The sequence below is a fragment of the Oncorhynchus tshawytscha genome, linkage group LG12, assembly GCF_018296145.1.
Source record: "Oncorhynchus tshawytscha isolate Ot180627B linkage group LG12, Otsh_v2.0, whole genome shotgun sequence".
Lineage (NCBI taxonomy): Eukaryota > Metazoa > Chordata > Actinopteri > Salmoniformes > Salmonidae > Oncorhynchus > Oncorhynchus tshawytscha.
In genome coordinates this window covers 4,096,650-4,240,828 of record NC_056440.1, presented here as the reverse complement: position 1 = coordinate 4,240,828, position 144,179 = coordinate 4,096,650, and the positions used below count along the sequence as shown (strand labels likewise).

Below are 144,179 nucleotides of genomic sequence, written 5' to 3'. Positions count from 1 at the left end.
TGAAACATGTAGGTATTACAGGCTCGGTCAGGGACAGGTTGAAAATGTTAGTGAAGACACTTGGCAGATGGTCAGCACTTGCGCTGAGTACACATCCTGGTAATCCATCTGGCCCTGTGGCCTTGTGAATGTCGACCTGTTTCAAGGTCTTACTCACATCAGTTACAGAGAGTGTCATCAGATAGTCGTCTGGAACAGCTGGTGCTCTCATGCATGCTTCAGTGTTGCTTGCCTCAAAGCGTGCATAGAAGTAATTTAGCTTGTCTGGTAGGTAATTTAGCTCGTGTCACTGAGAAGCTCACGGCTTTGTAGTACATAATAGTTTTGCAAGCCCTGCCACATCCAATGAGCATCGGAGCCTGTGTAGGAGGATTCAATCTTAGTACTGTATTGACGCTTTGCCTATTTGATGGTTCGTCGGAGGGCATAGCAGGATTTCTTATAAGTGTCCGGGTTAGAGTCCCGTTACTTAAAAGCGGCAGCTCTACCCTTTAGCTCAGTGTGGATGTTGCCTGTAATCCATGGCTTCTGGTTGGAGTATGCATGTACTGTCACTGTGGGGATGACGTCATTGAAGCACTTATTGATGAAGCCAGTTACACTGCTTTCCTGAAGACAATTAATGTATGCGAAATGCTCCAGTCTGGTTTTAGACCCCATCATAGTACTGAGACCGCGCACTTGAAGGTGGTAAATGACCTTTTAATAATGGCGTCAGACCGAGGCTCTGCGTCTGTCCTCGTGCTCCTAGACCTTAGTGCTGCTTTTGACACCATCGACCACCACATTATTTTGGAGAGGTTGGAAACCCTAATTGGTCTACACAGAGAAGTTCTTGCCTGGTTTAGATTTTATCCGTTGAACATTTATCAGTTCGTCTCTGTGGATGGTTTGTCCTATGAGAAATCAACTGTAAATTTCGGTGTTCCTCAAGGTTTCGTTTTAGGACCACTATTGTTTTCTGCCTCTTGAAGCTGAATTTATCTATGATCTTCAATGTGTTTGGGAGCGATTGAGATACATTGTCGAGAAATCTTTAAGTATTGTCCGTATATAATGATATTAAGGGTATTTTAGGGGGGAAAATCTGTGGATTTTAGGGATCTTGGTGTTATTTCTATTGATTGATGCATTGCCTGTGCCAGAGGTTCCACGGATAATAAAAATAGCAGCAGATTCCATTGTCAGAGCAGAATTAAATTGTATTACATTTTTTAAAATAAATAAATTCCTATTAAATAGCATCGGTGCATAAACCCAATGTGGGCAATATTTTAGCCTGCACTGGGCCCACATCGTGCCAATGTGGACATGTTTGCTGGGAAAAGATGTGTGCGTTGCCCTCACCAGGTATGAGCTGCCCACATTGGGAAAAGGCCTTGGGGGGCCAATGTGGAGCCAATGACCAAAGGCACATTGGGCAAATGTGGGCAGCCTACATGGGGTCAATATTTTAGCCCGCATTGGGCCAATGTGGGCAGCCTACATGGGGTCAATATTTTAGCCTGCATTGGGCCAATTGACCCCAGCCTACATGGGGTCAATGTTTTAGCCCGCAATGGGCCAATGTGGGCAGCCTACATGGGGTCAATATTTTAGCCCGCATTGGGCCAATGTGGGCAGCCTACATGGGGTCAATATTTTAGCCCGCATTGGGCCAATGTGGGCAGCCTACATGGGGTCAATATTTTAGCCCGCATTGGGCCAATGTGGGCAGCCTACATGGGGTCAATATTTTAGCCCGCATTGGGCCAATGTGGGCAGCCTACATGGGGTCAATATTTTAGCCCGCATTGGGCCCACAACGTGCCAATGTGGATATGTTTGCTGGGTGAACATTTGTATCTGCCACCGTGGCACCAGGAGACCCGGAGTCCAATGTCTCTGACATGCCGTTGCCCATGGCTGCCTTCCAGCTGCGACAGCATGCATCACTCTACGAGGCAGACCCGTGTTTAACAGCACACACACACACCAGAACCGTGTTTAACAGCAGTCACACCAGGCCCTCGGCCCAAGCCACCTGAAAGTTTAATGTCGACACGGAGAGAGACACAGGGAGAGGAGCGGAGGAGAAGAGGAGAAGCTCCAGATGTGAACGGGGAATACCTCCAGAGGGGCGTCAGTAATCCACACAACCCCAGGGTGTGTACCCCCCCCCCCCGGAACACAGGGGTAGTGAGCAGTCAGGCTAGCTGCTAGTTGGTTCTCAGTACTATAGTAGTACTGCAGTAGTGCTATACCATTTTGGTTCCCAGTTCTCCTATTCTCCTGTAAACAACCCCCGCCCATCTCCCATCTTCCTTTTTGCTCCTTCCCTCTATATCTCGCTTCCTACGCTTCTGTGTGCACTCAATAATTTACAGAGTGTCAGCTCTCAGACTGCTGTTGCCTGGGAGGCGTGGTTAAATAGCTGCCAGAGTGTACACACACACACACACACACACACACAATGATGCTTCCTTTTCACCATGCTGTGTGTTGTTTGCCCTCTTGTTTTTTTCATAACGTTCACAGATTGGAGTAGATGCATTTAGTCTTTGAAAGGTTGCAGGAAGTCACAGTAAACCAGATCAAAACCTGAGTCTTCTACAAGAACAGGAGAAGAACTGATTCACATTTCTTTCTGAGACATACAGTGTGTGTCCGTGTGTGATTCTGTGTGTGTGTGTGTGTGATTCATGTGTTTTGCAACTGCTCTGTCAAGCCTACAACTATAACTAAAGTAGGATTGAGAGAACCTTACTTAGAGAAGGTCTTTTGGAAGGAGAGCCAGAGAAAGCCCCCCGTCTTTTGGAAGGAGAGCTAGAGAAAGCCCCCGTCTTTTAGAAGGAGAGCTAGAGAAAGCCCCCTGTCTTTTAGAAGGAGAGCTAGAGAAAGCCCCCCGTCTTTTAGAAGGAGAGCTAGAGAAAGCCCCCCGTCTTTTAGAAGGAGAGCTAGAGAAAGCCCCCCCGTCTTTTAGAAGGAGAGCTAGAGAAGCCCCCCGTCTTTTAGAAGGAGAGCTAGAGAAGCCCCCCGTTTTTAGAAGGAGAGCTAGAGAAGCCCCCCCGTCTTTTAGGAGAGCTAGAGAAAGCCCTCCGCCACCTCTCTCTCTCTCTCTCATGGTGCAGCATCCGTATAACAAGATTCTGACCAATTTTCCTAATTTGTGTTTTTTCTTCTTCACAGAAACACATACAAAGCTCTCCCTTGCCCTCTATGTGGCAAATCTGACCATATCTCTATTCTCCTGATTCCTGCTTACAAGCAACAACAAAAAATCAAACAGGAAGTAACAGTGAGGCGCTCAATACAGAAGCGGTCCAATGAAACAGCTGCAATGCTACAGGACTGTTTCAAACTGGAATATGTTCTGGGATTCGTCCGATGGCATTGAGGACTTTACCATATCAGTCACCAGCTTCATTAATAATAATTAATAATAATAATTCATTAATAAGCACATCGACAAAGTTGTCCCCACATGCTCGCTTCGAGTCAAACAACATTGAACCATGCGTGAGAGCACCAGCTGTTCAGGACGACTATGTGACCACGCTCTCCGTAGCCGATGTGAGTAAGATCTTTAAACAGTTTAACATTCACAATGCCGCAGCCTTACCAGGACGCAAAGCATGCGCTGACCAGCTGGCAAGTGTCTTCACTTCATTTTCAACCTCTCCCATGTTTCAAGCACACTACTATATTCCCTGTGCCCCAAAAATGCCAAGGTAACAAGTCTATATGACTATCGCCCCGTAGCAATCACACCTGTAGACATGAAGTGCTTTGAAAGGCTGGTAATGGCTCACATCAACACCATCGTCCCAGACAACCTGTACTCACTCCATTTTGCATACCATCCCAATAGATCCACAGACGACGCAATCTCTATTGCACTCCACACTGCCCTTTCCCACCTGGACAAGAGGAACACCTATGTGAGAATGGTGTTCATCGACTACAGCTCAGCATTCCACACCATAATGCCCACAAAGCTCATCACTAAGCTAAGGACCCAGGGTCTGGACACCTCCCTCTGCAATTGTATCCTGGACTTCCTGACGGGCCGTCCCCAGGTGGTAAGGGGTAGGCAACAACACATCTGCCATGCTGATCCTCAACACGAGGGCCCCTCAGGGGTGCGTGCTCAGTCCCCTCCTGTACTCCCTGTTCACCCACGACTGCGTAGCCAAGCACGACTTCTACACCTTCATTCAATTTGCTGATGACTCAACAGTGGTACCTGATCACTGACAACGATGAGACAGCCTATAGGGAGGAGGTCAGAGACCTGGCCTGCATCACCATTTGGTATGGCAACAGCTTGGCATCCGACCCCAAGGCGCTACAGAGTGTAGTAAGGACTGCCCAGTACATCACTGGCGCCCAGATCCCTGCCATCCAGGACTTCTATACCAGGCGGTGTCAGAGGAAGGCCCTACGGATTGTCAGACTTCAGCCACTCAAGTTATGCATTGTTCTCTCTGGTAGCGTACGGCAAGCGGTACCGATGCACCAAGTCTGGAACCAACAGGACCCTGAACAACTTCTACCCCACCAAGTCATAAAACTGCTAAATAGTTAATGAAATACTTAAGCAAATAGCAACCAGGACCCTTCTTTTGCACTAAACTATTTTATCTCGACGCTGCACCTTATCTCTCATTTGATTTCTAGTTAAACGAGGTGATTTATATTTAGTAATCATGGTTTGGTGAAATAAATATCCTCTATTGTGTTATTTCACCACTTTGAAAATATATTTCATTAAAGATATGTATTTCTGTTGTGGTCGTCTATTGTTGAAATACCGTCATGTCCTACATCTACATAATTTTTTAAAAAAGAAATGCAATTGAAATAAATCACTATATATACTATATTCTATATATACTATATATTTATATATTTTAATGTTTTTATGTGTATTTGTTTTGGCACGAATCTGCTTGTATAAATCCCACCCTGTTCAGATAGAATCCAGATGATTCCCGTATAGCCTTTACCTTCACCGTGGTCCCGCATCAGCAGTCCTCACTGCCACGGGTCTTGCAGATAGCATGGCTTAGCATCCAGGCAGAAATAACACACACCTCATCAATAAGAATCAGACTCATGGCTGGGAGAGGAGAGGTAGCTGCGCCAGGTTCAAACCAGGAAACATATCCTGTAGAGAATGGAACAGTCTGGCTGTGCTGTTTTACATTTACATGTTTGTTTTATTTAGCAGACGATAAGATGGCGTCTCACCTTGAGCCCCGATAAAACATGACAGATTTCTACTCTCTTTAGTTTAGTCCTGCATGTCGGAGCTAGGATCCTAACACTTTCACTGTACTGTACACTGCAATCACACCTGCAATCCTGACTATCAAACACTCTGAATATTTGAGTGGCTTACAGTTACTGACACACACACACACACACACACACACACACACACACACACACACACATATATCTAGATGTAGAATCTCATGACACATGACTTTAAGCCGTTCTGTCCATGTCGGTGCTTCACTGTTTGAAATATGGTTTCCCTTACTATAATCATTTCTCATCAGACTGAATGTGAGGGATGAAATCACTGTTGTCCTTTCGTAAACATGCCGTTCGTAATATGACATAAATAGTAGGAGAAATCTAAGGATGTTTATAATTATTTAATACGTGAACATGGAAAGTTGTAAATATTGGCATAAAATATAAAAATATAAAATATTATATAAAATAATAATATATAATATATAAAATAAAATAATTTCTCACCTGAGAAGAATCACCCGACTCAACATGTTTCTCTGGAGTCTCTCTAAGATACTAGATATATATATATATATATATATATATATATATATATATATATATATATATATATATATATATATATATATATATATAATATAAGAGAACGAATAATGGAACATTATGACATGTGCTCTAATGTAAACCGTTGTCTCGCAGGAAAAATAACATTTGCCCTTTAGACAGAGGCCATGGGATTGGATAAGGCGAACTTATTTACAGTGTCCTTAAAGCTTCCTACTTTTTCTTGTCTGGAGTTTAAGAGCTGTTCTACACACTATTTCTGTCTGTCGCTGAGACAGGGGCAGCGCCACACTTGTGATTGGTAAATATATTGGTATACATATATATATATATTACAGTATATAATTCATAGATGATGTTTTAAATGCTTTCAAAAAGAAAATAGTAATTCACTTGTAAATAAATCGTCATAACTGTCATGGGAGGCTGGGACCTGATCATGGGAGGCTGGGACCTGATCATGGGAGGCTGGGACCTGATCATGGGAGGCTGGGACCTGATCATGGGAAGCTGGGACCTGATCAACCAGACCACCATATCCTACAAGAGGGATATCCTAGCTAGAACCTTCTCATCGTGGAACAGGTAGGACAAAAAAGCACAACAGTAGCAATTCTGCCCCCCCCCCACACTCATGTTGTTCATCTGGTTCTACTGTAGCTAGGCAACAGGGCGACATGTTGTGTGGGCTAAAACAGCATAAAACCGGGTGTATCACAAAGTATGATCAGGTTAATTAACAAGCTACAGTAATTTTGAGATACATTTAGAAATAGTGTGGGTGATTTTCTTTTTTTTTTGGGGGGGGTTAAATTAAACCTTTGATAAGCAGCTATAGCTAGCTGGTAGCTTGATTGCTCGTTAGCTCCCATGCCAATTTCAAGTCCTTCTAAAAAAAGAATATTTGACTAATTTGTGCTTTTGGTCAAAATGTTATGTTATGGTTAGGCATAAGGTTAGCAGTAGGGTTAGCAGATTTAAAATCACATTTTTAAGAGTAGAAATTGTAGAAATAGGGTGCAATCATTTGTTTGTGAGCTGGCTTATCATTCCAAATAGTCTTTATATAACTAGGCAGTTAAGAACAAATTCTTATTTACAATGACAGCCTACCAGGGAACAGTGGATTAATTGCCTTGTTCAGAACGACAGATTTTTACCTTGTCAGCTCGGGGATTTGATCCAGCAAACTTTCAGTTACTGGTCCAACACTCTAACCACTAGGCTACCTGCTGGTTACTAGTCCAACGCTCTAACCACTAGGCTACCTGCTGGTTACTAGCCCAACACTCTAACCACTAGGCTACCTGCTGGTTACTAGCCCAACACTCTAACCACTAGGCTACCTGCTGGTTACTAGCCCAACACTCTAACCACTAGGCTACCTGCTGGTTACTAGCCCAACACTCTAACCACTAGGCTACCTGCCGGTTACTAGTCCAACACTCTAACCACTAGGCTACCTGCTGGTTACTAGCCCAACACTCTAACCACTAGGCTACCTGCTGGTTACTAGCCCAACACTCTAACCACTAGGCTACCTGCCGGTTACTAGCCCAACGCTCTAACCACTAGGCTACCTGCTGGTTACTAGTCCAACGCTCTAACCACTAGGCTACCTGCTGGTTACTAGTCCAACGCTCTAACCACTAGGCTACCTGCTGGTTACTAGTCCAACACTCTAACCACTAGGCTACCTGCTGGTTACTAGTCCAACACTCTAACCACTAGGCTACCTGCTGGTTACTAGTCCAACGCTCTAACCACTAGGCTACCTGCTGGTTACTAGTCCAACACTCTAACCACTAGGCTACCTGCTGGTTACTAGTCCAACGCTCTAACCACTAGGCTACCTGCTGGTTACTAGTCCAACACTCTAACCACTAGGCTACCTGCTGGTTACTAGTCCAACGCTCTAACCACTAGGCTACCTGCTGGTTACTAGTCCAACGCTCTAACCACTAGGCTACCTGCTGGTTACTAGTCCAACGCTCTAACCACTAGGCTACCTGCTGGTTACTAGTCCAACACTCTAACCACTAGGCTACCTGCTGGTTACTAGTCCAACACTCTAACCACTAGGCTACCAGCTGGTTACTAGTCCAACACTCTAACCACTAGGCTACCTGCTGGTTACTAGTCCAACACTCTAACCACTAGGCTACCTGCTGGTTACTAGTCCAACACTCTAACCACTAGGCTACCTGCTGGTTACTAGTCCAACACTCTAACCACTAGGCTACCTGCTGGTTACTAGTCCAACGCTCTAACCACTAGGCTACCTGCTGGTTACTAGTCCAACACTCTAACCACTAGGCTACCTGCTGGTTACTAGTCCAACACTCTAACCACTAGGCTACCAGCTGGTTACTAGTCCAACACTCTAACCACTAGGCTACCTGCTGGTTACTAGTCCAACGCTCTAACCACTAGGCTACCTGCTGGTTACTGGTCCAATGCTCTAACCACTAGGCTACCTGCTGGTTACTAGTCCAACGCTCTAACCACTAGGCTACCTGCTGGTTACTGGTCCAACGCTCTAACCACTAGGCTACCTGCTGGTTACTAGTCCAACACTCTAACCACTAGGCTACCTGCTGGTTACTAGTCCAACGCTCTAACCACTAGGCTACCTGCTGGTTACTAGTCCAACGCTCTAACCACTAGGCTACCTGCTGGTTACTAGTCCAACGCTCTAACCACTAGGCTACCTGCTGGTTACTAGTCCAACGCTCTAACCACTAGGCTACCTGCTGGTTACTAGTCCAACGCTCTAACCACTAGGCTACCTGCTGGTTACTAGTCCAACGCTCTAACCACTAGGCTACCTGCTGGTTACTGACCCAACACTCTAACCACTAGGCTACCTGCTGGTTACTAGTCCAACACTCTAACCACTAGGCTACCAGCTGGTTACTACCTGTCCCAACACTCTAACCACTAGGCTACCTGCTGGTTATGAGTCCAACACTCTAACCACTAGGCTACCTGCTGGTTATTAGTCCAACACTCTAACCACTAGGCTACCTGCTGGTTACTAGTCCAACGCTCTAACCACTAGGCTACCTGCTGGTTACTAGTCCAACACTCTAACCACTAGGCTACCTGCTGGTTACTAGTCCAACACTCTAACCACTAGGCTACCTGCTGGTTACTAGTCCAACACTCTAACCACTAGGCTACCTGCTGGTTACTGCTGGTTACTAACCACTAACCACCACTAGGCTACCTGCTGGTTACTGGCCCAACGCTCTAACCACTAGGCTACCTGCTGGTTACTAGTCCAACACTCTAACCACTAGGCTACCTGCTGGTTACTAGCCCAACGCTCTAACCACTAGGCTACCTGCTGGTTACTAGTCCAACACTCTAACCACTAGGCTACCTGCTGGTTACTAACCACTAGGCTACCTGCTGGTTACTGGCCCAACGCTCTAACCACTAGGCTACCTGCTGGTTACTAGTCCAACACTCTAACCACTAGGCTACCTGCTGGTTACTAGCCCAACGCTCTAACCACTAGGCTACCTGCTGGTTACTAGCCCAACGCTCTAACCACTAGGCTACCTGCTGGTTACTAGTCCAACACTCTAACCACTAGGCTACCTGCTGGTTACTGGTCCAACGCTCTAACCACTAGGCTACCTGCTGGTTACTGGCCCAACGCTCTATCCACTAGGCCAACTGCATGTGGGGCAGTGGTCAATCGGTTTTTGAAATGCAGAAGTGATATAGGTGTATTATATGCTGTTGTTCCAATGCACAGATCGCTTTATATATTTAAAAAAAAATGTTTAACCTTTATTTAACTAGGCAAGTCAGTTAAGAACAAATTCTTATTTTCAACGACAGCCTAGGAACAGTGGGTTAACTGCCTGTTCAGGGGCAGAACGACAGATTTGTACCTTGTCAGCTCGGGGGTTTGAACTTGCAACCTTCCGGTCCAACGCTCTAACCACTAAGCTACCCTGCCGCCCCATATATATCTTCACAAAGAAAAGTTCAAAAACTTGCAATCATATTTCTGTCATGCTACTTTGTTGACAACTCCAACCTTCTCGTGCCCTGGCTATTCAGCCAAAAAGCATCTAGGCCCCCAGTTATTAAGCCTGAAACCTTGAGGTCTCAGAGAATGAGTTTTCTCCATTCGTCTCTCTCTGAATCTTTATACACTGCTGAAGGCTTTAATGTCAAATCTTGCCGGACCATCATTCATTTATACCTTCAAGAGGGAAACAAGCAGAGCAACGATGTTCAGTCGTTTGTTTTGTCGTCACCCCCACCCCCCCACACACACTACCTCTCTCTCATTTGAGAGATTTAATTTATAACGGTTACCACGGCAACTATCTCCTTCGTCCGTTTTTTTTTTATCTCCCCAGAAGACATCTGACGTGAGGTCTCATTTATAACTATATATTCTGCTGTTTAAAATGAATGTGTGTGTGTGTGTGTGTGTGTGTGTGTGTGTGTGTGTGTGTGTGTGTGTGTGTGTGTGCGTGTGTGTGTGTGTGTGTGTATGTGTATATACATGTGTGGTTTTGGTCTTAACTAGCTAGTCTAAACACTGCATCCATCAGCATGTATTTTTACCACCATTAAGTGATGGCTTCAAGTTTCCTTTAAATAAATGCACCTCTGCAGAATGAAGAATGGGCTTCTATTAGGAGAAATGGTAACCATCAGTGAAGGGACTCTGGTTTGTGTCAAACCCTAAATTAGCCTGATAGCTTTAGCTAAAGAGGTAGCTGGCTAGTGTCCGGGAAACAGAGTAGCTGGCTCCTCTCCTGCTCAATAAAACAATGGATTAAGAATGAAAGAAAATATTGATAGTGACATTTTGAAAAAGCTGTGCAGGTTTAACAGGAGCTGTAGTAATTATAGGGTTAATCCACAGGTATAACGGGAGCTGTAGTAATTATAGGGTTAATCCACAGGTATAACAGGAGCTGTAGTAATTATAGGGTTAATCCACAGGTATAACAGGAGCTGTAGTAATTACAGGGTTAATCCACAGGTTTAACAGGAGCTGTAGTAATTACAGGGTTAATCCACAGGTATAACAGGAGCTGTAGTAATTATAGGGTTAATCCACAGGTATAACAGGAGCTGTAGTAATTACAGGGTTAATCCACGGGTATAACAGGAGCTGTAGTAATTATAGGGTTAATCCACAGGTATAACAGGAGCTGTAGTAATTATAGGGTTAATCCACAGGTATAACGGGAGCTGTAGTAATTATAGGGTTAATCCACAGGTATAACAGGAGCTGTAGTAATTACAGGATTCATCCACAGGTATAACAGGAGCTGTGGTAATTACAGGGTTAAACCACAGGTATAACAGGAGCTGTAGTAATTACAGGGTAAATCCACAGGTATAACAGGAGCTGTAGTAATTACAGGGTAAATCCACAGGTATAACAGGAATTTAATATAAAGTGTCACCACAATTTAGGGCTCTACTCAGTCTGTAAAGCTGAAGCATTACAGATTCCGTGATAGTAATATGCAGTGTTAACAGTGAATGCGGTCTCTGCTAAAGCAGAAACATTGACTTTAAATTTCAATTACACCGTAAAGCTAAACTTCCACAATGCAGATTGAATAGATCCCTTAATATAAAGTGTTACCACAACTTAATATATAGTGTTACCACAACTTAATATAAAGTGTTACCACAACTAAATATATAGTGTTACCACAACTTAATATATAGTGTTACCACAACTTAATATATAGTGTTACCACAACTTAATATATAGTGTTACCACAACTTAATATATAGTGTTACCACAACTTAATGTTACTGCAACAGTGAAATGCTTACTTACAAGCCCTTTTACCAACAATGCAGATTTAAGAAAAAAAAGTTAAAATAACAAATAAAAATAACATATAATTAAACAGCAGCAGTAAAATAACAGTAGCGAGGCTACATACAGGGTATTACGGTACAGAGTCAATGTGGAGGCTATATACAGGGTATTACGGTACAGAGTCAATGTGGAGGCTATATACAGGGTATTACGGTACAGAGTCAATGTGGAGGCTATATACAGGGGGTACCGGTACAGAGTCAATGTGGAGACTATATACAGGGTATTACGGTACAGAGTCAATGTGGAGGCTATATACAGGGTATTACGGTACAGAGTCAATGTGGAGGCTATATACAGGGTATTACGGTACAGAGTCAATGTGGAGGCTATATACAGGGGGTACCAGTACAGAGTCAATGTGGAGGCTATATACAGGGGGTACCGGTACAGAGTCAATGTGGAGGCTATATACAGGGTGTTACGGTACAGAGTCAATGTGGAGGCTATATACAGGGTATTACGGTACAGAGTCAATGTGGAGGCTATATACAGGGTATTACGGTACAGAGTCAATGTGGAGGCTATATACAGGGTATTACGGTACAGAGTCAATGTGGAGGCTATATACAGGGTGTTACGGTACAGAGTCAATGTGGAGGCTACATACGGGGTATTACGGTACAGAGTCAATGTGGAGGCTATATACAGGGTATTACGGTACAGAGTCAATGTGGAGGCTATATACAGGGTATTACCGTACAGAGTCAATGTGGAGGCTATATACAGGGTATTACGGTACAGAGTCAATGTGGAGGCTATATACAGGGTATTACGGTACAGAGTCAATGTGGAGGCTATATACAGGGTATTACGGTACAGAGTCAATGTGGAGGCTATATACAGGGGGTACCAGTACAGAGTCAATGTGGAGGCTATATACAGGGGGTACCGGTACAGAGTCAATGTGGAGGCTATATACAGGGGGTACAGGTACAGAGTCAATGTGGAGGCTATATACAGGGGGTACCGGTACTGTCACGTTCTTTCAAAATCGAACCCAGAAGCAGACCAGGACAAGGAGAGTAGGAAGAAGGTGAGTATTTATTTACAAGTGAATGTGAATGGGTAGATATGTCCAGGTGGCGTAGCGGGCCGCGGTGGTGAGTTGATGGGAGTAAATAGGTGGATCCAATGGGGTAGGGGAATCCTCCGACGACCAGGCGGGAATGGGGTAAATGATCCGGGTGAGTAATGTTCATGGCTAACGATCCGGCAGGGAATGGATGTCAGGTCAGAGCTTTTGAAGGGGAGAGGTGATGATCAGGACAGGTGTGCAGATTACTGATGGGATACAGGTGCGGGTGAACATCGATCTCCCAACAAGCTAATTCGCCCGGCAACCAGACAGGGTGCGTTCCAGGACACCGGAAACACACTCCAGGACAGAAACACAGGCAAACACAGACTCAGGAAGCGGGATTCGTGACAGTACCCCCCCTCCGACGAACGCCACCGGGCGGACTACCTGGAGCGCCAGGGTGGAGGCGGTAGAAGTCACGAAGCAGGTCGTCATCAAGGATCTGACGCCGAGGAATCCAACTCCTCTCCTCTGGACCATATCCTTCCCAATCCACGAGATATTGGAAACCTCGACCCCGCCGTCTGGAATCCATTATGCGGCGCACCGTGTAGGCAGGACCACCTCCGATCATCCGAGGAGGAGGAGGACGAGGAGGAGGGGGCAACAGAGGACTGAGGAGAACCGGCTTGAGGCAGGAGACATGAAAGGTGGGGTGTACTCGAAGCGTTGCCGGCAATTTGAGTCGGACCACAACAGGGTTAATGATTCTCTCCACCACAAACGGACCAATGAACTTTGGTGACAGTTTCCTTGACTCAGTCCGTAGAGGAAGATCCCGTGTAGCCAACCAAACCTTATCTCCGATGGTATAAGCGGGAGCAGGAATACGGCAACGATTCGCCTGGATCTGATACCGGTCAGAAACTCTAAGGAGGACCTTCCTGGCCCGATGCCAGGTCCGGTGGCAACGACGAATGTGGGCCTGGACAGAAGTAACCGAAAGATCCCTCTCCTGAGAAGGAAACAAGGGAGGTTGGTATCCGTACAGGCATTGGAAGGGGGACATCCCAGTGGCAGATGAAAGCGTTAATCGCTAAACTCTGATTCTTATTTACGAGGGTAGCAGGAAAATGAGGTCTGACAGGGCTCTTGAGAGGTTGAAACTGGCTCGCTAACAAACCTCCCAAACTTAACGAACCGAGCAGTTTAACGGGCGCTGAGGACAAACGGAGATGTAATGTCCCGAGCTACCACAGTAGAGGCAGCTGTTGGTCTCACGTCTACGTTGGCGCTCGTCCTTAGTTAACCCGTGCCGCCCCACTTGCATAGGTTCAGGATCTGGCAGCAGGACTCCTCCACTAATACCGTGTGAAGGAAAATGATCAACCCATTCTGGTCCACTTCCTGATCCGAATGGTAACCGAGTCTCAGATTGATTAGATGGACCCCACTGCTTCTCCCTCCTTCTCTCTCGGACTCTATTATCTACCCGAATAGCTAAGGTGACCAAGCTGTCTAGATCACTAGGCTCTGGATAGGATATCAGCTCGTCCTTGAGTTGCTCCGACAACCCCTGGTAAAAAGCCGCTTGTAGTGACTCCTCATTCCAACCACTGGGACATTGGGACAACACAAGACGGCACTACAGGAGATAGCGGGTTCAATCCTTGGCCGGATCGTTCTGTCACGTTCTTTCAAAATCGAACCCAGAAGCAGACCAGGACCAGGAGAGTAGGAAGAAGGTGAGTATTTATTTACAAGTGAATGTGAATGGGTAGATATATCCAGGTGGCGTAGCGGGCAGCGGTGGTGAGTTGATGGGAGTAAATAGGTGGATCCAATGGGGTAGCGGAATCCTCCGACGACCAGGCGGGAATGGGGTAAATGATCCGGGTGAGTAATGTTCATGGCTAACGATCCGGCAGGGAATGGATGTCAGGTCAGAGCTTTTGAAGGGGAGAGGTGATGATCAGGACAAGTGTGCAGATTACTGATGGGATACAGGTGCGGGTGAACATCGATCTCCCAACAAGCTAATTCGCCCGGCAACCAGACAGGGTGCGTTCCAGGACACCGGAAACACACTCCAGGACAGAAACACAGGCAAACACAGACTCAGGAAGCGGGATTCGTGACAGGTACAGAGTCAATGTGCTGGGGCACCGGTTAGTCTAGGTAATTGAGGTAATATGTACATGTACATTAAAGTAACTATGCATAGATAATAACCAGAGAATAGCACCAATGTAAAAGATGGGGCAATGCAAATAGTCTGGGTAGCCATTTGATTAGTTGTTCAGGAGACTTATGGCTTGGGGGTAGAAGCAGTTAAGAAGCCTCTTGGAACTAGACTTGGCGCTCCGGTACCGTTTGCCCTGCGGTAGCAGAGAGAACAGTCAATGACTAGGGTGGCTGGAATCTTTGACAATTTTAGGGCCTTCCTCTGACACCGCCTGGTATAGGGGTCTTGGATGGCGGGAGGCTTGGCCCCAGTGATGTACTGGGCCGTATGCACTACCCTCTGTAGTGTCTTGCGGTCGGAGGCCGATAAGTTGCCATACTAGGCAATGCATCATCCTTTAGTTAGAACTGTTTGTTCACCTGCACCCGCCTGCAACTGCTAACAACCCGTCCGCAACCGCCCGACTAAATGTGATGAAGTGAAAATCTGAGGTCCTAAAATGTCCTGTACTGTCAGAGATGGCAGAACAATTTTTTAGACAGGCCTTTTTAGACAGGCCTTTTTAGACAGGCCTTTTAGACAGGCCTTTTTAGACAGGCCCAACTAAATGTGATGAAGTGAAAATCTGAGGTCCTAAAATGTCCTGTACTGTCAGAGATGGCAGAACAATTTTTTAGACAGGCCTTTTTAGACAGGCCTTTTTAGACAGGCCTTTTAGACAGGTGTTTTTAGACAGGCCTTTTAGACAGGTCTTTTAGACAGGTCTTTTAGACAGGTCTTTTTAGGCCTTTTTAGACAGGCCTTTTTAGACAGGCCTTTTTAGACAGGCCTTTTAGACAGGCCTTTTAGACAGGCCTTTATAGACAGGCTTTTTAGACAGGTCTTTTAGACAAGTCTTTTAGACAGGCCTTTTTAGACAGGTCTTTTTAGACAGGCCTTTTAGACAGGCCTTTTTAGACAGGTCTTTTAGACAGGCCTTTTAGACAGGCCTTTTTAGACAGGTCTTTTAGACAGGCCTTTTAGACAGGCCTTTTTAGACAGGTCTTTTAGACAGGCCTTTTAGACAGGCCTTTTTAGACAGGTCTTTTAGACAGGTCTTTTTAGACAGGCCTTTTAGACAGGTCTTTTTAGACAGGTCTTTTAGACAGGCCTTTTAGACAGGTCTTTTAGACAGGTCTTTTAGACAGGCCTTTTTAGACAGGTCTATGTTTCTGCTTTTGATTTCGCATTTTCTTTGCCTATTTGTTAGTCAACATGTCTATAAGTAGATAGATTTGATTTTTTTATATTTACCTTTTATTTAACAAGGCAAGTCAGATGACGGCCTACCCTGGCCAAAACCCTAACCCGGACAACGCTTAGCCAATTGTGCGCCGCCCTATGGGACTCCTAATCACGGCCGAGTGTGATAAAGCCTGGAATCGAACCAGGGTCTGTAGTGACGCCTCTAGCACTGAGATGATCTTCTCTTCTGTCATTACTTATTGCCCTAGTAGACTAAATAAACCCTTGCCCACCAGAATAATAACATCGATAAAATGAATGCTTCAATCTAGTTGACATCAGTAAAGTTTGTTTACTCTTCTTCTCTGCTTCTATCACGCAACAAAGACATTTAGGGGCCAACATTTTGAAATTAAATTTTTTTTAAAAGGAATGATTTTCCGTGCTAAATTTCTAAATGACATCAGTTTGACAGGTTGATGGAAATTAAAAGCTGTTAAAATGACCCATGTTTTTGACAAGATTTCAGTTCGGCTTGGATGCATATTTCATGTGGTTGAATTTCAATTAGCTTTCATGATGCTGATAAAAGACCGCACCTTTACAGACGGTCCCTAACTGTGCATTCATTCTTTCAAGCTGCTGAAAGAATAAAATCATATTTCTCCCCAAGGCAAAATGTACATTTAATGCCAAATTTTACTGCAAAAATATATGCTTAATTCTGCAGGAGTTAATATTATATTAGCCTATGTGAGAGGTTATAGACCTACAGTCAGTGTCCAGATTTCAGTAAGGCTACTATTCCATTTAACACATCTACAGTGAGGCAAAAAAGTATTTAGTCAGCCACCAATTGTGCAAGTTCTCCCACTTAAAAAGATGAGAGAGGCCAGTAATTTTCATCATAGGTACACACAGACAAAATTAAAAGAAAAAAATCCAGAAAATCACATTGTATGATTTTTAATGAATTTATTTGCAAATTATGGTGGAAAATAAGTATTTGGTCAAAAACAAAAGTTTATCTCAATACTTTGTTATATACCCTTTGTTGGCAATGACAGAGGTCAAACGTTTTCTGTAAGTCTTCACAAGGTTTTCACACACTGTTGCTGGTATTTTGGCCCATTCCTCCATGCAGATCTCCTCTAGAGCAGTGATGTTTTGGGGCTGTTGCTGGGAAACACGGACTTTCAGCTCCTTCCAAAGATTTTCTATGGGGTTGAGATCTGGAGACTGGCTAGGCCACTCCAGGACCTTGAAATGCTTCTTATGAAGCCACTCCTTCATTGCCCGGGCGGTGTGTTTGGGATCATTGTCATGCTGAAAGACCCAGCCACGTTTCATCTTCAATGTCCTTGCTGATGGAAGGAGGTTTTCACTCAAAATCTCACGATACATGGCCCCATTCATTCTTTCCTTTACACGGATCAGTCGTCCTGGTCCCTTTGCAGAAAAACAGCCCCAAAGCATGATTTTTCCACCCCCATAATTCACAGTAGGTATGGTGTTCTTTGGATGCAACTCAGCATTCTTTGTCCTCCAAACACGACGAGTTGAGTTTTTACCAAAAAGTTATATTTTGGTTTCATGTGACCATATGACATTCTCCCAATCTTCTTCTGGATCATCCAAATGCTCTCTAGCAAACTTCAGACGGGCCTGGACATGTACTGGCTTAAGCGGGGGATACGTCTGGCACTGCAGGATTTGAGTCCCTGGCGGCGTAGTGTGTTACTGATGGTAGGCTTTGTTACTTTGGTCCCAGCTCTCTGCAGGTCATTCACTAGGTCCCCCCGTGTGGTTCTGGGATTTTTGCTCACCGTTCTTGTGATCATTTTGACCCCACGGGGTGAGATCTTGTGTGGCGCCCCAGATCGAGGGAGATTATCAGTGGTCTTGTATGTCTTCCATTTCCTAATAATTGCTCCCACAGTTGATTTCTTCAAACCAAGCTGCTTACCTATTGCAGATTCAGTCTTCCCAGCCTGGTGCAGGTCTACAATTTTGTTTCTGGTGTCCTTTGACAGCTCTTTGGTCTTGGCCATAGTGGAGTTTGGAGTGTGACTGTTTGAGGTTGTGGACAGGTGTCTTTTATACTGATAACAAGTTCAAACAGGTGCCATTAATACAGGTAATGAGTGGAGGACAGAGGAGCCTCTTAAAGAAGAAGTTACAGGTCTGTGAGAGCCAGAAATCTTGCTTGTTTGTAGGTGACCAAATACTTATTTTCCACCATAATTTGCAAATAAATTCATAAAAAATGCTACAATGTGGTTTTCTGGATTTTTTTCTTCTCATTTTGTCTGTCATAGTTGAAGTGTACCTATGATGAAAATTACAGGCCTCTCATCTTTTTAAGTGGGAGAACTTGCACAATTGGTGGCTGACTAAATACTTGTTTGCCCCACTGTATCTGAACAGTACAGTCAAATTTGCATTGTGATTGTGGAATTTGTATTGCGCATCACAATCATCACCACATAACATAGCCAACACTGCTATCATCCTCTAACTACTACACCACATAACATAGCCAGCACTGCTATCATCCTCTAACTACTACACCACATAACATAGCCAGCACTGCTATCATCCTCCTACCACTTCATAACATAGCCAGCACTGCTATCATCCTCTAACTACTACACCACATAACATAGCCAGCACTGCTATCATCCTCTAACTACTACACCACATAACATAGTCAGCTCTGCTATCATCCTCTAACTACTACACCACATAACATAGCCAGCACTGCTATCATCCTCCTACCACTTCATAACATAGCCAGCACTGCTATCATCCTCCTACCACTTCATAACATAGCCAGCACTGCTATCATCCTCTAACTACTACACCACATAACATAGCCAGCACTGCTATCATCCTCTAACTACTACACCACATAACATAGTCAGCTCTGCTATCATCCTCTAACTACTTCACCACATAACATAGCCAGCACTGCTATCATCCTCTAACTACTACACCACATAACATAGTCAGCACTGCTATCATCCTCTAACTACACCTAATCTTTCCCAAACATTACTGTTCTGGCCCTCCCTTCTCTTTATTGTCAACTCTCTGTCACGCCCTGATCAGTTTCACCTGTCCTTGTGATTGTCTCCACCCCCTCCAGGTGTCGTTTATTTTCCCCAGTGTATTTATCCCTGTGTTTCCTGTCTCTCTGTTCGTCTTGTATGTTTCCAAGTCAACCGGCGGTTTTCCCGTTCTCCTGCTTTTTGCTATTCTCCTTTCTCTAGTCCTCCCGGTTTTGAATCTTGCCTGTTTCTGGACTCTGTACCCACCTGCCTGACCATTCTGCCTGCCTTGACCTCGAGCCTGTCTGCCACTCTGTACCTCCTGGACTCTGATCTGGTTTTGACCTTTTTCCCTGTCCACAACCGTTCTCTTACCTACCCCTTTAGGATGAATAAACATTGTAAGACTCCAACCATCCGCCTCCTGTGTCTTCATTTGGGTCTCGCCTTGTGCCTTGATACTCTCCTTATGCATATTTTCTCTTATTGAATTCAACTCCGACGTTGTCCTTGTTGCCTCAGTGGATCGACGGTAACTTTTTCTGCCCTAAAATCATTTTGCAGTTGACGCGCTGCAGTTATGCCCTAAAGCTGACGTTATGCACTAACGGCAAATTATAAACTAAAAAACCTCAATGTAGCCTATAGATGTGAAAGAGTATATTTACAGTACATCAGGACACTAAACCCACCCTTCCCCAGGGATATAGCCACGGGGAAGGGCGGGTTATGAGTCAACCCAAGCATCACTTATCTTTCATTCCCACGAATCACAGGCAAGCAAGGACAGCGGTTGTTGTCTATCCTCCAGCTGCTTGGCCTGTCTGTGACTCTGGTGACACCCACGCTAGTCTGGTGGTGACACACACACACACACACACACACACACACACACACACACACATACATACCGCAGTGAAAACAGTCGCGGAGCTACAGTTGAAGAGCCTTGTACAGCACGGTATAGTTTCAGATTTTACTCGTTCATCTCAAATTCTACTAAAAGAGTCATGTTCTAAATGAAAGTTAGTTTGGTGTTAATTTTAGAAACAGATTTTGTGTCCTCCCAATAGCAGATGGTGAAATCTTGAGATCACATGAATAGTAAAGGTCTCCGAGACTGTCAAAATACAATATCAAATCAAATCAAATGTATTCATAAAGCCCTTCGTACATCAGCTGATATCTCAAAGTGCTGTACAGAAACCCAGCCTAAAACCCCCCAAACAGCAAGCAATGCAGGTGTAGAAGCACGGTGGCTAGGAAAAACTCCCTAGAAAGGCCAGAACCTAGGAAGAAACCTAGAGAGGAACCAGGCTATGTGGGGTGGCCAGTCCTCTTCTGGCCGTGCCGGGTGGAGATTATAACAGAACATGGCCAAGATGTTCAAATGTTCATAGATGACCAGCAGGGTCAGATAATAATAAACACAGCGGTTGTCGAGGGTGCAACAAGTCAGCACCTCACCTCAATACATTTTCAGTCGCTGTCAAAGATACATTAGGTGTACCCTGTCTAGCAGGCCTCATCCTACTTATACTCTATATCCCTTTGATTATCTCTACACTTCTGTTTTCCCATCAGAATCTCTACATTTCACATGATTCCCGGTTAAACTAGCTGAGAATAGAACGGAGATTCTCTCAGGATTGTGATGAGTCATCTGAGCGCTCCTGACAGGCTCACTAAAACATTTTGATGAATGTGTTGTTTTTCCGTCAAGCACAGGATGCTCGCAAGAGATCACTTCAATTTCTCTTTTACTGTAACAAGAATATTAGAACAGAATTACTGTAATATAATGACTGTAATATAATGACTGTAATATAATTACTGTAACATAATGACTGTAATATAATGACTGTAATATAATTACTGTAACATAATTACTGTAATATAATGACTGTAATATAATGACTGTAATATAATTATTTTAACATAATTACTGTAATATAATTACTGTAATATAATGACTGTAATATAATTACTGTAATATAATTATTTTAACATAATTACTGTAATATAATTACTGTAATATAATTATTTTAACATAATTACTGTAATATAATGACTGTAATATAATTACTGTAACATAATTACTGTAACATAATTACTGTAAAATAATTACTGTAACATAATTACTGTAATATAATGACTGTAACATAATGACTGTAACATAATTACTGTAATATAATTACTGTAATATAATTACTGTAACATAATTACTGCATCATAATTACTGTACCATAATTACTGTAATATAATTACTGTAATATAATTACTGGTTATTTTGAAGGGAACAACAGCAAATGAGTTTCTTATTGCTTTTATATTTGTATTTATTATGGATCTCCATTAGTTCCTGCCAAGGCAGCAGCTACTCTTCCTGGGGTTTATTATGGATCCCCATTAGTTCCTGCCAAGGCAGCAGCTACTCTTCCTGGGGTTTATTATGGATCCCCATTAGTTCCTGCCAAGGCAGCAGCTGCTCTTCCTGGGGTTTATTATGGATTTCCATTAGTTCCTGTCGAGGCAGCAGCTACTCTTCCTGGGGTTTATTATGGATCTCCATTAGTTCCTGCCAAGGAAGCAGCTACTCTTCCTGGGGTTTATTATGGATCCCCATTAGTTCCTGCCAAGGCAGCAGCTACTCTTCCTGGGGTTTATTATGAATCCCCATTAGTTCCTGTCAAGGCAGCAGCTACTCTTCCTGGGGTTTATTATGGATCTCCATTAGTTCCTGCCAAGGAAGCAGCTACTCTTCCTGGGGTTTATTATGAATCCCCATTAGTTCCTGTCAAGGCAGCAGCTACTCTTCCTGGGGTTTATTATGGATCTCCATTAGTTCCTGTCAAGGAAGCAGCTACTCTTCCTGGGGTCCAAACACATTGAAGCACTTACATCACATATAAAACAAAATATAAATCAGTCCATTATATAACAATTTTACACCACTACATATCTACAATACCAAATGTTTGATACCACTACAAAACAATATCACAATGCATGCATATGCATGTGTGTGGTACCTTTGTTTATGTGTTTCTTCACAGTTTATATAGTTATAGTTTATATAGACTTACTGTAGAAAAAAAAGTATTTTGTCCTGTTATGTAATGTTAGATCATGTAGATTAATCAGCTGATTGCTTTGTTACAGTATCTTACCCACCTGCTAAATCAGCCGTGTGATTGATCGTATCCATGCAATAATGACTGATCATTAGACAATTAAAATTCAGATAAAGCTTGCCCACAACGCAACGAGACACCTTCTCGGGAATATAAAAAAAATGATGAACCGCCGGAAGAGTCAGTCCTCGTCTTGGCATTCACATTATGAAGATTGAATCTATTTATTTATGCCATGCCACTACTGGCATCAGTTAGCTATCATTAATTATCATCATGTTGACTCATTAAGCAGTCGGGTGCATCTCCTTCGATGTGTCCCAAATGACATACTATTTTCTATGTAGTGAATTTCCCAATGGAGCTCTGGTCAAAATGTGTGCACTATATAGGAAATAGGGTGTAATTTAGGACTTGTATTAGCTGCCTCCATGCTGCTGTCTCTCTGGCTCCATAGTTCCAGTGTCAGCTATAGTCAATAAAATGACTTTGCCCAGCCCCATGTTCCCACATCACTTATCACCTCATTGATCCACTAATCACATCATCATAATGTCTCATCAACTCATCACAATGTCTCATCATCTCATCACCTCATCATCTCATCATGATGTCTCATCACCTCATCATAATGTATCATCATAATGTCTCATCACCTCATCATACCGTCTCATCACCTCATCATAATGTCTAATCACCTCATCATACTGTCTCATCACCTCATCATGTCTCATCACCTCATGATCTCATAATAATGTCTCATCACCTCATCATCTCATCATAATGTCTCATCTCATCACAATGTCTCATCACCTCATCACAATGTATCATCTCCTCATCAATGTCTCATCACCTCATCATAAGGTCTCATCACCATGTCTCATCACCTCATCATAATCTCATATCACCTCATCACAGTCTCATCACCTCATCATAATGTCTCCCCACATCTCATCACCTCATCACAATGTCTCATCACTTCATCACAATGTCTCATCACATCATCATAATGTCTCATCACCTCATCATAATGTCTCATCATAATGTTTCATCACCTCATCATCTCATCATAATGTCTCATCACATCCTCATAATGTCTCATCACCTCATCACATCATCATAATGTCTCATCATAATGTCTCATCACCTCATCACAATGTCTCATCACCTCATAATAATGTATTTCTAATGATTTTAGGGAAGGAGGGATAATGCATTCCAAATAGCACCATATTCCCTATTCAGTGCACTACTTTTGACCATGATAATTGGCTAATGATCAGTCATTATTGCATTATGGGCATGCAGCAAAATCTTCAAAATATGTACATCCTTCCACTTCCACTCTTCAAATTGGATTGCCGAGCATTTGTAAACTGAAGGGTAAGGTAATATCCAGACCCAGTTGTTGAGACTATGACAATTTAAAGACTGAATGTATGTGGTCTTGAGTGGACTACTAGATCAAAAGTCCATGGGCCCTTTCTTCAATTGTAAGAAACTCAAGTAAACCTGAATACAGTAGAGTAGAATACAGTAGAGTACAATAGAGTATAGCAGAGTACAGTACAGTACAATAGAGTACAGTAGAGTGCAGTACAGTACAATAGAGTACAGTAGAGTGCAGTACAGTAGAGTATAGCAGAGTACAGTACAGTAGAGTACAATAGAGTATAGCAGAGTACAATAGAGTATAGTACAATAGAGTACAGTACAGTAGAGAATAGTACAATAGAGTACAGTACAGTAGAGAAGAGTACAGTAGAGTCGAGCACAATAGAGTATAGCAGAGTATAGTAGAGTACAGTACAGTAGAGTAGAGCACATTATATTACAGTACAGTAGACTACAGTAGAGTACAGTAGAGTACAGTACAGTAGAGTACAGTACAGTAGAGTACAGTAGAGTACAGTACAGTAGAGTACAGTAGAGTACAGTAGAGTACAGTACAGTAGAGTACAGTACAGTAGAGTACAGTACTGTACAGTACAGTGGAGTACAGTACAGTAGAGTACAGTACAGTAGAGTACAGTACAGTAGAGAAGAGTACAGTAGAGTCGAGCACAATAGAGTATAGCAGAGTATAGTAGAGTACAGTACAGTAGAGTAGAGCACGTTATATTACAGTACAGTAGACTACAGTAGACTACAGTAGCGTACAGTAGAGTACAGTACAGTAGAGTACAGTACAGTAGAGTACAGTAGAGTACAGTACAGTAGAGTAGAGTACAGTACAGTAGAGTACAGTACTGTACAGAACAGTGGAGTACAGTACAGTAGAGTACAGTACAGTAGAGTACAGTACAGTAGAGTACAGTGGAGTACAGTACAGTAGAGTACAGTACAGTAGAGTACAGTACAGTGGAGTACAGTACAGTAAAGTACAGTACAGTAGAGTACAGTAGAGTACAGTACAGTAGAGTACAGTACAGTAGAGTACAGTGGAGTACAGTACAGTAGAGTACAGTAGAGTACAGTACAGTAGAGTACAGTACAGTAGAGTACAGTACAGTAGAGTACAGTGGAGTACAGTAGAGTACAGTAGAGTACAGTACAGTAGAGTACAGTACAGTAGAGTACAGTGGAGTACAGTACAGTAGAGTACAGTACAGTAGAGTACAGTGGAGTACAGTACAGTAGAGTACAGTACAGTAGAGTACAGTGGAGTACAGTACAGTAGAGTACAGTACAGTAGAGTACAGTAGAGTACAGTACAGTAGAGTACAGTAGAGTACAGTACAGTAGAGTACAGTACTGTACAGTACAGTGGAGTACAGTACAGTAGAGTACAGTACAGTAGAGTACAGTAGAGTACAGTACAGTAGAGTACAGTAGAGTACAGTACAGTAGAGTACAGTACAGTACAGTAGAGTACAGTACAGTAGTTTCAAATGTTATTGTCATGTGCACAAATACAGTGAAATGCCTTTTTTGCTTGCTCTTTCCCAACAATGCAGTAATCAATATCAGCAGTAATCAATATCAGCAGTAATCAATATCAGCAGTAATCAATATCAGTAGTAATCAATATCTACGTACTGGGCTGTCCGCACCCCCCTCTGTAGCTCCATGCGATCGAGGGCGGTGCTGTTGCCGTACCAAGCAGTGATGCATTAAGTCAAGATGCTCTCAATGGTGCAGCTGTAGAACTCTTTGTGGATGTGTAGAGTAGGGTACAGCACAGTGCAGTACATTATAGACGTTTATGTTTGGTAAAAATCGGTGTTTAGGCTCTTGGAGGTTGGAGCTACTCTGTTGGCTGTGCATCTCAAAACTCTGTACTTGACCACTAGCCACATGGTTGTCCTCTGTAGCTCAGTTGACAGAGCACAACGCAATGGCTCTGTCACAGAAGCAATAACAGAACAGACACAGATGACACCTCTATATATTCTATGGTGTCAATTGTTTTGGATGTGACCATTTCTGATTGGACAATTTGGACTTATTTTGGAATTCAAAGAATCCACCACCTTCATTTGGACAGATTTACATTCCAGCAAACATATACTGTATATTGAATGCTCAAAAGAATGGCGAAATTATAATATTAAATACCAATGCAATTCCTCCAAAAAATAGATTTTGCTTAATTAACAAGTAAGGTTTTTTGAAAGACATGCTAACCTCTTAACATTAACCAATAACATTCATTGTGATTGTAACATCTTAACATTCTAGTATGGGTCGGTTAAGGTTAGTACATTTCAAAACAATAAATACCACTTATGTCTGTGCGCTGTAAACAAATAAGCATGCAACGGTAATTAGTGCATTGTGAACATTTGTTAATTAGCAACTGTAATTGAAAGAACAGAGCCACTCGTTCGTTTATTGAGTGTTGTTGTTTTATCTGCTTTGAGGTCTTAGAGTACAGTAACATAGATCTGCACTTCATGTAAAATAGATATAGTATCATAGATCTGCACTTCATATCTAATAGATATAGTAACATAAATCTACACTTCATATCTCTATAAATATAGTAACATAGATGTACACTTCATATCTAATAGATATAGTAACATAGATCTACACTTCATATCTAATAGATATAGTACAGTAACATAGATCTACACTTCATATCTAATAGATATAGTAACATAGATCTACACTTCATATCTAATAGATATAGTAACATAGATCTACACTTCATATCTAATAGATATAGTAACATAGATCTACACTTCATATCTAATAGATATAGTACAGTAACATAGATATACACTTCATATCTAATAGATATAGGAACATAGATCTACACTTCATATCTAATAGTACAGTAACATAGATCTACACTTCATATCTAATAGTACAGTAACATAGATCTACACTTCATATCTAATAGTACAGTAACATAGATCTACACTTCATATCTAATAGATATATACAGTAACATAGATCTACACTTCATATCTAATAGTACAGTAACATAGATCTACACTTCATATCTAATAGATATAGTACAGTAACATAGATCTACACTTCATATCTAATAGATAAAGTAACATAGATCTACACTTCATATCTAATATATATAGTATAGTAACATAGATCTACACTTCATATCTAATAGATATAGTACAGTAACATAGATTTACACTTCATATCTAATAGATATAGTACAGTAACATAGATATACACTTCATATCTAATAGATATAGTAACATAGATCTACACTTCATATCTAATAGATATAGTAACATAGATCTACACTTCATATCTAATAGATATAGTACAGTAACATAGATTTACACTTCATATCTAATAGATATAGTACAGTAACATAGATATACACTTCATATCTAATAGATATAGTAACATAGATCTACACTTCATATCTAATAGATATAGTGCAGTAACATAGATATACACTTCATATCTAATAGATATAGTAACAGATCTACACTTCATATCTAATAGATATAGTAACATAGATCTACACTTCATATCTAATAGATATAGTACAGTAACATAGATATACACTTCATATCTAATAGATATAGTAACATAGATCTACACTTCATATCTAATAGATATAGTAACATAGATCTACACTTCATATCTAATAGATATAGTACAGTAACATAGATCTACACTTCATATCTAATAGATATAGTACAGTAACATAGATATACACTTCATATCTAATAGATATAGGAACATAGATCTACACTTCATATCTAATAGTACAGTAACATAGATCTACACTTCATATCTAATAGTACAGTAACATAGATCTACACTTCATATCTAACAGTACAGTAACATAGATCTACACTTCATATCTAATAGATATATACAGTAACATAGATCTACACTTCATATCTAATAGTACAGTAACATAGATCTACACTTCATATCTACTAGATATAGTACAGTAACATAGATCTACACTTCATATCTAATAGATATAGTAACATAGATCTATACTTCATATCTAATAAAACAGTAACATAGATCAACACTTCATATCTAATAGATATAGTACAGTAACATAGATCTACACTTCATATCTAATAGATATAGTAACATAGATCTATACTTAATATCTAATAAAACAGTAACATAGATCTACACTTCATATCTAATAGATATATACAGTAACATAGATCTACACTTCATATCTAATAGATATATACAGTAACATAGATCTACACTTCATATCTAATAGATATAGTAACATAGATCTATACTTCATATCTAATAGATATAGTACAGTAACATAGATCTACACTTCATATCTAATAGATCCACACTTCATATCTAATAGATATAGTAACATAGATATACACTTCATAATAATATGGTGAAGTTTATTAGGCCTACTCCTGTAGCAACTGTGTTATTTTGATATAGACAATTAGAAAAGTCTAATTACAAATTATATGTTGTGCATTTCCATATGCCGTCATTAATATAAGCAATTAGACAACTAAGTGTGAAGCCTACAAAATAGCAATATATTGTGCGATGTTGATGTCTGTATAGCCTAGTTTACTATGATATAAACAAACACACAAAGGACGCTTAACAGAGGATGAACCGTAGTTTATAGTCAAAAAACACGGAATTATAGCTGCCTTTCCACAACAGAAAACAAGATAATTTTGCTAATGACAGTTTCATGAACCTTGAATCAAAGTGTCAATGAAAATATTTTCCACCCGTTACAAAAAAACAACAACAGAGTCATAACAACAAGGTAATTAGTACGTGTGCCCCATGACATCTCTAGATGGGATTAGTGATGGGTTCTTGGAGGCTGGCTGGCTGTTCTGGGTGACTGTTATCTCTCCATCCAGTGTATAAAGAGAAAGAGGGAGAGAGAGAGAGAGAGAGAGAGAGAGAGAGAGAGAGAGACAGAGAGAGAGATGGGGGGGACCCATTGTTTGACACGCGTCGAGGCGAGCCTGGCTTTGGCGCAACAGACATACAGAGAGACCTGGCTCCAACCAGCGGCTGGAATCCAATGATTCGCCTGGCAACCCTTTTTTGATTCAGCTACACATGGCACCTAGACCTTTATACCGGCATCAATTCCTTTTCAACCACTCGTAGAAAAGTATCGATAATTAAACATTCATTTGGGAACAATAAAGCGTTGTTTATTGTGGGTAAATTGTATTCTCCTTTCGTTCCTGTTAGTTGGTCAACACACGCAGCAACAGAGGTCTGTGCACTTGAGATGTTGACGCCATATAGTATTTCGGATACTTGATTAACTAAATTAAAGCAGTTTTCGAAATATAAACCGAATTTCTAAATATCGCGGATATTATACTGTATAGTTTCCCCATAAGAACACACAGTGAATAAGACAGCTAGGCGTTTCACATGACAGCTAGATGATTTCCGTTTTCTCCATTTTTTAACCTGTAACCTGATATCAGCCAGTTGGAAATCAGCAGTAGGGCTGTTCAGGATATGGAATTAACTGTGCTGCTCCCTGTCATCCCTGCCATGAGGCTGTTGGGGATGTGACCTATTCTCCCTGTCATCCCTGCCATGAGGCTGTTGGGGATGTGACCTATTCTCCCTGTCATCCCTGCCATGAGGCTGTTGGGGATGTGACCTATTCTCCCTGTCATCCCTGCCATGAGGCTGTTGGGGATGTGACCTATTCTCCCTGTCATCCCTGCCATGAGGCTGTTGGGGATGTGACCTATTCTCCCTGTCATCCCTGCCATGAGGCTGTTGGGGATGTGACCTATTCTCCCTGTCATCCCTGCCATGAGGCTGTTGGGGATGTGACCTATTCTCCCTGTCATCCCTGCCATGAGGCTGTTGGGGATGTGACCTATTCTCCCTGTCATCCCTGCCATGAGGCTGTTGGGGATGTGACCTATTCTCCCTGTCATCCCTGCCATGAGGCTGTTGGGGATGTGACCTATTCTCCCTGTCATCCCTGCCATGAGGCTGTTGGGGATGTGACCTATTCTCCCTGTCATCCCTGCCATGAGGCTGTTGGGGATGTGACCTATTCTCCCTGTCATCCCTGCCATGAGGCTGTTGGGGATATGAACTATTCTCTCGTGTCATCCCTGCCATGAGGCTGTTGGGGATGTGACCTATTCTCCCTGTCATCCCTGCCATGAGGCTGTTGGGGATGTGACCTATTCTCCCTGTCATCCCTGCCATGAGGCTGTTGGGGATGTGAACTATTCTCCCTGTCATCCCTGCCATGAGGCTGTTGGGGATGTGACCTATACTCCCTGTCATCCCTGCCATGAGGCTGTTGGGGATGTGACCTATTCTCCCTGTCATCCCTGCCATGAGGCTGTTGGGGATGTGACCTATTCTCCCTGTCATCCCTGCCATGCCGTGCCGCCTGGATGCTCTCAAGCAGCATTGCCGTTTTCCCTTTTGGCAGATTATGAATTGTACTTAATCCTTGCTGGATCCGCCACCGGCGTCCCTCCCTTGGTTCAATATTACTAATGTACATTCTATTGGCTGCATTAGACAGATGTCTAAATCTCCCTCAATCCGATTCGACATAATACTTTCACTGCTATTAAATCCACAGTGGTGTATTGTATGGTGTGCGCTGGGCTGTCTGGCTGGCTGCATAAATGCGTGGGCTGATATTTCGTTCACGAGAGGCAGCAAAGTGTCAAATGGGTGTCTTTTTAGTTCTCAATTCAAGTTGTTGTGTTCTGAATGTGAACGTGTCTGTAGAGTCAGCGACTGGAAAGATGCTGTATCCTGCGAGATGCGCAAATCAATATAGAAAGAGAGATACATAAATCTGCCATCATGTCAGGACAGGACGGATCAAAAATAATGCTGGTCTTTTTTTCCGATCCATGCATCATTTTCATCCGCAGCGTCAGATGGTTGGGTGTGTGTCTAGATGAGATACCCTACCTCGCCTTAAAGTATCTGAATAGGCCTAGGCTACTTATTCACAGATGGTAGACTAGTGATGTACATACCCGAATGTCCATATCGCGTATGCTTTTGATATCTTTGATTTTCAATTTTTATTATCTTTGATTTTCAATTGTTAAAACGGCTGAATAATAATGATAAATTAATGATAATAACAATACTTGTTCTAATAATTAATAATATTACAGGCTAATAATTTAACAACAAATCAAAATGAAAAGTTAAAGTAATATGTCTTTAATGTTGATACATATTATTTGGAGATAAATACATGACAAGATTGTTTCATTATATTGTAGCTTTTTTATTTAGAAAAAAGGTGACTGTGAAGAAATATATCCGTTGTTATTTCCATATTCATTATGCAGTATGCAATATAGAGTTACAGTACAATGACGCCATACAAATGAATGGCTTAAATATTTTTATTTATTTTGCCAACCAAAATATTTGTTACCGATAACTAGCACATTTTCGGTAACAAGGTACTATACCTTGACATTTGTGCTAAGGTTTTCTCAAGTTCCGTTTGCATTTGAGGTATGACATTGACATAAACAGAAGATTGATTTATATTTTGGGGTATTTTAATGCATGTATTCTTTAAGCACAAAATATTAATTATAAAATCAACTATTGACCAAACATTTAGATTTATTAAAGAATTCACATCCTTTAAATTGAAATATAGTATTTTTTTTCCTTACAAACAAGTGGTATAAAGCATGTTACATAATTTTATAAATTATTATAATTTAATAGCTAGTATTTTTTTTTTAAACGATGAAAAAAAGTCTACAGCGCTCTCTAAAAGTATGATCACATAGGATGGCATTATCAGGATTAAAATGACAAAATACTACCGAATACAATCACAACATAACACATTGTTAAAAAAATACTTCATGTTATTACTACAATACAGAAATTGCAGACATTTGAGAACAACACAAAAACAATTTTGAGGTTATTAAAAGACAATTAGGCTTCAACGAATCTGAATAGGCTAAATAAACCATGAGGATAAAATTGTCCCTTTCAAAACTCAACTCGTAATCTTTCCGACTCCATCCATTGCAATAGACCTATGCTCCACAGTCTAAACCGCCCGCGGCATGTGTACAATAGGCTACAAACATACATACTGTGATCTCTGTTCCGGTCAGGCAGTCTCCAATTTTTTTTTAGAAATGCTGCCTAAAATCTCTGTGCTCTCGTCTTCTTATATGGAGACTTAATTTAGAGTCTTTCATTCAGTGGCAGTCCTCGTGCAGGTGGCGTGTCTGTGAATACTGCGCCGATTCAATTGCAGAGCCTCACTCTTAGTCGAGTACCGTATCATTAATTTTAAGTTACTGAGAGCACCATATCATTACCGGCCAGAATAGAAAAAGTGTGTCACCAAAACAGCTGATTTGCATACAGAGATCTGTCTCTCAGTGTTGCCAATATTGCGGGTTTATCAGATTTGATTACAAAAAATAAAAAAATAAAAAATAAAAACATAGATAAGAGAAACTCTCATACAGATCATGAAATATAGTTTCATATGATGTTTTGTTTGTGGGATGCTGGTTTATCCAAATGACATTCAATTCTAGCCAATCTAATATGCGAACTATCTTTACCCGAATTTAAAACATGTGTAAGGCTATGTGATTTAGCATTGTAGCGCATCGACGAAATAATCAAATGAAAGCAATGCTAAACAAATATGATCCCAGTGTAAATAGAAATGATGTGACGATACCTGCTGTCACTTCTGTGGAGTACAGCACCATCTTGCTTAAAGAGAAGTCGTGGCGTCTCTGTGAAGAGTGTATATACAGTGTTCTACTGTCCTCTAGCGGACGAAGAGAAGCGGAGCAGCTGATCTGGGATTAACACAAGAGATCACACCCCTTTATCAAAACGAAACTAAATGGTTGCACAGTTTAGGATCGGTTTCAAATTTGAAAAATGCTGAATGCGACTCAAGAATAAACGACGGACATCGATCATATAGATTGCTACGGTAAAGAAAATATAGCCTTGATAATTTGTTCCTATATACTGCAGAAGTAGATTTAGCGACCCCCGGGAACAGGAAAGTTAGTTGGCTCTACCTCATAGCAACGAAAGACGCACAACAACATACTTGCACCATGGCAAATGCGTCATTGAAAGAGGTATGTAGTATGTGTACCCTAAAAATAAAATTAAGAAAAAACAACATTCTAATCTAGCCTATATGAATGAGTATTTGTAGTTAAAACGCATTCAAACTGGCTCATTACATTTCAATCTACTCATTTATGTAATCGAAGATTCCCAAATGATACACAGTGTAACGTTACCTTACAGTCGACGTGGTTGAGTCTGCGTACTTGTCCGTGTGGATTGGAGTCCGTTTTGGCTCTTTCGAGCTCTATGGTAGACCGAAATGGTTCATCGGAGCACTAATATCAGCTTAATTCCATTGAACGTAAATGGACGAAATATGATTTTAGTGCTACCATGCTTTTAGCGAAACCCAACCCAGGTATATTGCCTCGTGATAGACTGTAGTTGTTCATCAAAATGCAGGTGGAAACCAGTTTTAGCCACACTGTAAAACACCCACAAATCTAGTTGTTTCAACTCATTATTATTAAGTAACTGGTTTCAGTCTCTTTTATTTTCTATACTGGACGTTTTGGGCCAAGTAGTACCTGAACTAAAAATATTTAGTTAGGCCAAATTTAGCTCTAATTTCAGAAAACTTGGCACAACTTCAGTCAATTTAAAACGTGTTGGTTCATAAAACTATACATTATTATTTAAGCATCTTAACTAAATAAAATAACGTTACTACACGCGGTTCTTGACCGGCACATGACATTTTCTACTGCTTGAGTTCCTGTTACTCTTATAGAATATTAGCTCAAAAGTGTTGTGGAGCTCCTTGCTCCTATATATAAACAGTACCGGCATCCAAAATAAGTACCGGAACCTATTTCAGTCCAAGTTAAGCACTGGTTACAAACACACAGTGCTTTTAACATATACACTACCGTTCAAAAGTTTGGCATCACTTAGAAATGTCCTTGTTTATGAAAGAAAAACACTTTTTTTTTCATTAAAATAACATCGAATTGATCAGAAATACATTGTAGACATTGTTAAATGTTGTAAATGACTATTGTAGCTGGAAACGGCTGATCTACGTAGGCGTACAGAGGCCCATTATCAGCAACCATCACTCCTGTGTTCCAATGGCAGTTAGCTAATGCACAAATGAGCAAAAGGACAAGTACATTATTATGTCTAGTCTTGAGAAACAGACGCCTCACAAGTCCCTAACTGGCTTCTTCATTAAATAGTGCCCGCAAAACACCAGTCTCAACGTCAACAGTGAAGAGGCGACTCCGGGATGCTGGCCTTCTAGGCAGAGTTCCTCTGTCCAGTGTCTGTGTTCTTTTGCCCATCTTAATCTTTTATTTTTATTGGCCAGTCTGAAATATTGCTTTTTCTTTGCAACTCTGCCTCTTATGTCCATAGCCTCTTTTTTTGGTAAATTATAATTTCTAATTGAATGAACATATGAGACAATTTGAGTGAACACATGTTTTTAAAGTTGACCGAATTTTTGCCTAAAAATGTTAAGTTCAGCTAACACTTTGACCGAAAAGTTGAGTAAACAAAAAAAAACAAAAAAAGAGGCTGTGGAACCAGTTATTTATTAGTATTACGTTGAAAGAGCTAGATGTATTTTACAGTGCAGGTTTGGTCAGATAAGGTCTCATAATGAGCCATCTATCATTGTGCTATTTATGTCACACTCATTTACGTATTGAACTCGCTGAACGCTTCATGTTTTTCAGGTATTTTCAGACGTCATTCTCACTGTAGATCCGAACACTTTCAAAGAGCCCAACCAGGTGAAGTACCTTCTCACTGGATGTGGTAACCGCGTTACAGGAACCTTGCATTACGAAGTGCGAGGATCATTTGATGAAATAGAGGACCTGTTTGTGAAGATGTCAAGTCTAGACAGATATGCCGCCCCCAATCTCAGAGACAGTCCTCTTCGTCACCTACAGCGTCCTCGGTCACCTAGTCCAGTGAAACCAGTGGCGATAGTTGGAGCCGTTTGGGATTTCATCCAACAGAGATGCTCAAAGGAGTTGAAGAGAATCCAAGGGGAAGATGTCTTAATTCATAAACCTCGTGACAAAATGGAGGTGACCTTTCAAAGCCACAGAAAAGACTCGGTTCGGGTTCATTTCGCCAGAGAGCGCTTTGTCACGTTCTATCAGAGACTCGCTACAGATCTGAAAGTGCAGACTTACAGTTTGGATCCACAATACTACAAAAGCTTGCAGAGACAGTTTCCAGAACTTTTGATTGAAGGAGGCCCCAGTAAAGACAATATTACAGTGACAGGGCGCTACATGCACATTGTGATGTTGGAGGATTTTCTACGGCACGGTTCCAGTTCCCCTGTGACATCACAACGACCCCTGACACCCCAGAGAGTTAGCCCCCGAGCCTCTGGTACTACACGCAACAAGCAATCGGACGACGAAGAAGAAGAGTCATGTCCGATTTGTCTGGACACCATTAAAGAGGACAGAAAGAAGACGTTGGCATGTAAACACTCGTTCTGTAGATGCTGTCTGGAGGTGGCGTTCAAGACCAAACCGGTCTGTCCAACCTGTGGGGCAGTCTATGGGGAACTGAAGGGGACGCAGCCAAAGGGCGGGACTATGGCTGTTACTCAGGAAAGATCTTCTTTGTCTGGATATGATAAGTATGGAACAATCGTGATTCAGTACCACATTCCAAGTGGAATACAGAAGGTATGCGAGTTAAACATTCAAACTACATACAAAGCCACTATTCTACCACGGGTACATAACTAGCAGTGCTGTGCATTTTTTCATCCTTCCCTAGTTTTCATCCTTTCCTAGTTTTCATCCTTTCCTAGTTTTCATCCTTTCCTAGTTTTCATCCTTCCTAGCGAATGTCCTTCCTTCAGCGAGACGATGGCCAGAATCCCAAGCACCCACCCTTTTACGTGATCAAGATGCGCAAAGCCTTGCTCATGTCGAGCCTCTTATGTTATACTAATACTGATTTGGTCACATAGGAGGAGCATCCCAACCCAGGTCAGACTTACCGGGGTGCATCACGTACAGCGTATCTCCCAGATTCCTCAGAGGGCAGGAATGTTCTGGCTCTCCTGAAGAGGGCCTTCGACCAGCGACTCACGTTCACTATTGGCCGATCTTCCACCACAGGCATGGAAAACATGGTCACGTGGAACGACATCCACCATAAAACCTCCAGGAGCGGAGGCACCAGTTGGTAAGTACAGTATGGATGGATGCACTCCATTCTGTAGAATGGTTACATGTTGTAATGCATGACTTACACGTATAAATGAGCCAATTACAAGACATTTTATAAACTGAGTGGTCCGATCCTTGAATGCTGATTGGTTGACAGCCGTGGTATATCAGACCGTATATACCACAGGTGTGACAAAACATGTATTTTTACTGTTCTGATTACATTGGTAACCAGTTTATAATAGCAATAAGGCACCTCAGAGGGGTTTGTGGTATATGGCCAATATACCACGGCTAAGGGCAGTGTCCAGGCACTCCGCGTCGCGTCATGTTAAATCAGCCAGGGGAGGCTGGCTCATAATAATGGCTGGAACGGAGTGGAGGGAATGGAAACTGTATGTTTGATGTATTTGATATCATTCCATGTATTTCGCTCCAGCCATTACCACAAAGCCTGTTTTCCTCAATGAAGGTGCCACCAACCTTCTATATTGTCCATATACCACACCCCCTGGGCCTTATTGCGTAATTATAAAGGGGGTTATACATTCTCATAACATGTCTGTCAATGCATTATAACGGCATCATACTGCATTAGATCTGCGAGATGGAAGTGTTACCTTAAATTCCATTATAGGAAGTACAAACTCAAAATGGGGACAGTCGTTATGATATGACATTTTTTTATGGTTTCCCAGCTATGGATACCCTGACCCCGACTACCTGAGACGTCTACAGGATGAACTGAAGGTCAAAGGAATCTATTGACATGTCGTCTGCGCGTCTCGCAACTACCGATATGCAAGAATGAAGAAAGAGACGTCACAAATACATGTGGTACACACAGCTGCTTCAGGTTAACTCTTGTGAAATGAAGATTGTTACGTTTCCCCAACAAGAAAACCAAATAATGACACTAAAACAGAAGGGGTACTTAACAGTCACTGATAATCAGAACAAAACAGGTTTTAGGAGGGGTTCTGAAAGACAGTCATGGGCGTGTCCCACCGTGCTAATGACACCCACCGTAGTAACGACACCCACCGTAGTAACGACACCCACCGTAAGAGCACTGGGCTAGCCACTCTTAAATATCACCGAAACCATCTTACCACTAACAAGATGGTAACCAGCATAAGTGTAACACATACTAACGAGGTACCACCACTCAGTGTGCCCTACGTGCTAACTTGCTAAAAAAAAAAAAAAAAAAACGACCAAATTTTTATTTGTAGGCTGTCACTCAAAAGAAAACAACACTAAGAAATACACTGAGTTTAAGATGTAATAAAATAACAGAAAAAGAACCCCCCTTATCTCCCACTCACAGAAACCGTTCGGCGTAAAGAAATTAACAAATTGTGGTTTCTTCTTTTAATTTATTGAACATAAACAAGTACATAAGCTACTATTTTCATAACTTGTAAAAAAGCCCCCCCAAAAAAGCTGAATTCATTTGAAGAATAAAGAAAAAGCCATAAAAACTCAATTACAGAAAATATTTGGCCTTGTTTGTTGTGACAATATATTTAGTATGCATTGTTATATTACCATTCATTCATGTCTATAAGGCACCAAATGATAAGTAGCATAATAACATAATACTTAAAAAAAAAAAATGAAATACAAAAAAAACATTCAGATAAAAGAGATCAAAAATCAAAGTATACCACTGACCATCATATACATCTCCAACTGATTAACATTTCCTGTGAAATATTTGACTTAAGTTCGTACTTTTGAGTTCCTTTTTTTTTTTTTTTTTTTTATTGATATTCATGACGTCATCCCTTGGTGCACTTGATTTATGTTCCAGTTGCAACAGTATACCCTTCTTCATTAGATACATGATACTGTGGTACTGCTAAAAAAAAATGCCAAGATATCCTTATAAAATGTCAGTAATACAGATTATGAACAACATGTAACAAAACGCCTTTGGAATAATTAATAAACCAAAGTCACGAAACCAACGTCCACCTGTGTGCTGATCCGGTTCGTGTTACTATTCCAACGACCGGTATTAAAACAATATTCATGTGATTTGGCCACTGAATTATGGAATACAAAATGAACAACGCGTTGCTAATTAACTCCCCGTCGGTGTTTATATTTGTTACAATAACCTGACATATATTTCAAATGGTAAAATCATTAGTCATTCATTTTTGTTTTATAAAAAAAATATATATATGACCTGTTTTTTTACAGTACTGTTTTTTTTGCTAGGAAACTTAAGACTTGTATCATGTACAGAGTGGTTGGTGTCCTCTATGACCAATGTTGACTTTCAACTAACATCCATTCTTAGAAATATATCATTTACAATGAACATAAGGGTTAGAATACATCAATCTGAGCTCTGATTGGTCATTAAAATCACAGCAATATATATATATATATATAAACAACAGCAGCAAACACCAATGCTTAATATGTATAGAAGCCCCAGAACAAAAGGAAACTATTTTAAAATGTTATTTTAAATTGGGGTGTCGATTATACAATCCACCCATAGTTTTAAATCAAAAGTACAAATATCAATCTGAAATGTTTTATTTTATATTTGAAAATAGGTGTTGGAACTGGTTGTGAGTGGTACGTGCGTGAAACTGTGTGAATTGACAAATGGATCACATCCATACTGTAATATGTATAAATTCTTGACTGCAATCAAAGTCTTCCCCATTGTAAACCAGTAGCCCCCCTTATAAAAGGAGAAGAAACCAATATATACATTTCTTGGTATGATATGTGAAGGAAATGGATCTACTTCCTAAATTAACACGGCATACATTTCTGCTCATTTTTTTGACGACATGTCAGTGAAAGGTCGGGTTCAGGGTCGGGTTCAGGGTCGGGTTCAATCCGACCGCCCATTTTGGGCTATGCACCATTTAAAGGCAATGTTACCACGGTCGAGGAGATGGCCTAAGTAAACACTGCCGATGTCGGCCTCGAATGGGAAATTACCTTTAAAATGTCAACTGCACTAAAATGCGGATCGTCCGCAGTCCTGATTGAATCCTGACAATGTTGATTCTACTCATTATTTTGCTGTGTGCCTCAGTCTACATGGAATGGTTACCAATATAACGTACACACACACACACACACACACACATATATATATATATATATATACACATATATATATATACACACATATATATATATACATATATATATATACATATATATATACACACATATACATATATATACACATATACATATATATACACATATATACACATATGTACACATATACACATATATATATATATATATATATATATACATATATACACATATATATATATATATACACATATATATATATATACATATATACACATATATATACATATATACACATATATATATATATATACATATATACACACACACACACACGTTATATTGGTAACAATTCCATGTTATATATACACAGTAGCAGTCTAAAGTTTGGACACACCTACTCATTCAAGGGTTTTTCTTTATTCTACATTGTTGAGTAATAGTGAAGACATCAAAACTATGGAATCATGTAGTAACCAAAACAGTGATAAATAAATCCTTTGCCATGACAGTGTTGGCACACTCTTGGCATTCTCTCAACCAGCTTCACCTGGAATGAATTTCAATTAACAGGTATGCCTTGTTAAAAGTGAATGTGGAATTTATTTCCTTAATGCGTTTGAACCAATCAGTTGTGTTGTGACATGGTAGGGGTGGTATACAGAAGAAAGCCCTATTTGGTAAAATACCTATTTTGGCAAGAACAGCTCAAATAAGCAAAGAGAAACGCCAGTCCATCATTACTTTAAGACATGAAGGTCAGTCAACACTGAAAATGTCAAGGAATTTTAAAGTTTCTTCAAATGCAGTCGCAAAAACCATCAGGAGCTATGATGAAACTGGCTCTCATGAGGACTGCCACAGGAAAGGAAGACCCAGAGTTACCTCTGCTGCAGAGGATAAGTTCATTAGAGTTACCAGCCTCTGAAATTGCAAGCCAAATAAATTCTTCACAGAGTTCAACTAGTCAGAGGAGATTGTGTGAATCTGGCCTTTATGGTTGAATTGTTGCAAAGAAACCACTACTAAAGGACACCAATAAGAAGAAGGGACTTGATTGGGCCAAGAAGCACTAGCAATGGACTGGTGGAAATCTGGCCTTTGGTCTGATGAGTACAAATTTGATTTTTGGTTCCAACTGCCGTGGCTTTGTGAGACGCAGAGCAGGTGAACGGTTGATCTCTACATGTGTGGTTCCCACCGTGAAGCATGGAGGAGGAGGTGTGATGGTGCTTTGCTGGTGACACTGTCTGTGATTTATTTAGAATTCAAGGCACACTTAACCAGCATGGCTACCACAGCATTCTGCAGTGATAATCCATCTGGTTTGGGTTTAGTGGGACTATCATTTGTTTTTCAACGGGACAATAACCCACACACCTCCAGGCTGTGTAAGGGCTATTTGACCAAGAAGGAGAGTGATGGAGTGCTGCATCAGATGACCTGGCCTCCACAATCACTCGACCTCAACCAAATTGAGATGCTTTGGGATTTGTTGGACAGCAGAGTGAAGGAAAAGCGGCCAAGTGCTCAGCATATGTGAGAACCCCTTCAAGATTGCTTTTCCAACATTCCAGGTGAACCTGGTTGAGAGAATGCAACGATGTCATCAAGGCAAAGGATGGCTACTTTGAAGAATCTCATAAAATATTTTGATATATTTAACACTTTTGGTTTCTACATGATTCCATGTGTTATTTCATAGTTTTGATGTCTTCACTTATTCAACAATATAGAACATAGTAAAAAATAAAGAAAAACCCTGGAATGAGTAGGTGTGTCCAAACGTTTGACTGGTACTGTGTGTATGTACACACACACACAAAATAATCAAGTGGAAAATAATTTGTAGTTTTTTAGGTTATGAACCAGTTGTTGGAACAAATATATGACATTAAGAAACAGTGCATATCAACACCTTCAGTATACAGTGTACTTTAAAAAGGTACAACTCTATAGTAAACCAGGTCAGATGGATGGGACCTTTTTCCTAGACAGGAAGGAACCTTTTCCTAGACAGGAAGGAACCTTTTCCTAGACAGGAAGGACCTTTTTCCTAGACAGGAAGTTATTTTTCCCCGAAAAGGCCCATATCTACTAGCAAAAAGTCTCAAAATATTCAAATATTCACCAAAGAGTTTTACCGTTTTAAACGTTCTCTACAAAAAATGAAATCGTCCCAATCAGTCAAACAGAGACGTACTGAGACGTACTGAGACGTTCTGAGACGTACAGAGACGTACAGAGACGTACAGAGACGTACTGAGACGTACTGAGACGTTCTGAGACGTTCTGAGACGTACTGAGACGTACTGTGTCTTCAGGAAAAGCAGGATTCTTCATAGTATTTAGAAACTTAGAAAAAATGTGTTTTTTTCCCTCCAGTTTTGTTGTGTTTCAGTTGTACATATGTGTGCTGAGGTTTCAAACTTTGAAGTTGTTTGTGTGTCCCCTGCGTTGATCGGAAGGAAACACTGTACGACGGGCCTCCGCAGCTCAAAAAAAATCCAGCTTTGGGCTGAGAGGTGGAGGAGGAGAGGCAGCAGTATTGCTGTGTTGTTCATCCCGTGGCAGTCTGGTTGCCGATGACTCGTAGGATCTCTCGATGGATGCCAGCGTCTTGTGTGTTGATGCTCGTATCCCCCACCTGACCATCTTCATAACTGGACCAGAAGAAGAATCACACAAGAACACCACTTCTCAGTACCAACCCCCATAGAACACATTCCCTGTGGGAACTCTAGCTATTAATAAGACTCTTGGAAAATGTCAAACGTAAATGTTTATTCACTTGTATTATCAAATACTGGTATGTGTTATTTCTTTAATAACAGACCACTTTGATAAACATCTATTTTCTTTAAAGGACCTTTAACCCTAGTATTCTACCCTAACCCCTAGTCTGTTACCCTAACCCCTAGTCTACTACCCTAACCCCTAGTCTACTACCCTAACCCCCTAGTCTACTACCCTAACCCCCTAGTCTGTTACCCTAACCCCTAGTCTGTTACCCTAACCCCTAGTCTACTACCCTAACCCCTAGTCCTACCCTAACCCCTAGTCTACTACCCTAACCCCTAGTCTACTACCCTAACCCCTAGTCTACTACCCTAACCCCTAGTCTACCCCTAACCCCTAGTCTACTACCCTAACCCCTAGTCTACTACCCTAACCCCTAGTCTACTACCCTAACCCCTAGTCTACTACCCTAACCCCTAACCCCTAGTCTGTCTACTACCTAACCCCTAGTCTACTACCCTAACCCCTAGTCTACTACCCTAACCCCTAGTCTACTACCCTAACCCTAGTCTTCCCCTAACCCCTAGTCTACTACCCTAACCCCTAGTCTACTACCCTAACCCCTAGTCTACTACCCTAACCCCTAGTCTACTACCTACTAACCCCTAGTCTGTTACCCTAACCCCTAGTCTTCTACCCTAACCCCTAGTCTGTTACCCTAACCCCTAGTCTTCTACCCTAACCCCTAGTCTACTACCCTAGTCTTCTACCCTAACCCCTAGTCTACTACCCTAACCCCTAGTCTACTACCCTAACCCCTAGTCTACTACCCTAACCCCTAGTCTACTACCCTAACCCCTAGTCTACTACCCTAACCCCTAGTCTACTACCCTAACCCCTAGTCTACCCCTAACCCCTAGTCTACTACCCTAACCCCTAGTCTTCTACCCTAACCCCTAGTCTACTACCCTAACCCCTAGTCTACTACCCTAACCCCTAGTCTACTACCCTAACCCCTAGTCTACTACCCTAACCCCTAGTCTACTACCCTAACCCCTAGTCTACTACCCTAACCCCTAGTCTACTACCCTAACCCCTAGTCTACTACCCTAACCCCTAGTCTACTAAACCCTAGTATTCTACCCTAACCCCTAGTCTACTACCCTAACCCCTAGTCTACTACCCTAACCCCTAGTCTACTACCCTAACCCCTAGTCTACTACCCTAACCCCTAGTCTGTTACCCTAACCCCTAGTCTTCTACCCTAACCCCTAGTCTGTTACCCTAACCCCTAGTCTACTACCCTAACCCCTAGTCTACTACCCTAGTCTTCTACCCTAACCCCTAGTCTACTACCCTAACCCCTAGTCTACTACCCTAACCCCTAGTCTACTACCCTAACCCCTAGTCTACTACCCTAACCCCTAGTCTACTACCCTAACCCCTAGTCTACTACCCTAACCCCTAGTCTACTACCCTAACCCCTAGTCTACTACCCTAACCCCTAGTCTTCTACCCTAACCCCTAGTCTACTACCCTAACCCCTAGTCTACTACCCTAACCCCTAGTCTACTACCCTAACCCCTAGTCTACTACCCTAACCCCTAGTCTTCTACCCTAACCCCTAGTCTACTACCCTAACCCCTAGTCTTCTACCCTAACCCCTAGTCTACTACCCTAACCCCTAGTCTACTACCCTAACCCCTAGTCTTCTACCCTAACCCCTAGTCTACTACCCTAACCCCTAGTCTACTACCCTAACCCCTAGTCTACTACCCTAACCCCTAGTCTACTACCCTAACCCCTAGTCTACTACCCTAACCCCTAGTCTACTACCCTAACCCCTAGTCTGTTACCCTAACCCCTAGTCTGTTACCCTAACCCCTAGTCTTCTACCCTAACCCCTAGTCTGTTACCCTAACCCCTAGTCTTCTACCTTAACCCCTAGTCTACTACCCTAACCCCTAGTCTACTACCCTAACCCCTAGTCTACTACCCTAACCCCTAGTCTACTACCCTAACCCCTAGTCTACTACCCTAACCCCTAGTCTACTACCCTAACCCCTAGTCTACTACCCTAACCCCTAGTCTGTTACCCTAACCCCTAGTCTGTTACCCTAACCCCTAGTCTTCTACCCTAACCCCTAGTCTGTTACCCTAACCCCTAGTCTTCTACCCCCCTAGTCTACTACCCTAACCCCTAGTCTACTACCCTAGTCTTCTACCCTAACCCCTAGTCTACTACCCTAACCCCTAGTCTACTACCCTAACCCCTAGTCTACTACCCTAACCCCTAGTCTACTACCCTAACCCCTACTAGTCTACTACCCTAACCCCTAGTCTACTACCCTAACCCCTAGTCTACTACCCTAACCCCTAGTCTACTACCCTAACCCCTAGTCTTCTACCCTAACCCCTAGTCTACTACCCTAACCCCTAGTCTTCTACCCTAACCCCTAGTCTACTACCCTAACCCCTAGTCTACTACCCTAACCCCTAGTCTTCTACCCTAACCCCTAGTCTACTACCCTAACCCCTAGTCTACTACCCTAACCCCTAGTCTACTACCCTAACCCCTAGTCTACTACCCTAACCCCCTAGTCTACTACCCTAACCCCTAGTCTACTACCCTAACCCCTAGTCTGTTTTGATGAATTGGAGACGACTGTAAGGGATGTCAATAAAGGGCATACTGTCCAATAACTACTGCAAGGAATACTGTTTAATTCCACTTACACGAAGAAGAAGCGTGTACAGACATGATCAGTGTTGGGAACGACCCAGATGTCTCCGTGTTTGTGCAGGTCAGGGGATGTGATTACTGGAAGAGGACAAAGAGTTTATTGCAAAATCAATGCTATATATTCATTTTCAGAAATGTTTATTTACTTAGTAAATTAACATTTATTGTTTAAAGAAATTCTGAAATGTTATCTTGTCTGTCACCCCCTCACTATCTAATCATGGCTTGGTGTTTGTTCATTGACAGTTGTGTTTGTTTAAAATCGTACCACTTGGTTTAATTTCAGAGAGACAAATAATCATTTTGTTTGGCAAAACTCTATACGGTACATCCACCTCACTCTCAGAGAAATAAGTAGTACTGCTCGGTTTTACACAGTCAAATGTAACAAATAACTACATTTTTAATAAAGAACTGTTCAAATAATACATTTGTAATATTTTTTTCCCAATTCAATACAGTAATGAGATCTGTATGCAAAACATTTACATTTAGCAGATGCGCTTATCCTGAGTGACTTATAGTTAATGCATTCATCTTAAGATATCATCTTAAGACCACATATCCCCGTCAATTATACAGGAAACCAACATTCTATTCCAGCTACACAATGGATCTATTCAGATGTAGGATTTTAATTTGATCATTTTTGTTGCTGAGAATTTCCTTGCACAGTAGGAAATGCAACCTTGTAGTGTATTCAATGTTTAAAAAGGCTTCTAAAGTTATAATTTCCACTTTAAAATGTAAGACTTTATTTGTCCTTAAAAAAAAAAGTCAAACTTTATAATCCACATAATTCACATTTCCTGTTGCTGCGGGATTATTTTCATGATGTAGCATACTGGCTCAAATTAAGATCCTACATACAGTGCCTTGCGAAAGTATTTGGCCCCCTTGAACTTTGCGACCTTTTGCCACATTTCAGGCTTCAAACATAAAGATATAAAACTGTATTTTTTTGTGAAGAATCAACAATAAGTGGGACACAATCATGAAGTGGAACGACATTTATTGAATATTTCAAACTTTTTTAACAAATCAAAAACTGAAAAATTGGGCGTGCAAAATTATTCAGCCCCCTTAAGTTAATACTTTGTAGCGCCACCTTTTGCTGCGATTACAGCTGTAAGTCGCTTGGGGTATGTCTCTATCAGTTTTGCACATCGAGAGACTGAAATTTTTTCCCATTCCTCCTTGCAAAACAGCTCGAGCTCAGTGAGGTTGGATGGAGAGCATTTGTGAACAGCAGTTTTCAGTTCTTTCCACAGATTCTCGTTTGGATTCAGGTCTGGACTTTGACTTGGCCATTCTAACACCTGGATATGTTTATTTTTGAACCATTCCATTGTAGATTTTGCTTTATGTTTTGGATCATTGTCTTGTTGGAAGACAAATCTCCGTCCCAGTCTCAGGTCTTTTGCAGACTCCATCAGGTTTTCTTCCAGAATGGTCCTGTATTTGGCTCCATCCATCTTCCCATCAATTTTAACCATCTTCCCTGTCCCTGAAAAGAAAAGAAGAAAAGCAGGCCCAAACCATGATGCTGCCACCACCATGTTTGACAGTGGGGATGGTGTGTTCAGGGTGATGGGCTGTGTTGCTTTTACGCCAAACATAACATTTTGCATTGTTGCCAAAAAGTTCAATTTTGGTTTCATCTGACCAGAGCACCTTCTTCCACATGTTTGGTGTGTCTCCCAGGTGGCTTGTGGCAAACTTTAAACAACACTTTTTATGGATATCTTTAAGAAATGGCTTTCTTCTTGCCACTCTTCTTGCCACTACGACTGATTGTTGTCCTATGGACAGAGTCTCCCTCCTCATCTGTAGATCTCTGCAGTTCATCCAGAGTGATCATGGGCCTCTTGGCTGCATCTCTGATCAGTCTTCTCCTTGTATGAGCTGAAAGTTTAGAGGGACAGCCAGGTCTTGGTAGATTTGCAGTGGTCTGATACTCCTTCCATTTCAATATTATCGCTTGCACAGTGCTCCTTGGGATGTTTAAAGCTTGGGAAATCTTTTTGTATCCAAATCCGGCTTTAAACTTCTTCACAACAGTATCTCGGACCTGCCTGGTGTGTTCCTTGTTCTTCATGATGCTCTCTGTGCTTTTAAAGGACCTCTGAGACTATCACAGTGCAGGTGCCTTTATACAGAGACTTGATTACACACAGGTGGATTGTATTTATCATCATTAGTCATTTAGGTCAACATTGGATCATTCAGAGATCCTCACTGAACTTCTGGAGAGAGTTTGCTGCACTGAAAGTAAAGGGGCTGAATAATTTTGCACGCCCAATTTTTCAGTTTTTGATTTGTTAAAAAAGTTTGAAATATCCAATAAATGTCGTTCCACTTCATGATTGTGTCCCACTTGTTGTTGATTCTTCACAAAAAAATACAGTTTTATATCTTTATGTTTGAAGCCTGAAATGTGGCAAAAGGTCGCAAAGTTCAAGGGGGCAGAATACTTTCGCAAGGCACTGTACATCTGTAGCGTTTTGTGAAAAAACCCCATTTGAATACATATTTGAAAATGTGAATTTTAAAAAAAATCTGTGAATAGGAATATTGTACACACAGGTAAGCAATACTTTGATGAAAAAGTCAGAGATGTGAAATATTTCATTTTGGAAATAAACTCTTTATATACACATATATTAAAATAGAGTTCACATGCTGTGGCTTCAGAAAGTGTAGCCACTTATTCCACATTTTGTTGCGTTACAACCTGAATTCAAAATGGATTACGTAAAATTTGTTTTAGGTTATTGCTATTGTGAAAGGTGAATTCATCTCCCAGTGTCTGGTGGAAAGCAGACTGAACCAGGTTTTCCTCTACGATTATGTCTGTGCTTAGCTCCATTCTATTTATGTCTTATCCTGAAAAACTCCCCAGTCCTTAACAATTACAAGCTTTTCATAACATGATGCAGCCACCACTATGCTTGAAAATATGTAGAGTGGTACTCAGTAATTTGTTGTATTGGATTTCCCCCAAACATAACACTTTCTATTCAGCACAAAAAATGAATGGCTTCGCCACATTTTGGGGGCAGTATTACTTTGTTGCAAACAGGATGCATATTTTGGAATAGTTTTAATCCCATAAATGCTTCCTTCTTTTCTCTCTTGTCATTTAGGTTAGTATTGTGGAATAACTACAATGTTGTTGATCGATCCTCAGTTTTCTCCTAACACAGCCATTAAACTCTGTAACTGTTTTAAAGTCACCATTGGCCTCATGGTGAAATCTCTAAGCGGTTTCCTTCCTCTCCGGCAACTGAGTTAGGAAGGACGCCTGTATCTTTGTAGTGACTGGGTGGTATTGATACACTATCCAAAGAGTAATTCATAACTTCACCATGCTCAAAGGGATATTACATTTCTGCTTTTTATTTTATTTTGACCCATCTACCAATAGGTGCCCTTCTTTGCGAGGCATAGAGAAATCTCCCTGGTCTTTGTAGTTGAATCAGTGTTTGTAATTCACTGCTTGACTGAGGGACCTTACATATGATTGGATGTGTGGGGTACAGAGATGAGATATCATGTTTTAAACAATATTATTGCACACATAGTGAGACCATGCAACTTATTATGTGACTTGTGAAACACTTTTTTTTACTCCTGAACATATTATGTCTTGCCATAACAAAGGGGTTGAATACTTATTGACACAAGACATTTCAGCGTTTCATTTTTTTAAATGAATTTGTAACACATTTCGAAGAACATAATTCCACTTTGACATTATGGGTAATTGTGTATAGGCCAGTGACATTTATAAAAAATTAATTAAAAAAAGATTTTTTTTTATTTTTTTAAATGTTATCCATTTTAAATTCAGACTGTACCAAAACAAAATGTGGAAGAAGTCCCGGGGGTGTGAAAACATTCTGAAGACACTGTATGTGTTATAAGTTCATGTCTCCATGGTTGGTCTGTGGTTACTCCAGCCCAGAGCACACATACGTACCTTCACATAAGGCTATGCACTTCAGGTTCCGACTTTGCAAAAACTGGGGCTGCTGGCCTTTCTTTGTTGACTGCAAAAGGACACAACTCTAGTGAATACAACGTTCATTTCCCCCAGTTAACACCAGTTTTACCACAACGTTCATTTCCCCCAGTTAACACCAGTTATAACACTGTACAGAAGTGAATACAACGTTCATTTCCCCCAGTTAACACCAGTTTTAACACCGTACAGAAGTGAATACAACGTTCATTTCCCCCAGTTTACACCAGTTTTAACACAACGTTCATTTCCCCCAGTTAACACCAGTTTTACCACAACGTTCATTTCCCCCAGTTAACACCAGTTATAACACAACGTTCATTTCCCCCAGTTAACACCAGTTATAACACAACGTTCATTTCCCCCAGTTAACACCAGTTATAACACCGTACAGAAGTGAATACAACGTTCATTTCCCCAGTTAACACCAGTTATAACACAACGTTCATTTCCCCCAGTTAACACCAGTTTTACCACAACGTTCATTTCCCCCAGTTAACACCAGTTATAACACCGTACAGAAGTGAATACAACGTTCATTTCCCCCAGTTAACACCAGTTTTAACACTGTACAGAAGTGAATACAACGTTCATTTCCCCCAGTTAACACCAGTTATAACACCGTACAGAAGTGAATACAACGTTCATTTCCCCCAGTTAACACCAGTTATAACACAACGTTCATTTCCCCCAGTTTACACCAGTTTTAACACTGCACTATACAGAAGTTTTGGGGAGTTTTCATTATGATTACCTGTAAGTTGCTCTTGTTTGTAGCAGTTTCGTCCTTCGAAGTAACTTTCAGCTGTTTTTTGTTCATCCCTGAATGGGAGAGATGTTATAATAACAATCAGGACAACATTTGGTCTGCAAATCAGACACTGCTCTGCTCTGAAAACGGGGCACGTTTAAAAAAAAAAAACATTAAAAAAAACTAAACAGGAGAGTAAATAAATGTTGACTTTATTGTGCAGAAAGAACAGGTCGGTCACAGTGTCTTGGTTCACTACTGCAGAGTTGAACTGTTACATTGTAACTGTAACTACTCTGGTAGGACAACAAACTCAGTCACATAACTGTAACTACTCTGGTAGGACAACAGACTCAGTCACACATAACTGTAACTACTCTGGTAGGACAACAGACTCAGTCATCACATAACTTTAACTACTCTGGTAGGACAACAGACTCAGTCACACAACTTTAACTACTCTGGTAGGACAACAGACTCAGTCATCACATAACTTTAACTACTCTGGTAGGACAACAGACTCAGTCACACAACTTTAACTACTCTGGTAGGACAACAGACTCAGTCATCACATAACTTTAACTACTCTGGTAGGACAACAGACTCAGTCACATAACTTTAACTACTCTGGTAGGACAACAGACTCAGTCACACATAACTGTAACTACTCTGGTAGGACAACAGACTCAGTCACACATAACTGTAACTACTCTGGTAGGACAACAGACTCAGTCACACAACTTTAACTACTCTGGTAGGACAACAGACTCAGTCACACAACTTTAACTACTCTGGTAGGACAACAGACTCAGTCACATAACTGTAACTACTCTGGTAGGACAACAGACTCAGTCACATAACTGTAACTACTCTGGTAGGACAACAGACTCAGTCATCACATAACTGTAACTACTCTGGTAGGACAACAGACTCAGTCATCACATAACTGTAACTACTCTGGTAGGACAACAGACTCAGTCATCACATAACTGTAACTACTCTGGTAGGACAACAGACTCAGTCACACAACTTTAACTACTCTGGTAGGACAACAGACTCAGTCACATAACTGTAACTACTCTGGTAGGACAACAGACTCAGTCACATAACTGTAACTACTCTGGTAGGACAACAGACTCAGTCATCACATAACTGTAACTACTCTGGTAGGACAACAGACTCAGTCACATAACTGTAACTACTCTGGTAGGACAACAGACTCAGTCACACAACTTTAACTACTCTGGTAGGACAACAGACTCAGTCATCACATAACTTTAACTACTCTGGTAGGACAACAGACTCAGTCACACAACTTTAACTACTCTGGTAGGACAACAGACTCAGTCATCACATAACTTTAACTACTCTGGTAGGACAACAGACTCAGTCACACATAACTTTAACTACTCTGGTAGGACAACAGACTCAGTCATCACATAACTTTAACTACTCTGGTAGGACAACAGACTCAGTCACACAACTTTAACTACTCTGGTAGGACAACAGACTCAGTCACACATAACTGTAACTACTCTGGTAGGACAACAGACTCAGTCACACAACTTTAACTACTCTGGTAGGACAACAGACTCAGTCATCACATAACTTTAACTACTCTGGTAGGACAACAGACTCAGTCACACATAACTTTAACTACTCTGGTAGGACAACAGACTCAGTCATCACACAACTTTAACTACTCTGGTAGGACAACAGACTCAGTCACACATAACTTTAACTACTCTGGTAGGACAACAGACTCAGTCATCACATAACTTTAACTACTCTGGTAGGACAACAGACTCAGTCACACAACTTTAACTACTCTGGTAGGACAACAGACTCAGTCATCACATAACTTTAACTACTCTGGTAGGACAACAGACTCAGTCATCACATAACTGTAACTACTCTGGTAGGACAACAGACTCAGTCATCACATAACTGTAACTACTCTGGTAGGACAACAGACTCAGTCATCACATAACTTTAACTACTCTGGTAGGACAACAGACTCAGTCATCACATAACTTTAACTACTCTGGTAGGACAACAGACTCAGTCACACAACTTTAACTACTCTGGTAGGACAACAGACTCAGTCACACAACTTTAACTACTCTGGTAGGACAACAGACTCAGTCATCACATAACTTTAACTACTCTGGTAGGACAACAGACTCAGTCACACAACTTTAACTACTCTGGTAGGACAACAGACTCAGTCATCACATAACTTTAACTACTCTGGTAGGACAACAGACTCAGTCACACAACTTTAACTACTCTGGTAGGACAACAGACTCAGTCATCACATAACTTTAACTACTCTGGTAGGACAACAGACTCAGTCACACATAACTTTAACTACTCTGGTAGGACAACAGACTCAGTCATCACACAACTTTAACTACTCTGGTAGGACAACAGACTCAGTCATCACATAACTTTAACTACTCTGGTAGGACAACAGACTCAGTCACACAACTTTAACTACTCTGGTAGGACAACAGACTCAGTCACAATAGACTCAGTCAGTCATCACATAACTTTAACTACTCTGGTAGGACAACAGACTCAGTCACACAACTTTAACTACTCTGGTAGGACAACAGACTCAGTCACACATAACTGTAACTACTCTGGTAGGACAACAGACTCAGTCACACAACTTTAACTACTCTGGTAGGACAACAGACTCAGTCACACAACTTTAACTACTCTGGTAGGACAACAGACTCAGTCACACATAACTGTAACTACTCTGGTAGGACAACAGACTCAGTCACACAACTGTAACTACTCTGGTAGGACAACAGACTCAGTCACACATAACTTTAACTACTCTGGTAGGACAACAGACTCAGTCATCACATAACTTTAACTACTCTGGTAGGACAACAGACTCAGTCACACAACTTTAACTACTCTGGTAGGACAACAGACTCAGTCATCACATAACTTTAACTACTCTGGTAGGACAACAGACTCAGTCACACAAGTTTAACTACTCTGGTAGGACAACAGACTCAGTCATCACATAACTGTAACTACTCTGGTAGGACAACAGACTCAGTCATCACATAACTGTAACTACTCTGGTAGGACAACAGACTCAGTCATCACATAACTGTAACTACTCTGGTAGGACAACAGACTCAGTCACATAACTGTAACTACTCTGGTAGGACAACAGGCTCAGTCACATAACTGTAACTACTCTGGTAGGACAACAGACTCAGTCACACAAGTTTAACTACTCTGGTAGGACAACAGACTCAGTCATCACATAACTGTAACTACTCTGGTAGGACAACAGACTCAGTCACATAACTGTAACTACTCTGGTAGGACAACAGACTCAGTCATCACATAACTGTAACTACTCTGGTAGGACAACAGACTCAGTCATCACATAACTGTAACTACTCTGGTAGGACAACAGACTCAGTCATCACATAACTGTAACTACTCTGGTAGGACAACAGACTCAGTCATCACATAACTTTAACTACTCTGGTAGGACAACAGACTCAGTCATCACATAACTGTAACTACTCTGGTAGGACAACAGACTCAGTCACACAACTTTAACTACTCTGGTAGGACAACAGACTCAGTCATCACATAACTTTAACTACTCTGGTAGGACAACAGACTCAGTCACACATAACTTTAACTACTCTGGTAGGACAACAGACTCAGTCACACATAACTTTAACTACTCTGGTAGGACAACAGACTCAGTCATCACATAACTTTAACTACTCTGGTAGGACAACAGACTCAGTCACACATAACTTTAACTACTCTGGTAGGACAACAGACTCAGTCATCACATAACTTTAACTACTCTGGTAGGACAACAGACTCAGTCACACATAACTTTAACTACTCTGGTAGGACAACAGACTCAGTCATCACATAACTGTAACTACTCTGGTAGGACAACAGACTCAGTCATCACATAACTGTAACTACTCTGGTAGGACAACAGACTCAGTCATCACATAACTGTAACTACTCTGGTAGGACAACAGACTCAGTCATCACATAACTGTAACTACTCTGGTAGGACAACAGACTCAGTCATCACACAACTGTAACTACTCTGGTAGGACAACAGACTCAGTCACATAACTGTAACTACTCTGGTAGGACAACAGACTCAGTCATCACACAACTTTAACTACTCTGGTAGGACAACAGACTCAGTCATCACATAACTGTAACTACTCTGGTAGGACAACAGACTCAGTCATCACATAACTGTAACTACTCTGGTAGGACAACAGACTCAGTCATCACATAACTGTAACTACTCTGGTAGGACAACAGACTCAGTCATCACATAACTGTAACTACTCTGGTAGGACAACAGACTCAGTCATCACATAACTGTAACTACTCTGGTAGGACAACAGACTCAGTCATCACATAACTGTAACTACTCTGGTAGGACAACAGACTCAGTCATCACATAACTGTAACTACTCTGGTAGGACAACAGACTCAGTCATCACATAACTTTAACTACTCTGGTAGGACAACAGACTCAGTCACACAACTTTAACTACTCTGGTAGGACAACAGACTCAGTCACATAACTGTAACTACTCTGGTAGGACAACAGACTCAGTCATCACATAACTTTAACTACTCTGGTAGGACAACAGACTCAGTCACACAACTTTAACTACTCTGGTAGGACAACAGACTCAGTCACATAACTGTAACTACTCTGGTAGGACAACAGACTCAGTCACATAACTGTAACTACTCTGGTAGGACAACAGACTCAGTCATCACATAACTTTAACTACTCTGGTAGGACAACAGACTCAGTCACACAACTTTAACTACTCTGGTAGGACAACAGACTCAGTCATCACATAACTGTAACTACTCTGGTAGGACAACAGACTCAGTCACACAACTTGTCATTCACGTATTAAAGGCTCAGCGATATGACAGACGCACAAAGTAAATAGCATAAGGGGGGTCAATTTCCGCAACTACTAAGAGCGTTGAAGCACGAGGCTCAACTTGTCCCTCTGTTTTGGTGCCCTGGCGACCACGCTGTAACCTCTCTTAAAGCCAAACCGTACAGATACTGCGTGACAGCGAAGTCTTGCATCTCGCTCATCTCAATATCTGCTGTTAGTGTCAACGTCATTTCGCTGAGTCTACCTGTTAAAATGAATTACAAAGTTCCTGTAGGTTTTCTGGGTACCTGAGTAACCAAATGATATGCTTGACATTGGGCTGATATAGATCCCACTCCCGTAGATGGCGCCATGGAGCTGCCAACAGACAACAACCACAACTATTAGAGGCGTTTGGTCTGCAGAGATAACGTGCAAAATATATGCAACATATTTTAAATATGTATGGTGACGGTTAGGGCCGGGACGATACCAGTATCGCGATACAAAACACAAAGCAGATTTAACTTGTTTTTAGGAAAAACGTCTTTAATGTTGGTAACAAACACGTTGTCATCCATAGTTACATGTATTTATTATCCAGGCTACACACACACACACACACACACAGACACACACAATATATTACATACCGCAGCTTTTTAAAAGGACCAATGGGTTTTTGTCTGCTTCATGTTTTCATTTTTGTCTCGGGAAAAAATATTGCAATACTGGTGTCATCACAGCTCTAGTAGCAGTGTGGTTTGGAGTGAATGCTGTTTGTGTTCAGGTCTTGAAGAGTTATTACATTTACTCAGACCTACTGTTTACCATACACAGTAGTCTTAGGCAGTTGAAATCACAGATTGTGCTTTTTAAAAGGCTGATAAACAATTATTGGATTTGAAGATATATATATATATATATATATATATATATATATATTTTTTACCTGAAGTCTTGTGTTGGATGCAACCACCAAACCGTTTCTCAAAATGGAGTGCCAATTTTCTATGTGAGAACCACTGAACAGAGAAAAGGTCATTATTAATTATCCAATACATTATCTACTGTGTTCATCAAATAAAAGTTCATTCTCCAACTGAAAATAGCAGTGATTTTTAAAACAACATGTTTCAGAAACATACTGTACGACTGAAGTACTTTTAAAACAAGTGTAAGGTTTTTAAAAAACAACTTCAAAAACATTGAGTGCACTGTGTGCCTTCATGAGCATATGAATGATACAAAAGAAGACCAGCTAACGTTACCAACATATCCTGAAATAACATATATATATATTTTTGATAGTTAAACTTGAAATGGGCATGGTCTAAATTGACTCAACAACCAAAAACAAATCTCTATATTTAGCTTTCTTAAAATGACCCAACAAATCTAGTTATTTCTAGTTGTTTATCAAAGTTAACTGGTTTTGTACTAAACCCCCCTCTCTGTTATATATATATATATGATAAAAAAAAGGGGGAACATACTGGAAAGCGAAGGTACTTCCAAAGAGGTTTTTGGCAGCTCTGAAGTTGGACTCTTTGGCAGGAGGACTGCTGAGTAGAAGGAACTGGTGTGGGGTGTGCATGAACTTCAACTGCTGCAGTCGTGACAGAGAGACAGGAGACACAACACGTCACAGGGGTCCCAAATGGCACCCTATTCCCTATATAGAGCAGGTAAAAAGTAGTGCACTATATAGGGAATAGGGTGCGATTTGGGACACCACATTCACTCTCTCCTTTTCTGTTCTCTCTGTTCTTCACAACTCTAATCTGCCTGTCTTCTCACCTCACTCTACAATCAGCCTGTCTTCTCACCACACTCTACAATCAGCCTGTCTTCTCACCACACTCTACAATCAGCCTGTCTTCTGACTTCATTCTATAATCAGCCTGTCTTCTGACCTCACTCTACAATCAGCCTGTCTTCTGACCTCACTCTACAATCAGCCTGTCTTCTGACCTCACTCTACAATCAGCCTGTCTTCTGACCTCTCTCTACAATCAGCCTGTCTTCTGACCTCACTCTACAATCAGCCTGTCTTCTGACCTCACTCTACAATCAGCCTGTCTTCTGACCTCTCTACAATCAGCCTGTCTTCTCACCTCACTCTACAATCAGCCTGTCTTCTCACCTCACTCTACAATCAGCCTGTCTTCTCACCACACTCTACAATCAGCCTGTCTTCTGACTTCATTCTATAATCAGCCTGTCTTCTGACCTCACTCTACAATCAGCCTGTCTTCTGACCTCACTCTACAATCAGCCTGTCTTCTGACCTCACTCTACAATCAGCCTGTCTTCTGACCTCACTCTACAATCAGCCTGTCTTCTGACCTCTCTACAATCAGCCTGTCTTCTCACCTCACTCTACAATCAGCCTGTCTTCTCACCTCACTCTACAATCAGCCTGTCTTCTCACCACACTCTACAATCAGCCTGTCTTCTGACTTAATTCTATAATCAGCCTGTCTTCTGACCTCACTCTACAATCACCCTGTCTTCTGACCTCACTCTATAATCAGCCTGTCTTCTCACTTCACTCTACAATCAGCCTATGTTTATAAACATTTTATTTAACCTTAATTTAACTAGGCAAGTCAATTAAGAACAAATTATTATTTTACAATGACTGCCTGCCCTGGTCAAACCCTCTCCTAACCCGGACGACACTGGGCCAATTGTGCGCCGCCCTATGGGACTCCAGATCACGGCCGGTTGTGATACAGCCCAGGATCGAACCAGGGTCTGTAGTGATGCCTTAGACCGCTGCGCCACTCGGGAGCCCATGTCTTATGACTTCATTCTATAAATCAGCCTGTTTTAGGACTTCACAGGAACACCCTGAAAAGACCTAACGCCGGACGAGAAAATACCATCAAATCAAATTTTATTTGTCACATACACATGGTTAGCAGATGTTAATGCGAGTGTAGCGAAATGCTTGTGCTTCTAGTTCCGACAATGCAGTAATAACCAACAAGTAATCTAACTAACAATTCCAAAACTACTGTCTTATACACAGTGTAAGGGGATAAAGAATATGTACATAAGGATATATGAATGAGTGATGGTACAGAGCAGCAGAGGCAAGATACAGTAGATGGTATCGAGTACAGTATATACATATGAGATGAGTATGTAAACAAAGTGGCATAGTTAAAGTGGCTAGTGATACATGTATTACATAAGGATGCAGTCGATGATATAGAGTACAGTATATACGTATGCATATGAGATGAATAATGTAGGGTAAGTAACATTATATAAGGTAGCATTGTTTAAAGTGGCTAGTGATATATTTACATCATTTCCCATCAATTCCCATTATTAAAGTGGCTGGAGTTGAGTCAGTGTCAGTGTCAGTGTGTTGGCAGCAGCCACTCAATGTTAGTGGTGGCTGTTTAACAGTCTGATGGCCTTGAAATAGAAGCTGTTTTTCAGTCTCTCGGTCCCAGCTTTGATGCACCTGTACTGACCTCGCCTTCTGGATGATAGCGGGGTGAACAGGCAGTGGCTCGGGTGGTTGATGTCCTTGATGATCTTTATGGCCTTCCTGTAACATCGGGTGGTGTAGGTGTCCTGGAGGGCAGGTAGTTTGCCCCCGTTGATGCGTTGTGCAGACCTCACTACCCTCTGGAGAGCCTTACGGTTGTGGGCGGAGCAGTTGCCGTACCAGGCGGTGATACAATCCACCAGGATGCTCTCAATTGTGCATCTGTAGAAGTTTGTGAGTGCTTTTGGTGACAAGCCAAATTTCTTCAGCCTCCTGAGGTTGAAGAGGCGCTGCTGCGCCTTCTTCACGATGCTGTCTGTGTGAGTGGACCAATTCAGTTTGTCTGTGATGTGTATGCCGAGGAACTTAAAACTTGCTACCCTCTCCACTACTGTTCCATCGATGTGGATAGGGGGGTGTTCCCTCTGCTGTTTCCTGAAGTCCACAATCATCTCCTTAGTTTTGTTGACGTTGAGTGTGAGGTTATTTTCCTGACACCACACTCCGAGGGCCCTCACCTCCTCCCTGTAGGCCGTCTCGTCGTTGTTGGTAATCAAGCCACCACTGTTGTGTCGTCCGCAAACTTGATGATTGAGTTGGAGGCGTGCGTGGCCACGCAGTCGTGGGTGAACAGGGAGTACAGGAGAGGGCTCAGAACGCACCCTTGTGGGGCCCCAGTGTTGAGGATCAGCGGGGTGGAGATGTTGTTGCCTACCCTCACCACCTGGGGGCGGCCCGTCAGGAAGTCCAGTACCCAGTTGCACAGGGCGGGGTCGAGACCCAGGGTCTCGAGCTTGATGACGAGCTTGGAGGGTACTATGGTGTTGAATGCCGAGCTGTAGTCGATGAACAGCATTCTCACATAGGTATTCCTCTTGTCCAGATGGGTTAGGGCAGTGTGCAGTGTGGTTGAGATTGCATTGTCTGTGGACCTATTTGGGCGGTAAGCAAATTGGAGTGGGTCTAGGGTGTCAGGTAGGGTGGAGGTGATATGGTCCTTGACTAGTCTCTCAAAGCACTTCATGATGACGGAAGTGAGTGCTACGGGGCGGTGGTCATTTAGCTCAGTTACCTTAGCTTTCTTGGGAACAGGAACAATGGTGGCCCTCTTGAAGCATGTGGGAACAGCAGACTGGTATAGGGATTGATTATGTCCGTAAACACACCGGCCAGCTGGTCTGCGCATGCTCTGAGGGCGCGGCTGGGGATGCCATCTGGGCCTGCAGCCTTGCGAGGGTTAACACGTTTAAATGTCTTACTCACCTCGGCTGCAGTGAAGGAGAGTCCGCATGTTTTCGTTGCAGGCCGTGTCAGTGGCACTGTATTGTCCTCAAAGCGGGCAAAAAAGTTATTTAGTCTGCCTGGGAGCAAGACATCCTGGTCCGTGACTGGGCTGGATTTCTTCCTGTAGTCCGTGATTGACTGTAGACCCTGCCACATGCCTCTTGTGTCTGAGCCGTTGAATTGAGATTCTACTTTGTCTCTGTACTGACGCTTAGCTTGTTTGATAGCCTTGCAGAGGGAATAGCTGCACTGTTTGTATTCAGTCATGTTACCAGACACCTTGCCCTGATTAAAAGCAGTGGTTCGCGCTTTCAGTTTCACACGAATGCTGCCATCAATCCACGGTTTCTGGTTAGGGAATGTTTTAATCGTTGCTATGGGAACGACATCTTCAACGCACATTCTAATGAACTCGCACACCGAATCAGCGTATTCGTCAATATTGTTATCTGACGCAATACGAAACATATCCCAGTCCACGTGATGGAAGCAGTCTTGGAGTGTGGAGTCAGCTTGGTCGGACCAGCGTTGGACAGACCTCAGCGTGGGAGCCTCTTTGTTTTAGTTTCTGTCTGTAGGCAGGGATCAACAAAATGGAGTCGTGGTCAGCTTTTCCGAAAGGAGGGCGGGGCAGGGCCTTATATGCGTCGCGGAAGTTAGAGTAACAATGATCCAAGGTTTTTCCACCCCGGGTTGCGCAATCGATATGCTGATAAAATTTAGGGAGTCTTGTTTTCAGATTAGCCTTGTTAAAATCCCCAGCTACAATGAATGCAGCCTCCGGATAAATGGATTCCAGTTTGCAAAGAGTGAAATAAAGTTCGTTCAGAGCCATCGATGTGTCTGCTTGGGGGGGGGATATATACGGCTGTGATTATAATCGAAGAGAATTCTCTTGGTAGATAATGCGGTCTACATTTGATTGTGAGGAATTCTAAATCAGGTGAACAGAAGGATTTGAGTTCCTGTATGTTTCTTTCATCACACCATGTCTCGTTAGCCATAAGGCATACGCCCCCGCCCCTCTTCTTACCAGAAAGATGTTTGTTTCTGTCGGCGCGATGCGTGGAGAAACCCGCTGGCTGCACCGCCTCCGATAGCGTCTCTCCAGTGAGCCATGTTTCCGTGAAGCAAAGAACGTTACAGTCTCTGATGTCCCTCTGGAATGCTACCCTTGCTTGGATTTCATCAACCTTGTTGTCAAGAGACTGGACATTGGCGAGAAGAATGCTAGGGAGTGGTGCACGATGTGCCCGTCTCCGGACGGGCACAGAGAGATATTACATCGTCTAGGGAGATTAAGATTAAGCCAGACTTAATAACCATACATATTATATAATGTCTAAAGAGATTAAGATTAAGCCAGACTTAATAACCATACATATTATATAATGTCTAAAGAGATTAAGATTAAGCCAGACTTAACCATATATATATATATATTACATCTGTTTTATTTTTATTTTTTATTTGTAGTTTTTCAGTAACTCTAGTTCCATCTAGTGGGGCAGCAGGGTAGCCTAGTGGTTAGAGCGTTGGACTAGTAACCGGAAGGTTGCAAGATCGAAACCCCGAGCTGACAAGGTACAAATCTGTCGTTCTGCCCCCTGAACAAGGCAGTTAACCCACTGTTCCTAGGCCTTCATTGTAAAATAAGAATTTGTTCTTAACTGACTTGCCTGGTTAAATAAAAGGTTAAATTATTATTGTTTTAAAAATGTAATCTCCTCTAATGATGTATAAAACTCACTCTGGTTACTGGTAGTTTGACGATGTGTGACCTGTTACTGCATATTACCCTAGAGAGAAGAACAAAACGGGTTACATTAGACATTAACAGTTTGCAATACAATACCTCCAGCTGCTGCTAGATTGACCTGTTGTTACATACTTTAAACTGTCATTCACACTTTCTCTTCTGTTGAATGTATGAATCCACTGTTTCATGTCCTGGTCTAACTGTACATTCAATATGACAGTCAATGTCTCTGACTACTGATTGAATTGCAGGCTGACAATGGCCTAACAGCCGGAAACATTGGTTTTGCTCCTTTTGCCTCTGAGATGAATAAATAACAAAACAATTTTGAAACCTTTTTTCGATTTCGGGACTCGTGACACAAAATCTTATGTTTCAGGAAAAAATTATATTTATTGGGGAAATCAAGTAAAGGGTTTCTTACCATGGCAGTAAGGGGTTTCTTACCATGGCAGTAAGGGGTTTCTTACCATGGCAGTAAGGGGTTCTTACCATGGCAGTAAGGGGTTTCTTACCATGGCAGTAAGGGGTTTCTTACCATGTCAGTAAAGGGGTTTCTTACCATGGCAGTAAAGGGGTTTCTTACCATGGCAGTAAGGGCATTTCTTACCATGGCAGTAAGGGGTTTCTTACCATGGCAGTAAAGCCGTTTCTTACCATGGCAGTAAAGCCGTTTCTTACCATGGCAGTAAGGGCATTTCTTACCATGGCAGTAAGGGGTTTCTTACCATGGCAGTAAGGGGTTTCTTACCATGGCAGTAAAGCCGTTTCTTACCATGGCAGTAAGGGGTTTCTTACCATGGCAGTAAAGGGTTTCTTACCATGGCAGTAAAGGGGTTTCTTACCATGGCAGTAAGCGGGTTTCTTACCATGGCAGTAAAGGGTTTCTTACCATGGCAGTAAAGGGGTTTCTTACCATGGCAGTAAAGGGGTTTCTTACCATGGCAGTAAGGGGTTTCTTACCATGGCAGTAAGGGGTTTCTTACCATGGCAGTAAGGGGTTTCTTACCATGGCCGTAAAGGGGTTTCTTACCATGGCAGTAAAGGGGTTTCTTACCATGGCAGTAAAGGGTTTCTTACCATGGCAGTAAAGGGGTTACTTACCATGGCAGTAAAGGGTTTCTTACCATGGCAGTAAGGGTTTCTTACCATGGCAGTAAAGGGGTTTCTTACCATGGCAGTAAGGGCATTTCTTACCATGGCAGTAAAGGGTTTCTTACCATGGCAGTAAAGGGTTTCTTACCATGGCAGTAAAGGGGTTTCTTACCATGGCAGTAAAGGGTTTCTTACCATGGCAGTAAAGGGGTTTCTTACCATGGCAGTAAGGGCATTTCTTACCATCGCAGTAAAGGGTTTCTTACCATGGCAGTAAAGGGGTTTCTTACCATGGCAGTAAAGGGGGGTTTCTTACCATGGCAGTAAAGGGTTTCTTACCATGGCAGTAAAGGGGTTTCTTACCATGGCAGTAAAGGGTTTCTTACCATGGCAGTAAAGGGGTTTCTTACCATGGCAGTAAAGGGTTTCTTACCATGGCAGTAACCATGGCAGTTTCTTACCATGGCAGTAAAGGGTTTCTTACCATGGCAGTAAAGGGGTTTCTTACCATGGCAGTAAAGGGGTTTCTTACCATGGCAGTAAAGGGGTTTCTTACCATGGCAGTAAGGGGTTTCTTACCATGGCAGTAAAGGGTTTCTTACCATGGCAGTAAAGGGGTTTCTTACCATGGCAGTAAAGGGTTTCTTACCATGGCAGTAAAGGGGTTTCTTACCATGGCAGTAAAGGGGTTTCTTACCATGGCAGTAAAGGGGTTTCTTACCATGGCAGTAAGGGGTTTCTTACCATGGCAGTAAAGGGGTTTCTTACCATGGCAGTAATGGGGGGTTTCTTACCATGGCAGTAAAGGGGTTTCTTACCATGGCAGTAAAGGGGTTTCTTACCATGGCAGTAAAGGGGTTTCTTACCATGGCAGTAAAGGGGTTTCTTACCATGGCAGTAAGGGGTTTCTTACCATGGCAGTAAAGGGGTTTCTTACCATGTAAAGGGGTTTCTTACCATGGCAGTAAAGGGGTTTCTTACCATGGCAGTAAGGGCATTTCTTACCATCGCAGTAAAGGGGTTTCTTACCATGGCAGTAAAGGGTTTCTTACCATGGCAGTAAAGCCGTTTCTTACCATGGCAGTAAAGGGGTTTCTTACCATGGCAGTAAAGGGGTTTCTTACCATGGCAGTAAGGGCATTTCTTACCATCGCAGTAAAGGGGTTTCTTACCATGGCAGTAAAGGGTTTCTTACCATGGCAGTAAGGGCGTTTCTTACCATGGCAGTAAAGGGGTTTCTTACCATGGCAGTAAAGGGGTTTCTTACCATGTCAGTAAGGGGTTTCTTACCATGGCAGTAAGGGGTTTCTTACCATGTCAGTCAGGGGTTTCTTACCATGTCAGTAAAGGGGTTTCTTACCATCGCAGTAAGGGGTTTCTTACCATGTCAGTAAGGGGTTTCTTACCATCGCAGTAAGGGGTTTCTTACCATGTCAGTAAAGGGGTTTCTTACCATGTCAGTAAAGGGGTTTCTTACCATGTCAGTAAGGGGTTTCTTACCATGTCAGTAAGGGGTTTCTTACCATGTCAGTAAGGGGTTTCTTACCATGTCAGTAAAGGGGTTTCTTACCATCGCAGTAAGGGGTTTCTTACCATGTCAGTAAGGGGTTTCTTACCATGGCAGTAAAGGGGTTTCTTACCATGGCAGTAAAGGGGTTTCTTACCATGGCAGTAAAGGGGTTTCTTACCATGGCAGTAAGGGGTTTCTTACCATGGCAGTAAAGGGGTTTCTTACCATGGCAGTAAAGGGGTTTCTTACCATGGCAGTAAAGGGGTTTCTTACCATGGCAGTAAGGGGTTTCTTACCATGGCAGTAAGGGGTTTCTTACCATGGCAGTAAGGGGTTTCTTACCATGGCAGTAAAGGGTTTCTTACCATGGCAGTAAAGGGGTTTCTTACCATGGCAGTAAAGGGGTTTCTTACCATGGCAGTAAGGGCATTTCTTACCATCGCAGTAAAGGGGTTTCTTACCATGGCAGTAAAGGGGTTTCTTACCATGGCAGTAAAGGGGTTACTTACCATGGCAGTAAAGGGGTTTCTTACCATGGCAGTAAAGGGGTTTCTTACCATGGCAGTAAAGGGGTTTCTTACCATGGCAGTAAAGGGTTTCTTACCATGGCAGTAAAGGGGTTTCTTACCATGGCAGTAAAGGGGTTTCTTACCATGGCAGTAAGGGGTTTCTTACCATGGCAGTAAAGGGGTTTCTTACCATGGCAGTAAGGGGTTTCTTACCATGGCAGTAAAGGGTTTCTTACCATGGCAGTAAAGGGTTTCTTACCATGGCAGTAAAGGGGTTTCTTACCATGGCAGTAAAGGGGTTTCTTACCATGGCAGTAAGGGGTTTCTTACCATGGCAGTAAAGGGGTTTCTTACCATGGCAGTAAAGGGGTTTCTTACCATGTCAGTAAGGGGTTTCTTACCATGGCAGTAAAGGGTTTCTTACCATGGCAGTAAAGGGGTTTCTTACCATGGCAGTAAAGGGTTTCTTACCATGGCAGTAAGGGCATTTCTTACCATCGCAGTAAAGGGGTTTCTTACCATGGCAGTAAAGGGGTTTCTTACCATGGCAGTAAAGCCGTTTCTTACCATGGCAGTAAAGGGGTTTCTTACCATGGCAGTAAAGCCGTTTCTTACCATGGCAGTAAGGGCATTTCTTACCATCGCAGTAAAGGGGTTTCTTACCATGGCAGTAAAGGGGTTTCTTACCATGGCAGTAAGGGCGTTTCTTACCATGGCAGTAAAGGGGTTTCTTACCATGGCAGTAAAGGGGTTTCTTACCATGTCAGTACCCATGGCAGTAAGGGGTTTCTTACCATGTCAGTAAGGGGTTTCTTACCATGTCAGTAAAGGGGTTTCTTACCATGTCAGTAAGGGTTTCTTACCATGTCAGTAAAGGGGTTTCTTACCATCGCAGTAAGGGGTTTCTTACCATGTCAGTAAGGGTTTCTTACCATCGCAGTAAAGGGGTTTCTTACCATGTCAGTAAAGGGGTTTCTTACCATGTCAGTAAGGGGTTTCTTACCATGTCAGTAAAGGGGTTTCTTACCATCGCAGTAAGGGGTTTCTTACCATGGCAGTAAAGGGGTTTCTTACCATGGCAGTAAAGGGGTTTCTTACCATGGCAGTAAGGGGTTTCTTACCATGGCAGTAAGGGGTTTCTTACCATGGCAGTAAAGGGTTTCTTACCATGGCAGTAAAGGGGTTTCTTACCATGGCAGTAAAGGGGTTTCTTACCATGGCAGTAAAGGGGTTTCTTACCATGGCAGTAAAGGGGTTTCTTACCATGGCAGTAAAGCCGTTTCTTACCATGGCAGTAAGGGCATTTCTTACCATCGCAGTAAAGGGGTTTCTTACCATGGCAGTAAAGGGGTTTCTTACCATGGCAGTAAGGGGTTTCTTACCATGGCAGTAAGGGCGTTTCTTACCATGGCAGTAAAGGGTTTCTTACCATGGCAGTAAAGGGGTTACTTACCATGGCAGTAAAGGGTTTCTTACCATGGCAGTAAAGGGTTACTTACCATGGCAGTAAAGGGGTTTCTTACCATGGCAGTAAAGGGGTTTCTTACCATGGCAGTAAAGGGTTTCTTACCATGGCAGTAAAGGGGTTTCTTACCATGGCAGTAAGGGGTTTCTTACCATGGCAGTAAAGGGGTTTCTTACCATGGCAGTAAGGGGTTTCTTACCATGGCAGTAAAGGGGTTTCTTACCATGGCAGTAAAGGGTTTCTTACCATGGCAGTAAAGGGGTTTCTTACCATGGCAGTAAGGGTTTCTTACCATGGCAGTAAAGGGGTTTCTTACCATGGCAGTAAAGGGGTTTCTTACCATGTCAGTAAGGGGTTTCTTACCATGGCAGTAAAGGGGTTTCTTACCATGGCAGTAAAGGGGTTTCTTACCATGGCAGTAAAGGGGTTTCTTACCATGGCAGTAAGGGCATTTCTTACCATCGCAGTAAAGGGGTTTCTTACCATGGCAGTAAAGGGGTTTCTTACCATGGCAGTAAAGCCGTTTCTTACCATGGCAGTAAAGGGGTTTCTTACCATGGCAGTAAAGGTTTCTTACCATGGCAGTAAGGGCATTTCTTACCATCGCAGTAAAGGGGTTTCTTACCATGGCAGTAAAGGGGTTTCTTACCATGGCAGTAAGGGCGTTTCTTACCATGGCAGTAAAGGGGTTTCTTACCATGGCAGTAAAGGGTTTCTTACCATGTCAGTAAGGGGTTTCTTACCATGGCAGTAAGGGGTTTCTTACCATGTCAGTAAGGGGTTTCTTACCATGTCAGTAAAGGGTTTCTTACCATGTCAGTAAGGGGTTTCTTACCATGTCAGTAAAGGGGTTTCTTACCATCGCAGTAAGGGGTTTCTTACCATGTCAGTAAGGGGTTTCTTACCATCGCAGTAAAGGGGTTTCTTACCATGTCAGTAAAGGGGTTTCTTACCATGTCAGTAAGGGGTTTCTTACCATGTCAGTAAAGGGGTTTCTTACCATCGCAGTAAGGGGTTTCTTACCATGGCAGTAAAGGGTTTCTTACCATGGCAGTAAGGGGTTTCTTACCATGGCAGTAAGGGGTTTCTTACCATGGCAGTAAGGGGTTTCTTACCATGGCAGTAAAGGGTTTCTTACCATGGCAGTAAAGGGTTTCTTACCATGGCAGTAAAGGGTTTCTTACCATGGCAGTAAAGGGTTTCTTACCATGGCAGTAAAGGGGTTTCTTACCATGGCAGTAAAGCCGTTTCTTACCATGGCAGTAAGGGCATTTCTTACCATCGCAGTAAAGGGGTTTCTTACCATGGCAGTAAAGGGGTTTCTTACCATGGCAGTAAAGGGGTTTCTTACCATGGCAGTAAGGGCGTTTCTTACCATGGCAGTAAAGGGGTTTCTTACCATGTCAGTAAGGGGTTTCTTACCATGGCAGTAAGGGGTTTCTTACCATGTCAGTAAGGGGTTTCTTACCATGTCAGTAAAGGGGTTTCTTACCATGTCAGTAAGGGGTTTCTTACCATGTCAGTAAAGGGGTTTCTTACCATCGCAGTAAGGGGTCTCTTACCATGTCAGTAAGGGGTTTCTTACCATCGCAGTAAAGGGGTTTCTTACCATGTCAGTAAGGGGTTTCTTACCATGTCAGTAAAGGGGTTTCTTACCATGGCAGTAAGGGGTTTCTTACCATGTCAGTAAAGGGGTTTCTTACCATGGCAGTAAAGGGGTTTCTTACCATGGCAGTAAAGGGGTTTCTTACCATGTCAGTAAGGGGTTTCTTACCATGTCAGTAAGGGGTTTCTTACCATGTCAGTAAGGGGTTTCTTACCATGTCAGTAAGGGGTGAGCTAAAGGATCATGCTTGTCCATCTGCCTCTTAATCTCCAGGTAAGGTGCCTGTAGAGGAAAAACCTTCATTTAACACCACTGGCTCAATGGGTACAACGGGACAGCACACACACACACACACACACACAGGGGAGACATAGGAGGGGATGAGAGACATGACGAATTAGGTCCTAAACACGATGAAGAGGTAAGGGTCAAGGGTTAGGGTCAGTTACCTGGGACATTTCTCTGATAGAGCTAAGGGTCAAGGGTTAGGGTTAGTTACCTGGGACATTTCTCTGATAGAGCTAAGGGTCAAGGGTTAGGGTTAGTTACCTGGGACATTTCTCTGATAGAGCTAAGGGTCAAGGGTTAGGGTTAGTTACCTCTGGACATTTCTCTGATAGAGGTAAGGGTCAAATGTTAGGGTTAGTTACCTGGGACATTTCTCTGATAGAGGTGAGACTGTCAAGGGCTCTCATCACTCGGTCATAGTCCTTTTTCTGAAATGAACCACAAGCATCATGGATCACAGGCAGTATGAACCACTTCAGAAAAGGACACAGAGAAACTCAGCAAGGATCTACCAACAACAACTAAAGTCCTCTGCATATTCAACTAAATGGTCTCTATATGGATTAGTCTCATAAATCTTATATGTTTTGTGGGGGGTGGATTTATTGCGGGAATTCATCAAATTACTGCTGATAAAAGCTATATCCTGGGGTTGAAGGCCTAAGGCTGTTAGTAGGTTCAGGGTTAGTAACCCATACCCGGGGGTTGAAGGCCTAAGGCTGTTAGTAGGTTCAGGGTTAGTAAACCATACCTGGGGGTTGAAGGCCTAAGGCTGCTAGTAGGTTCAGGGTTAGTAAACCATACCCGGGGGTTGAAGGCCTAAGGCTGTTAGTAGGTTCAGGGTTAGTAAACCATACCCGGGGGTTGAAGGCCTAAGGCTGTTAGTAGGTTCAGGGTTAGTACACCATACCCGGGGTTGAAGGCCTAAGGCTGTTAGTAGGTTCAGGGTTAGTAAACCATACCCGGGGTTGAAGGCCTAAGGCTGTTAGTAGGTTCAGGGTTAGTAAACCATACCCGGGGTTGAAGGCCTAAGGCTGTTAGTAGGTTCAGGGTTAGTAAACCATACCCGGGGTTGAAGGCCTAAGGCTGTTTGTAGGTTCAGGGTTAGTAACCCATACCCGGGGTTGAAGGCCTAAGGCTGTTAGTGGGTTCAGGGTTAGTAAACCATACCCGGGGTTGAAGGCCTAAGGCTGTTAGTAGGTTCAGGGTTAGTACACCATACCCGGGGGTTGAAGGCCAGTGCCTGGGAGTCACACGGATCCACCACGGAGGGATATGGCTCAAAGATGACCACTTTCCTGGGAGACTCTAGAGCAGACCTACACATGGACACCAACAGGTCCACCACCTAGGAAACAGAGACGGACACTTAGCCAGCTGCGTGTGTGTGTGTGTGTGTGTCGTGAGTGCGCATACCTGAGCCCCTGTGGCAATCTCGTCGGCTGCCTCGTTCATCACCCCCAGTGTTTGAAAGGCAAACACACACAGTTCCCGCTCACACACGGTGGGCTGTGGGGTGGACACACCACATAGGATCATTCAGATAGATGTCTTGTTTAGCATATTTTCTCCCTCTAACTCATATATATATATATATATAGATAGTAATGGGTGTGCTGCTCGTTAGCAAGTAGGTTGTTTTGGGTTAAATGAGTCAGAAACAGCCACAGTCAGTCTACCACAACTACTACTGGTATACAAAGCCCTGACCTACAGTCGAATCATTAGGACTCAGGACATTGACCTATAGTCGTATCATTAGGACTCAGGACAGTGATCTATATTCGTATCATTAGGACTCAGGGCAGTGATCTATAGTTGTATCATTAGGACTCAGGACAGTGATCTATAGTCGTATCATTAGGACTCAGGGCAGTGATCTATAGTTGTATCATTAGGACTCAGGACAGTGATCTATAGTTGTATCATTAGGACTCAGGACAGTGATCTATAGTCGTACATTAGGACTAAGTACTTCTCTGGTTGGTGCCAACATCACATCATGCTTTAAAACAGGAGTGGGCAACTCCAGTCCTCCAGGGTCTGATTGGTGTCACTCTTGTTCTCCATCCCTAACAAACACAGCTGATTAAATATCTCCAAGATGGCGTAGCAGTAAGTCGTCCTGTCTCGTGTCCCTTGTATATACCGTATATTTTTCGTTTTTTACATATTTTTCTTCGCATATCTCTTGCTAAATCTAAGCTTCCAAATACTCTCCTGCAACCCGCCTCACCCAATGTAGCTATTTTTCCTAAAGTATTTATATTTACTTCGGAACCGGAACCCCTCAACTGAAGCTAGCCAGCTAACCACCAGCTATGCTAGCGGTCTTCAGCTAACCGGTCATCAGCTAAGCTAACCTTTAGCTCGGAAAGCTCTCGCCAGCTCGAACAACGCGACTCTAACCAGAGCATAACGGACCTATTTATTTTTCATCCCCGGATTCATCCCCGGATTCCCACCGCAACCGGAACATTTTTCAGCTGGATCTTCACAACTAGCTATCTAGCTAAACCGCAACCCCGGATGATTACTCCTGGCTAGCGCTTCCACCCACTTAGCGTGAAGCTAGCCCGGCCAGCGCACCTGTACTACCACCGTAGCATACTCCTGGGCTACAATACCCGGGCCCACGACCGGTCTATCGATGTCACCGCATGAAGAGGAATAAACAGACTCACCCCATCGCGACGTCCCCCAAAGGCCAACTCTCTAGCCCTCGCTATCTCCCTGCTTGCTAAACTCGGCCTGCTAACTGCTAGCTTGTCTAGCCCCGGTCCGCTAACTGCTACCTTGTTTAGCCCGGGCCTACGAACTGTTAGCTTGTTAGCACAGGCCTGCTAACTGCTAGCTTGTTTAGCCCGGGCCTACGAACTGTTAGCTTGTTAGCACAGGCCTGCTAACCGTCTGAATCGCCGCGTCCCAAACACGCACCGGACCCATACTCACTTTCTATCTCTTTTTGATTTTTAATCTGTTTATACCTTTCCGGAAACCTGCCTCACCCAATGTGACACGGAATCGCTATTATTTTTATTTTTAGAACACACTCAAGAACCTCCAGAAGCCAACCAGCTAACTAGCTACAAGCTATTTAGTCATTGTTAACTTTTTTTCAACCTGGATAACACTCGCCAGTCCAGCTCCCCTGCCCCATCCACCGCTGCCCCCTGGACACTGATCTCTTGGCTACATAGCTGATGCACGCTGGACTGTCCGTTAATCACGGTACTCCATTCTGCTTGTTTATGTTTTATCTGTCGGCCCCGTTGCCTAGTCAACGCCATTTTACCTGCTGTTGTTATGCTAGCTGATTAGCTGTTGTCTCACCTACTGTTTTAGCTAGCTTTCCCAATTCAACACCTGTGATTACTGTATGCCTCGCTGTATGTCTCTCTCAAATGTCAATATGCTTTGTATACTGTTGCTCAGGATAGTTATCATTGTTTTAGTTCACAATGGAGCCCCTAGTTGTACTCTTCATACCCCTGATACCTCCTTTGTCCCACCTCCCACACATGCGGTGACCTCACCCATTACAACCAGCACGTCCAGAGATACAACCTCTCTCATCATCACCCAGTGCCTGGGCTTACCTCCGCTGTACCCGCACCCCACCATACCCCTGTCTGCGCATTATGCCCTGAATATATTCTACCATGCCCAGAAACCTGCTCCTCTTATTCTCTGTCCCCAACGCTCTAGGCGACCAGTTTTGATAGCCTTTAGCCGCACCCTCATACTACTCCTTCTCTGTTCCGCGGGTGATGTGGAGGTAAACCCAGGCCCTGCATGTCCCCAGGCACCCTCATTTGTTGACTTCTGTGATCGTAAAAGCCTTGGTTTCATGCATGTCAACATCAGAAGCCTCCTCCCTAAGTTTGTTTTACTCACTGCTCTAGCACACTCTGCTAACCCTGATGTCCTTGCTGTGTCTGAATCCTGGCTCAGGAAGGCCACCGAAAATTCAGAGATTTCCATACCCAACTATAACATCTTCCGTCAAGATAGATCTGCCAAAGGGGGAGGAGTTGCAGTCTACTGCAGAGATAGCCTGCAAAGTAATGTCATACTTTCCAGGTCCATACCCAAACAGTTCGAACTACTAATTTTGAAAATTACTCTCTCCAGAAATAAGTCTCTCACTGTTGCTGCCTGCTACTGACCCCCCTCAGCTCCCAGCTGTGCCCTGGACACCATTTGTGAATTGATCGCCCCCCATCTAGCCTCAGAGTTTGTTCTGTTAGGTGACCTAAACTGGGATATGCTTAACACCCCGCCAGTCCTACAATCTAAGCTGGATGTCCTCAATCTCACACAAATCATCAATGAACCCACCAGGTACAACCCTAACTCTGTAAACAAGGGCACCCTCATAGACGTCATCCTGACCAACTGGCCCTCCAAATACACCTCCGCTGTCTTCAACCAGGATCTCAGCGATCACTGCCTCATTGCCTGTATCCGCTACGGAGCCGCAGTCAAACGACCACCCCTCATCACGGTCAAACGCTCCCTAAAACACTTCTGTGAGCAGGCCTTTCTAATCGACCTGGCCCGGGTATCCTGGAAGGACATTGACCTCATCCCGTCAGTTGAGGATGCCTGGTCATTCTTTAAAAGTAACTTCCTCACCATTTTAGATAAGCATGCTCCGTTCAAAAAATGCAGAACTAAGAACAGATACAGTCCTTGGTTCACCCCAGACCTGACTGCCCTCGACCAGCACAAAAACATCCTGTGGCGGACTGCAATAGCATCGAATAGTCCCCGTGATATGCAACTGTTCAGGGAAGTCCGGAACCAATACACGCAGTCAGTCAGGAAAGCTAAGGCCAGCTTCTTCAGGCAGAAGTTTGCATCCTGTAGCTCCAACTCAAAAAAGTGCTGGGACACTGTGAAGTCCATGGAGAACAAGAGCACCTCCTCCCAGCTGCCCACTGCACTGAGGCTAGGTAACACGGTCACCACCGATAAATCCATGATTATCGAAAACTTCAATAAGCATTTCTCAACGGCTGGCCATGCCTTCCGCCTGGCTACTCCAACCTCGGCCAACAGCTCCTCCCCCCCGGCAGCTCCTCGCCCAAGCCTCTCCAAGTTCTCCTTTACCCAAATCCAGATAGCAGATGTTCTGAAAGAGCTGCAAAACCTGGACCCGTACAAATCAGCTGGGCTTGACAATCTGGACCCCCTATTTCTGAAACTATCCGCCGCCATTGTCGCAACCCCTATTACCAGCCTGTTCAACCTCTCTTTCATATCGTCTGAGATCCCCAAGGATTGGAAAGCTGCTGCAGTCATCCCCCTCTTCAAAGGGGGAGACACACTGGACCCAAACTGTTACAGACCTATATCCATCCTGCCCTGCCTATCTAAGGTCTTCGAAAGCCAAGTCAACAAACAGGTCACTGACCATCTCGAATCCCACCGTACCTTCTCCGCTGTGCAATCTGGCTTCCGAGCCGGTCACGGGTGCACCTCAGCCACACTCAAGGTACTAAACGATATCATAACCGCCATCGATAAAAGACAGTACTGTGCAGCCGTTTTCATCGACCTTGCCAAGGCTTTCGACTCTGTCAATCACCATATTCTCATCGGCAGACTCAGTAGCCTCGGTTTTTCGGATGACTGCCTTGCCTGGTTCACCAATTACTTTGCAGACAGAGTTCAGTGTGTCAAATCGGAGGGCATGCTGTCCGGTCCTCTGGCAGTCTCTATGGGGGTGCCACAGGGTTCAATTCTCGGGCCGACTCTTTTCTCTGTGTATATCAATGATGTTGCTCTTGCTGCGGGCGATTCCCTGATCCACCTCTATGCAGACGACACCATTCTATATACTTTCGGCCCGTCATTGGACACTGTGCTATCTAACCTCCAAACAAGCTTCAATGCCATACAACACTCCTTCCGTGGCCTCCAACTGCTCTTAAACGCTAGTAAAACCAAATGCATGCTTTTCAACCGATCGCTGCCTGCACCCGCATGCCCGACTAGCATCACCACCCTGGATGGTTCCGACCTTGAATATGTGGACATCTATAAGTACCTAGGTGTCTGGCTAGACTGCAAACTCTCCTTCCAGACTCATATCAAACATCTCCAATCAAAAATCAAATCAAGAGTCGGCTTTCTATTCCGCAACAAAGCCTCCTTCACTCACGCCGCCAAGCTTACCCTAGTAAAACTGACTATCCTACCAATCCTCGACTTCGGCGATGTCATCTACAAAATGGCTTCCAACACTCTACTCAGCAAACTGGATGCAGTATATCACAGTGCCATCCGTTTTGTCACTAAAGCACCTTATACCACCCACCACTGCGACTTGTATGCTCTAGTCGGCTGGCCCTCGCTACATATTCGTCGCCAGACCCACTGGCTCCAGGTCATCTACAAGTCCATGCTAGGTAAAGCTCCGCCTTATCTCAGTTCACTGGTCACGATGGCAACACCCATCCGTAGCACGCGCTCCAGCAGGTGTATCTCACTGATCATCCCTAAAGCCAACACCTCATTTGGCCGCCTTTCGTTCCAGTACTCTGCTGCCTGTGACTGGAACGAATTGCAAAAATCGCTGAAGTTGGAGACTTTTATCTCCCTCACCAACTTCAAACATCAGCTATCTGAGCAGCTAACCGATCGCTGCAGCTGTACATAGTCTATTGGTAAATAGCCCACCCATTTTCACCTACCTCATCCCCATACTGTTTTTATTTATTTACTTTTCTGCTCTTTTGCACACCAATATCTCTACCTGTACATGACCATCTGATCATTTATCACTCCAGTGTTAATCTGCAAAATTGTAACTATTCGTCTACCTCCTCATGCCTTTTGCACACATTGTATATAGACTCCCCCTTTGTTTTCTACTGTGTTATTGACTTGTTAATTGTTTATTCCATGTGTAACTCTGTGTTGTCTGCTCACACTGCTATGCTTTATCTTGGCCAGGTCGCAGTTGTAAATGAGAACTTGTTCTCAACTAGCCTACCTGGTTAAATAAAGGTTAAATAAAAACATTTAAAAAATCAAATTGCATTCTAAACTGAAGATCATGATTAGGTGATTATTGGAGTCAGGTGTGTTAGTTGGGACTGGGGGCAAATCTGTGACACCAAATCAGGCTCTCGAGGACTGGGGTTGCCCATCCCTGCTTTAAAACCTTACGGGGTCTGGTTACATTTAGCTGTATGGGCTGAACTGAATATAGCTCTGTTCTTCTCTCTTCTTGTACTGTGTGTTAGTACGTGTGTACAGTACTCACTCTGAGCATTGGTCCGTTCTGGAACACGTGTGGTTCGTCACACACCACACAGAACTCGTTCAGGACCGGAATCCTCTGCTCAGCATATTCCATGGTCTGTTGACAGAAGACATTATTAGAGGACATGATAAATGCTCATATAGATTTTATAACACGTATCAACTCATTCTACTTGTACACATTTGCTTGAAGTAAACGTTTACAAAACATATCATTGATAGAAGAAGAGCTCAGGTGAAATTCAGGGAGCATTTACCTGGACAAGGAAACCTCTGTCTTTTATTGGTATGGACTTGGCTCCATTGTTTGGCTGTAAAGGAAGAGAGGGAAGTTTGTTACCTGCCTGTGATCCAAAAAAGGTCAACAATCCCTGTTTCTAATGAAAAATCAAGATCAACCAATCATGAGAGGATGCCTTTCGGATCAACCAATCACCAGCAGCCTTACTGACCGGCGTTGGCGTAGCGAGCGAGGGGGCGAGGATCCCGATGAGCCCTGAGGTAAGAGAGAGCCGCCTCCCCTCGGACAGAGACACAGAGTCCTTGAAGATGTCCGCTGCTTTGCCCATCTTGGTACTGCTGGAGTAGGACCTGCAGTAACATGAAGGCATTGATGAGGCAGTACGACCTGAGGTAACATGGAGGCATTGATGAGGTAGTAGGACCTGAGGTAACATGGAGGCATTGATGAGGCAGTAGGACCTGCAGTAACATGGAGGCATTGATGAGGCAGTAGGACCTGAGGTAACATGGAGGCATTGATGAGGTAGTAGGACCTGCAGTAACATGGAGGCATTGATGAGGCAGTAGGACCTGAGGTAACATGGAGGCATTGATGAGGCAGTAGGACCTGCAGTAACATGGAGGCATTGATGAGGCAGTAGGGCCTGCAGTAACATGGAGGCATTGATGAGGCAGTAGGACCTGAGGTAACATGGAGGCATTGATGAGGCAGTAGGACCTGAGGTAACATGGAGGCATTGATGAGGCAGTAGGACCTACAGTAACATGGAGGCATTGATGAGGCAGTAGGACCTACAGTAACATGGAGGCATTGATGAGGCAGTAGGACCTACAGTAACATGGAGGCATTGATGAGGCAGTAGGACCTGCAGTAACATGGAGGCATTGATGAGGCAGTAGGGCCTGCAGTAACATGGAGGCATTGATGAGGCAGTAGGACCTGAGGTAACATGGAGGCATTGATGAGGCAGTAGGACCTGCAGTAACATGGAGGCATTGATGAGGCAGTAGGACCTGCAGTAACATGGAGGCATTGATGAGGCAGTAGGACCTGAGGTAACATGGAGGCATTGATGAGGTAGTAGGACCTGCAGTAACATGGAGGCATTGATGAGGCAGTAGGACCTGAGGTAACATGGAGGCATTGATGAGGCAGTAGGACCTGCAGTAACATGGAGGCATTGATGAGGCAGTAGGGCCTGCAGTAACATGGAGGCATTGATGAGGTAGTAGGACCTGAGGTAACATGGAGGCATTGATGAGGCAGTAGGACCTGCAGTAACATGCATTGATGAGGCAGTAGGACCTGCAACCACATGCATTCATGAGGCAGTAGGACCTGAGGTAACATAGAGGCATTGATGAGGCAGTAGGACCTGAGGTAACATAGAGGCATTGATGAGGCAGTAGGACCTGCAGTAACATGCATTCATGAGGCAGTAGGACCTGCAACCACATGCATTGATGAGGCAGTAGGACCTGCGGTAACATGCATTGATGAGGCAGTAGGACCTGCAACCACATGCATTGATGAGGCAGTAGGACCTGCAACCACATGCATTGATGAGGCAGTAGGACCTGCAGTAACATGCATTGATGAGGCAGTAGGACCTGCAGTAACATGCATTGATGAGGCAGTAGGACCTGCAGTAACATGTATTGATGAGGCAGTAGGACCTGCAGTAACATGCATTGATGAGGCAGTAGGACCTGCGGTAACATGAGTTGCTGCTTTTAGTGTTTGTTTTTGCCTATTTATGTATCATCTGGTGCCAACAATTGTTCCTTCCTTTGGGGATCAATAAAGTACTATGTTACGTTAATATGTTATCTTTGGGGATGTTACGTTAATATGTTATCATCTTACCTGCTGAGGAGGTGGTGGTGTTTCAGTCCATCCAGCTCCTCCGTCCTGATAGAACCAGAGCACGACCTACTGAGCAGCCTGTGGTGCTTTAAACCTCCCCCAAGACTACCTCCACCAAGACTACATCCACCAAGACTACCTCCTCCACCACCACTCGGGCCCAGCCCACCAACACCTCCCCCAAGACTACCTCCCTCAAGACTACCTCTTCCACCACCAACACCTCCCCCAAGACTACCTCCCCCAAGACCACCTCCTCCACCACCAACACCTCCCCCAAGACTACCTACACCCCCTCCCCCACCCCCTTCCACTCCCGCATGCTCACAGCGGGGGTCGCCGGAGCACGAGCGAGGCAGGAGCTTATGGGGAGCGGGTCGGAGGTCCTCTGGTTTGACCACAGCCATGCAGGGCCTGCCCAGGCGGTGGGGTTTGAAGGGCAGTGGTCCGGGCCCTCCTCCGTGGTCCATACGGGGGTCTCCGCTGGACAGGGAAAGGCCCAGGAGACGGTGGGTAGTCTTGGTCCCGGGGCCGCAGCCGTCCACCTCAACCTGCTGTTTGGCGGTGCTGGTGTAAGTCCGACTGAGAAGGCGGTGGGATTTAGAGACGCCATCTTGTTCTGGCTTCAGCTTTTTTTTGCTCTTGACACAGCCGGGAGGCGGGTAGCTGGGAGATCTGAAGACGAAGATAACTTTATTGTCCAAGATACACACATGATGGGAACGGAGAGAGTAAACCCAGGCTCAATTCTGCCTAACCAATCAGAGAGCAAAAGTGGAGATACTACCATATCATACCTATCTGATCCTTTCAGATACAGTAAGTGCCTATGTGGTAAGGAACAAGAAATGTCTGTAGTTTAATTACAGTGACAGACAGGTTCAAATTGATAATTATGTTAGACGTAAAATGTCAGTGTTATGATGTTTCTCTGACCTGCGGAGGGTCGAGAAGATGTGGAGGGGAGATTTGCCCTTCTTGTCACCCTTGTTTTTGTTGCGAGAGCAGTTGAGTTTCTCTTTACTTTGGAGTTTCCACTGCTGGGTGACAAACGTCTGCATTATCCTGAAGAGAGAGGGGGGGGAATAAAGGATATAACATCTACATTATCGTTGTAAGAGAGAAGAAACAAACGTGTTATCCAATGAAGGGATCCACAATCCAACAGATTCGGGCTAATTCCCTTCAAAGAAAGACATTTCCTTGTCTACACTAATTTCAACTACTAACTGAATCTAGTTGTATAAAAAATGAAAACCCCATAGGGTTGGATTGACACACCAGTGCGTCAATCTAAGTTACATAACAAAACAATACCCATACAAATCCATACATTTAAGAGATATGTTGTTGTTGTTGTTTTTTTGTTGCATTGGATGCGTCTCAATCCACCGGTTTCGCACTTCCGCCTCTGCTGTGAAATATTGCCACCTACACTGCCATCAGAATGTATTCAGACCCCTTCCCCTTGTGTTGTTAAGTTACAGCCGTATTCTAAAATCTATCTTCACACAATACCCCATAATGACAAAGCGAAAACAGTTTTTGGGGGGGAAAAATGTGCTAATTTATAAATAAAAAAATTTAAAAAACAGAAATACCTTATTTACATAAGTATTCAGACCCTTTGCTATGAGAATATAATTGAGCTCAGGTGCATCCCTGTTTCCATTCTTCTTCCTTGAGATGTTCCTATAACTTGATTGGAGTCCACCTGTGGTAAATTCAATTGATTCAAACACGATTTAGACATACATGTCTATATGAGGTCCTACAGTTGACCGTGCATGTCAGAGCAAAAACCAAGCCATGAGGTCAAAGAGCACCGAGACAGGATTGTATCGAGGCACAGATCTAGGGAAGGGTACCGAAACATTTGCGGCATTGTAGGTCCCCAAGAACACAGTGGCCTCCATCATTATTAAATGGAAGAAGTTTGGAACCACCAAGACTCTTCCTAGTGCTGACTGCCCAGCCAAATTGAGAAATCAGGGGAGAAGGACCTTGGTCTGGGAGGTGACCAAGAACACGATGATCACTGACAGAGCTCTAGAGTTCCTCTGTGGAGATGGGAGATCCTTCCAGAAGGACAACCACCTGTGCAGCACTCCACCAATCAGGGCTTTATAGTAGTGGCCAGACGGAAGCCACTCCTCAGTAAAACGCACATGACAGCCCGCTTGGAGTTTGCCAAAAGGCACCTAAACTCTCAGACCATGAGAAACAAGACTCTCTGGTCTGATGAAACCAAGATTGAAGTCTTTGGCCTGAATGCAAAGCATGACATCTGGTGGAAACCTATCCCTACGGTGAAGCATGGTGGTGGCAGAATCATGCGGTGGGGATGTTTTTCAGCGGCAGGGACTGGGAGATTAGTCAGGATCGAGGGAAAGATGAACGGAGAAAAGTACAGAGAGATCCTTGATGAAAACCTGCTCCAGAGTGCCTAAGACCTCAGACTGGGGTGAAGGTTCACCTTCCAAGAGGACAACCACCCTAAGCACACAGCCAAGACAATGCAGGAGTAGCTTCTGGACAAGTCTCTGAATGTCCTTGAGTGGCCCAGCCAGAGCCTGGACTTGAACCTGATCGAACATCTCTGGAGAGACCTGAAAATAGTTGTGCAGCAACGCTCCCCATCCAACCTGACAGAGCTTGAGAGGATCTGCAGAGAAGAATGGAAAACACTCCCCAAATACAGGTGTGCCAAGCTTGTAGCGCCACACCCAAGAAGCCTCAAGGCTGTAATCACTGCCAAAGGTGCTTCAACAAATTACTGAGTAAATGGTCTTGTATATTTATGGAAATGTGATATCAGTTTTGTATTTTTTTTAAATAAATTTGCAACAAAAAAAATTGGTCATTATGGGGTATTGCTTGTAGATTGAGGAAAAACTAAATTTTATAAATTTTAGAATAAGGCTGTAACGTAAGAAAATGTGGAAAAAGTCAAGGGGTCTGAATACTTTTCTGAATGCATTGTACTTTATATATTTATTTATGACAGACACTTCTAAACCTGGTTGCTTATCATACATTTTTTGACCTTCATTTCTTGCTATATATGAATGCATTTCTATGGGCTAGTAGTAAAGTTTCAGCACCTACTGATTCAAGGGGTTCTTTATATCTTCTACATTGTAGAATAATAGTGAAGACAATCAAAACTATGAAATTCCACATATAGAATCATGCAGTAACCAAAACAAGTGTTAAACAAATCAAAAATATATTTTAATATTTGAGATTCTTCAAAGTAGCCACCATTTGCCTTGATGACAGTTTTGCACACTCTTGACATTCTCTCAAGCAGCTTCATGAAGAATGCTTTTCCAACAGTCTTGAAGGAGTTCCCATATAATATTATGCTGAGCACTTGTTGGCTGCTTTTCCTTAACGCTGTGGTCCAACTATTCCCAAACCATCTCAAATGGGTTGAGGTTGGGGGATTGTGGAGGCCAGGTTCTCTGATGCAGCACTCCATCACTCTCCTTCTTGGTTAAATAGCCCTTACACAGCCTGGAGGTGTGTTTTGGGTCATTGTCCTGTTGACAAACAAACCAGACAGGGTGGCGTATCGCTGCAGAATGCTGTGGTAGCCATGCTGATTAAGCGTGCCTTGAATTCTAAATAAATCACTGACAGTTTCACCAAAGCACAGCACCCCCACACTATCACACCTCCTCTTCCATGCTTCACGGTGAGAACCACACACGTGGAGATCATTTGTTCACCTACTCTGCGTCTCACAAAGACAAGGCAGTTGGAATCAAAAAAAGACACATTTGGACTCATCAGACCAAAGGACAGATTTCCACCAGTCTAAGGTCCATTGCTCGTGTTTCTTGGCCCAAGCAAGTCTTCTTATTGGTGTCCTTTAGTAGTGATTTCTTAGTAGAATTTTGACCATAAAGGCCTGATTCACGCAGTCTCCTCTGAACAGTTGATGTTGAGATGTGTCTGTTACTTGAACTCTGGGAAGCATTTATTTGGGCTGCAATCTGAGGTGCAGGCAACTCTAATGAACTTATCCTTATCCTCTGGGTCTTCCTTTCCTGTGGCGGTCCTCATGAGTGCCAGTTTCATCACAGCGCTTGATGGTTTTTGTGACTGCACTCAAAGAAACTTTCAAAGTTCTTGAAATGTTCTGTATTGACTGACCTTCATGTCTTAAAGTAATGATGGACTGTCGTTTCTCTTTGCTTATTTGAGCTGTTCCTGCCATAATATGGACTTGGTCTTTTAGCAAATAGGGATATCTTCTGTATACCACCCGTACCTTGTCACAACACAACTGATTGGAAAGAAATTCCACAACTTTTAACAAAGCACACCTGTTAATTGATATGCATTCCAGGGGACTACCTCATGAAGCTGGTTGAGAGAATGCCAAGCTGTCATCAAGGCCAAGGGAGGCTACTTTGAAGAATCTCACATTGAAAAATATATTTTGATTTATTTAACACTTTTTTGGTTACTACTTGATTCCATATGTGTTATACAATGTAGAATATAGAAAAACCCTTGAATGAGTAGGTGTGTCCAAACTTTTGACTGCTACTGTATATTTATATTTTTATATACCTAAAGTGTCAAATAGCCAAGTGATACATAGATACATAGTATGCCCATTTTAAAACAATTCCATATGTCCGATTATAACCCCCCCCTCTCTCTCAACTAAATAATTAAGTAATTGTATCTATTAATTGAGAGATTTAAATGCCTGCAAACAATTCCACTGAACTCTCTAGGTGTTGAAAGGGCAGAACCATCTGTCACTTACTTCTTCATCTGATGTCCCAGTCCAAACCGGTCTTTAGTCGACACCTGGAATACATCCACCGTGGGGACTGGTCCATTCAGGTACTGTGTCAGAGAGCAGTGAAGACGCACGATCACCGGTTCCCTGCGGATCACGTCCCACGCCAGGGCTATTTCCTCCTGACGACCAAAACAAAATCAGAAACATCTTTTCTTTTTAACATAGTGTTGTTTGGCTTTGATTGCAAGACCAGGCTAAACGTCAGTATAGAGACAAAGTAGAGTCGCAATTCAACGGCTCAGACACAAGAGGTATGTGGCAGGGTCTACAGTCAATCACGGACTACAGGAAGAAATTCAGCCCAGTCACGGACCAGGATGTCTTGCTCCCAGGCAGACTAAATAACTTTTTTGCCCGCTTTGAGGACAATACAGTGCCACTGACACGGCCAGCTACCAAAACCTGCAGACTCTCCTTCACTGCAGCCGAAGTGAGTAAGACATTTAAACGTGTTAACCCTCGCAAGGCTGTAGGCCCAGACGGCATCCCCGGCCGCGTCCTCAGAGCATGCGCAGACCAGCTGGCCGGTGTGTTTACGGACATATTCAATCAATCCCTATACCAGTCTGCTGTTCCCACATGCTTCAAGAGGGCCACCATTGTTCCTGTTCCCAAGAAAGCTAAGGTAACTGAGCTAAACGACCACGTAGCACTCACTTTCGTCATCATTAAGTGCTTTGAGAGACTAGTCAAGGACCATATCCATATCACCTGACACCCTAGACCCACTCCAATTTGCTTACCGCCCAAATAGGTCCACAGACGACGCAATCTCAACCACACTGCACACTGCCCTAACCCATCTGGACAAGAGGAATACCTATGTGAGAATGCTGTTCATCGACTACAGCTCAGCATTTAACACCATAGTACCCTCCAAACTCGTCACCAAGCTCGAGACCCTGGGTCTCGACCCCGCCCTGTGTAACTGGGTACTGGACTTCCTGACGGGCCGCCCCCAGGTGGTGAGGGTAGGTAACAACATCTCCACCCTGCTGATCCTCAACACTGGGGCCCCACAAGGGTGCGTTCTGAGCCCTCTCCTGTACTCCCTGTTCACCCACGACTGCGTGGCCATGCACACCTCCAACTCAATCATCAAGTTTGCGGACGACACTACAGTGGTAGGCTTGATTACCAACAACGACGAGACAGCCTACAGGGAGGTGAGGGCCCTCGGAGTCTGGTGTCAGGAAAATAACCTCACACGCAACGTCAACAAAACAAAGGAGATGGTCGTGGACTTCAGGAAACAGCAGAGGGAACACCCCCCTATCCACATCAATGGGACAGTAGTGGAGAGGGTAGTAAGTTTTAAGTTCCTCGGCGTACACATCACGGACAAACTGAATTGGTCCACCCACACAGACAGCGTGGTGAAGAAGGCGCAGCGGCGCCTGTCCAACCTCAGCACTCACAAACTTCTACAGATGCACAATCGAGAGCATCCTGTCGGGCTGTATCACCGCCTGGTACTGCAACTGCTCCGCCCACAACCGTAAGGCTCTCCAGAGGGTAGTGAGGTCGGCATAACGCATCACCGGGGGAAAACTACCTGCCCTCCAGGACACCTACACCACCCGATGTCACAGGAAGGCCATAAAGATCATCAAGGACAAAACCACCCGAGCCACTGCCTGTTCACCCCGCTATCATCAGAAGGCACCAGGTGCATCAAAGCTGGGACCGAGAGACTGAAAAACAGCTTCTATCTCAAGGCCATCAGACTGTTAAACAGCCACCACTAACATTGAGTGGCTGCTGCCAACACACTGACTCAACTCCAGCCACTTTAATAATGGAAATTGATGGAAATTGATGAAAAAGATATCACTAGCCACTTTAAACAATGCTACTTAATATAATGTTTACATACCCTACTAGAGGTCGACCGATTATGATTTTTTTCAACGCCGATACCGATTAATCGGCCAATTTTTTTATTTTTATATTTGTAATAATGACAATTACAACAATACTGAATTAACACTCATTGTTTACTTAGTATAAAACATCAATAAAATCAATTTAGCCTCAAATAAATAAAGAAAATAAATGATGAAACATGTTCAATTTGGTTTAAATAATGCAAAAACAAAGTGTTGGAGAAGAAAGTAAAAGTGCAATATGTGCCATGTAAGAATGCCAACGTTTCAGTTCCTTGCTCAGAACATATGAAAGTTGGTGGTTCCTTTTAACATGAGTCTTCAATATTCCCAGGTAAGAGGTTTTAGGTTGTAGTTAATTATACTATTTATAGGACTATTTCTCTCTATACCATTTCTATTTCATAGACCTTTGACTATTGGATGTTCTTATAGGCACTATAGTATTGCCAGTGTAACATTATAGCTTCCGTCCCCCTCCTCGCCCCTACCTGGGCTCGAACCAGGAAAACATTGACAACAGCCACACTCGAAGCATCGTTACCCATCGCTCCACAAAAGCCGCGGCCCTTGAAGCGCAAGGGGAATAACTACTCCAAATCTAAAAGCGAGTGACGTTTGAAACAGTATTAGCGCGCAACTAGCTAGCCATTTCACATTGGTTACACCAGCCATTAGGCTGATAAGCTTGAAGTCATAAACAGCGCTGTGCTTGTGAAGAGCTGCTGGCAAAATGCACGAAAGTGCTGTTTGAATGAATGATTACGAGCCTGCTGGTGCTCAGTCAGACTGCTCTATCAAATCAGACTTAGTTATAACATAATAACACACAGAAATACGAGCCTTAGGTCATTAATATGGTCAAATCCGGAAACTATAATTTAGAAAACAAAATGTTTATTCTTTCAGTGAAATACGGAACCGTTCGGTATTTTATCTAACGGGTGGCATCCATCAGTCTAAATATTCCTGTTACATTGTACAACCTTCAATGTTATGTCATAATTACGTAAAATTCTGGCAAATTAGTTCGCAATGAGCCAGGCAGCCCAAACTGTTGCATATACCCTGACTCTGTGTGCAATGAACGCAAGAGAAATGACACAATTCCACCTGGTTAATATTGCTAAACTGGATCAGTAGTTATAACTACTGATTATGATTGATTGTTTTTTATAAGATAAGTTTAATGCTAGCTAGCAATTTACCTTGGCTTCTACTGCATTCGCGTAACAGGCAGGCTACTAGTGGAGTGCAATGGTTAGAGCGTTGGACTAGTTAACTGTGGGGTTGCAAGACTGGATCCCCTGAGCTGACAAGGTACAAATCTGTCGTTCTGCCCCTGAACAAGGTAGTTAACCCACTGTTCCTAGACCAGTTAACCCACTGTTCCTAGACCAGTTAACCCCACTGTTCCTAGACCAGTTAACCCACTGTTCCTAGACCAGTTAACTCACTGTTCCTAGACCAGTTAACCCCACTGTTCCTAGACCAGTTAACCCACTGTTCCTAGACCCACTGTTCCTAAGTTAACCCACTGTTCCTAGACCAGTTAACCCACTGTTCCTAGACCAGTTAACCCCACTGTTCCTAGGCCGTCATTGAAAATAAGAATGTGTTCTTAACTGATTTGCCTAGTTAAATAAGAGGTATAAAAAATCAAATAAAAATTAAATGCTAAATAAAAAAATAATCGGAAGTCGACGCCCAAAAATACCGATTTCTGATTGTTATGAAAACTTGAAATCGGCCCAAATTAAATCGGCCATTCCGATTAATCGGTTGACCTCTATACCCAACATTACTCATCTCATATGTATATACTGTACTCTACATCATCTACTGCATCTGTATGTAATACATGTATCACTAGCCACTTTAAACTATGTTATCTAAATGGTACAGACCTACAAGGTTGACATGGGGTCAATACATTAAACCATGTTATCTAAATGGTACAGACCTACAAGGTTAACATGGGGTCAATACATTAAACCATGTTATCTAAATGGTACAGACCTACAAGGTTAACATGGGGTCAATACATTAAACCATGTTATCTAAATGGTACAGACCTACAAGGTTAACATGGGGTCAATACATTAAACCATGTTATCTAAATGGTACAGACCTACAAGGTTAACATGGGGTCAATACATTAAACCATGTTATCTAAATGGTACAGACCTACAAGGTTAACATGGGGTCAATAAATTAAACCATGTTATTTTAGGGTGTAGACATGCGGTCAATCCACTTGTGTGCCTGAATTATATTTCTTCAATTTTTCAAAATGGTCAAATAAATTTGAAATGCGTTAAGCTCATCAGATCGAAACGACAACATGAAAGGATTGGTGGGTAATACTATAATACTTACATCTAGGAAACTGGCGTCGATGTGGAGATCAATGTCCACATCGTCGATGGCACCGTATTCCCTACGACAGGTTAGGAAGATGAACACATTTCAAAGACACCTTCAGTCAGAGTCAACATGCATATTGTTGAAAACATGGGAGATTTCCGCATTGTCTCCTGGCTACTTTGATATCTCAACATAGAAATGCCACACAAAGAGGCTGATCGAGAGCTTCTTTGCGTCTTGAAAACATGTTTGAAGTCGTATATCAGCATTACAATGAAAATGCATTATTTCAGCACAGCTACCCTTTCATATCTTATTCTCCACATAGAATGGTGCACTACGCACGAGCGCGCACACACACACACACACACACACACACACACACACCCCACACGCCCCCCTGGAAGACCAGCTCTCTACTCTGTGATGAGTCATCCAGTAGGCCCTGCCATATACCACCAACCACACTGACTCACCCCCCACCCCCTCCCCATTCCACAGGGATGCTGGCCCATGTTGACTCCAATGCATTCCACAGTTGTGTCACGTTGGCCAGAAGTCCCTGACCAAAGGCCCTTCTCCCCCGCTCACTCAGTTTGGCTGGGCAGCGCTAGGAAGAGTCTTGGTGGTTCAAATCGTCCCATTTAAGAATGGGAACCTTCAATGCTGCAGACATTTTATGGTACCCTTCTCCAGCTCTGTGCCTCAACACAATCCTGTCTCGGAGCTCTACGGACAATTCCTTCAACCTCATGGCTTGGTGTTTGCTCTGATATGCACTGTCAACTGTGGGACCTTATATAGACAGATATGTGCCTTTCCAAATCTAGTACAATTAATTGAATTTACCACAGATGGATTCCAATCAAGTTGTAGAAACATCTCAAGGATGATCAATGGAAACAGGATGCGCCTGAACTCAATTTCGAGTCTCATGGGAAAAGGTATTTGTTTTAAATGTTGTATAAACTTGCACAAAAAAAAATGAACGTATATTTGCTTTGTCATCATGGGGTAGTGCATAGATCAAATTAGGATTTTTCATTTATTTAATCAATTTTAGATTAAGGCTGTAACGTCACAAAATGTGGAAGTCAGAGGTCTGACTACTTCCCGAATGTCCTGTATATTATTATTACCTGAGAGATACTGTGTGGTGTCCCTGTATATTATTATTACCTGAGAGATACTGTGTGGTGTCCCTGTATATTATTATTACCTGAGAGATACTGTGTGGTGTCCCTGTATATTATTATTACCTGAGAGATACTGCGTGGTGTCCCTGTATATTATTATTACCTGAGAGATACTGCGTGGTGTCCCTGTATATTATTATTACCTGAGAGATACTGCGTGGTGTCCCTGTATATTATTATTACCTGAGAGATACTGCGTGGTGTCCCTGTATATTATTATTACCTGAGAGATACTGCGTGGTGTCCCTGTATATTATTATTACCTGAGAGATACTGCGTGGTGTCCCTGTATATTATTATTACCTGAGAGATACTGCGTGGTGTCCCTGTATATTATTATTACCTGAGAGATACTGCGTGGTGTCCCTGTATATTATTATTACCTGAGAGATACTGCGTGGTGTCCCTGTATATTATTATTACCTGAGAGATACTGCGTGGTGTCCCTGTAAATTATTATTACCTGAGAGATACTGTGTGGTGTCCCTGTATATTATTATTACCTGAGAGATACTGCGTGGTGTCCCTGTATATTATTATTACCTGAGAGATACTGTGTGGTGTCCCTGTATATTATTATTACCTGAGAGATACTGTGTGGTGTCCCTGTATATTATTATTACCTGAGAGATACTGCGTGGTGTCCCTGTATATTATTATTACCTGAGAGATACTGCGTGGTGTCCCTGTATATTATTATTACCTGAGAGATACTGCGTGGTGTCCATGTATATTATTATTACCTGAGAGATACTGCGTGGTGTCCCTGTATATTATTATTACCTCAGAGATACTGCGTGGTGTCCCTGTATATTATTATTACCTGAGCGATACTGCGTGGTGTCCCTGTATATTATTATTACCTGAGAGATACTGCGTGGTGTCCCTGTATATTATTATTACCTGAGAGATACTGCGTGGTGTCCCTGTATATTATTATTACCTGAGAGATACTGCGTGGTGTCCCTGTATATTATTATTACCTGAGAGATACTGCGTGGTGTCCCTGTATATTATTATTACCTGAGAGATACTGCGTGGTGTCCCTGTATATTATTATTACCTGAGAGATACTGCGTGGTGTCCCTGTATATTATTATTACCTGAGAGATACTGCGTGGTGTCCCTGTATATTATTATTACCTGAGAGATACTGTGTGGTGTCCCTGTATATTATTATTACCTGAGAGATACTGCGTGGTGTCCCTGTATATTATTATTACCTGAGAGATACTGCGTGGTGTCCCTGTATATTATTATTACCTGAGAGATACTGCGTGGTGTCCCTGTATATTATTATTACCTGAGAGATACTGCGTGGTGTCCCTGTATATTATTATTACCTGAGAGATACTGCGTGGTGTCCCTGTATATTATTATTACCTGAGAGATACTGCGTGGTGTCCCTGTATATTATTATTACCTGAGAGATACTGCGTGGTGTCCCTGTATATTATTATTACCTGAGAGATACTGCGTGGTGTCCCTGTATATTATTATTACCTGAGAGATACTGCGTGGTGTCCCTGTATATTATTATTACCTGAGAGATACTGCGTGGTGTCCCTGTATATTATTATTACCTGAGAGATACTGCGCGGTGTCCCTGTATATTATTATTACCTGAGAGATACTGCGTGGTGTCCCTGTATATTATTATTACCTGAGAGATACTGCGTGGTGTCCCTGTATATTATTATTACCTGAGAGATACTGCGTGGTGTCCCTGTATATTATTATTACCTGAGAGATACTGCGTGGTGTCCCTGTATATTATTATTACCTGAGAGATACTGTGTGGTGTCCCTGTATATTATTATTACCTGAGAGATACTGCGTGGTGTCCCTGTATATTATTATTACCTGAGAGATACTGTGTGGTGTCCCTGTATATTACTATTACCTGAGAGATACTGCGTGGTGTCCCTGTATATTATTATTACCTGAGAGATACTGCGTGGTGTCCCTGTATATTATTATTACCTGAGAGATACTGCATGGTGTCCCTGTATATTATTATTACCTGAGAGATACTGCGTGGTGTCCCTGTATATTATTATTACCTGAGAGATACTGCGTGGTGTCCCTGTATATTATTATTACCTGAGAGATACTGCGTGGTGTCCCTGTATATTATTATTACCTGAGAGATACTGCGTGGTGTCCCTGTATATTATTATTACCTTAGAGATACTGCGTGGTGTCCCTGTATATTATTATTACCTGAGAGATACTGCGTGGTGTCCCTGTATATTATTATTACCTGAGAGATACTGCGTGGTGTCCGTACATCTCCCGGACCGCAGCCAGGTCCACCTCCAACTGGGGGTGCTTGTGGAGCTCGCCATCAGAGTTCACCTATCAGAGAGAGACGTCAGTAAATCAATGAAACGTGTTTTAAAGTCGTCGTCCGTCCCCCCCAACCCATCAGCAGTGTAGTCAAACCTCTTCACAGTAACTTAGACCCCAGAGAGCAAAGAGAATCACAGTGAACAGCAAACATCTCCCTAGAAGGACGATACCTAGAAAGGACCCGGACTCCGAGGGGAGACCTAAAAGGCTTTTAAAAAAATGTTACATTTAAGTGCGGTCCTTTGCCCTCCCCTCCACTAAAATGTAATGATTGGACAGATTTCTAAAGAGACCCAAAACACGACCAATCAGCTGCTAAGGACATTTTGTGCTTTTGTCTGGCAAGATCAACCTACAGCAGAACAATAATCAGTTTGTGGGATGTGTTTGACAACCTACAGTATTGTCAAACTGTAGAAAACTGATTGAATCAATGTTGTTTCCACGTTATTTCAACAACTAAACTCAATGTGATGATGTTGAATCAACGTGGAAAAAACTGATTGTATTTGTAAAAAGTCAAATCAATGTAAAGGAAATGGTATATATTTTTTTCACTTAACTTTTAATATATATAATAATATATATTATAATATTATATTTCTTTGTGAATTTCACCTTGAATTCAACCAAAATTGTATCAAAACTAGACGTTGAAATCTGTGCCAAGTGGGTATGCTTTCATCTTTAATCTGAACGCTCCAAATACTCGTGGAGAACAAAAACGTTTCACTGAGCAGGACTGTCTTTGTCCCATGTAGCACCCTATTCCCTATGTAGTGCACTACATTTGACTAGAATAGTAAAAACGAGGGCACTACATAGGGATAAGGATAACATTTGGGAGACAAACTGTATAAACAACCAGCTAACTCAATGTGTCATCTCCTGTTCTATTTCATTGGCCGGTTCAATTTCTGGGAGGAGCTAAATTAAATCCAATATATTCACTGGAATATCAACAAACAAATTCTCCCTAGAGCTGTCCAGTCACATTAAACATGAAGTCCCCTAGAGCTGTCCAGACACATTAAACATTTAGTCTCCTAGAGCTGTCCAGACACATTAAACATGAAGTCTCCTAGAGCTGTCCAGTCACATTAAACATTTAGTCTCCTAGAGCTGTCCAGTCACATTAAACATTTAGTCTCCTAGAGCTGTCCAGTCACATTAAACATTTAGTCTCCTAGAGCTGTCCAGTCACATTAAACATTTAGTCCCTAGAGCTGTCCAGACACATTAAACATTTAGTCCCCTAGAGCTGTCCAGTCACATTAAACATTTAGTCCCTAGAGCTGTCCAGTCACATTAAACATTTAGTCTCCTAGAGCTGTCCAGTCACATTAAACATTTAGTCTCCTAGAGCTGTCCAGACACATTAAACATTTAGTCCCCTAGAGCTGTCCAGACACATTAAACATTTAGTCCCCTAGAACTGTCCAGTCACATTAAACATGAAGTCTCCTAGAGCTGTCCAGTCACATTAAATATTTAGTCTCCTACAGCTGTCCAGACACATTAAACATTTAGTCTCCTAGAGCTGTCCAGACACATTAAACATGAAGTCTCCTAGAGCTGTCCAGTCACATTAAACATTTAGTCTCCTAGAGCTGTCCAGACACATTAAACATGAAGTCTCCTAGAGCTGTCCAGACACATTAAACATGAAGTCTCCTAGAGCTGTCCAGTCACATTAAACATTTAGTCTCCTAGAGCTGTCCAGACACATTAAACATTTAGTCTCCTAGAGCTGTCCAGTCACATTAAACATTTAGTCTCCTAGAGCTGTCCAGACACATTAAACATTTAGTCCCTAGAGCTGTCCAGTCACATTAAACATTTAGTCTCCTAGAGCTGTCCAGTCACATTAAACATTTAGTCTCCTAGAGCTGTCCAGACACATTAAACATTTAGTCCCCTAGAGCTGTCCAGACACATTAAACATTTAGTCCCCTAGAACTGTCCAGTCACATTAAACATGAAGTCTCCTAGAGCTGTCCAGTCACATTAAATATGAAGTCTCCTACAGCTGTCCAGACACATTAAACATTTAGTCTCCTAGAGCTGTCCAGACACATTAAACATGAAGTCTCCTAGAGCTGTCCAGTCACATTAAACATTTAGTCTCCTAGAGCTGTCCAGACACATTAAACATGAAGTCTCCTAGAGCTGTCCAGACACATTAAACATGAAGTCTCCTAGAGCTGTCCAGTCACATTAAACATGTAGTCTCCTAGAGCTGTCCAGACACATTAAACATTTAGTCTCCTAGAGCTGTCCAGACACATTAAACATGAAGTCTCCTAGAGCTGTCCAGTCACATTAAACATTTAGTCTGCTAGAGCTGTCCAGTCACATTAAACATTTAGTCTCCTAGAGCTGTCCAGTCACATTAAACATTTAGTCTCCTAGAGCTGTCCAGTCACATTAAACATGAAGTCTCCTAGAGCTGTCCAGTCACATTAAACATGAAGTCCCCTAGAGCTGTCCAGACACATTAAACATGAAGTCTCCTAGAGCTGTCCAGTCACATTAAACATGAAGTCTCCTAGAGCTGTCCAGTCACATTAAACATGAAGTCTCCTAGAGCTGTCCAGTCACATTAAACATGAAGTCCCCTAGAGCTGTCCAGACACATTAAACATTTAGTCTCCTAGAGCTGTCCAGACACATTAAACATGAAGTCTCCTAGAGCTGTCCAGTCACATTAAACATGAAGTCTCCTAGAGCTGTCCAGACACATTAAACATGAAGTCTCCTAGAGCTGTCCAGACACATTAAACATGAAGTCTCCTAGAGCTGTCCAGACACATTAAACATTTAGTCTCCTAGAGCTGTCCAGACACATTAAACATGAATTCTCCCTAGAGCTGTCCAGACACATTAAACATGAATTCTCCCTAGAGCTGTCCAGACACATTAAACATGAAGTCTCCTAGAGCTGTCCAGTCACATTAAACATGAAGTCTCCTAGAGCTGTCCAGACACATTAAACATGAAGTCTCCTAGAGCTGTCCAGACACATTAAACATGAAGTCCCCTAGAGCTGTCCAGTCACATTAAGTCTCCTAGAGCTGTCCAGTCACATTAAACATGAAGTCTCCAAGAGCTGTCCAGACACATTAAACATGAAGTCTCCTAGAGCTGTCCAGTCACATTTAGTCTCCTAGAGCTGTCCAGTCACATTAAGTCCCCTAGAGCTGTCCAGACACATTAAGTCTCCTAGAGCTGTCCAGACACATTTAAGACAATAGTGGAGTTAATGTGTCATAATTATTTGCTTTAAAACTAGGGGTGTGTCAAGTACTCGGACAAATCGAGTATCATAACGGATATTGAGAATTTTCCCGAAATACAATTATGACAAGTATTTTTAGTAATTATGAGTGCCAGCACACATCTCTCTTTCACTCAATCAGTATGAAGCACTGTGTTCTCTCAACAACTATTGGCTAGTTCTTCTGTCTGTAAAGAAACAGGGCGGGGGTGTCAGTTGAGCCTGCTGTCCCAATTGGCTTAGAACAAGCCACTCCTCCTCTGCTCTCATTTCCCCGGACAGACAACAGACTGTTTTGGTCACTGTCTCAGGACACAAGTCTCTCCTTCTCCAAACATCATGTATGAATCAGAATCCTTAGCTAGGTCATTTTTTGTTCAAATCGAGTTACTTCCTGTCAACTGAGTCCATATGGTTGTTTTGGTCTGTCTACTTGGCGTTGTTCAGCAGGACTACTTTGTCTTTCTGTATACTTATTCCATTCCTGACCACATCTGTCATTATGTAAATCGGTAAATAGCCCACCCAATTTACCTACCTCATCCCCATACTGTTTATATTTATTTACTTTTCTGCTCTTTTGCACACCATTATCTCTACCTGTACATGACCATCTGATCATTTATCACTCCAGTGTTAATCTGCTAAATTGTAATTATTCGCCTACCTCCTCATGCCTTTTGCACACAATGTATATAGACTCTTTTTTTTCTACTGTTTTTATTGACTTGTTTATTGTTTACTCCATGTGTAACTCTGTGTTGTTGTCTGTTCACACTGCTATGCTTTATCTTGGCCAGGTCGCAGTTGTAAATGATAACTTTGTTCTCAACTAGCCTACCTGGTTAAATAAAGGTGTTCTCAACTGGCCTACCTGGTTAAATAAAGGTGTTCTCAACTGGCCTACCTGGTTAAATAAAGGTGTTCTCAACTGGCCTACCTGGTTAAATAAAGGTGTTCTCAACTGGCCTACCTGGTTAAATAAAGGTGTTCTCAACTGGCCTAACTGGTTAAATAAAGGTGTTCTCAACTGGCCTACCTGGTTAAATAAAGATGTTCTCAACTGGCCTACCTGGTTAAATAAAGGTGTTCTCAACTGGCTGACCTGGTTAAATAAAGGTGTTCTCAACTAGCCTACCTGGTTAAATAAAGGTGTTCTCAACTGGCCTACCTGGTTAAATAAAGGTGTTCTCAACTGGCCTACCTGGTTAAATAAAGGTGGAATAAAAAAATACAAATAAAATGTAGTGATCCAAGCCCATGCTTGCTATTATTATTTCTACTGGCCCAGGCATGTTGACCGAGCGACATGTCATTACAAAATAAAAATGATTATTTTGATTGTACAAATGTTGTGGCGTAAGTCTCAGCAGAGTATCACATTTACATTAGTATTGAGAACATTTACTCAGTACTTTGTTGAAGCACCTTTGGCAGCGATTACAGCCTCGAGTCTTCTTGGATATGATGTTACAAGCTTGGCACCACTGTATTTGGTGACTTTTGGCCAACTCCAAGCAGGCTGTCATTTGCCTTTTACTGAAGAGTGGCTTCCTACTGGCCACTCTACCATAAAGGCCTGATTGGTGGAGTGCTGCAGAGATGGTTGTCCTTCACGAAAGGTTCTCCCATCTCCACAGAGGAAATCTGGAGCTCTGTCAGAGTGAATATCAGGTTCTTGGTCACCTCCCTGACCAAGGCCCTTCTCCCCCGATTGCTCAGTTTGGCCAGACGGCCAGCTCTAGGAAGAGTCTTCCACAGATCTGTGCCTCGACACAATACTGTCTCGGAGCTGTCTACGGACTATTCCTTCGACCTCATGTCTTGTTTTTTTTTGTTGCTCTGACATGCACTGTGCTTTTCCAAATCATGTCCGATCAATTGAATTTACCAAAGGTGGACTCTAATCAAGTTGTAAAAAACATACGATTACTGGTATGATGAGATCAGCACACCCCTATTTAAACCATTGGTTATGTTATTGATAAAGAAAACAATAACTACAGTAAACCTACTGACATCAAGTCAACATTATCTAGGCCTACAACCATTAATAGATTTTAAGCTAGCCCGAGGCTAGTACTTTTCAGACCAGGCTAGTAGAAAACATAACATTTTGACACTGGCAAGTGACATTTTTGCCTTTTCAAATATCGTATGGCATATTTTGTACATGGGCTAGTAAAATAAATGGTGGTCGACTGGCTAGAGCCCAAAATCCCTGCCTTCTCCCCACACTACATAATCAAAGATCTAAAGAATATTAATCATCACAGGTATATGAAACAAGGTCCTACGAACTCTGTAATTGTTTATGACAACTTCAACATGATGTAAATTAAAAACCCACGAGTCTAGGAGGAGTGTTTTATCTAGAAGCTTTTAAAGAATAGCCAATAGGGCCCATACATAATGTGTTGCTGACGTGACACGTTTCCCAAAGCCTCACCACAGGGCGCACGCACACACACACACACACACACACTACCCATCAGAGGAAGACGGCCATATTACGGTGCCTGACTTTGGGAAGAGGCATTTAATTCTAAAGCCTGTCACGCGAAACAATTTGGATGCAATTTATGTTGCAGATGCACACTCCCAAGTGACATGCTGATACACGAAGCAATTCAAACAAAATGTAAATTGCAAGCAACATCCAATTCTATCATACATCACATGATTTCATAAATGATTTGTTTAGCCAAATGTTTGGTAATTGTAACCGCATCGAGACACAAAATGCGGATTGTACAATTTAGATAGCTAGCCGAAAATGTTGCCCATTTGCAAAACGATGTTTTACCAAGCTAGTAAGCTAAGCTAGCTAGCTGTAGTCATGTTGGAACAATGTCAGTTGAAAATGGACAGAGTGAAAAGGTCTGGTTTCACTTTTAAAATGACACATTTATTGACTGCCAGACCATATACATAAACCACGACTAGCCATGCGGCCTAGGATTTTTTTTATTTATACATTTCCCATTTGACATGTCTCTTTTCGTCCTGCTTTGCGGCAGCACCGACACCTGTGTTGGCATGACAACTGGGTCGGAGTTCAGAACGGAACGATATGACGTGTCATGTGAACTTTTTTCTGCTCACTGATTGGACATTGCATACAGACAATTGAGTGAAATAGGATTTATATCGCTGGCGATGCAATGCAACTAATTTGCGGGGGAAATTGTTTGAGGGTGACACATGGAGCAACCCAGAAGCAAGCAACATAAATGTAGTCCAGATTGCTTCGTGACCGTCGGGAGGCATCAATCACAATCTTTAAAACAGACTCGCTACTCTCACAGAAACGGACTAATCACTCAAACAAACTTCAGAAACTGTCGCTTTGTCACAAGAGGCCGAAACAAAGTTCACCAATCAACAGTTAGGAGGAGAAGGAAGGAAAGAGACGATGAGAGAGAGCGAGAGGGAGAGGCAGCCGTCGCTCATCAGAAGAGCGGTATATTTCCATACGGAAAGTCACTGACGACAGAAACGTCCCAATACGGTGAATGAGGAATGAGCCTCGGGTCTCTTTCTGAGTGAGCGGAATGAAAATATAAACGAGCGTTATATACTTGATGAGTCTAGGACCACTTTAGGGAAATCTGCCATGGACTCAGGTGGAGAAGCCAGGGGAGGTCTGGACCTTTGATTTCTGCCTTCTCCTTAGTCTCTCACTCGATATAAGGAGTTCTACTTACTGCCACTGTAGCTACGGGGGTGGTTTCCTGGACACAGATTAAGCCTTGACCCGGACTAAGAAAAAACAACATTCTCCAAAGTGCTTTTTAGTCCAGGACTAAGCTTAATTTGTGTCTGGGGAAACCTGCCCTAAGAAATCTACTGCCTCTGTAGCTAAGAGAGGGCTAAACACTGGCGATCTAATGGTTTGATAAGTTATAGCAGTTGTTATGGAGGAGATGAGGCTTGATGCTTACCTGACCTCCATAGTAAAACTCATCAGAGTCAGCATCCCCCTCAGAGTCCTCTTCTATGGCATAGTGGCACTGGGGGAAGTTAGACATGTTATTACACACTATTACACCGTTACTACACCCGTTATTAACTGTTATGGCTGGGGGGCAGTATTGAGTAGCTTGGATGAATAAGGTGCCTAAAGTAAACGGCCTGCTCCTCAGTCTCAGTTTCTAATATATGCATTGTCTTAGTAGTATTGGATAGAAAACACTCTAAATTTTCCAAAACTGTTTGAATGATGTCTGAGTATAACAGAACTCATATTGGCAGGCAGAATCCTGAGTTGAAATCAAAACAGGAAGTCAGAAATCTGAGCTTTGTATGTATTCACCAGAGTCCCCAATGAAATCCCCTTGAGATATGAATGATGTTGCACTGCCTAGGGGTTCCACTAGATGTCAACCATCAATATAAATTATAATGAGACTTCTATGGTGTTGCGGGAGTGAATGAGTCAGGTGTCTGGCAGTCAGCCATTTTCTGATCATGTTTATTCCTCATGGTAGTCCCTTGCGTTCCATTGCTCACGAAGACAAGGAGTACTCCGGTTGGAACTTTATTGAAGCTATATGATAAAAACATCCTAATGATTGATTCTGTACTTAGTTTGAAATGTTTCTTCGACCGGTAATATAACTTTTTGAAGCTTTTGTCCGATATAACGCTGACCAGAATTAGCGTTCGGATATGTATACCCATACGCGTTAACAAAAGAAGGTATTTGGACATAAATAACGGACATTTTCGAACAAAACAAACATTTATTGTGGGCCTGGAACTCCTGGAGTGCTTTCTTATGTAGATCAAAGGTAAGGGAATATTTATCATGTAATTTCTTGTTTATGTTGACACCATCTTTGCGGCTGTGTTGTTTTTACTTCTGAGCGCCGTCTCAGATTATTGCATGGGTTTCTTTTTCCAGTAAAGTTTTTTTGAAATCTGACACAGCGGTTGCATTAAGGAGAGGTATATCTATAATTCCATGTGTATAACTTGTATTATCATCTACATTTATGATGAGTATTTCTGTTGAATGATGTGGTTATGCAAAATCACTGGATGTTTTTGGAACTAGTGAATCTAACGTCCCAATGTAAACTCAGATTTTCTGATATAAATATGAACTTTATCAAACAAAACATGCATGTTTTGTGTAACATGAAGTCCTATAAGTGTCATCTGATGAAGATCATCAAAGGTTAGTGATTAATTTTATCTCTATTTGTGCTTTTTCTCTCTCTCTCTTTGGCTGGTAAAATTGGCTGTGTATTTTAGTGAGTTGTTGGTGACCTAACATAATCGTTTGTGGTGCTTTCCCCGTAAATCCTATTTGAAATCGGACACTGTGGTGGGATTAACAACAAGACTACCTTGAAAACTATATAAAATACATGTATGTCTGAGGAATTTAAATATGAGATTTCTGTTCTTTTGAATATGGCGCACTGCACTATCCCTGGTTGTTGTTATATCTCTCCCGGTAACGGGATCTCAGCCATAAGAAGTTTAAACACTATTACACCATTACTACACCCATTATTACAGTTACTACACCTGTTACTACACACTATTAGTTACTACACCCATTATTACACACTATTACACATTTACTACACCTGTTACTACACACTATTAGTTACTACACCCATTATTACAGTTACTACACTTGTTACTACACACTATTAGTTACTACACCCATAATTACAGTTACTACACCTGTTACTAAACACTTAGTTACTACACCCATTATTACAGTTACTACACCCGTTACTACACACTATTAGTTACTACACCCATTATTACACATTTACTACACGTTACTACACACTATTACGGTGTTACTCCACCCATTATTACAGTTACTACACACTATCATTACACCACTATACTATTACACCACTATACTATTACACCACTAAACAATTACACCACTAAACAATTACACCACTATATTATTACACCACTAAACAATTACACCACTATATTATTACACCACTAAACAATTACACCACTAAACAATTACACCACTATAATATTACACCACTATAATATTACACCACTATTACACCACTATTAAACCACTATAAAATTACCACACTATAATATTACACCACTATACTATTACACCACTATAACACCACTACACTATTACACCACTATAGTATTACACCATTATAATATTACACCACTACACTATTACACCACTACACTATTACACCACTATAATATTACACCACTACACTATTACACCACTATAATATTACACCATATTAATATTACACCACTATACAATTACTCCACTATTACACCACTATACTATTACACCACTACACTATTACACCACTATACTATTACACCACTACACCACTATTAAACCACTACACTATTAAACCACTACACTATTACACCACTACACTATTACACCACTATTACACCACTACACTATTACACCACTATAATATTACACCACTATAATATTACACCGCTACACTATTACACCATTATACTATTACACCACTATACTATTACCCCACTACACTATTACACCACTATACTATTACACCACTACATTATTACACCACTCCACTATTACACCACTGCACTATTACAACACTATTACACCACTACACTATTACACCACTATAATATTACACCAATATAATATTACACCACTATAATATTACACCATTACACTATTACACCACTATAATATTACACCACTATAATATTACACCACTATTACACCACTATACTATTACACCACTATACTATTACACCGCTATTACACCACTATACTATTACACCACTACACTATTACACCACTATTACACCACTATAATATTACACCGCTATTACACCGCTACACTATTACACCATTATACTATTACACCCCTACACTATTACACCCCTACACTATTACACCACTACACTATTACACCACTACACTATTACACCACTACACTATTACACCACTATACTATTACACCACTATTACACCACTACACTATTACACCACTATACTATTACACCACTATAATATTACACCACTACACTATTACACCACTATAATATTACACCACTATAATATTACACCACTACACTATTACACCACTATAATATTACACCACTATTACACCACTATAATATTACACCACTACGCCACTACACTATTACACCACTATACTATTACACCACTATAATATTACACCACTACACTATTACACCACTATACTATTACACCACTACACTATTACACCACTATACTATACTATTAAACCACTATACTATTACACCACTATAGTATTACACCATTATAATATTACACCACTACACTATTACACCACTATACTATTACACCACTACACTATTACACCACTACACTATTACACCACTATAATATTACACCACTACACTATTACACCACTATAATATTACACCACTACACTATTACACCACTATAATATTACACCACTATACTATTACACCACTATAGTATTACACCATTATAATATTACACCACTACACTATTACACCACTACACTATTACACCACTATAATATTACACCACTACACTATTACACCACTATAATATTACACCACTACACTATTACACCACTATAATATTACACCACTACACTATTACACCACTATACTATTACACCACTATAACACCACTACACTATTACACCACTACACTATTAACACCACTATACTATTACACCACTATAATATTACACCACTATTACACCACTATACTATACTATTAAACCACTATACTATTACACCACTATAATATTACACCACTATTACACCACTATATTACACCATTATTACACCACTATTACAATTCCACCACTATTACAATTCCACCACTACACACATTGCTACACATTACACACTAATAGTCATTACATACTACCATACAGTTAACATTTACACACTAAACAGTTATACCCATTATTACATACTATTCAAATTATTAAATAATACTATACAGTTATACATATGGCATACTATTATAGTTATTACATAATACTATATAGTTATACATTACATACTATTATACCTGTTATTACATACTAGTTCACACTGAAAAAGTTCTCTATAAACTTGATATTAAATAGCTGACGTTATAATGCTTAATGACTTGCTAGGAGCATGTATGAGCTTTTATAATGTCTTATTAATCAGTGATGTACATCTCACCTGATTCTTGTCTATCTGATGTTTGGACTTGATGGACAGGCAGCAGTTGGCGTCATTATTGACCCTAATCTCTGTTTACAAAACACACACAAGAACAAAACAATACACAGTTAGCCAGGACGTCTGTTCATCTAAGTATCTGCAATACCAACAAACAGTCTGATAAACAGAGATACGACAGCAGAGTGACTACAGAGTCTGATAAACAGAGATACGACAGCAGAGTGACTACACAGTCTGATAAACAGAGATACGACAGGTTAGTGACTACAGACAGTCTGATAAACAGAGATACGACAGCAGAGTGACTACAGACAGCAGAGTGACTACAGACAGTCTGATAAACAGAGATGACAGCAGAGTGACTACGGACAGTCTAATAAACAGAGATACGACAGCAGAGTGACTACAGACAGTCTGATAAACAGAGATACGACAGGTTAGTGACTACAGACAGTCTGATAAACAGAGATACGACAGCAGAGTGACTACGACAGCAGAGTGACTACAGACAGCAGAGTGACTATAGACAGTCTGATAAACAGAGATACGACAGCAGAGAGACTACGACAGCAGAGTGACTACGGACAGTCTAATAAACAGAGATACGACAGCAGAGTGACTACGACAGCAGAGTGACTACGGACAGTCTAATAAACAGAGATACGACAGCAGAGTGACTACGACAGCAGAGTGACTACAGACAGTCTGATGAACAGAGATACGACAGCAGAGTGACGACAGACAGTCTGATAAACAGAGATACGACAGCATAGTGACTACGACAGCAGAGTGACTACAGAGACTACAGACAGCAGCAGTGACTATACAGACAGTCTGATATACAGAGATACGACAGCAGAGTGACTACAGACAGTCTGATAAACAGAGATGACAGCAGAGTGACTACAGACAGCAGAGTGACTACAGACAGTCTGATAAACATAGATAAAGCAGAGATGACAGTCTGAGAGTGACTAGTGACTAGACAGCAGAGTGACTACAGACAGTCTGATAAACAGAGATGACAGCAGAGTGACTACAGACAGCAGAGAGACTACAGACAGTCTGATAAACATAGATGACAGCAGAGTGACTACGGACAGTCTGATAAACAGAGATACGACAGCAGAGTGACGACAGAGAGACTACAGACAGTCTGAAAAGCAAACAAACCTGTTGCTATCCTGTGGAAGATGACGGGGATCTGGTCTCTGGTGACTAGAACTTCATCCTCGTTCTCAGAGTTTGACACGTATGTATTGTCTGGGTTGGGAAAAGAAGAAAGAAGACAGTTAATTTGGAGGCTAACTAAGATAAGTGCTCATAACTCATATACAGTTCACGTCGGAAGTTGAGTCAAATACATTTAAACTCAGTTTTTCACAATTCCTGACATTTAATCAGTAAAAATCCCCTGTCTTAGGTCAGTTAGGATAACCACTTTATTTTAAGAATGTGAAATGTCAGAATAATAGTAGAGAGAATGATTTATTTCAGCTTTTATTTCTTTCATCACATTCCCAGTGGGTTAGAAGTTTACATACTCAATTAGCATTTGGTAGCATTGCCTTTAAATTGTTTAACTTGGGTCAAACGTTTTGGGTAGCATTCCACAAGCTTCCCACAAGAAGTTGCGTGAATTTTGGCCCATTCCTCCTGACAGAGCTGGTGTAACTGAGTCAGGTTTGTAGGCCTCCTTGCTTGCACACGCCTTTTCAGTTCTGCCCACAAATTTTCTAAAGGATTGAGGTAAGGGCTTTGTGATGGCCACTCCAGTACCTTGACTTTGTTGTCCTTAAGCCATTTTGCCACAACTTTGGAAGGATGCTTGGGGTCATTGTCCATTTGGAAGACCCATTTGCGACCAAGCTTTAACTTCATGACCGATGTCTTGAGATTGTTGCTTCAATATATCCACATAATTTTACTGCCTCATGATGCCATCAATTTTGTGAAATGCACCAGTCCCTCCTGCAGCAAAGCACCCCCACAACATGATGCTGCCACCCCCATGCTTCACGGTTGAGATGGTGTTCTTTTGCTTGCAAGCCTCCCCCTTTTTCCTCCAAACATAACGATGGTCATTATGGTGAAACTGTTCTTTTTTAGTTTCATCACATCAGGGGACATTGTCCCCATCTGCAGGTGCAAACCGTAGTCTGGCTTTTTTTGATGGCGGTTTAGGAGCAGTGGCTTCTTCCTTGCTGAGCGGCCTTTCATGTTATGTCGATATAGGACTCGTTTTACTGTGGATATAGATACTTTTGTACCTGTTTTGTCCAGCATCTTCACAAGGTCCTTTGCTGTTGTTCTGGAATTGATTTGCACTTTTCCGCACCAAAGTACATTAATCTATAGGAGACAGAACGCATCTCCTTCCTGAGCGGTATGATGGCTGTGTGGTCCCATGGTGTTTATACTTGTGTACTATTGCTTCTACATATGAACATGGTACCTTCAGGTGTTTGGAAAATGCTCCCAAGGATAAACCAGACTTGTCGAGGTCTACAATTGTTTTTCTGAGATCTTGGCTGATTTCTTTTGATTTTCTCATGATGTCAAGCAAAGAGGCACTGAGTTTGAAGGTAGGCCTTGAAATACATCCACAGGTACACCTCCAATTGACTCAAATTATGTCAATTAGTCTATCAGAAGCTTCTAAAGCCATGACATTGTTTTCTGTAATTTTCCAAGCTGTTTAAAGGCATAGTCAACTTAGTGTATGTAAACTTCTGACCCACTGGAATTGTGATACAGTGAATTAATCTGTCTGTAAACAACTGTTGGAAAAATTACTTGTGTCATGCACAAAGTAGATATCCTAACAGACTTTCCAAAACTATAGTTTGTTAACAAGAAATTTGTGGAGTGGTTGAAAAATGAGCTTTATTGACTCCAACCTAAGTGTATGTAAACTTCCGACTTCAACTGTATCACGTTGAACTAGATAAGTGCTCATAACCCGTATATCACAGTCAACTAGAGAAGTACTCATAACCCATATACAGTGGGGCAAAAAAGTATTTGGTCAGCCACCAATTGTGCAAGTTCTCCCACTTAAAAAGATGAGAGAGGCCTGTAATTTTCATCATAGGTACACTTCAACTATGACAGACAAAATGAGGAAAAAAAATCCAGAAAATCACATTGTAGGATTTTTAATTAATTTATTTACAAATTATGGTGGAAAATAAGTATATAATAAGTATCCTGTCTCGAAGCTCTACGGACAATTCCTTTGACCTCCAGGCTTGGTTTCTGCTCTGACATGTACTGTCAACTGTGGGACCTAATATAGACAGGTGTGTGCCATTCCAAATCATGTCCAATCAATTTAATTTACCACAGGTTGTTGTGGAAACATCTCAAGGATGATCAATGGAAACAGGATGCACCTGAGCTCAGTTTCAAGTCTCATAGCAAAGGGTCTGAATACTTACGTAAATAAGGTATGCATTTTCGTTTTTTTTATATATATATATATATATATATATAAATGTGCAAACCATTTCTAAAAACCTGTTTTTGTTTTGTCATCAAGGGGTATTGTGATGTCATCATTGGGTATTGTGATGTCATCATGGGGTATTGTGTGTAGAGTGCTAGGTATTTTGATTTATTTAATCAATTTTAGAATAAGGCTGTAACGTAACAAAATGTGGAAAAAGTCAAGGAGTCTGAATACTTCCCGAATGCACTGTAATTTAAAAAACAAGTCGCTAGGTGTAGGCATGTCCATAAGTAAATATGTAAACTGGGATAAGACTAAAGAGTTAATCAGGGTAAACTGGGATATGACTAAAGAGTTTATCATGGTGATTTTTCCACAAATAGACCGGTATTATCCTTTCCATGGTTGCAACAGCTTTTCTATTTTTGCTATACTTTCTATTCAAATGTATTATAGTGAGATCCTTTCTTTCTTTCGGGATATGAATACCAAGTATGTCCACTTCACCGACAGACCGTTTTATTGGTATACTACACAGTAATGTAAAGTTTTATCATAATTTGGTTGTAATCCAAAAATAACAATCCAGAAGGTTATATTATTTTGTCATAATGATGAAAATAATTCTCGTTACCAGCTGTCCATCCGTGGGATTAAAACGACATCCAACTGTCACTAGTTCCATTTTTATGTGATGTATTTTCTAGCCAATCAGGAATGCTGGACTAAAGAAGCGCACTCCATATTCTTTCAAACTAAAATTGTTTATGCTCCTTTAAACATTGTCTAGGCTTGCACAAGTATTCACCCCCCTTGGCATTTTTCCTATTTTGATGCATTACAACCTGTAATTTGAAATGATTTTTATTTGGATTTCATGTAATGAACATACACAAAATAATCCAAATTGATCAAGTGAAATGAAAAAAAAAATGGTTTCAAAAAATTTAAAATGTAAAACGGAAAAGTGGTGCCAATTACTTTCAGAAGTCACATAATTAGTTAAATAAAGTCCACCTGTGTGCAAACTAAGTGTCAGATGATCTGTCACATATTCTCAGTATATATACACCTGTTCTGAAAGGCCTCAGAGTCTGCAACACCACTAAGCAAGCGGCATCATGAAGACCAAGGATCTCTCCAAACAGGTTAGGGACAAAGTTGTGGAGAAGTACAGATCAGGGTTGGGTTCTAAAAAATATATTTGAAGCTTTGAACATCCCACGGAGCACCATTAAATCCATCTTAAAAAATGACAAGAACATGGCATCACAACAAACCTGCCAAGAGAGGGCTGACCACCAAAACTCACGGACCAGGCAAGGAGGGCATTAATCAGAGAGGCAATAAAGAGACCAAAGATAACCCTGAAGGAGCTGAAAAGCTTCACCGTGGAGATTGGATTCTCTGTCCATAGGACCACTTTAAGCTGTACACTCCAGAGCTAGGCTTTACGGAAGAGTGGCCAGAAAAAAGCCATAGTTTAAAGAAAGAAATAAACAAACACGTTTGGTGTTCACCAAAAGGCATGTGGGAGACTCACCAAACATGGAAGGAGGTACTCTGGTTAGATGAGACTTAAATTGAGCTTTTTGGCCATCAAGGAAAACGCTATGTCTGGCACAAACCCAACACCTCTCATCACCCCGAGAACACTATCCCTACAGTGAAGCATGGGGGTGTCAGCATCATGCTGTGGGGATGTTTTTCATCGGCAGGGACTGGGAAACTTGTCAGAATTGAAGGAATGATGCATGTCGCTAAATACAGGGAAATACTTGAGGGAAACCTGTTTCAGTATTCCAGAGATTTGAGACTGGGACGGATGTTCACCTTCCAGCAGGACAATGACCCTAAGGATACTGCTAAAGCAACACTCGGTGGTTTAAGGGGAAACATTTAAATGTTTTGGAATGGCCTAGTCAAAGTCCAGACCTAAATCCAATTGAGAATCTGTGGTATGACTTAAAGATTGCTGTACACCAGCGGAACCCATCCAACTTTAAGGTGCTGGAGCAGTTTAGCCTTGAAGAATGGGCAAAAATCCCAGTGGCTAGATGTTCCAAACTTATAGAGACATACCCCAAGAGACTTGCAGCTGTAATCGGGGGGGGGGTGAATAGTTATGCACGCTCAAATTCTGTTTTTTTGCCTTATTTCTTATTTGTTTCACAATTTTAAAAAATCTGTTGCACCTTCAAAGTGGAAGGCATGTCGTGTAAATCAAATGATACAACCACCCCCAAAATCAATTTTAATTCCAGGTTGTAAGGCAACAAAATAGGGAAAATGCCAAAGGGGGTGAATACTTTTGCAAGCCATATAGAACCCTATTACCTTAACTAACTGGTGCCCCCGCACATTGGCTCTGTGCCAGCACTGTGCCAGTACCCCCTGTATATAGCCTTGTTACTGTTATTTTCTTGTTGCTCATTAATTATGTTATTTTTTTATATTTTCTTCAGTTTATTTACTAAATACTTGAACACTTTTTTCTTAACTGCATTATTGGTTAAGGGCTTGTAAAGTAAGCATTTCACTGTTGTAATCGGCGCATGTGACAAATAAAATTCCATTTGTTTTGCTAGTACAGACTGGGATTCATCCGATAGCTTTAAGGAGTTTACCACAACAGTCACAGACTTCATCAATAAGTGTATAGACAATGTCGTCCCCAAAGTGACTGTAAGAAACCAAAAACGATGGTTTACAGGTCAAATCCCCTAAAGGCGACCGCTTACAAGGAAAGGTACATGCTGTATTATTGACTGTATGTTTGTTTACTCCATGTGTATCTCTGTGTTGTTGTACGTGTCGAACTGCTTTGCTTTATCTTGGCCAGGTCGCAGTTATAAATGAGAACTTGTTCTCAACTGGCCTACCTGGTTAAATAAAGGTGTTCTCAACTAGCCTACCTGGTTAAATAAAGGTGTTCTCAACTGGCCTACCTGGTTAAATAAAGGTGTTCTCAACTGGCCTACCTGGTTAAATAAAGGTGTTCTCAACTAGCCTACCTGGTTAAATAAAGGTGTTCTCAACTGCCTACCTGGTTAACTAACTGCCTACCTGGTTAAATAAAGGTGTTCTCAACTGGCCTACCTGGTTAAATAAAGGTGTTCTCAACTGGCTACCTGGTTAAATAAAGGTGTTCTCAACTTGCCTACCTGGTTAAATAAAGGTGTTCTCAACTTGCCTACCTGGTTAAATAAAGGTGTTCTCAACTAGCCTACCTGGTTAAATAAAGGTGTTCTCAACTAGCCTACCTGGTTAAATAAAGGTAAAATAAATAAAAACATGGACACATGCAAAACAAAAACAGCCTGTTATGACCTTCAAGACATCAAACAAGCAAAAGGACAATATAGGAGGTGGTTAGAATCCGATTACACCTGCTCCAACGCTTGTCATATGTGGCTTACAGACGATAACGGATTACAAAAGGGAAACCCAGCGATGCAGAACTCCCAAATGAGCTAAATGCTTTTTGAGGAATATAACACTGCGCCTTGTGTTAAAGACCTTGTTTTTCCAGATGACTGATCTCACCGATGTGAGAGGTTAAACAGGTTAACAATCACAAGGCCGCCGTGGAAGGGTTCTCAAAGCACAGACCAGCTGGCAACGGTCTTCACAGACCAGCTGGCAACGGTCTTCACAGACCAGCTGGCAACTGTCTTCACAGACCAGCTGGCAACTGTCTTCACAGACCAGCTGGCAACTGTCTTCACAGACCAGCTGGCAACTGTCTTCACAGACCAGCTGGCAACGGTCTTCACATTTTCAATCTCTCCTGGTCCCAGTCCCAACATGTTTCAAGCTGACCACCATTCTCCCAGTTCCCAAGAGTTCCGAGGTAACCTGCCTAAATGACTATCGTCCTGTAGCACTCACATCGGGAATTATGAAGCTGGTCATGACACACATCTACACCATCATCTAATTCGCATACCACCCCAACATACCACCCCAACAGAGCCACAGATGATGCAATCAACTGCACTTCACACTGCAAGAGGGGAAATAACTAACTAGAGAATGCTGTTAATTGACTACAAGCTCAGCGTTCAACACCATAGTGTCCTCCAAGCTCATCACCAAGCTTGGGAACCTGGGAGTGAACCCCTCCTTCTCTGCAATTGTATCCTGGACTTCCTGACGGGCCGGGCCCCAGGTGGTGAGGATAGGCAACAACACCTCCGTCACGCTGACCTTCAACATGGGAGCCCCTCAGGGTTGTGTGCTTAGTCCCCTCCTGTACTCCCTGTTCACCCACGACTGCATTGCCACACACAACTCCAACACCATCATCAAGTTTGCTGACGACAACGTTGGTAGAACTAATCTCCGACCGTGATGAGTCAGCCAACAGGGAGGTCAGAGACAACCTCTCCCTCGACGTCAGTAAGAACAAGGAGTTGATTGTGGACTACAGGAGAAAGACGGGAGAGTACGCCCTCATCCACATCAAAAGGGCTGTTGTGAAGTGGGTCGAAAGGTTAAAGTTCCTTGGTGTCCCCATCACTAAGGACTTAACATAATCCACACACACCAGGGCAGTCGTGAAAATGGCACGGCAGTACCTCTCCCCCACAGGAGCCCTCGTCTCCTCAAAAACGTTCTACAGCTGACACGACGGTGGCAGGCCTTAACTGGACTATAGGAACTATAGATCGTGGACTATAGGAAAAAGAGGGGAGAGCACACCTCCATCTACATTGTAAGGACTTAACATGGTCATCACTAGGGTTGCAAAGGGTAGGAAAATTTCCGGTAAATTTACATAATTTATCCGGAACTTTTCCATGGGAAGTTAAGCCTGGGAATTTGGGGGATTTTGCTTAAATTCATCAAAAAAAAAGTTAGTTTATAACAGTGAACCTTTTTAGCGGGATACACATAAGAAAATTCTAGGTCTTCTGGCATATTTTGGTTAAACTATCCCCAATTCAATGGAATTGCAACCCTCTGCATGCATAGTGCATTCTTTCATCACATGTACAGTGCACTCTTCCATCACATGTACAGCTACTTCTCAATATCTCGCACACTAATGAGATGCTATTGAGCCCACACTACTACACTGTCTGAGCCAAGGACTACATGCTTTTTGTACATGGAATTACATTAGGGTTTTTTTTTACTATTTTTTTTTTTCAAATCTTTACAGGGAGGCATTTCACTGTAGCTAATGTAGAAGGAAAAGCTGTGTACATTTGCAAATACTGTGCCAAATCATATGTGAAGAATGCAACAAAAATGCAGAATTATCTGGTCAAGTGCATAAAGTTCCCTCAGCGCTCACAACAAGCAACCTCTGACAAAAGTCCTACTTCTATTCGAGGTGAAAATGATGAATCAGACACCTTTTCGATAGCAACAGCTCATGGTCCTCCTGGAATCAGAAGGTTTTTGACTCAATGGGGGAATGTAGTCAGAGAAATGCTGATGAATGTCTTGCTCGAGCTGTGTATGTAACTGGTTCACCTCTGATGCTCACAGGCAATGTGTATTGGAAGAGATTTATGAATGTTTCTTGCCCAGCATACACCCCGCCAACCAGACATGCTTTATCTACTAATTTGCTGGATGCAGAGTTCAACAGAGTTCAAGTGAAGGTCAAGCAAATCATAGAGAAAGCAGACTGTATTGCAATCATCTCTGATGGGCAGTCGAATGTTCGTGGGCAAGGAATAATTAACTACATCATCTCCAACCCTCAACCAGTATTCTACAAGAGCACAGACACAAGGGACAACAGACACACCGGTCTCTACATTGCAGATGAGCTGAAGGCAGTCATCAATGACCTTGGACCACAGAAGGTATATGCACTGGTGACAAACAATTCTGCGAACATGAAGGCTGCTTGGTTTAAAGTGGGAGGAGTCCTACCCTCACATCACACCCATTGGCTGTGCTGCTCATGCATTGAATCTGCTCCTCAAGCACATCATGGCACTGAAAACAATGGATACCAAGAGAGCCAAGGAAATGGTTAGGTATGTGAAGGGTCATCAAGTTATAGCAGCAATCTACCTCACCAAGCAAAGTGAGAAGAATAAGAGCACCACATTAAATCTGCCCAGCAACACCTGTTGGAGTGGTGTTGTTATCATGTTTAATAGTCTCCTGGAGGGGAAGGAGTGTCTACAAGAAATGGCTAATATGCCGATATGGACAGCCCCATCAAGAGGATCCTCCTAAATGATGTATTTTGGGAGAGAGCGGTAAGCAGCCTGAAACCTATAGCAGTAGCCAGTGCACGGATTGAAGGAGACAATGCCACCCAGTCTGATGTTCAGACTCTGCTTGCAGATGTAAGATAAGAAATCCAGACTGTCCTGCCCACTTCACTGTTGCTCCAAGCAGAGGAAACTGCAGTTCAGAAATACATCAAAAAAGTGTGAAGACTTCTGCCTGAAGCCCATACACACCACAGCATACATGCTGGACCCCAAGTATGCGGGCAAGAGCATCCTGTCTGGTGCAGTGATCAACAAGGCCTATGGTGTCATCACTGCCGTGTCTCGCCACCTTGTCCTGGATGAGGGCAAGGTTCTTGGCAGTCTGGCGAAGCACACTTCCAAGCAAGGGCTTTGGGATGGAAATGCAATATGGCAGTCATGCCAAACATCTCATCAGCCACCTGGACTATGTGGATCTGAGGTTCTTTCCCCTGTTGCCTCCATCATCCTCAAAATCCCACCAACATCAGCCACCTCAGAGAGCAACTGGTCCTTGTTTGGGAACACACACACCAAAGCACACAACAGGCTGACCAATACAAGGGTTGAAAGATTGGTGGCCATCCGTGCAAATTTGAGGCTTTTTGAGCCAAGGTTGGAAAGCGAGTGAAGATGAGGCCCCAGAGTCTAATGTTCAAGAGGTGGACCTTGAGGAGGTCCAGGGAGAAGACATGGAAGCCTGAGAGAAAGACAACCAAAACTTTATTTTCTATACTATCATTTTACAAATGTATGTTGAAAACGTTTTTGGGAGATGCGATGGATCATTGGGGATCATTCAGTGAAATCATCCCATGTGAAGAGTCAACTCATTTAATTAAAGTTCAATTCGTAACTAAATTGTTTTTTAAATTTCTAATGGAAGGATTTACTCATTTGCAGTTATGTGTACTTATAATAATGTAAAAAGTTTATGTTTCTGTCTCCATATGATATGGTAAACATATCCAATGCAATAAAACAATACATTTAAATAGTATTAAAACTAATTTGCATATATTTCTGTTAATTACCATATATTCCCGTTAATTACCATATATTCCCGTTAATTCCCACGGAAAGTTTCCACCTCTGAATATTCCCCAAAATGTGCAACCCTAGTCCTCACCAATGTTTCCTCATTTTTTTCACCACACTGATCAACATTCAGGTCTACTGAGCGCAAACTTGAACATTGTGAAAATTCTGTGCAACTTCCAGTGTGTGTTTCCTGTAAACATTGAGGCTTTACCCACTTTAAGTTACAGTTGTAGTTAACAGTGGCAAAGTAGGCTACTGTGGCTATGTGATCATAATGTAGGCCTACCAGAGTGGCCATTCATCAAAAACAATGGAAAAAATGCATCCCATAAAAACAGCTATTGTTTTAAATGTTATCATTCAACCTACAGTAGCAGCCAATATGTGGTGTGAAATGTACTGTAGGCCTACATTCCATGAGATTCTTGAAAAAAAGCATGCTGGGCTTGACATTAACCGGTTAATCCACTTCAAGGAAGTGACTGAAAATGTTGCAGTGTTTGATGCATGAAACCCCTATACAAAATGAAATGCATTATTCCCATACCGTTATTACAGAGTATCAGACAAATTATACTATTCTCTGCCTATTGGGTTACTCAAAATACAAAACTGCCCCTTCAAGACAAAAAGAAAGCTCTCTATCTATCTATCTATATATCTCTACCCTTTTCAAAGATGTTTAGACATCTACATGTTTTGTGCTCTTGCACTCCTCTTTTGCTGACTAAAAAGTTTCTAGAATTGGGCTAATAACTCACTAACTAGCAAAGGATATGAACAAATGGTCAAATGATCTATAACTACATGTAGCTTTCACTTTCATCTCAAAACAAGATTTACCCATCACTGCGCATTTACCGATCACCACTCATGCTGTAAACACAGTCCAGTTCAAAGTGAATGGCACAGAGGCATATACTGTAAGCATATGTCTATTTGCATATAGGGCTACTGCAGCTCTGATTGGTTATGGTCGTTCTAGCTATACAAAATCTCTTGCATGGACAACAGTGAGGAACCGCTGGAACATTGGGACAAACACAACACAGTCGAGAACAGGGTCTTCCCCTCAGGAGGCTGAAAGTTCTACAGCTGCACCATCGACTGGCTGCATCAAATCAAATTGTATTTGTCACGCGTGCCGAATACAACAGTGAAATGCTTACTTACAAGCCCTTAACCAACAATGCAGTTCAAGAAATTGAGTTGATAAAATATTTACTTAATAAACTAAAGTAAAAAAAAAAAAAAAGTTTTTAAATACCACGAAAATTACATAACAATAGGCTATATACAGGGAGTACCAATACCGAGTCAATGTGAGGGAGTACAGGTTAGTTGAGGTCATTTTTAAAGTGACTATGCATAGATAATAAAGAGTGAGTAGCAGCAGTGTAAAAACAGAGGTGGGCGGGGTCAATGTAAATAGTCCGGGTGGCCATTTAAAAATTTGTTCAGCAGTCTTATGGCTTGTGCATAGAAGCTGTTAAGGAGCCTATTGGTTCTAGACTTGGCGCTCCGGCACCGCTCGCCATGCAGTAGCAGAGAGACTGGGTGACTGGAGTCTTCAACAATTTTTCGGGCCTTCCTCTGACACCGCCTAGTATATAGGTTGTGGATTTCAGGAAGCTTGGCCCCAGTGATGTACTGGGCCGTACGCACTACCCTCTGTAGCGCCATTCGGTCAGATGCCGAGCAGTTGCCATACCGGGCGGTGATGCAACCAGTCAGGATGCGCTTGATGGTGCAGCTGTATAACTTTCTGCGGATCTGGGGACCCATGCCAAAACTTTTCAGTCTCCTGAGGGGGAAAAATTGTTGTAGTGCCCTCTTCACAACTGTCTTGGTAGGTTTCGACCGTGACAGTTTGTTGGTGATGTGGAATCCAAAGAACTTGAAACTCTCGACCCGCTCCACTTCAGCCCCGTCGATGTTAACGGGGGCCTGTTTGGCCCTCCTTTTCCTATAGTCTACTTCAGCCCCGTCGATGTCAACAGGGGCCTGTTTGGCCCTCCTTTTCCTATAGTCCACTTCAGCCCCGTCGATGTCAACGGGGGCCTGTTTGGCCCTCCTTTTCCTATAGTCCACGATCAGCTCTGTTGTCTTGCTCACATTGAGAAAGAGGTTGTTGTCCTGGTACCACACTGCCAGGTCTCTGACCTCCTCCCTATAGGCTGTCTCATCGTTTTTCGGTGATCAGGTCTACCACTGTTGTGTCGACAGCAAACTTAATGATGGTGTTGGAGTCGTGCTTGGGTCACACAGTCGTGGATGACCGAGGAGTACAGGAGGGGACCAAGCACCCACCCCTGAGGGGCCCCAGTGTTAAGAATCACAGTGGCAGATGTGTTGTTGCCTACCAACACCAGCTGGTGGCGGTCTGTCAAGAGGTCCAGAATCCAGTTGCAGAGGGATATGTTTAGTCCCAGGGTCCTTAGCTTAGTGGTGAACTTTGTGGGCACTATGGTGTTGAATGCCGAGCCGTAGTCAATTAACAGCATTCTCACATAGGCGTTCCTTTTCAGGTGGGAAGAAATGGAGTGCGTACAGATTGCCTGGGATGATGGTGTTGATGTGAGCCATGAACAGCCTTTCAAAGCACTTCATGGTTACCGGCATGAGTGCTATGGGGCGGTAATCATTTAGGCAGGTTACCTTCACTCTCTTGGGCATGGGGACTATGGTGGTCTGTTTGAAACAAGTAGGTATTACAGACTCGGTCAGAGAGAGGTTGAAAATGTCAGTGAAGATACCTGCCAGTTGGTTTGCGCATGCATTGAGTACACGTCTTGGTAATCCGTCTGACGCAGCGGCTTTGTGAATGTGACCTGTTTAAAGGTCTTGCTCACATCGGCTACGGAGAGCGTCATCACACAGTCGTCCAAAACAGCTGGTGCTCTCATGCATGCTTCAGTGTTTCTTGCCTCGAAGCAAGCATAAAAGGCATTTAGCTCATCTGGTAGGCTCGCATCACTTGGCAGCTCGCCATGTAATCCAAAATATTTTTCAAGCCTTGCCACATTCGACGAGCGTCAGAGCCGGTGTAGTAGGATTCAATCTTAGTCCTGTATTAACGCTTTGCTTGTTTGATGGTTTGTCTGAGGGCATAGTGAGATTTCTTATAAGCCTCCGGATTAGTGTCCCGCTCCTTGAAAGTGGCAGCTCTAGCCTTTAGCTCGGTGCAGATGTTACCTGTAATCCATGGCTTCTGGGTACCAGCATGTAGTCACTGTAGGGATGACGTCGTCGATGCACTGAGGTGGTGTACTCCTCCATTGGATGAATCACAGAACATATTCCAGTCTGTGCTAGCAAAACTGTCCTGTATCGTAGCATCCGCATCATCTGACCACTTCCATATTGAGCGAGTCACTGGTACTTCCTGCTTTAGTTTGTGCTTTTAAGCAGGAATCAGGAGGATAGAATTATGGTCAGATTTGCCAAATGGAGGGAGAGGGAGAGCTTTGTACACGTCTCTGTGTGTGGAGTAAAGGTAGTCTAGAGTTTATTCCCCCTCTGGTTAGACGTGACATGCTGGTAGAAATGAGGTAAAACGGATTTAAGTTTGCCTGCATTAAAGTCCTCGACTACTAGGAGCGCTGCTTCCGGATGATAATTTCATTGTTTGCTTTTGGCCTTTATTTCAGTCTTAGTGCCAGCATCGGTTTGAAGTGGTAAATAGACAGCTACAAATAATATAGATGGTAGATAGTGTGGTCAAATTCACTGCCCTTGACAACAAACCGCTACAGAGTGGGGTGCGGAAAAGCCCAGTACATCACTGGGGCCGAGCTCCCTGCCATCCAGGACCTCTACATTGGTGTCAGAGGAAGGCCCTGAAAAGTTGACAAAGACTCCAGCCAGCCAAGACATAGACTGCCGGGCGGTAGCAGGATGAACAAATTGTACCAGTGCATCAGCTCTCCGTATAACAGACTCCAAGACAACTTCTACCCTTGAATGAGTAGGCGTGTCCAAACTTTTGACTGGTACTGTACATATCTACACTACCAGTCAAACGTTTTAGAACACCTACTCATTCAAGGGTTTTTCTTTATTTTTACTATTTTCTACATTGTAGAATATCAAGACATCAAAACACATCCGGAATCATGTAGTAACCAACAAAGTGTTCAACAAATAGCCACCCTTAGCCTTGATGACATTTTTGCACACTCTTGACATTCTCTCAACCAGCTTCATGGGGTAGTCACCTGGAATGCATTTCAATTAATAGGTGTGCCTTGTTAAAAGTTAATTTGTGGAATTTCTTTCCTTCTTTAATGCGTTTGAGCCAATCAGTTGTGTTGTGACATGGCAGGGTGTTTACACAGAAGGTAGCCCTATTTGGTAAAAGACCAAGTCCATATTATGTTAAGAACAGCTCAAATAAGCAAAGAGAAACGACAGTCCAGCATTACTTTAAGACATGAAGTCAGTCATGTATAGCTAGCTCTACATTGATCTGGTACTGGTACTCCCTGTATATAGCTGTACATTGATCTGGTACTGGTACTCCCTGTATATAGCTCTACATTGATCTGGTACTCCCTGTATATAGCTCTACATTGATCTGGTACTGGTACTCCTGTATATAGCTCTACATTGATCTGGTACTGGTACTCCCTGTATATAGCTCTACATTGATCTGGTACTCCCTGTATATAGCATTGATCTGGTACTGGTACTCCTGTATATAGCTCTACATTGATCTGGTACTGGTACTCCTGTATATAGCTCTACATTGATCTGGTACTGGTACTCCCTGTATATAGTTGTACATTGATCTGGTACTGGTACTCCCTGTATATAGCTCTACATTGATCTGGTACTGGTACTCCCTGTATATAGCTGTACATTGATCTGGTACTGGTACTCCCTGTATATAGCTCTACATTGATCTGGTACTCCCTGTATATAGCTCTACATTGATCTGGTACTGGTACTCCCTGTATATAGCTCCACATTGATCTGGTACTCCCTGTATATAGCTCCACATTGATCTGGTACTGGTACTCCCTGTATATAGCTCTACATTGATCTGGTACTGGTACTCCCTGTATATAGCTCCACATTGATCTGGTACTCCCTGTATATAGCTCTACATTGATCTGGTACTGGTACTCCCTGTATATAGCTCTACATTGATCTGGTACTGGTACTCCCTGTATATAGCTGTACATTGATCTGGTACTGGTACTCCCTGTATATAGCTGTACATTGATCTGGTACTGGTACTCCCTGTATATAGCTCTACATTGATCTGGTACTGGTACTCCCTGTATATAGCTCTACATTGATCTGGTACTCCCTGTATATAGCTCTACATTGATCTGGTACTGGTACTCCCTGTATATAGCTCCACATTGATCTGGTACTCCCTGTATATAGCTCCACATTGATCTGGTAGTCCCTGTATATAGCTCTACATTGATCTGGTACTCCCTGTATATAGCTCCACATTGATCTGGTACTCCCTGTATATAGCTCCACACTGATCTGGTACTTCCTGTATATAGCTCCACATTGATCTGGTACTTCCTGTATATAGCTCCACATTGATCTGGTACTTCCTGTATATAGCTCCACATTGATCTGGTACTTCCTGTATATAGCTCCACATTGATCTGGTACTTCCTGTATATAGCTCCACATTGATCTGGTACTTCCTGTATATAGCTCCACATTGATCTGGTACTTCCTGTATATAGCTCCACATTGATCTGGTACTTCCTGTATATAGCTCCACATTGATCTGGTACTTCCTGTATATAGCTCCACATTGATCTGGTACTTCCTGTATATAGCTCCACATTGATCTGGTACTTCCTGTATATAGCTCCACTGCATCATTGGGAAGATAACATCTGACAAATACATTTTGACTATATTCCGTTTGTAGTGAACTACATTTGGTGGGTGGCAGAGTCCTAGGGGCACTATATAGGGAATAGGGTGCCAGAGTCCAAGTAGCACTATATAGGGAATAGGGTGCCATTGGGGATGGATCCTCTATAGTTTTAGAATCTACGGAGGCCTTGTGCAACAAGTGCCATGGTCTTATTGGACGCTCCCAAGCACTGAGTCCCGATGTGAGTCACTCAAGCCTGAGGTTAGAGGTCAGGGGTCAGTCAACTAATATCATGCATCATGGCAGCTCAGGATTTAATATAAGATATGATAATATGATCACATCATACCTAGATGGTGAGCTGGGTACATCTCTGTGAATATGACAAGACTTCTCACACTGTGCACTTATTTGTTTCTATGGTAGTATAATGGACGACAGCCATGCAGAGACACACAGTGAGCTCATGTCGAAACAGTGAAGACGCAGTCTCTTACCTGGGTAGTCATCAGAGACGTGCACAGAGTACGACACCCTGAGGGAGAAGAGAGGAAACATTACCACATAATATCACCGTTATCATCCATCAAATTCCTTTACAAAAGCCCCCATTCACGTCAACAGTTGTCAGAGTGACAGAACGAGGCAGGTGTGAACAGTAGCTATCAAGAGTTACAGTAAACTGAAAAAAAATACCCAGAAACCAGTTGGGCTTATAAACCAGTGCATTACTGTATCGTCTCTCCTGTGATCTGAGTGTGTAGGCTTCAATAAGATCCTAAATGAACCTGACGCAATAGTTCCTGGTTGACTTAACGCTGGAGCCGGTGAAACTGGAAGCCTGAGCGGCTCTGTGTGGCTCAATGGATCATCAGGCGCATTGGCAGCCAGCCCCCCTTTGGCCCATTTCCTCACTCCCACCCCACCCCCACCCCCATACTCCACGACCCAGCGATGTCTGGCTGACGGTGACATACTGCAGTACCGGATGCCAGCCAGCAATGGCTGGCTGATGGTCACAGTGCAGTACATTAATCTCTTAGCTACTTCATGTTGCTAACATATTCATTCTTCGCCTATTTGGCATTGATTTAGAAGATTCTGTTGCACAAACAACATGCAGATTACAGCCTACACCATCACTGGTATCAGGCTATATAGCTAGCTACGCTTGCTCTGACTCAGAACATTGATTAACTAGCTAGCTACGCTTGCTCTGACTCAGAACATTGATTAACTAGCTATCTGCGCTTGCTCTGACTCAGAACATTGATTAACTAGCTAGCTGCGCTTGCTCTGACTCAGAACATTGATTAACTAGCTAGCTACTCTTGCTCTGACTCAGAACATTGATTAACTAGCTAGCTAGCAGCTAACTAAACTCAGCAAAAAAAAAGAAACGTCCCTTTTTCAGGAGCCTGTCTTTCAAAGATAATTTGACTCTGAAAAACACCAAAAGAAAGATGCCCAGGATCCCTGCTCATCTGCGTGAACGTGCCTTAGGCATGCTGCAAGGAGGCTTGAGGACTGCAGATGTGACCAGGGCAATAAATTGCAATGTCCGTCATGTGAGACGCCTAATACAGCGCTACAGGGAGCCAGAACGGACAGCTGATCATCCTCACAGTGGCAGACCAAAATCAAACCAAATCAAATGTATTTGTCACATACACATGGTTAGCTGTTAATGCTAGCGAAATGCTTGCTTCTAGTTCCGACAATGCAGTAAAAGTAATCTAACTAACAATTCCAAAACTACTGTCTTATTGTAATAAAGAATAGCTAAGGATATATGAATGAGTGATGGTACAGAGCAGCAGAGGCAAGATACAGTAGATGGTATCGAGTACAGTATATAATATGAGATGAGTATGTAAACAAAGTGGCATAGTTAAAGTGGCTAGTGATACATGTATTACATAAGGATGCAGTCTGATAATATACGTATGCATATGAGATGAATAATGTAGGGTATGTAAACATTATATAAGGTAGCATTGTTTAAAGTGGCTAGTGATATATTTACATCATTTCCCATCAATTCCCATTATTAAAGTGGCTGGAGTTGAGTCAGTGTCAGTGTGCTGGCAGCAGCCACTCAATGTTAGTGGTGGCTGTTTAACAGTCTGATGGCCTTGAGATAGAAGCTGTTTTTCAGTCTCTCGGTCCCAGCTTTGATGCACCTGTACTGACCTCGCCTTCTGGATGATAGCGGGGTGAACAGGCAGTGGCTCGGGTGGTTGATGTCCTTGATGATCTTTATGGCCTTCCTGTAACATCGGGTGGTGTAGGTGTCCTGGAGGGCAGGTAGTTTGCCCCCGGTGATGCATTGCAGACCTCACTACCCTCTGGAGAGCCTGGTTGAGGGCGGAGCATTTGCCGTACCAGGCGGTGATACAGCCCGCCAGGATGCTCTCGATTGTGCATCTGTAGAAGTTTGTGAGTGCTTTTGGTGACAAGCCGAATTTCTTCAGCCTCCTGAGGTTGAAGAGGCGCGATGCTGTCTGTGTGAGTGGACCAATTCAGTTTGTCTGTGATGTGTATGCCGAGGAACTTAAAACTTGCTACCCTCTCCACTACTGTTCCATCGATGTGGATAGGGGGGTGTTCCCTCTGCTGTTTCCTGAAGTCCACAATCATCTCCTTAGTTTTGTTGACGTTGAGTGTGAGGTTATTTTCCTGACACCACACTCCGAGGGCCCTCACCTCCTCCCTGTAGGCCGTCTCGTCGTTGTTGGTAATCAAGCCTACCACTAGTGTCGTCCGCAAACTTGATGATTGAGTTGGAGGCGTGCGTGGCCACGCAGTCGTGGGTGAACAGGGAGTACAGGAGAGGGCTCAGAACGCACCCTTGTGGGGCCCCAGTGTTGAGGATCAGCGGGGAGGAGATGTTGTTGCCTACCCTCACCACCTGGGAGCGGCCCGTCAGGAAGTCCAGTACCCAGTTGCACAGGGCGGGGTCGAGACCCAGGGTCTCGAGCTTGATGACGAAGGGTACTATGGTGTTGAATGCCGAGCTGTAGTCGATGAACAGCATTCTCACATAGGTATTCCTCTTGTCCAGATGGGTTAGGGAGTGTGCAGTGTGGTTGAGATTGCATCGTCTGTGGACCTATTTGGGCGGTGAGCAAATTGGAGTGGATCTAGGGTGTCAGGTAGGGTGGAGGTGATATGGTCCTTGACTAGTCTCTCAAAGCACTTCATGATGACGGATGTGAGTGCTACGGGCGGTCATCTCAGTTACCTTAGCTTTCTTGGGAACAGGAACAATGGTGGCCCTCTTGAAGCATGTGGGAACAGCAGACTGGTATAGGGATTGATTGAATATGTCCGTAAACACACCGGCCAGCTGGTCTGCGCATGCTCTGAGGGCGCGGCTGGGGATGCCGTCTGGGCCTGCAGCCTTGCGAGGGTTAACACGTTTAAATGTCTTACTCACCTCGGCTGCAGTGAAGGAAAGACCGCATGTTTTCATTGCAGGCCGTGTCAGTGACACTGTATTGTCCTCAAAGCGGGCAAAAAAGTTATTTAGTATGCCTGGGAGCAAGACATCCTGGTCCGTGACTGGGCTGAATTTCTTCCTGTAGTCCGTGATTGACTGTAGACCCTGCCACATGCCTCTTGTGTCTGAGCCGTTGAATTGAGATTCTACTTTGTCTCTGTACTGACGCTTAGCTTGTTTAATAGCCTTGCGGAGGGAATAGCTGCACTGTTTGTATTCAGTCATGTCACCAGACACCTTGCCCTGATTAAAAGCAGTGGTTCGCGCTTTCAGTTTCACACGAATGCTGCCATCAATCCACGGTTTCTGATTAGGGAATGTTTTAATCGTTGCTATGGGAACGACATCTTCAACGCACGTTCTAATGAACTCGCACACCGAAGACCACGTGTAACAGAACCTGCACAGGATCGGTACATCCGAACATCACACCTGCGGGACAGGTACAGGATGGCAACAACAACTGCCCGAGTTACAGCAGGAACGCACAATCCCTTTATCAGTGCTCAGACTAGAGGTCGACCGGCATGGCCGATTAATTAGGGCCGATTTCAAGTTTCATAACAATCTGTAATCTGTATTTTTGGATGCCGATTATAGCTGATTACCATTGCAATCCACGAGGAAACTGTGTGGCAGGCTGACCACCTGTTATGCGAGTGCAGCAAGGAGCCAAAGTAAGTTGCTAGCTAGCATTCAACTTATCTTATAAAAAACAATCAACACAAGGGGCGCTGTTTTCAAACACCACTGAGGCTCTGTAATCCGAAGGTTAGCAATGCTAACAAGTACATGTAAAATCCTATAGAGAATGATAACTAAAAGCTAACGAACATATTGCGAACATTTTATCGTCTCTGACCCAAACTATACAAAATGGCACTCACAGTTTGCTGCACGCACAAAGCAAATAATTAGACAACAAGGCTCTTGATCCAGGAGGGGATTCTCTGCTGTTACCAAGAGAAGATTAATAAATGGAAGAAGCTAACCACTAAAATGCATCTTGTTATGCTCATTACACATTAGCAAACCAAATGCACCACTGCAGAGCATTGACCACATTTCAAACAGTTAACTAAATAGTTATAAAAAGGTCTCTAGCTATTTAGTTGCGAATTCCTATAATGTAACTGATGCGTACCACAGCAAGTGATGGAACGGCTCACATTGTTATGCGCTTGTAAACAAAACACCACAGGACTGAGGACAGGTGAAATGAAGAACACAACCTTCTTTATCTCCTTAAAAGGTATTGCACAGGTGTGACCTCGGGTATTTACTTAAAAAGTAGCTACAAATATTTACATTTATTAAAAAAACTGAAATGAAAATGGTCTCAACGGTATTGAAAAACCATCCCATGGCTCTTGCCCAACACAAATAATTTTTTAAATAAAAAAGTCAGAAGTTTACATACACAAGTTTTAATGACTCCAACATAAGTGTTTCAACCACTCAACAAATTTCTTGTTAACAAACTATAGTTTTGGCAAGTCGGTTAGGACATCTACTTTGTGCATGACACAAGTCATTTTTCCAACAATTGTTTACAGACAGATTATTTAACTTATAATTCACTGTATCACAATTACAGTGGGTCAGAAGTTTACATACACTAAGTTGACTGTGCCTTTAAAAAGCTTGGGAAATTCCAGAAAAGCATGTCATGGCTTCAGAAGCTTCTGATAGGCTAATTGACATCATTTGAGTCAATTGGAGGGGTACCTGTGGATGTTTTTCAAGGGCTACCTTCAAACTCAGTGACACTTTGCTTGACAACATGGGAAAATCAAAAGAAATCAGCCAATCAGACAAGTCTGGTTCATCCTTGGGAGCAATTTCCAAATGCCTGAAGGTACCACGTTCATCTGTACAAACAATAGTACGCAAGTATAAACACCATGGGACCACACAGCAGTCATACTGCTCAGGAAGGAGATGCGTTCTGTCTCCTAGAGATTAACGTACTTTGGTGTGAAAAGTGAAAATCAATCCAAGAACAACAGCAAAGGACGTGAAGATGCTGGAGGAAACAGGTACAAAAGTATCTATATCCACAGTAAAACGAGTACTATATCGACCTAACCTGAAAGGCCGCTCAGCAAGGAAGAAATCACTGCTCCAAAACCGCCATAAAAAAGCCAGACTACGGTTTGCAACTGCACATGAGGACAAAGATCATGCTTTTTGGAGAAATGTCCTCTAGTCTGATGAAACAAAAATAGAACTGTTTGGCCATAATGACCATCGTTATGTTTGGAGGAAAAAGGGGGAGGCTTGCAAGCCAAAGAACACCATCCCAACCGTGAAGCACTGGGTGGCAGCATCATGTTGTGGGGGTGCCTTGCTGCAGGAGGGACTGGTGCACTTCACAAAATAGATGGCATCATGAGGAAGGGAAATTACGTGGATGTATTGAAGCAACATCTCAAGACATCAGTCAGGAAGTTAAAGCTTGGTTGCAAATGGGTCTTCCAAATGGACAATGACCCCAAGCATACTTCCAAAGTTGTGGCAAAATGGCTTAAGGACAACAAAGGCAAGGTATTGGAGTGGCCATCACAAAGCCCTGACCTCAATTCCATAGACAATTTGTGGGCAGAACTGAAAAAGTGTGTGCGAGCAAGGAGGCCTTCAAACCTGACTCAGTTACACCAGCTCTGTCAGGAGGAATGAGCCAAAATTCACCCAACTTATTGTGGGAAGCTTGTGGAAGGCTACCCAAAACGCTTGACCCAAGATAAACAATTTAAAGGCAATGCTACAAAATACTAATTGAGTGTATGTAAACTTCTGACCCACTGGGAATGTGATGAAAGAAATAAAAGCTGAAATAAATCAATCATTCTCTCTACTATTATTCTGACATTTCACATTCTTAAAATAAAGTGGTGATCCTAACTGACCTAAGACGGGGAAGTTTTTACCAGAATTAAATGTCAGGAATTGTGAAAAACTGAGTTTAAATGTATTTGGCTAAGGTGTATGTAAACTTCTGACTTCAACTGTATATACGGCATAGTTAGTAGAGAGAGGATCAAACTCCCAGGGGAGGACACGGTGCACGGTGGTTTGGCATGGTTGCCACCACAACACTTCCTGTGGTTTAAGCCAGATTGACTGATTCTCTACCCGTGAAATAGGCTTGAACACCTGCTCATTAGGACAGGGGTTCTTGGAGTTAAAATGTACTGAATCCTATTTTAGGCATTCCATTTCAACATTCAGGATTTATTCATTCACAAAGCTCAAAGTGGGAGTGTTATTTTTCAATTGACCCAACAATAGACTGGGTAAGAAAGCACAGCCTATGACAGGGCTAGGTTCAGTCCAACCCTCTTCCTGGAGATCTACTGTCCTGTAGGTTCAGTCCAACCCTCTTCCTGGAGATCTACTGTCCTGTAGGTTCAGTCCAACCCTCTTCCTGGAGATCTACTGTCCTGTAGGTTCAGTCCAACCCTCTTCCTGGAGATCTACTGTCCTGTAGGTTCAGTCCAACCCTCTTCCTGGAGATCTACTGTCCTGTAGGTTTTCAGTCCAACCCTCTTCCTGGAGATCTACTGTCCTGTAGGTTCAGTCCAACCCTCTTCCTGGAGATCTACTGTCCTGTAGGTTACTGTCCTGTAGGTTCAGTCCAACCCTCTTCCTGGAGATCTACTGTCCTGTAGGTTCAGTCCAACCCTCTTCCTGGAGATCTACTGTCCTGTAGGTTCAGTCCAACCCTCTTCCTGGAGATCTACTGTCCTTTTCAGGTTCAGTCCAACCCTCTTCCTGGAGATCTACTGTCCTGTAGGTTCAGTCCAACCCTCTTCCTGGAGATCTACTGTCCTGTAGGTTCAGTCCAACCCTCTTCCTGGAGATCTACTGTCCTGTAGGTTCAGTCCAACCCTCTTCCTGGAGATCTACTGTCCTGTAGGTTCAGTCCAACCCTCTTCCTGGAGATCTACTGTCCTGTAGGTTCAGTCCAACCCTCTTCCTGGAGATCTACTGTCCTGTAGGTTCAGTCCAACCCTCTTCCTGGAGATCTACTGTCCTGTAGGTTCAGTCCAACCCTCTTCCTGGAGATCTACTGTCCTGTAGGTTTTCAGTCCAACCCTAATTTACTGTATCTGATTCAGCTAGTTAAGGTCTTGTTGAGCAGATAATTAGTAGAATCAGGTGTGTTAAATTAGGGTTGGACCGAAAACCCACAGGACTGTAGATCTCCAGGAAGAGGGTTGGACTGAAAACCTACAGGACGATATGTATTTAGTCGTGCAGTGACAAATAGACATTTTTTTTTGTTAGCATGGCACAGGAGACACCTGTCTGTTACACGTCTCTCTCCAGAACGTGAATTGTTTGCCCTTTGATTGTTAGTGTTGATCACTTCCTCATATCACCAGTAGTAGCCTACATTAACCATTCATTTCCATCACCTCTAATGTACAATGTTTGATTACATTATTTCAACAAATGTTAAACCCATTGAGCTGCAATAATCACGTAGCCAATTAGTGAAGAGAAAGAATCCTGCTAAAGCGTTCAGTGCCACGATTCAGAGAAGGGCACAGGGCCAGATATGATGGGTAATTTATTAGTGTCTAGCAGAGAGTCAATAAGCTCTTTGAAATCCAGTTTCAACTGTTCAGAGCTGCCCTTCATAATGTCATTAGAACCCACATGGACTACGATAGAATCAATGTCCATGTCCTGACGTAGTCCATTCAGGAGCAGCTTAGTAATGTCATTTACTCCAGCTCTGGGATATAGGACATTGTTTTTTCACCAGGAACAAGTCACATTTCTTACCGTGAAGCTGCCCAAAATCACGGCTGGCGAGAAGGACGAGGAAATCCGCCCACTCCCACGCTTCACAGGATCCGGTTGCCGACGTCGATTTCGAAATCGTAGTAGTAGGCGCGGCTGTCGCAAAACACAGGAAGTGTGATAAAGGTTCCCCAAATGTATTTAAAAACATGTATTGCTCTGATCCAGTGGAAACGTCACAAAATACCTGATTACTTCTTATCCACAAATAGTCCACAGCTGTGTCTGTCCCGAGCTCACTGGCAAAGGAAACTCTGTGTTGTCTGTTCACACTGCTATGCTTTATCTTGGCCAGGTCGCAGTTGTAAATGAGAACTTGTTCTCAACTAGCCGACCTGGTTAAATAAAGGTGTTCTCAACTAGCCTACCTGGTTAAATAAAGGTGTTCTCAACTGGCCTACCTGGTTAAATAAAGGTGTTCTCAACTAGCCTACCTGGTTAAATAAAGGTGTTCTCAACTAGCCTACCTGGTTAAATAAAGGTGTTCTCAACTAGCCTACCTGGTTAAATAAAGGTGTTCTCAACTGGCCTACCTGGTTAAATAAAGGTGTTCTCAACTGGCCTACCTGGTTAAATAAAGGTGTTCTCAACTGGCCTACCTGGTTAAATAAAGGTGTTCTCAACTAGCCTACCTGGTTAAATAAAGGTGTTCTCAACTGGCCTACCTGGTTAAATAAAGGTGTTCTCAACTAGCCTACCTGGTTAAATAAAGGTGTTCTCAACTGGCCTACCTGGTTAAATAAATAAAAAGTTGATTGCAACTGGCCTACCTGGTTAAATAAAGGATGTATATCCTAACATAGCCTTATTTTAAATAAAGGTATTTTCAACTAGCCTACCTGGTTAAATAAAGGTGTTCTCAACTGGCCTACCTGGTTTAATAAAGCTGTTTTTACACAGTTACCTGGTTTAAATTCGGTGTTCTCAACTATTTACCTTTAAATAAATGTGTTCTAACTGGCCTACCTGGTTAAATAATTTTGAATGGACTACCTGGTTAAATAAAGGTGGCTCAACTAGCCTACCTGGTTAAAAATGGTGTTCTCAACTAGCCTACCAGGTTAAATGAGGAGGGTTCAACTGGCCTACCTGGTTAAATAAAGGTGCAAAACTAGCCTGCCTGGTTAAATAAAGGTGTTCTCAACTAGCCTACCTGGTTAAATAAAGGACATCAACAACTGGCCTACCTGGTTAAATAAAGGTGTTCTCAACTAGCCTACCTGGTTAAATAAAGGTGTTCATCAACTGGGACCTGGACTAAAAAAGGTGTTCTAACTCAGCCTACCTGTTAAACAGCCACCACTAAAGGTGTTGGCTCACTGGCCTACCTGGTTAAATAAAGGTGTTCTCAACTAGCCTACCTGGTTAAATAAAGGTGTTCTCAACTAGCCTACCTGGTTAAATAAAGGTGTTCTCAACTAGCCTACCTGGTTAAATAAAGGTGTTCTCAACTAGCCTACCTGGTTAAATAAAGGTGTTCTCAACTGGCCTACCTGGTTAAATAAATAAAAAGTTGATTGCAGACAGGCCATGCATAGCCAATGTGATGTATATCCTATACATATTTATTTTAAATCAGGATATTTTCTACCCGCCGGCTGCAATGTTTCTATTTGTTGGCTTTATGTATGCTATTTTTACACAGTTACTTTTAGATTCGTATAATTCTTATTTAGCTTTAGATTGAATGTAGGCTAACCACATGATAATGATTTTGAGATGGACTATTATAAATTATAACTGGCACAGAGATCAGTAGAAATGGTAGGCAGGCAGAATCAGCGAAGGCCAGCAGCATGAGACAAATAAAATTATCTTGATCTCTGACTCCCTCTTAATTATTTAATCAAACTGTGTGCTTAAAAAAACAGACAAGTTCAGTACATATAGTTGATTTTTTATTAAAACACATAGGGTGTGTCTATATATGGAAAAAAATAGACATTTAAAAAAAGACGACGACGGCTCTCGGGGACAAGCCTATTAAAGAACCTTCATGTTTTTTTCAGAGTAGACTTCAGATGTTTCTCACAAGTGTCTGAATGTTACAGTAGACAGGAAACATGTGACTTCCATGTTCTACCACAATGACACAGAGTCCACACACACACACACACACACACACACACAGAGAAACGACAGGAAGAAGAGTCTTGGTTGAGAAAGAAAAAAAAAAGGCCTCTGCTTTCGATGCACTTTGGGGAAAAGTGTCTGCTTCAGAGTGACTGACAGATGTCTGTCAATCAGCCCTTACAGGTCTTTCCTTTTGAAATAAAGTACTGCCAGATGAATGACACGGCAACACAACAAGCATCGTGGTTTTTATTTTAAACAGCTTGACGGTTCCTGCCAGTCATCACCCTTCTTAGAACCTGTGGAATGGAACCCTATATCTGAGACATTGTACTACACAAGTAGTGTACTTTTAGAAACCATGTGTCTAATACCATTCCACTGACTCCGCTCCAGCCATTATCACGAGCCAGTCCTCCCCAATTAAGGTGCCACCAACCTCCTGTGAGATACAGGCATGATACAGACATGATACAGGCATGATACAGGCATGATACAGGCATGATACAGGCATGATACAGGCATGATACAGGCATGATACAGGCATGATGAGCTGCATGTCATTGTGTCAGTAAGGGAAAACACTACATGAAACCTTCTTTACTCTTCAATTAATGCAGACACACACCCTCCCTTCCTCACACTCTGTCTCACTCTCATAAACACACCTCTCTCTCTCTGTCTCCCTCCCTCACTCTCATAAACACACCCCTCTCTCTCTGCCTCCCTCACTCACTCTCATAAACACACCCCTCTCTCTGCCTCCCTCACTCACTCTCATAAACACACCTCTCTCTCCCTCACTCACTCTCATAAACACACCTCTCTCTCTCTCTCCCTCACTCTCTCATAAACACACCTCTCTCTCTCTCTCCTCACTCTCATAAACACACCTCTCTCTCCCCTCACTCTCATAAACACACCTCTCTCTCTCCCTCACTCTCATAAACACACCTCTCTCTCTCCCTCACTCTCATAAACACACCTCTCTCTGTCTCTCCTCACTCTCATAAACACACCTCTCTCTGTCTGTCTCCCTCACTCTCATAAACACACCTCTCTCTGTCTGTCTCCCTCACTCTCATAAACACACCTCTCTCTGTCTGTCTCCCTCACTCGCATAAACACACCTCTCTCTGTCTGTCTCCCTCACTCTCATAAACACACCCGTCTTGTAACGATTTTGACTTGAGGTTATTATTTATAGGGGTGCCAGAAAACATTGGTTTCTCCTTTTGGTTTGGGAGGGAATGAGTCCCATCTGGTCCGTCAAGTCTACACCAATACAAAGGACTTATGTAAAAGTCAGGATGGAAATAAACCTTTCATGAACCCTTAAAACATTGGAAAGAACTTCAAAACAACTATTCTTTTGCGTGGGTTGTATTAGCAACATCAATGATTACACACACATATAATAGTCTCCCTCCCTCCCTCACTCTCATAAACACACCAGTCTGTCTCCCTCACTCTTTATAAACACACTGCTCTCTGTCTCCCTCACTCTCATAAACACACCACTGTCTCCCTCCCTCACTCTCATAAACACACCCGTCTTGTAACTTTTGAGTGAGGGCTGGTAGGGGATTTAAGGGGGACAGAAAACAGGTTTCTGAGGGGTGGTTTGGGGGGAAGAGCAGGTGAGTGAGGGCTGGTACAAAGGATGTGAAAAGGGATGGACAGAAACAGGTGATGAGGGCTGCTAAAACATGTGAAAGAACTTCAGAACAGAGAGCATTGAGTGCGTGGGTTGGTATTAGCAACATCAATGATTGAGGGCTGCTATACAGAGCAGGTCCCTGAGGGCTGCATAAACACAGAGCAGGTGAGTCTCCCTCACTAGGGGACAGACAGGTGACTGAGGGCTGCTCCCTCATATGAAAACAGAGCAGGTGTCTCCCTCCCCTGGTCTCATAAACAGGTGACCCGGGCTGGTAGGGGACAGAGCAGGTGAGTGAGGGCTGGTAGGGGACAGAGCAGGTGAGTGAGGGCTGCTAGGGGACAGAGCAGGTGAGTGAGGGCTGCTAGGGGATATGCAGAGGGGACAGAGCAGGTGAGTGAGGGCTGGTAGGGGATGTGAAGAGGGGACAGAGCAGGTGAGTGAGGGCTGGTAGGGGATGTGAAGAGGGGACAGAGCAGGTGAGTGAGGGCTGGTAGGGGATATGAAGAGGGGACAGAGCAGGTGAGTGAGGGCTGGTGGGGACAGAGCAGGTGAGTGAGGGCTGGTAGGGGATATGAAGAGGGGACAGAGCAGGTGAGTGAGGGCTGGTAGGGGACAGAGCAGGTGAGTGAGGGCTGGTAGGGGACAGAGCAGGTGAGAGAGGGCTGGTAGGGGACAGAGCAGGTGAGTGAGGGCTGCTAGGGGACAGAGCAGGTGAGAGAGGGCTGCTAGGGGACAGAGCAGGTGAGTGAGGGCTGCTAGGGGACAGAGCAGGTGAGTGAGGGCTGGTAGGGGACAGAGCAGGTGAGTGAGGGCTGGTAGGGGACAGAGCAGCAGGTGAGTGAGGGCTGGTAGGGGATATGAAGGGGGACAGAGCAGGTGAGTGAGGGCTGGTAGGGGACAGAGCAGGTGAGTGAGGGCTGGTAGGGGACAGAGCAGGTGAGTGAGGGCTGGTAGGGGACAGAGCAGGTGAGTGAGGGCTGGTAGGGGACAGAGCAGGTGAGTGAGGGCTGGTAGGGGATATGAAGAGGGGACAGAGCAGGTGAGTGAGGGGCTGGTAGGGGACAGAGCAGGTGAGTGAGGGCTGCTAGGGGACAGAGCAGGTGAGTGAGGGCTGGTAGAGGACAGAGCAGGTGAGTGAGGGCTGGTAGGGGACAGAGCAGGTGAGTGAGGGCTGGTAGGGGACAGAGCAGGTGAGTGAGGGCTGGTAGGGGACAGAGCAGGTGAGTGAGGGCTGCTAGGGGATGTAGCTGGATGATTACAGCTGCCACAGGTGATATGTGCAGGAACGTGAAGTGGATATCATTAGACCTGCTCATACAAGAGACAAGCGGCTGTTTGTTTCTTCAACTCAACTGAATCTATAAACAAAACAGACTTTATAAACATTTAATAAACGGGCGCCAGCAGGTTCTTTAGATCGGTAGGGCTGAAAAAGTTGGTAGTATCGTAGAAAATGCTATCATGGTATCATATGAAATGGTATCATATGAATGGTATCATGGTATCATATGAAATGGTATCAATGGTATCAAATGAAATGGTATCATGGTATCAATACAATACTACAGTATTCTAAAATGTTGCCATCATAAGTATCACGACCGCAGGTCCTTAGATGTTGTACAGGTGCAATTGTGTCATTCCAAAACTTCTTCCACAATGTTACCTTGCGTTTTGTGCGACTCAAGCCATTTCCCCTATCCAGCTGTCCCCTTCTGTGTGTAGCCTGCCACTAAAGGTATCTGCCAAAATAAAGGAAACACCAACATAAAGTCTCTTAATAGGGCGTTGGGCCGCCACCAGCCAGAACAGATTCATTGCACCTTGGCATAGATTATACAAGTGTCTGGAACTTCCTGTGTGGAAGCACCTGCTTTCAATATACTTTGTGTCCTTTGTTTACTCAAGTGTTTCCTTTATTTTGGCAGCTACCTGTGGAATGGCCAGAGAGGTATCACTTGCAACAAAATGGAATATAACATTGAAGATGAAGTTTGTGTGTACAACATCTCAAACACTTGCCTCACCATACAGAGAGATTTCCCATTTCAACCATTTTACATTCTGGGTAACTACAGAGTTGTCCCTACCGAGAGGGGGGGGGGACAACAACACAATAAAAACAAGATGAATCAAAAACAACTATCGCATTATCTCTCTCAGAATGGATCTAAACTGGCCAATGGAGATCAGCGAGTCCAGCTTCAAGGTGGCCTAAGGCTATTCCACGAGCTGGGGGAATCAAAACAAGTATTTCCCCCAGCTCAGTGGAGGCCCGCAGGACACCCAGAACCAGCCAGGGGGGTCCAGAACCAGCCAGTCTGGGGGGCTGGATCTCCAATCAATATGGGAGCTGAGGTAGTGGGGGGAGTCGCTGAAGAACTGCTTCACATCCAAAATGCCCTTCTGGAAGTCCGAGACTGCCAGCCAACTATACAAAATGCAGTGATGTGAATGAAAACTGTCCCCAGTGGTAAACCACAGTGCTGAGTGATGGACTGAGTCTGAAGGTTTTAAAAACAGAGACTGCAGAATGCATGGAGATTAGATCACCATAATCAACTACTGGGAGAAGAGTTGCTTGAGCAATCTTCCTTCTACTTTCCAAAGTGAGGCAGGAATTCTTTCTACAAAAAAGAAACCAAACTTTATTCTCAGCATTTCAATGTGCGTTTTAAAAAGAGAGAGCTTATCGTCAATCCAAAATAACCAAGTCATTATAAAAAAAAAAATTAAAAAAGGGGAACTTGCTCAATATGGACTCCATTTACAATGTGCAAAATACGCAGGTACTCGGGGTCAGTATTACGAAACCTAGAGAATGACACAACTGTGGTTTTATTAACATGTAGCACGAGTTTCAGATCAGGAAGACATTTTTTAAATGACTACAGAGTCAACTCTACCCAAGTCCAGGATATAATAATGTCTACAGAGTCAACCCTCCCCAAGTCCAGGATATAATCATGTCTACAGAGTCAACCCTACCCAAGTCCAGGATCTAATAATGATTACAGTCAACCCTCCCCAAGTCCAGGATATAATCATGTTTACAGTCAACCCTCCCCAAGTCCAGGATATAATCATGTCTACAGAGTCAACCCTCCCCAAGTCCAGGATATAATCATGTCTACAGAGTCAACCCTACCCAAGTCCAGGATCTAATAATGTCTAGAGAGTCAACCCTCCCCAAGTCCAGGATATAATAATGTCTACAGAGTCAACCCTACCCAAGTCCAGGATATAATAATGTCTACAGAGTCAACCCTACCCAAGTCCAGGATATAATAATGTCTACAGAGTCAACCCTCCCCAAGTCCAGGATATAATCATGTCTCCAGGATCTAATAATGATTACAGTCAACCCTACCCAAGTCCAGGATATAATAATGTCAACCCTACCCAAGTCCAGGATATAATAATGTCTACAGAGTCAACTCTACCCAAGTCCAGGATATAGTAATGTCTACAGAGTCAACCCTCCCCAAGTCCAGGATCTAATCATGTCTACAGAGTCAACCCTCCCCAAGTCCAGGATATAATCATGTCTACAGAGTCAACCCTACCCAAGTCCAGGATATAATAATGTCTACAGAGTCAACTCTACCCAAGTCCAGGATATAATCATGTCTATAATAATGTCTAGAGTCAACCCTACCCAAGTCCAGGATATAATAATGTCTACAGAGTCAACCCTCCCTAAGTTACCAGGATATAATAATGTCTACAGAGTCAACCCTACCCAAGTCCAGGATATAATAATGTCTACAGAGTCAACTCTACCCAAGTCCAGGATATAATAATGTCTCTAATAATGTCAGAGTCAACCCTCCCCAAGTCCAGGATCTAATAATGTCTACAGAGTCAACCCTCCCCAAGTCCAGGATATAATAATGTCTAGAGAGTCAACCCTCCCCAAGTCCAGGATATAATAATGTCTACAGAGTCAACCCTACCCAAGTCCAGGATATAATAATGTCTACAGAGTCAACTCTACCCAAGTCCAGGATATAATAATGTCTACAGAGTCAACTCTACCCAAGTCCAGGATCTAATAATGATTACAGTCAACCCTACCCAAGTCCAGGATATAATAATGTCTACAGAGTTAACCCTACCCAAGTCCAGGATATAATAATGTCTACAGAGTCAACTCTACCCAAGTCCAGGATATAATAATGTCTACAGAGTCAACCCTCCCAAGTCCAGGATCTAATAATGTCAGTCAACCCTAGAGGATCAACAACCCTACCCAAGTCCAGGATATAATAATGTCTACAGAGTCAACTCTACCCAAGTCCAGGATATAATAATGTCTACAGAGTCAACTCTACCCAAGTCCAGGATCTAATAATGATTACAGTCAACCCTACCCAAGTCCAGGATATAATAATGTCTACAGAGTTAACCCTACCCAAGTCCAGGATATAATAATGTCTACAGAGTCAACTCTACCCACGTCCAGGATATAATAATGTCTACAGAGTTAACCCTACCCAAGTCCAGGATCTAATAATGATTACAGTCAACCCTACCCAAGTCCAGGATATAATAATGTCTACAGAGTCAACCCTACCCAAGTCCAGGATAGAATAATGTCTACAGAGTCAACCCTACCCAAGTCCAGGATATAATAATGTCTACAGAGTCAACCCTACCCAAGTCCAGGATATAATAATGTCTACAGAGTCAACCCTACCCAAGTCCAGGATATAATAATGTCTACAGAGTCAACTCTACCCAAGTCCAGGATATAATAATGTCTACAGAGTCAACCCTCCCCAAGTCCAGGATATAATAATGTCTACAGAGTCAACCCTACCCAAGTCCAGGATAGAATAATGTCTACAGAGTCAACCCTACCCAATTCCAGGATATAATAATGTCTACAGAGTCAACCCTACCCAAGTCCAGGATATAATAACGACTACAGAGTCAACTATATTAGAAAACTTGACGAAAATGAAGTCTTATCATATACCAGACATACCTAAATGTATCAGGGCCTGGGACCAGTCTCATCGATAATGGTGCTGGTCCAGTGAGCAACGGTTAGGTACTGTAGGTTCAGACCTCAACAGCATCATTTAAAATTAGCATATATATCCGATGAATTACAGGCCTGAAGGAGGGCAGTCCTGGTAGTTAATTTGTGCCTCACAGGGGGACTGTCAAGTGGATTTAAAGGTAGGTCCAACGGTCCAGCCCCCCTCACCCCAGCAAACACACATCATTCATATGAAAAACCCAGCTGAACAACCAGCCCTGATGACAACCAGTAGACAAGCCCAGTAAGATACAGAACATGTAAACAACCAGCCCTGATGACAACCAGTAGACAAGCCCAGTAAGATACAGAACATGTAAACAACCAGCCCTGATGACAACCAGTAGACAAGCAATGACCCAGTAAGTGTAAATCTCTGAACGTTGTACTGTACCTTCTGGAGCCTTTGGAATAGGTGAAGGTGAAGGTGGCATCAGAGTATCTGAAATCTGAAATAAATAACAGGAGAAACAGAACCAGTCAGAACAGAAACCAAAGAGGAGGGTTATTAACCTAGCCACTGCTATGCCAGGCCACAGGGAGAAGAAAGGGAGGGGGGAGTCCCCTTCAACAAATGCAGTTTCCATGGCAACATTGAAAGGGGGTGCCCACTGAATGACAAAATATATAAAAAGGAGGTAAAAAAAAAAAAAATGTTGGCCAATATTACACTCAACAAAAATATAAAATCACAACATGCAACAATTTCAAAGTTTTTACTAAGAGTTACGGTTCATATAAATGAATTAATTAGGCCCTAATCTATGGATGTCACATGACTAGGAATACAGATATGCATTACGGGTCAAAGATACCTTTAAGGGAAAAAAAAGGGGTGTGGTCAGTATCTGATGTGACCACCATTTTGTTTTTATTTAACTATGCTATGGAGCACAACACCTTTATTTAACTATGCAGCACGACACATCTCATTCATATAGAGTTGATCAGGCTGTGGAAAGTTGTCCCACTCCTCAAATGACTGAAGACGCTAGATATTGTCTGGAACTCCAGAGCATCCCAAACATGCTCAACAGGTAACATATCTGGTGAGTATACAGGCCATAGAAGAATTGGGACATTTTCAGCTACCAGGAATTGTGTACAGATCCTTGCAACATGGGACCGTGCTTTATCATACTGCAACATGAGGTGATGGCAGCGGATGAACGGCAGGACAACGGGCCTCAGGATCTCGTCACGGTATCTCTGTGCATTCAAATTGCCAGCGATAAAATGCAACTGTTTGTTGTCCGTAGCTTCTGCCTGCCTGCCCATACCATAACCCCACCATGGGGCACACTTCACAACGTTGATGTCGCCCACGATGTTTGCCATCTTCCCGGTACAGTTGAAACCAGGATTCATCCGTGAAGAGCACACTTCTCCAGCAAGGCCAGTGGCCATCGAAGGTAAGCATTGGCCCACTGAAGTTGGTTACGACGCCAAACTGTTGGACATACTGACAAATTCTCTAAAAAGACAGAGGCAGCTTATGATAGAGAAATTAACATTTAATTCTCTGGTGGACATTCTTGCTGTCAGCCTGCCAATATGCACGCTCCCGCAACTTGTCCCCAGCACAAGGTGCACCTGTGTAATGATCATGCTGTTTAATCAGCTTATTGATATGCCACACCTGTCAGGTGGATGGATTATCTTGGCAAAGGATAAATACTCACTAACATGGATGTAAAAAATAATTTGAGCACAACATTTGAGAGAAATAAGATTTTAGTGCATATGAAACATTTCTGGGATATTTTATTTCAGCTCATGAAACATGGGACCAACACTTTATATGTTGCGTTAATATGTGTTAGTATAAGTTTACCCAACCGTTAGCCTATGTCCGGTACAACTAACGTCGACAGGCGAATAGACTTGCTACGGCTGGTGTCATCGATATTATGGCTGTCCGTCAATCTGTAGGGATGTTGAAGCAAAGCCGTGTCATCATGACAAGCATATTAATGTTGTTTTTCTACTCCATTCGATTTTAAATGTTTAAAATAATTAGTCACATTTAAAAAATAAAAACTTTCCGTACCATGGTCTAATGTTTTGCCAGACCAAAATGTAATGATAACTCAAGACACTTTAGGCTTCACCAATTTAATCATCGCACACACCTATCAAATAAAATGTCGGTCAATAATTAGATTCATTTGTGATGTTGACAACTGTGTCTAGAAGATGCTTTTGATGTTTTTTGCTATCGAGGACAAGGACGAAACGGATGAGTGTGTGTGTGTGTGTGTGTGTGTGTGTGTGTGAGAATCAACATACGGCTTTATTAACCTGGGCGGAACACGTACCGTTCCACTACTCTACACAGACACACTCACCAGAGAAAAGGCAGTCTTTCTCTGCCTTGCACCTTTGAATTACGATGTTGACGTCTTTTTGTATTCTCTCTTGTCTTGAACACATCCCCATGAAATAAACCCCACGGGAATGGCTTCTCTTCTCTAATAAAGGCAAAATAACATCCCATCAAAGGACTGATGTATTTCCAGTAAACTGAATGTTCGATGGAGCTGGACTGGCTGGTTGATACTGCTTTAGTTATATTCCAGGTGTCCGATCTTCGTTTCGTTTCAGCTCGTAGCGGATATCATCTCGAATAACAACCGATGATACTATTATACAGCAGGAGTCGGTAGTAGTTCCACACTTCGATGGATTTCATTAAAATAGCCTGTTCCACTTTTACTCCTAAAGCCCCAGTCTGCACTCTTAATCGCTATGCACTGCTAAACCCAATAATGGCGATCTGTAAAGCGAAGATCAAAGATTATTATTAACCAAGATAGACCTGAGCCTGTCGTTTCCAATGAAGGCAAATGAATCATAACGGGCCGAACAAGCGCCAGTTAGTGAGATCCTCTGGCATTTATTTACGCCTACTCTGTGATGTTCGCGTGTGCAATCAATTAAAATGGAGAGAAAGAAAAAAAACTTCTGGCAAAGGGTAAAGTCTGCAAAAAGCATTCCACTCGGTTTGTTACAGATTCAAATTTTGTAAATCGATAACAGGTAAGAGATCAAATGTTTCAGTGATGAGAAAATGTGCAGAATTTCGGTCAAAATAAGATCTCGCGATATGTTCTTCAACTAACCGGACACTGGGCTTCCATTTATCGCCATATTTGGAAACGCCAACCGGATGATTCACATGTATATATCCGGTGAAATATCTGGCTCATTGTTCCATCTGTGCTAAAACTATGAGCCGACTGCTAGTCTTAAAGTGAAACCAACATCGCTTTAACTCCAACTAAGGTCGTCGCTAGTTACCACAGCCACAAAGTCATAAACCCCGCCCATTTCCACCACTGCTTTTTTTTTTACCAGATTTGAAACCTAACCTTAACCACACTGCTAACCTTATACCTAATCATCATCTTAAATTTAGACCATAAAGCAAGTTTTATGAGACTCGAAATCGAGCTCAGGTGCATTCTGTTTCCATTGATCATCCTTGAGCTGTTTCTACAACTTGATTGGAGTCCACCTGTGGTAAATTCAATAGGCTGGACATGATTTGGAAAGGCACACACCTGTCTATACAAGGTCCCACAGTTGACAGTGCATGGCTGCATTCCAACACTTAAAAGACCAGCCCTCAAGTGAAGCGGACACTTGCAGAACGAGGGAGGAAGGAATGATTTTTATAGATGGACTGCACTTGCCCGGAAAGTCATCACTCGTTCATCCCGTGATGATTGCGTTTCCAGCCGCCGGGAGCTTGTGGGTGCTTGATATGGGCTACAGTCAATTATGAGTGCATGTCTACTTATATTAAATATATAATTATTAATATACGCCTACTGTATGATAGCTAATTAATTAGCTAACTAATGTTAGCCTGCCTACTGTATGATAGCTAGCTAATTAATTAGCTAACTAACGTTAGCCTGCCTACTGTATGATAGCTAATTAATTAGCTAACTAACGTTAGCCTGCCTACTGTATGATAGCTAGTTAATTAATTAGCTAACTAACGTTAGCCTGCCTACTGTATGATAGCTAGTTAATTAATTAGCTAACTAACATTAGCCTGCCTACTGTATGATAGCTAGCTAATTAATTAGCTGGAACTTCTGAAGAAGGAAAATGTTTTATTTCTACAATTTCCAAAAGATAACCAAGCAAAAACATATTTACTTTTTGCGAGACGTGTTTGTGCCGTCATGTGCATTAGTAGCACAATTTTCACTTACACTTGTATGTCGACTTATCCATATTGAAGTTGAGGTTCAAAGTTTCGGCTGACTTTTCTTAGCGAATGTACAATCAATGCGAATTGAATTATGGGGCGTTTCAGGCCACGGAGTGAAGATAATTGTACACTCGCAAGCTAGATCAGAAAACGAGGGTTGAGGGGCTTACGTTACAAACTTCCCTTGTTTGGCTAATCGTTTGGACCGACATCCAAGATGGTGATAGGGATTCCCCTGATGTGGGTCACCTTGGGGTCATGATAGGGGCTGCACCAAATGATTGATGTATTATAATAATTGATTATGCTTATGTTGTATTAATAGAAGGGGAATGGTTATAAGACCCTCCCCCACTACATTTATAGGGTCCTGGACTACAGATTAACAATATAAGCAGTATAAGGTTTAATACGGTTCCACAGTTCTTTTCTAGTCTCTGCCTCTTATAAGAAACAGTCTGGGGGATGTGTGTGCAGTCAAAACAGGGTGTCTGTGAGAAAGCACCTCAAGGCTAAAAGCGATACATAGACACAGACCTCTTCAGGGGAGTAAATAGAAAAGAGATAAATCAAACATACCACTCACTGTAAACCACACGGGAATATAACATTACTGCTGAGCCCTTAGAAAACACTGGACTATTGCTTTCTCCTGCGAGTTTGTATAACTGTATATGCATGGGCTTGGTCTCATGAGTAGAAGGGGTTGATGTAGGCAGTTACATCACTCGACTGCAAGTATATTAAAGCAACTTTGACCTTTTTTATTTTGCAGAATTTACTCTGAAACATACGTGCTGTGTTTCTGTTGTCAACTTCTGTCTGCAATTGCATTAATAAAGGTTTGATTGATTTACTTAAAGAAGATATTGTCTGACTGCTGATTTCACCAATAAGCCAATGATTGACAAGGACCCTACCCCAACACCCCCAAGGGCATAAGGCGAGGATAAGTGGACGAGGGTGTGTCTTTAATAAGTTTGAAATGCAGCCCATGTCAGAGCAAAAACCAAACCGTGATGTCGAAGGAATTGTCCATAGAGCTCAGAGACAGGATTGTGTCGAGGCACAGATCTGGGGAAAAGTAAGAAATGATTTCTGCCATATTGAAGGTCCCCAAGAACACAGTCGCCTCCATCATTCTTAAATGGAAGAAGTTTGGAACCACCAAGACTCTTCCTAGAGGTGGCCGCCCGGCTAAACCGAGCAATCGGGGGAGAAGGGCCTTGGTCAGGGAGGTGACCAAGAACCTGATGGTCACTGACAGAGCTCCAGAGTTCCTTTGTGGAGATGGTTGTTCTTCTGGAAGATTCTCCCATCTCTGCAGCATCAGGCCTTCATGGTAGAGTGGCCAGACGGAAGCCACTCCTCTGTAAAAGACAAATGACAGCCTGCTTGGAGTTTGCCAAAAGGCATCTAAAGACTCTAAGACCATGAGAAACAAGATTCTCTGGTCTGATGAAACCAATGTTTAACTCTTTGGCCTGAATGCCAAGCTTCAACATAATATATGAAATGTTTTTCAACATAATATATGAAATGTTTTAATGTCCCGTTGGTAGGATAGTTTCGAGTGATCATCCAGTTTATTTTCCAGTGATGGCACGTTGACAGGGATTTGGTTCTTCATCCAGTTCGAGGTGAGTAATCGCTGTTCTGATTCCAGAAGCTCTTTTCGGTCATAAGAGACGGTAGCAGCAACATTATGTACAAAATAAGTTAAAAACAATGCAGAAAAACACACAGTAGAACAGTCGGTTAGGAGTCCGTAAAACGGCGTCTGTCCCCTTCGGCCATTATTAATCTCAGTCAAATTGTCTACAGTATTTAATTAACTGGCAGGGGTTCATTCTATAGGCTAAAGGACTCCTGATATCATTTTTGTCTTAATCTGTTATTGTCTAGTACGGTCTTTTTGCAAGCTAGCTAGGACCATCTACTTTATGAAATGCTGACTGTACTCCCAGAAGCCTACTTGGTGTGTGAACTGCTGACTGTCTTCCCAGTACCCTACTTGGTGTGCTAACTGCTCATAACTTGCAGCTGATTGTTGACACATCAACCAGGATCAAGGGGCAGTGCAATTTGTGATTGTTGTTGTTTTAATAATTAGTAGCTTTTATGGAGGGGGAGTGGTTTCACCTCTGCAAGGCAATTAGAAATTAGTATTTAGTACTGTCTAAATTGAGTCACACTCTTCTCTCTCTCTCACTACTCTCTCCTCTTCTATCCTATCATCTCTCCCTTTTGCTAAATCCTTCTCACTCCGGTCTCCTGATTCTGCCTCTTTGACCCTACTCTCCTCCCTTTCTACATCCTATGACTTGCACTGTACCCTTTCTTCCCGGCTAACTGGGCCCTCCCCTCCTGCTCCGTGGCTGAGTGACTCATGGGGAGCTTACCAAACAGGGCTGTGGTCAGCTGAGTGAAAATGGAGGAAAACTAAACATCCGGAGGCCTTTTCATCCTTTCACTCCCTCCTCTTCCTCTGTATCCACTGCTAAAGCCACTTCCTATCGCTCTAAATTTCAAGCTTCTGCCTCTAAACCTAGGAAACTCTTTTCCACCTTCTCCTGCCTCTAAACCTAGGAAACTCTTTTCCACCTTCTCCTGCCTCTAAACCTAGGAAACTCTTTTCCACCTTCTCCTGCCTCTAAACCTAGGAAACTCTTTTCCACCTTCTCCTGCCTCTAAACCTAGGAAACTCTTTTCCACCTTCTCCTGCCTCTAAACCTAGGAAACTCTTTTCCACCTTCTCCTGCCTCTAAACCTAGGAAACTCTTTTCCACCTTCTCCTGCCTCTAAACCTAGGAAACTCTTTTCCAACTTCTTCTGCCTCCTTAATCCTCCGCCCTCGCCTCCTCCCTCTCTGCGGATTACTTTGTCAACCCCTTTGAAAAGAAGGTTGACGACATCCACTCCTCATTCACTCAAGTCTATTGAGTCCACTGGTCCCACTCACACAGAACAACTCAAACAAGTGACTCGCCCCTGCCGGTTCATGCTCTACGACAGCCGTAGAGTACCACCTTTCCTCACACACGAAGCGGTGCAATTCCTAATCCAGGCACTTGTCATCTCCAGTCTAGACTACTGCATCTCGCTGTTTTGCTGGTTTCCCCGCTTCAACCATCAAACCCCTGTAACCTATCCAGAACACCACAGCCCGCCTGGTGTTCAACCTTCCTACGTTTTACCTAAGTCACCCTGCTCCTCCGCACACTTCACTGGCATCCAGTCGAAGCTTGTATTCACTACAAGACCATGGCACTTGCCTACAGAGAAACAAGAAGAACTTCCCCTCCCTACTTTAAGGCTGTGCTCAAACCCTTACACCCCAACCCAAGTACTCCACTCTGTCACCTCTTGGCCTTTTCCATCCCTCCTAAATTTCAGTCACTCTGGATTTTATTTCACCTTTATTTAACTAGGCAAGATTTTATTTCACCTTTATTTAACTAGGCAAGATTTTATTTCACCTTTATTTAACTAGGCAAGTCAGTTAAGAAATTCTTATTTACCAAGACGGCCTACCCCAGTCAAACCAGAACCAGGACGACGCTGGGCCAATTGTGCACCCCAATCATGGCTAGTTGTGATACAGCCTGGAATCGAACCAGTAATGACACCCCAAGCACCGAGATGCAGTGCCTTAGACCGCTACTCGGGAGCCCAAGAGGATAAGAGGAGCTGCTAAATTAAATCGGTTTCTAAAGTCCTCTGTCTTGGTTAAATAAAGGCTGAATGACGTGAAGGCTGAATGACGTGAAGGCTGAATGACGTGAAGGCTGAATGACGTGAAGGCTGAATGACGTGAAGGCTGAATGACGTGAAGGCTGAATGACGTGAAGGCTGAATGACGTGAAGGCTGAATGACGTGAAGGCTGAATGACGTGAAGGCTGAATAACCTGAAGGCTGAATGACGTGCTTACTCTAACAAGTCTTCACTCTCTTGAAATCTACTTCTAGAAAAATCTATTTCTAGAAAAACCTACTTCTAGAATAATAAACTGAGCTTAGAAAAGGTGATTTCAAGGAAAAAGAAGACTTGAACTGAAGGTTTTAACATGTTAATTGAACACGTACCTCCAAACTGTCACGTTCTGACCATAGTTCTTTTGTGTTTTCCTTGTTTTAGTGTTGGTCAGGATGTGAGTTGGGTGGGCATTCTATATTTTGTGTTTCTAGGTTGTTTTTCTGTGTTTCGGCCTAGTATGGTTCTCAATCAGAGGCAGGTGTCGTTAGTTGTCTCTGATTGAGAATCATACTTAGGTAGCCTGGGTTTCACTGTGTGTTTGTGGGTGATTGTTTCTGTGTTTGTTCACCACACGGTACTGGTTTCAGTTCTTCACATTACGTTTATTGTTTTTGTATGGAGTGTTCAGTTTATGTGTTTAATAAATACCATGGACACTTACCACGCTGCGCTTTGGTCCTCTCTTTCAACGGAAGAAAACCATTACACAGACAGTGCACAGTTAAAATAGACAATTGAACACGCTTTAATGACACTGAAAATGTGTACATTACCGATTCAGATTTGTACAAAAATATTCCCAAATACAGATTTTTTTTTTTTTTACAGAAATACCACATCCAAGAATCTATTAATTTAACTCTGGGCCCATATTCACAAAGCGTCTTAGAATATAAGTGCTGATCTAGGAGCAGATCGATCCTGTCCATATACTGTAATTATTATGATGTAAAAGCATACACTGATTCTAGATCAGCACTCCTACTGTGAGATGCTTTAAGACTACAGGTCCTGGTGCTGTGTGAAAGGTGACACCGACTAGGATTCGAATCCAGGTCAGCGGTCACAAGACTGTATTAGCCATTTATGAGACACTTCCTGAATAGGGCCTTTATCATAGCACCACAGTAGGGTAAGGCAACCCTCCCACAAGCACCTCATGTTTGGACTTAAACAACCTAGAAGACCAGGTGTGATGAATTTAGGCAATCACTGAACTGATCAATTAGCTCAGTTGGTCAGATGTGGCGCGTAGTTGGAACCAGATCCTGCTGTACCTGAAGCCCTTCAGGAACAGGGTTGCCTACCCTGCACCACAGGGACTATGTTCCCTGCCACACACACACACAACGTATTAATCTACTCTAATTTAGTTCAAAATGGCATCCTATTCCCTATGTAGTGCACTACTTTTGACCACTCATGTAAGTGAGCAAACTTGGATTTCCTGTCTGTATGTAATATCAAAACCAAACGCAAAAAAAAAATATAATAATAATAATAATAAATGTACACATTAAAAAATGAACAAAGTAGAAGAAAAACCTGAATTGACCAAAAGTTTGTTGTAGTTTTTTGTTAACCACCATTATCAGAAGATATTCAACAGCAGATCAGTTCCTTTACAGCAACAGAATATCATTTATTTTAATAAATCAACCGCATAAAACCCAAGATTAGAGTGATATTCTGAGCAACGTCATATTTTTTCAACCATTGCCGTTAAAATAGCCCTGTAATGTACAAATT

General features: G+C 42.6%; 2 protein-coding genes across 7 annotated transcripts; one reads left to right on the top strand and one right to left on the bottom strand.

Moving 5' to 3' along the window:
- The first annotated feature begins 32,582 nt into the window (after positions 1–32,582).
- On the top strand, positions 32,583–38,741 carry si:dkey-3h3.3 (uncharacterized protein LOC100144568 homolog). 2 transcript variants are annotated; one of them, XM_024405140.2, is made up of 4 exons: positions 32,583–32,711; positions 34,540–35,517; positions 35,808–36,025; positions 36,708–38,741. In XM_024405140.2, the coding sequence occupies exons 2-4, from the start codon at positions 34,696–34,698 to the stop codon at positions 36,775–36,777; spliced, it is 1,110 nt and encodes a 369-aa protein (XP_024260908.1). In that variant the 5' UTR covers positions 32,583–32,711; positions 34,540–34,695; the 3' UTR covers positions 36,778–38,741. The 2 variants fall into 2 exon arrangements, with proteins under 2 accessions (XP_024260908.1, XP_024260907.1); XM_024405139.2 differs by having other exon boundaries at positions 32,598–32,865.
- Positions 38,742–40,804: 2,063 nt separating this feature from the next.
- Positions 40,805–137,297, bottom strand: LOC112236548 (protein mono-ADP-ribosyltransferase PARP8). Of its 5 annotated transcripts, XM_042331219.1 has the most exons (27): positions 136,796–137,288; positions 134,842–134,896; positions 117,848–117,885; positions 101,954–102,043; positions 100,778–100,848; positions 96,532–96,600; positions 89,222–89,316; positions 85,775–85,835; positions 81,471–81,628; positions 77,621–77,749; positions 77,482–77,511; positions 76,685–77,359; positions 75,027–75,165; positions 74,832–74,885; positions 74,576–74,671; positions 68,716–68,808; positions 68,522–68,647; positions 67,662–67,727; positions 67,226–67,293; positions 60,818–60,866; positions 55,772–55,884; positions 55,228–55,300; positions 54,584–54,653; positions 49,351–49,418; positions 48,555–48,624; positions 44,566–44,650; positions 40,805–41,753 (listed from the first exon to the last, which is right to left on the bottom strand). In XM_042331219.1, the coding sequence occupies exons 1-27, from the start codon at positions 136,884–136,886 to the stop codon at positions 41,651–41,653; spliced, it is 2,835 nt and encodes a 944-aa protein (XP_042187153.1). In that variant the 5' UTR covers positions 136,887–137,288; the 3' UTR covers positions 40,805–41,650. The 5 variants fall into 5 exon arrangements, 4 of the variants coding, with proteins under 4 accessions (XP_042187153.1, XP_042187155.1, XP_042187154.1 ...); XM_042331221.1 differs by lacking the exon at positions 67,662–67,727 and having other exon boundaries at positions 136,796–137,290; XM_042331220.1 differs by lacking the exon at positions 77,482–77,511 and having other exon boundaries at positions 136,796–137,287.
- Between the last annotated feature and the right edge of the window lie 6,882 nt (positions 137,298–144,179).

Coding starts and splice junctions, on each gene's coding strand:
- LOC112236548 (XM_042331219.1), bottom strand. CDS start 136,886: ATGGGGATGTGTTCAAGACAAGAGAGAATACAAAAAGACGTCAACATC. Junction 74,672..74,831: donor ACAGAGGTTTCCTTGTCCAG/GTAAATGCTCCC, acceptor TTCTGTCAACAG/ACCATGGAATATGCTGAGCA. Junction 55,885..60,817: donor TCAAACTACCAGTAACCAGA/GTGAGTTTTATA, acceptor TCACGACTGCAG/CAGTTGAAGTTCATGCACAC.
- si:dkey-3h3.3 (XM_024405139.2), top strand. CDS start 32,842: ATGGCAAATGCGTCATTGAAAGAG. Junction 32,866..34,539: donor CAAATGCGTCATTGAAAGAG/GTATGTAGTATG, acceptor CATGTTTTTCAG/GTATTTTCAGACGTCATTCT. Junction 36,026..36,707: donor AGGAGCGGAGGCACCAGTTG/GTAAGTACAGTA, acceptor ATGGTTTCCCAG/CTATGGATACCCTGACCCCG.